Here is a 144,179-nt window from a genome sequence, read left to right as displayed (position 1 = left end):
TGTAGCCCGCATGACTCAGCGACTCTGAAATTCAGCATCTTAGAAGCGTGAATTCGGAATGACCCTTGTCATGTTAAGTTGGACGAAACTTTTCTCTGATACGCCAGTATACACAAGAAAGCAAACTGGTGTTTCTGACATTCTAGTGGAGAATAAATAAATAAAAAAAGAGGTCAAGTTGGGCAAGTCCTGTAATGCGTAGAGCAGATGACCCTATTAGGGTAACAGAATCGGCGCCAAAGAGCGAAAAACAAATTTGACGACGGCAGGTGATAAGGGGGAGCGATGGGATTGTAAAATTTGGAAGCGTAACATGGAGTTAGCTGATGCAACGCAGAGTTAGTTGTATATCTCTCGGAGAGGCCTTTTTGTACAGCGGGAACAAAATAGGCAGAGGATAATGGCGATGACTCTCGCTGCCATTGCCTTAATCAGTCAGAATTTCATAGAGAAAGAACGAAATCGACAAAAATGGAAAGTCACATATTCCATAATATAGGCGCCACTCAATCTTCTTTTTTTTTGCAATAAGAAACCGTGACAAATACAAGGCCTCACGGCACCTATGTTCGCGAGTCGGTTGTAGACAGTTTCAGTGCCCTCACTATGGTTTTAAAAGCTGTCGAACGTCTGTTCGTAAGAGTCCCGACTTTGAGACACTTGGAACATTTTTATGCACGTGGAGCGAATAAAGTTATAAAAGCTACAGAGAACGCTGACGTTATTTTACTTTTACGTCACAGCATCAACATTTTAGGGACGCATCGCATAGACTCATGGGCGCTACAGTATCAAATATCGCTAGCCAAATTTCTCTTGGAAGGTAACGTTCAACCGATGATCGACCCCGTAGGAGAGCGCTGGTGGTGATCCGTCATTCACGTGATACATTTCCGCGAGCGTGTGACACGTAGCGGCAAAGCCAAAATGATGAAGGATGACCCGTAGGCGACCACGGCTGTGCTCGCGTTCTTTCATTGACACGTCGTCACTTTGGTAAATATAGTCGAAAAGTAAAAAGAGGGATTGCAAAACCCAGGCAAAGTCTACGTAAGCATCAGTCATCACTGCGGCAAGGAAAATGAGTTCAAAACAAAAATAAAAAAAGCGTTGCTATATACTAAAAATGAATACGAAAAAAACGTCGCGATATGCATAATGCTATCCAAGAGTAAGGTCATACACCTTATTTATGGGCTGAGTAGATATGGTGCCGGGATTTGGCCAAGCGTCTCATCAAAGTATTGTGGTAGAACACTCTTTTATTAGCATTACTTGGTTAAGTTCACGCAAATGCTTTAGAACGTGCCAATTGATACGTTGATCTTTAGCTTCAATCACTTACATGTGAAGCTCTCTGTATACTTTCTTTCTTTGTTTAACATCCGCTTTTAGTGTACGCTTTCAGACTGAAGATGTGTCTACAACATTAGAAATACGGTCTTGGCAAATATATTGATGCTGCTTTTGTTAGGCAACCCAAGAACTTGTGTCAGTGTATGCAAAGAGTAATTATTTGCAAACAGTTGGACGTGCAAAACCTGATATTAATCCTGTTTGATTTTCTTCGCCATTTTTCTGGAGACATTTAAGGAGGTAATATCCTGCTACTAATGCTACTGAAACTCGCGCATTTTTTATGTTTGCGCACAGAAGGAATATCAAGAGCAGTCGTTGACAGCAGTGAAAACTTTACTCTTGAGCCACGGTCAGTCCCATCCTAGTTGTGTCATTGCTTGGGGTGGTTGCTTGTGCAAATTTCACTCGAGATTGCAGAGCACAGAAATAATGAGTTCCTCAGATGCTCTTGGCGGGGCCGCAAGAAAAATGATGTTTAATTCAGCAAACGCGTTACGGACACTATAGCGTTATAACCATGTTAATTACTCTGTAGTTAACTGTGTAGGTTACTGTGTAGTTAATAATAACGGGTAAAGTGCTGGCCTTCCTGAGGCAGCTCATCCCTGTTTATATAACTTATATACCACAGTGTGCGACTACACCTATCGGCCCCCTTCTGAACTGTGTGCAGGCCCGTAGCCGGCGGAGGGGGGGGGGGGGGGGGAGGGGAGGGGCTAGGGGCCGGGGCCCAAGTTTTGATCTTTACCGAAAATAATTACTGCAAAATAGGTGCTTTCCTAAAATAGTCAAGGCCTTCAGCAAGTGCCCCCCCCCCTCCCCCCTCTCCCGGAAAAATTTCCTGGCTACGGGCCTGACTGTATGGTTAAGTATTACAATACAATTAGGCACTAAGTCTCGTAGCTTGTCAAACAAAAAAGAAACTTTATTCGAAGTTTCTTTCATAATGTATCGCTGTGTCGCGTCTTATCCTTAGAGTATCTGCATCTCCACGGCGCACTAATAGAGCGTTCGATGGCAGGAAGAGCAATTCCGGCTCAGGATCTGTGGCTCAAGATTTCGGCTGAAGATCTACGGCATATTGCCCAGAGATGTCGCGAAGCGATATGCCGACGAATCAGAGGCAATTGTAATACATCGTAGTTTGTGGTCCTTTTATTGAGACGTGGCTTCAGCGACGTACTATTGAAATAGTCGACGATGGGATACATGATCAAAAGCTTTTGAAAAGTCGAGGCAGATAACGTCTGCTTGGAAGCCGGAATCCAGATTGAGGTGAATATCTGTGGTAAACTCGAAAAGCTGTGTTTCACATGACAGACCTCGCCAGAAATCATGATGGTTAGGGAAAAAGAACGAGTGGTTATCCAGATGGGAAGCTACGTGGGAGTATATAACATGCTCTAAGAGTTTGCAAGCTATGCATGTTAGAGAAATAGGGCGATAATTCGATGGATCGGAGCAGCTGCCTGATTTCTGTATCGGAACGACATGGCTGATCTTGCAGTCTTTGTGAATAGAGCTGGTGATAATGGATTGATAAAAAAATGTGGTTGATCCCTCTTATATAGGAATCGGTATAGAACACGAAAGTGAAACGTGTCTTCACAGAAGTAGTGTAATGTTTATTGCACATTGATATATAATGTCTATTGGTGTTTTGTGGCTAAAGCGCCCTTAGGCGTTGATGCACCCACGCTGACGCCTGGTGGCACGTCTCCTCCATCACGACTACCAACGTCGATGACCATGAGCAACCGTCGTGCATATGGAAGCTGCACTACGCTGCACACGCTAGCACAACGCGAAAGACGAAGCACGTAACTGACACACTAATACAACGCGCAAGACAAAGCACGTAACTGAATCGTCACCGAGTCAAATCAGCGCGTACAGCGCGTCGTAATTGCAGCCTCCGCGATCAACTTCAGAAACATTTTCAGAGCTAATTGCGGAGGCCACGCTCCGCTGTGCTGAGTACGGTGAACGCCACCTGGCGTTGGTAGTGCTTCTTGATGCCAGCGTCCCTTCGAATGCTGGCATCGAGGCGTCGTAGTGCTGAGACCACCGAAGCGTTCACTGTCGGTGCGCGTTAGTGTCATAATGCAGTACTTCTCTTTTCTGCTCGTAGGCGGCGGCACCGCCCCGAGCAAGAGCGTAAAAAAAAACAGCGCCCAAGCACTCCGTGCAGATGGTTAACCAGCGAAGCTGAAACGTGTGGCCCCGGTGTTTAGCAGTGGGTTAATGCCGACGCTGTATTGAAGCGTTTCTCAATTATTGGTTACATGTTTGTGTTTCTAGTGAAAGGCAAACGCCAATGACGGGCGGATGCTGCTAACCACGACGCCGAGATAATTCGAGATATCGAACGCATGCGACAACGGCGAGCCCAGGAGGCGGCGTTGCGGGCAGAGCAGCGTCAACGTGGCAATGGCGGGAACGCGTTCACTGGGGCCAACGCCCGCTTTCGGCGGGAGTTACTCGAGCGGCACTTGGCGCGCGTGCTTGGGTACGACGCAGAGAACGACGTCACTAACGGCGCTGACAATGGCGCGCGCGCTTGGGTTCGACGTAGAGAACGACTTAACTGATAGCGCAGCCAATATCAAAACATGTGGCGAACGGTTTTTCGTTTCGCCGAGCCATATACAGCTTTCGCTGTAGAATACTAGCTTTGACGGGAGGAGTATTCGCTGTTTTTTACCCTGGGCTCGTTGCGTTTGTTGCAAAAGCACGACCATCGTGCACGCAAATTCCAAAGCATAAATTTCTAGTCACGAATAAACCTACCCCGAAAACAGCTTGGATAGCACTTAATTACCATGCGTTGGAATTGTGGAAGTCAGCAAGGCTTCTTCCTATCCGGAGAGCGCTGATCCGGCTTCTGCCAGATGACTATATTCGAAACAAAATTGCAAGTCACAAAGATAGCGAGTACTATTGAACGATCAGATTTCACCCATGCTTTTCGTGACAGAAGAAGCCTCTGCTGTATATTAGCGTGAGCACATCGGCGAGCCGCAAACTTCCGAAGACTGACTTGTGCGAATGCCTTTGACGGCGTGGCGCTGTATGCGAGCATGCAAGCCCGTGCCGCCTTTTGTCCTCCGATCTTTGTTAGTTTTCTAGGGTAGCCAAAGCTGTCACTTTTCCTTCTGTTTAACACCCCCTCCGCCTCCCCCCCCCCTCCCTTTCGGTCTTTCTTTTCATTCTCTCTACAAGCGCATGGAATTCTGATTAAGCAGATGCCCTTAGAATTTAGTTTCTATCAGCCTGAGGTGATTCTTTTATCAGCTCTGCTTAAAGAGATCTTGGCGCTGTAGGCACCTGCTACTTCACTTCTCTGGCACTTCTCTGGCATCCCCTGCTCAATTTTCTTTTCTTTCGAGGCTTTGCTTTATCTCTCTGCCATTCTTCCCCTCTTCCATTTCCCTTTACCCTTCCCCCAGTGCAGGGTAGCAAACCAGAAGCTCTTCTTGTTAACCTCCCTGCCTTTTTCCATACCATTTCTCTCGCTCTCTGTATGGCATGCAAATTTCGCATAAAGTAGCTGTAATTAGAACAAGCATGAAGGCAAAACAAACAAACAAACAAGTGAACAAAAAAAAACGAAAACAAATAAACAAACAAAATAAAACAAAACAAAACAAAACATCGCTCAGTGTTAAGTTTTGTTAAAAGTAGCTCGCTCATAATTTCGGCCTCACTTCTCGCTTATACACTTTGAACCACTTATCACTCGCGTAAGCAACGTTAACTGTGCAATGGGCCAGCTTGCAATCGATACATCGCTTTCTCTACACAGTCACAAAGCCTTGCCATGGGTATGAGTACTTAGTGCTATTTAACATACTTGTGAGATTTTCGCGCGTTTGTCTCACCACGCCTTCTCCCCTATTCCTCGGGGCTTCGCCTGAAGTCTGGAGAGCATTATGACACGAACATTGTGGCAGGGACACAACAAAAGAGACATAGTTTTCTTCACGCCACCACTCGAAACCCTCTTGCGAGGAGGCTCGCCAAAGCGCCTTCAATCACCCGCTGTTTTGATGGCGCCTCCGCTCAAAGCGGGGCGACCACAAAAGACACGAAGTTCCACGGTAGGCTTTAGTGCGCTGCCGGATAGGCACGCTGAATCCGCCATCTGGCTAAGACTGGTGCAGTAAGCTCGGCTTGTCGTCATTACCACCCACTTGTCACTGCTGCACTAAACGTGCGCCAAACAATGCATGCGAAATTAGCCCATTAGCACTGCCTTTAGCCTACTTGTCCGTCGCTGCTGCATGTTCGCACGCTGGAAGCGGAGAATTCGCATTTCTCAACGTCCGAGGTTGGCTGCCGCGGAGCCTCCCCTTGTGCGGCCAGCTACCACTTGTGTTCTTGTCAGAGCAACGCTTTTTCATGGTGTCTTTTGCCTTTCGTGCTTTCGCAACTGGGTGGCTCGCTCGGTGTTACTCGCCGAAAAGAAAGATGAGTTAAGAAGAAACGTTGCTCCTTTGAAGCCTTGCCAAGCTCAGCGTGTTACGTTACTGAGGAAAGTTTGACTGTAGCATCCTATAAATTAGATTGTGCTGGGACTTCTGCGCGTGAGCACATGATGTAGGACAATGTCTTCGCAAAGATGATAGATACGAGAGCAGCGCAGAACCTGTGAACACAGTACAAAGATAGACCAGTCGCGTTTCCAAAGAAAGTGGGGCGTCTTGTCGAAAGGTTGTCGTTGGTGGAAGAGATATAATAAAAAGATAGAGAGAAAGAACCCAGGCTGTGCGTGTGCACTAGTACCGCGAAGGTTTAAGGACAGGCTTTATGAAGCAATAATCTCGCTCATAGCAGGCGGCATTATGGACGCCTGCAAAACAGACATCAGGTTACTTACAATGTTGCTATTACTATTCGATGGATTCGGATGTTTGCAAAGGTATTGCTTAAAACTAAATCTTTGATGAAATAAATATAACTTAAGTCATCTCAAAGCTGCATGTAAGAATTACTGAAGTTGTATGCGCAGTATCGAGAAAAAGATTTGGGAGATAAAGAAACCAAATGGGAAGCAGATGGTTGGCGTGTTGTTACTGAAAATCAATTTGAAGACAGAATTGGTATTTTTCGAAGTAAATTTAATGCGATGCTATAGCATTATGTCTGATAATAAATGGACCTGCTTTAGTTATCACTTCATTTGCTGCAGTTACTGACACATTTAATTAAATTCAGACATGATTGCGGGACAGTAATTAGCAATATATATATTTTGACTGTCTCTTATTTGGACTCTTTCTTTCCCTTACTGCCTAACTTTTGTCCCTTACCGAGTAACTAAAGCAGTACTTTCTACAGTTTTTACGGTGGATATTTTTTGTACACCAGGGCAGCCAATATGTCGATGGCTTTCCCTCACTTCCTTTAAGTTTATATGTTCCTCAAGAAAGCAAACATGAAGAAGGGAAACAATAGTTGATGTTACCTCTCTCCCATACGTTACCTACTATTATCGTTTCTTCTTTTCAAAAGAACACGCCTGCACAAGGAGTTTGGGGAAAGTGACAACTTCGTTGAAGTGCACTTTTGTACAAGCTGCTTCGGTGCTTTATGCTTTCGCGTGAACTCTGATGTGTCTCTGCTGGCCATCTCTCGTGATCTTGCATTTTATTTCTTTTCATCGCCGAGTAAATGTAGCGCGCTGTCTCTCCTGGTCGCTTCCTGGCAATCTTTCCTATAGCCTGTCCCATATGCCCAAATGGTCTTTTTATTTCATCCTGCACAGTTTGTAACTTTGTTGATCTTGGCACAGTCTTCTATGTCGCTTTCGTGCACTCTGCTCTTCTATTACATTGTGATGGGCGATACTGAGGTAGCGGTCCCTGCTTCATCTTTTACTAAGAGTAGTTCTCATTTCTCGTTATTTTTTAATCATTGATGTCTCGGTCTGCTTTCCGACGAGTCTACATTATGCTTCCAACTTTTTCTCCACCGTCGTTGCTGTCACGCAGTGGCTGGTAGTCTGGATTAGCTTTCTGCCTGATTAACAGAGTTTCGCTAACGCTCGCTGGTAGCAGAAAGCTCCGACGAAAAAAAAAAAGCGTGCTTCAAGTGACAGTGTTTTATGCGCAGAACGGCAGGCAATCTTAATACCAGAACAGGCTCGTTATGGAGCGCACAATGCTGTAACAGAGAACCGCTCGCCAGAAATTGAAGCAGAGGATGTAATTTCTTAGTCATTGCATGCTGAAATACCAAGTAAACACGACGAGAAAATAAGCCCGCATAGAAAGTTATAGCAGGTACACGACTTTCCGTTTCAGGTTGAGAAATAAATGTAATTGATGAATATGATCATTGCATTACTGATGCTACATATATACATTTGTTGCTGCAATAAACGTTGCTTTCATATCCGACGTCCGGACTGAAGTTACGAAATCAGCTAGGCTGCCTTGCTTCCGCTGCCGTCTTTCTCAGGTGGTGGCTTTCTCTTCTGGGCAATTCTGTCAGTAGGTGTTGGAATAAAACGTTGAATAACACGATCTATGTCGATTACACGTTACCTACAAGAACGGCATAAAGAAGATTCCTCTTGTGAAGTTTATCGGTATCTTCCGAGAAGGAAACGGCCATCACCTTCCTTAAAGTCAACTTCCGCTTGATACTTTCGGAATAGTTTTTCGTCCTCCAACACATATGGTAAGAATCGAGGAAAAGTCTTCCACTTATAACGGACTACACTCCGTGCAAGTTCCGTTACACGAGTCGAAAAGTTGAGGCTTAAAGCGCGACGCAGAGAGAAAGCCTAGATAGCGTAGCGGACGTATGTTTGATGTGCGAGATGGTACCACTCATGATCTCCCAGACACATTTAATTATCAAAGTAGCAACCCCGCGCGCCAAAAAAAAAAAAAAAAAAAAAAACTCAGAATCAAGCACTTCAGATAGGACCGCGCAGCCGTCTCCACACGTTTCATTTTATCTTCTCGACAGCAGGCGAATAGGTTTACTTTTTTTTTTGCTTACGACTTTTGAAGCGACTGTCAGTTTATTGCGACGTTTAGTGTCGGATGTGCTTATTGGCTACGCTTGCCATCTTCATTCGCACATTGTTTAGAATACTAGTTCTAGCTTCGACTTTAATAAAACACCAAAGCTCAGGCTTGAACATCACAGATGGAAGCTTTGTGACGAAGTTCGCTGCTTTATCGCGCAGCACTACTACATGTCAGTCGCACCAGACTTCATTCAGCGAACATGTAGGAAACCTTACCAGCCTGACGAATACTACTGAAGCGAATCCTTATAAACGCTTCTAGTAATTAATTCCACATGCGGTATTTTCTAAAGCCAAAATTGGCCCTGCTCGTTGTCAGCAACGTTTTCTTCTTTTTTTGTGTTGGGAAGGATGTAAGAAGAGCAAACTACATGACCTTCTTTCGCGCGGGCACTATTTTTCCACCACTCAGGGGTGCGCTGTAAGAGGGTTCGTAATAATAATCACGAAAGTGACGTATGCGCACGTAATGCACAAAACGATGCAAGCTTATTCTGTCGCTCAAAATTGACAAAAAAGACACTTTCGATTATTTTCAATGCTCGCAAAAGGATGTGAGTTACTGTCGTTAAGCAGAGCTTTCGAATGTCACCGTCCTATTGTGGTCTCCTGTAAAGGATGCTTTGTTTTTTTACAGCAAGTTGTAGGTGAAGCAGACCTGTAGGCAGTTTTCTCACGAGCAGGAATGGCCCGCCAAACATTCTTCTCGCGCTTTCTGGCCTCTGAGAGCCAGTGAGCGCATACAAACTTTCATTTCGCGCCTAGACTTTGTCAGGTGCTTCTAAGCCACAATGCCTGATATTAAGAAGGAAAACCTGATAACCAAAGTGAGTTTGGGAAAGCCGAGCGCTCATCTGAACTTGTGTCGCTCCCGGAGCGGCTTCTAACTGTATGCCCGTGGCCTGTGCAATCTCGGATGCCACGGTTTGTTAAAGGTTGCACTTATCCGTGGGTCCTGTCGCTGAACGGAACAGACTGTCTTCAGGAGCCTGTCCGCGAGGGCAGTTTGGCCGCCACTCTTATATTGTCAAAAGTGGGAGCTTGTTCGAGTAGCAGATAAAGTAGACAACCGAACCTTCGTGCGAAATTATGAAACTATCATAATGGCTTTCCACCTAACGATGCATATTGTCGTACAGACCTCACAGCCTTTGAAAGAGCGGGCAAGCTCTGTCTTCGCTACTTGGAGAACCACATCCAACTATGGTCACCCGCGTTACGCCTGAAGTTACGTATGAGGATTGTCTCACTAAAAATAGGATACCTATCATTAACTGTTCTATGGAGAAATGATTCGACAGTGATACGGTGCGACAGTTCTGTTCTATGAAATTAACAGACACTGAAAATTTAATATAGCAGGAGATGTCCCGCGACACATAAAGACATTAATTACCAGGCTCCGGCTGCAAGTGGCATATACAAATAGCTTTCCGTATAGGATTCGCCGTTCCACTTCTCCTGAATGTTTCTGTGGTTATAGAATTGAGAACGATTGCCACGTTTGTCTAGAATGCGCAAAATTGCACCGTAGACAGAAGAACGTTAACCAAAAATACTTCATTAGGAAGATTAGATAAGCGCACCTTTACAATACCCAAATTAATTGAACCCTGGTAAGCAAGTCATCTGCAGCAAAAGGCGAACATATTATTCAAATACTTTTATTGCGACAGTAATTTATATTGACACACGAGGCGCGTTCACGCCGTCAGCGCCACCGTGCTGTTCCGGTATCGACAGCGCAAGCGTAGCTCGCACGTGGAGGAAAAAAGAAAAAAAAAAAAAAGAACCGACGACGCCAAGTGGACGCACCCTCCCCAGTGGCCTGATCAGAACGGAAAGTAATCTTCAAGGTACAAATGCCGACCGTTTTCCTTCGAAGCAACTTCTGCTAAGCATCCATTAGGAACATCGTCTTGGTCACTGTTACGCATACAATTAACGCTTGAATGACAAGGAGCGCCGGCGTTGCACTCGTCGCACCTCAATGGCGCACGAGATGAGACCGAAAAGAGAAAGAGGTAGTGGTCTAATGAATTAAATGACGCCTAATTTCCTTCTTTTTTTCCTTTCCTTCAATATTTAGAGGCAACGCAAGCTTCGCTTGAAAGCCGACATCACACTCTGTGATTCATAGCAGCACTTAGCAACTGACACGCAATAACTGCTAAATAACAGTCCATAACGTTCATGTCAACAACTTTCCTTGCCGTGTTTTGCATTTCTTGAGATATAGCCTTTTCCTCTTCAGGTTAACGCATATACTTTCATAACTGCGTTTTGCTTACGCTTATATCACGTGAGCTGACAAGCACGTTTAAAAAACATTCTTATTCGACATTCGTATTATATTGTAGTAATGGTTTTAGATTCCACTTTTCAACTATGAGGCCTCAAGGGTATCGGGGGAGACAAAACAGGCGATGTTTGAAGAAAATATAAACATTTGCACTCTGAAGACATGTTTCAGAATGGTGAGATTTTTTGTTACGGCAATAGTGTAAAGCTCCGACATGTAAACATTTAGTGACCTGATAACGCAGAAAAAGAAAATTATCATAAACGCTGGCTGCGAGTTCGTCGGCTTTACTTTTATCTCTTAATTTTGAAACAGTCTTTGAGGACGATTTCAAGGAGAAGCGCAGATGTTCGAGGAAATTAATTTTGTGCTATATCGATTAACAGAGTTAGGTAACAAGCGTCTGATTCATAACATAAATGCCACAATATCTTCGATTATATTCATTCACAAAGGAGCAAGCCCGCATGCATCCCCATTGCTCTGTCATACAGCATCACTGTCTATGCCCACTGGAAGAACTGAAATCGTCTATGCAAGAATTTTCACGCCGAGGACAAGGACAGAATACTGTGAACAGCGAGGACCGGCATCTCAAGAAGAGCTCAAGTAATGTGTTTACAAATTTACAAGAACTTTTAAAAACAGAAAAAAGTGTAAAAATAAATCCCAATTTTCTGTCATTTTTGGCGGGCCACCAATAATTCGGAGCTTCAACTCGTAGGTCTCAAATGCAAATTCTAGATACGCCGGCAAGGTTAGCCTGTTGTGCTTGGCCGGCACGTGTTCCACCTGTGCATCTCTTGCACTATTAGCATGAGTGCTTCGCCGAACGTTAACCAACTCTTTGTTCCTGAGGAAGGCAATCGGAAGGTGTAGAACTATTTTCCTCGTTACTTCGGACCCTTTCGGGAACGCTACGTCTTGAGAGTTCGCTGTGCGGAAGACTCTTCTTCTGTAGACCGTATAAAGGAACGCCTTTCTGTCGTCTTAGAACAGTGGGCACAGCCAGGCGAAATGTTGCCCGTCACCAATCTCACCACGTTTTTCTCATGCCGCTCACTTCGGCTGCGAAGTAGCTCAAGATTTTTTTTGGAGGCGCTCGTCTAACGCACACTTTTGTAGACGCCTATACCTGAAGCGAAGACACCTTGGTCGACCACGCCGGATTGTGAGTGCTTGTAGATTCATTGCCCGCTTCTACGAGGAAGTCTCTGCGGAACCCCGCCATTTACGTCTTCGCAGCCACTACCTGTTCCGGGGTCTTCAATGCTTGGGCGCTAAAAATCTCACTGCTCTGCTCGAACCACACCCTGTGTGAGGACGGCTCGAGAAAGCACAACGGGGATGGTCAAAACAAAACGCAACAAGAAAGCGGACTCACCCGCGTGTGCTTCGGGCTGAAAAGCGAAAGTGCATGACTGTGCAAGCGCCTTTCAAGGAGCATTTTCGCATTCTACGCCACACGTATACGGATGGCCCCCAGGTATTTTTTTTGGGGGATCATCTCTTTGTCCTTTGAGCTCTGTGCAGTCAGATTGCGTGCGTGTTTTGTTTTTGGAATGGTCGAATTTATGGAGCTCTTACGCGAATGTGAGCGCGGAAACATTCACGACGCCATCGGCGGCGCGGCTTTGTCTTCCGGCGCTCACATTTGCCCCGCCACGTCGTTCTTTCTTTCTTTCTTTCTTTCTTTCTTTCTTTCTTTCTTTCTTTCTTTCTTTCTTTCTTTCTTTCTTTCTTTCTTTCTTTCTTTCTTTCTTTCTTTCTTTCTTTCTTCCTTTCTTTCTTTCTTTCTTTTATTGTTTAAAGCTAGCTCTTATCTTCGTTTGAAGAATACTCTCAGGTAGGAAGGAGGCAAAAGATAGCGGGCAATGACAGTGTCTCATGTGAGCGTCTACATTTTTTCTCCTGAGATTTCTGGATGACTTCACGAAGTTAGGGGCAAGAAAACTTTAGTATTAATATTTAAAGACCAACGAACCTTGTGTTGTAGTTCTTTGGTTTTGATATTTTATAAAGCGAGATCTAGGAAAAGAGCAGCTTTAAGGAGCAGAACGCATGGAGTGCTTTAGGGGTTACACGCGCCTCTTAGCAGCCAGGAAGAGAGCGGCGGCGCATACGAAAGCAGCGGGGTGATGCGGAGTCACACGTATTCCAGAAGTGTAGGTGTCACTGTTGGAAACGAAGAAGTGCACCAAGTTCCTAATGGACCAAGTGGCAGCGGTGCCCATTCCTGGTCACTTCGATATATGGTCCATGCAGTGCGCTCCAGACGAGAGTAGAATAACAAGAGGCCTTCGATAACAGTCAGACCTTGTTGTTTGTTTGAAGCCAGTGCATGCTTTGCGTCCAACTACTGTTGCAAATACTTCGCGGTTTTTCAGGCACGACCCATCTTGTAATTTCCTGTAGATTTATATTATATTTGTATCTTTATATCGCGTCCTTCGGAGCCTTTCCTTAAATATTGGCAGACGCTGCGCACCTCTGCTGGCAGTTGCTAGCCTGCTTCTGCCCTTCTGATCCTCCCTGTAAATTGTATATATGTTGTCAAACCGAATAATAATAATAATAATAATAATAATAATAATAATAATAATAATAATAATAATAATAATAATAATAATAATAATAATAATAATAATAATAATAATAATAATAATAATAATAATTGTGCCATTGAGCTCCACAGGGAAGTCGCTATATCTAGAGCAACATTTGGGCCCTCCTAAGTGCATCCAAACGAGCCCTTATTGACACTGATTAGATATCTGGCTGGAAGAAAATGCCTTTTACAAACCAACCAGCCAACAAACGATAAGAGCTAACTAATCTCAACAACAAAAATCCTGGAAGTATGATGCATTCCTTTGTTTTTCTGATTACACAAATGGGAGGTGGAACAATGTAATTAGGCTCTCGAGTCGGGAAAAGTACATTTGTGATCGTTCTGATAGAGTGGCTGATTTCTCACATGAGTATTTAACGGAACACACATGTGCTTTGGTGCATACCTCTGAAAATTCAGCGTATATACTTGTTAACTGTAAGCACGTATCTGTAGTATAAACAGTGGCGACAAAAATTACAGCACATACAACGCATACGTTGGAATTTGCGTTAAGCGAAGCTTTCTTGAATTGTTTCGATTAAATGGCATGCAAAATTCACATGATACACATGATACACATGATACACATACCAATTGAATTTTACTTCCAACGTATGCCGTTGTTTACACCTTGTGCTTAAGCGCAAACACAAGTTCACACGGCGTCGTGGTATGTGACGTGAATGCAGCTACGACTTGCAGGCTAATGCGACGTTTTGCGACTGGTGAAGGACGCATTGTGAGCAGAGGTGTACGTATAGAGAATCACGAAACATGACTATGTATCTTTAATGCTTGAACACCTCTGACGATCAATCAGTCCTCCCCACGACGCCACCACGAAGACCTCCCGCTGAGTCTATCCGGCAAGAAGTCATTTGTCTTGTGTGAATGTTTTTCGTGCATTACCTCTCCACGCCAAAGATGTACGGGAGACGCCCCGCTACATCTACTGGGTGAGACACCCGCGCAAAACACGAAGCAAGAGGCAAAGAAGGTAGGTCCACATTATACACCTGATCTACTGTAATGCGATGGCATTATAAGAATTATCCGGATTGCAAAGCCTGCAGGGTCGGCTCGCATTACAAAACTACCATTAAGCCTTTGTTAGCACCCATATTCTGCACTGCTGTAAGGATCCCCCTACCATGCCACTACTTTTGATCACGTCATTCCCGCGGTCAGCCCAATTCGCTATTACATTGCCTTCAAGATTGGCGACTGGCTCAGTTTTGATTACACCATCTCCGGGATCGGCCAAGTTTACTATTTCACTCTCTCCGGGATCAGCCCTCTTTAATCGGGAAGGAGAAACCGACCGACGTACTAAATGAAAACAGGGCTAAGCAGTCAAAGAAAGCTTCAATTTAAAAATCTAATAACGCCTGAAAAGGCGCTTTCATTCGCGCTTTCCTAATGTAGGCGTCACCACCAGGCTAAGCAAATGGTATGCCCAAACGACGGTATGAAGAGACCCGTAAGCGCAATTTCGACTGGTTTTCCGTGCGTTAGAAGTTCCATTTGTGACATTCATATTAACCCGTTCTTGATACAGCTTCAACTCAGAGGAAGCTAGTGGAGCCATGTGTTTTCAGGAACATATCTTTAACTCCGAGCCGAATCGAACTAAAATTAACTTGTTCGAGGGGACATAAATGAGGTGACCTAGACAAAAAAAAAAAATTGAATGACCTCGCAAAACTGCTTCGCGAGGAGGCGATCTCACCGTGTTGCGACGCGCAGAGCAGCAAATAGCGAATGAGGTCGCTTTGTTTAAAGCGGCCTTTACTTTCGTGTGCGCGACAGCTGCGAGCATATTTCAATAAGGAAGAGACGATGGATAATGGAGGGGGACACTTACAAGAAAAAGAACGAAAAAAAAAGACCAGCAACTCCTCGGGGAAAGTTATGGCACCTAACCTGCAGCTTTACGACGGCACAACCTTTAACTACGTAAAAGAAAAGAAAAAAAAAGAAAGGATAGTCTTGCCTGCGCCATATAGAGATTGCTGCACCTGTAGTATACTGTATTTCTTCCTGAGGTCGCGTTGGTTGAGAACATGCGATTAAAGCGGAGTGCCGACTGTGGGAATAAGCCGCGTCGAAAAAGTAAGAGAGAGAGAGATAGAGAGAGAGAAAAAAAAACCATATTGCTCATTAAAATTTTAAGAGTTCTCGGCACCTTTGGTTGAGATGTTTACGAAGCGCGGAACGCCGGCACGTCCGGATTCCTAATCTGAAATTTGTCTGTGTACACACAACGGCTTCACGCACGGTCATGTTTGTCAACTAGGCTGCCTCATGTTTGCACACGCTGGCTGATTCACCGTACGAAGTGGTCGATGACAAGAAACGAAAAAAAGATCACTTTACAAACATTAGTAGCTGTGTTCGGCGAGTTGGTCATGCGCATACTGACTACAAACAAGTTTGAATTATGTTTTTTGCCGAGGGAACAGAAGTCTGCGACGTTATGTTGTAATGTCATCGCGTGTACATAAACTGCATGTTCTACCAAAACTATGTGTATAAATGTACAAAACTAGAGAGAGAAAAAGAGCGAGAGAGAGAGAGAAGCTCTGTATTAAGAGGGAGAGATTTTTGCTGGCAAGCATACGAGCGCACATGGAGGGGGAAAGGGGATTAAAAGATTCCAGGACAGAGTGGAAGAAAGGAAAGTAAAAATAAATATAAAACGATCGACTAAACCTGATAATAATATCTACAGATGAGACGAAATTGATGAACGCCAGTTTTTCATATCTTGAAGTGAACCTTCCTTAACGTTTTCCGAGAAGGCCCATTTCTGAAAGGTATCAGAACAATAAATCCAAGGCCTGTCATGGTTTTGAAGGCCAGGGCATAGGACCTAAAATGCCACGTAACGTAGCGTGACAAGTAATGTTCATTTAGCACTCGAAACAAAATCTCTCGGGGTGGTACGAAGGACATTCAAGTAATATGTTTTCCACTGTCCTTACAGTGTAACAGTTATCGCAACAGGGATCAGTGGTACGTCCTACCCTCTACATATAACTGTTCGCGAATGCTACGTCCAGTCGAAGGCGATGGTACAACGTCTCTGACTAACGAATAAGCAGTCGTGGAATTTCCTGTCCTACTACGGCGTCTCCCTATCACAGGAAGTTAGGTGAAGCGACAGACCTTAGAGACGATCATTTTCTTCGTAGGCATATTTTTTTTTGCTGCTATGTTCGAAGCGTCGGCTTTTGTGAAAAAAGAAATGTTCTTCTAAAATTTGTGTAATTGAAGTCCGTTTCGAGCAGCTTCATTCACTTTTTCGTTTCCCGAAAAACCGGAGTGGCCAGGTATTCACTGGAAGGCGATGCAGTGCCCAGCAATGTTGGCCTTGTACAAAACTGTAAACGTGTAACCATATACCGCTTGGCTCGGCGCCGCACTGGACTAAGCTACCGGTGCACCCGTATTGGCAATGCATGTGTGCTTGTGACTTGTGTGTCTAGTGCTTGCCAATACTTTTTTTTTGTACATTGCCTATTTTTTCACAGTGATTCTTTCCTGTGTAGTGTAATGAGATTTCTGGGTAGCCGGTCCTAAAAAGACCTACCTTCCCTCTTTTTTTTTCAGTATAAAATTTACTAGAATAATTGATCGCCAGGGGATCATTCCTGCCATGCGTTAGCCGTGCCCTCGTTGCGCGCTGGCTTGTAAGGGCAAGCACACGTTACGCCTACAGCACTAGACAACGCGAATAACACAAATTGCCCTGCGATGTCGTTCTCCCAGTTCAGGAAACGCGCACTTTACGCGTCCCTGAGACTCATCCTTGTTAATCTACTTTCTTTTCTGTGCACTTTACAGTATACGAAGCCAGAGCTTTCGCATGTTTATCGCGAGGGCGTTTTTAGCACTTGCGCGTCTCTAATGAAAGTGCGTTTCCCCAAGCGAATTGCGCAAACGAAATTTTGCCTTGGATCTCAGCTCCTCTGGCTGTTATCGACAAACTGGGACCATTTAAGACCGCCGCTAATGCTAAGCACTGCTTAATAGAGCCCCTTTCATCGCACCTCAGAGGGAGCATTATATCGGGCCTAACTTTAATTTTTATGCCCAAATGCATGCAAGGGAAACACGCAACTGCTCGTATCTGGCGACTACTGCGATTGCGTCTGCAAGATTTTTTTTTTTTTCATTTCAAGGAAATGCTGAAGGCGCAGGTAAATGGAGGTACCGATATATACTCTACCTTAACCTCTACATAGCAACATACATTGAAACAGAAGAGGGAAAAACAAAATACATTTCACTCTCAATCACACTTGGGCGAGATAGCGGCCTCTTAAGGTTTCGAAACATCATCTTTGCTTCTGCTCATTACGCAGTAAAAAATGCAGAGCTTGCGCAAACATGCATTTCTGGTGCATAAAAAGTTATTTTTATAAGAAGGCATTTTATTGCTGTTTAATTTAAGCCTGGCGCTTAGCCGCGTCACCGCTCATACGAACAGACGCGTAAGAACGTCTTTGTGAATACAAACGAGGATGTCTGATTGTAAACTTAGTTCAATAAAAAAAAGCCCCAGTTTCTCCGGAAAGGGGAAGCATCGATTGCGATAGTAAATTAGTAGGCAGCTATGCAAAGTAGGGATATTAGATTTCTCAGCTCGTATAAAGTTGGAAATATTACCTTACTAGCTAAATTAAAAACAAAACGCTGGCGTGAGGAAGCGCGGCGGCAGCAGAGAGCGAGTCCATTTATCGACAGCGAGCTTTCGTCGCTTCATCGCGAACTGAGCGATAAAAACACCGCACGCACAAAGGTATGAGCCGTCTGCAGATCACTTTCAAGATAAGGGGCATGCGACAACGCACTGCTGCGCAAAGTACGCAGTTGGTGCCCGAGTAGAACGCCACTCCCTCTCTCCATCCCGCGCTGCCTCCCCGCTTCCCTCCCTGCGCGAGCGAGATTGAGCCGCGATCGTTGGTTCCCCCATGCGCGCGGTCGCGAAATACGCAGTTGCTGCCGGAGAACAACGTTTGTTCAGTGCAACGCAATGTTTTCGGAATTTTGGACCCCTTCCGGTTTCAGCGGTCAGAGCTGACCGCTTGTTAAGCTTTGAAAGTTGTTCACATTAATGGCGGCGTCGCACGTGGCTCCTACAGGAGCGCATTCACGCACATCCTCATTTGGGCTATAATTTTGTATCTGCACTGGGAGGCAGAAAATAAAGTGGAACGTGAGCTCTAATGCTGTAAACAGCACAACTTTGCTAGTAAAGTAACAGCGCAGGGAAAACAATCGTGAAAAAAAATAGGTCTCAGCAGAACGCGCTGACGGCGCACACGCCGCTAGCACAAGCCTGGAGATTCGCACTACTGTAGCCCGTCGCGCGCGGAAGAACACTGTTTCAAGGTATTATACTATATAAATTCGAGATTTTATTTTTCAATCCGTTCATAGTGGAGCGCGCGAGCGAAAGGACGGAGACGATCACTGGTATAGGAAAGCAACGCCTCTAAAATTATGCCTTTTCTTTTCATACCCGGCGGATCAAGCCCAACGCGTGAAGCTCGCAGATATAGGAAAGCTGCCTGTCGCCTAAATGGTTTTCGCGTCAAGCGCTAATGTTATGACGACGCACAGTGCGCCTTTCGGGGGCTTCGGAACCCCTGGCTGCTTAGAGCGAGCACAATCCACGGGCTGCCATTTCGCTTACTTACTTGACTTTGCTTTTAAGGCGTCCATCTCAAGAAAGTCTCGCACGAGCCGACTGCTCGGCGAAAGTAGGAAAGATGGATTATATGGGCGTCTTTTTCTGCGATGGAGTTGTCTAAACGTGCTTGGAAAAAGATAAAAAAAACATGCTTTGAAACACATCAAGGGAGGCAGTGCATAAAAAAAATTTAAAATAAAAGGAGAAGTTCCACTCTTCCTTAATATTTGCTCGCTTTATTCGCAGGAGTATGCGCGTCTTGTTTTTCGCCCTATAGCACAATGCGCGAGGTCTTCACGCCCGTAAAGCGAAGAAGGGTTTCAAGAGAAGGAAATAGCGGCGCTGTGACGTATTATAAGAAAGTATGAGAGAAGATGAATTGCTTTCGGCGGCACGCGGAGATGCGCCTTTCGAGTCTTCGAGACTTCCGTATTCAAATCGACGGTGCAGCGGGGTCCCGGGCCGCGCGTTTTGATGCCTGCGTGACTCGCTTGTGCTTCAGCCGCCCCCCGTCTTCTCCGCGCTAGTAGAGCGAGTGTTTTTAAGAAGGCACTCTCGCTATGGCCCAGGAGACATCTGCTATGGCTCTGAGGAATCGTCTCTGCTCTTCCGCGCCCGCATGCTCTTGGAGACTGCACTTTGATGAAACTTTTATGCTTTCAGTATAGTCTGACGGTGCTGTGTCGAAGCATGGTTTGAGTTATTTGTCTTTTTAGTATGCGCGTGAAGCCTTTAGGGCGACCTAAAGCTATAGTCAGGGTGTGACGCGCTTCGTTTGGAAAGTTTCTTTCAGTCAATTTTCACCGTAGCATCAGCAATACAATGCAATGTAGAAGCATTAGCAAGTACCCAGTTGGTTTGGTAGGGAGCGTTGATTGTGGATTCAATGTTATATACCTTTAGGTTCACATCTCGATATTTTAAGTCTGCTCTTTGAAGTGAATTGAACTGATGACTATCAAACATAAGAATGGATAGTTGGGCGAGTTGGTACGGTAACATATTCTTGATATAAGCGCGAAGAAGACACGGACGGTGGCGGAAGAAGACAGGACGAGCGCTCGTCCTGTCTTCTTCCGCCACCGTCCGTGTCTTCTTCGTGCTTATATCAAGAATAGACTATCAAACAGTCAATACCTGAAGAATAAGTAGGTATACATGGAGGTTAATGGAAGAATTAAGTCACGGGAAGATTACGAGCTAACTTCTGTCACGATCAACTTATTTCCGTTAATTTTTACGCAGGCTTAGCACCATTTGCGAGATACTATAGCTGTAATAGTCTAGCACGAGCACACTGAACTCCAGCAGCCTTTGTATAAGAGTAATTCTTGTGCATCAAAATTTTACGGTGGGCAACGCGCGCATCATCGTGCCATGGCACACTTATTGAGAAAATGATACGAGTCGCTTTCTAAGCATTGTGTACAGGTGACGCACTTTGTCGCAGATATGAGGACTTCTCCCTCTACGAAGGCATTTGTCTCCAGCTGCATTCTGGAGACAAACACGCTTCGTTACTGATTCAATTACAACCCAATTAGCACGCACTACGTGTTCTAATAAGCTCCGTGTTCATTGCCTTCTAGTTGACAATGCGTCCCTTGCAGGTGAAAGGCGTCTTCTGGTTTGGGCACTACAACGCACAGACTAACAACTTGTAACGAGCAGTATGCATTTCGAATATCTTTGCCAGCCGACAAAGCCGCCTGGGCTCATTACTATAAGCGTTAGCGAGGACAGTAGGGCCATTGACGTCTGAGCGTATATATAACATTCGCCGTTGCATTCCCACCCATTGTAAAATGCAGAGTTAGCCTAATATGCAAGGCAGTGGTGCGAGGCACAGAAACAGTTTTCAGACGCTTTGCGCATGGCAAAGATGGCAAATTTTTGAGCTCGTGCCAGAGCGTTAGTGCACGAAAAATAAGATCGCCCACGGAGTTTGGAAATGACCTTGTGAACGCATAGCTTATTTCACTTATTATTATGCGTTAGCTTCTTTGCGATGATGTAATTGTTCAATCAGTACCTGGCCAGTTGTTCTAACAAATGCTGAGAGACGGGGTGTGCTACACTTGGAATCATTTTATATAGTAGTCTATACTAGGCCTACAAATGTACCGATGACCGGCTCTGTTCTTCACGAAACTTCGCAAAGAAGCAACAAACTGGGCCTAAATATGCTCACTGCTACAAATATACGCCTTCAAGCTCGCAGTTCTTTCATCAAACCAAAACTTATTTTGCCTTACTCATCAGGGTTTGGTGCGCCAGCTGGGTCACTTTCTCTCTGAATAAAATAGGCCAATAAGATGGTATATTATAGACTGGACCGATCCCGGAGATGGTGTAATAAAAAGTTGGTCGATCCTGGAGGCGATGTAATCCGCGGTCACGTGTGTCACGAGGTGTGGTCACGTGGTGTAGTCACTTATTATCACGCCATCATTTGTGCTGCGCTTGTCCTTGCATCATCCTTTAGGTGCTTTATATAAGATGCCCCTCAGTGGAACTTCAGCGGATTTCCAAGAAGCCAATGCTGTTTGTGGCACTCGTTATCGATGGTTTCCACCCGAATTTTTGTAGCCGCACTTTATAATCTGCGGACAAAGAATTCAGCAGCTGGATAGATATGACAACACAGAGGCAGATCTATTTTGTAAGGCCAAACTGGTAGTCGAGGTGATTGGTTTTCTTGGGCGTTATATACATCCCTCCCACTATACTACTAGGAAGGGTATACATTCGATAACTGCCACTCCAAGCGCAGTTAACTCGTCGGAAGCAATTAGCCAAACATTTCCTGTTTTCTTATAGACGCGGCGTTTCTTTAGAATTGTAGTTGATCGATGTCCCATTCATCCCGTTATTAGGGCTTTCACAAATTGCTTTATTTTGCTCATAGCGCCGATAACTTGTTTCTGCAGGACAGCGTCCAGGGGAAAGAATTGTCGCTGGTAAAAGAGTGACAATTTGATAAGAGAGTGACCTCGTTATATCGATCGCGTTTAAATCGAATCACTGCTTATATCGAACATTGTTTATTATGAGGCGAGTAAATAAACAAGAATAAAAGCCTCACCCTATCGAACAGGTGGCTAATCACCAAAGTAATCGCATGTATGTTAAACTTTATACATCGACATTGCCCCGACATTGAATGGATATATCGAACTTCGCCGCGTCGGACTGTGCGCGCTCCGAAGACAGATGGCAGGCTTTTCGTAGTACACCGGCTGATCGTGATTATGTGGATAGCACCTGCAATTCCTGCATGAGCCAAATCGCTCAAAACGTATCCGACACGTATCCGAACAGAACCGACGTTGCTTGCGCTCCCGCTACCCGCTGTTAGCAGCGGCTTGTTTTCATAGTGTGCGGGTGCCGTCCTGCGTGTGGTGCGTGAGTTTCCAGTCATTTGACTGCTGAGCTTATTCGACTGTTTCACTCGGATTTTCATATATCAAATTTTGGCTATATCGAACTATTGCGCGATCAACGGATCATTCGATATACGAGGTTCCATTTATTCAATATTTTAATATATGAAATGAAACCGACGGATGTGCCACATGGATAGAAAGTCTTGTTTAATTTTTTCCAGCGAAACAAAATTGCGCTCGTAGTCGCCTCACCGCATTCGGATGCTAGAGTTGTTTAAAATTTATACATTACACGTCCTTGGAGTGAATGAAGCACAGTAATTACTCTTTATGTGTTTTACAGGCGGTTATAAAGCAGCATTCAGGGCATGACCGAACGGTTCCGAATGTATTGGGCTAGGGTGACTCAGAAAAGACCTGTCGACCTCAATAGGTGGTTCTACGTTTTAACTGGGATACATAGCGCTAGAACGACACAAGGACTAAGAAGAACAAGCGCTCGTCCCGTGTTCTTCTTAGTCCTTCTGTCGTTCTATAGCGCTATGTATCCCAGTTAAAAAGTACAATGATCTACCAACACGCCCAAACTTCTTCCCTGCTCAATAGGTTGGCCTGTCTTATCAATGTGGCCGTACCAGCGTTTTTTCTTTCTCCTACTTCCACCATTGCCGAATAGCTGTGTTGAGTGATTTGACTGAGGCCTGGTTTCTGCCCATCGCTGTATAAAAAAGGGTGTTCTGACTTCCCAGCCTCGGCATGTTAGTTTTCGAGTTATTGTATTGAGGCTGTGAAGGCGGATGGGGTGAGCAAGTGGTGGATATAAGAGGCTACATGTCTGTGTTGATGTAGCAGCAGCAGCTGCTGCTATAGTTGTTGTCCTGAGCATTCGTAGAAACAAATGACATAATAATAATAATAATAATAATAATAATAATAATAATAATAATAATAATAATAATAATAATAATAATAATAATAATAATAATAATAATAATAATAATAATCAATCAATCAATCAATCATTTATTTATCGTGCCCAGGAACAACCGTGAGGTCTGGGTGCTGGCACACGTATACATAGAAAAAGAAATACAGCAGGGGAGTATCAGTGAAAAAAAAAACAATGAATAAAAAATAACAATCTTGAAAAGTGTACATACATGTAACCGAAGGCGCAAAATACATACATAAATAAAATGGAGAAGGGTAGTTGAACAATATGTGAAACTAAGACACAACAACGGAAAGCTCAGAGCAGAACAAAAACATAGAGTTGAGAAAAATATCAGCAGGGGACAATATCAGCAAATACAACAGGGGAATATCAGTAAAAAACAATGAATAAAAAATTAACAATCTTGAAAAGAAAAGTGTACATACATGCAACCAAAGGCGCAAAATGCATACACAATAAAAAGGAGGAGAAGGGAAGTTGAACAATATGTGAAACTAAGACACAACAACGGAAAGCTGAGAGCAGAACAAAGACAAAGAGTTGTGAAAAATATCAAGGTCATGAAAGTGGGCGTTATAGAGACTCTGTATTCTATGGACGGTTGAGTGTTGGTGGTGACAGGCAGCAACATGGAAAGGTCTGTGTTCTCTGGTGATCTTGAGCGGAATACGAAATGTGATACAACTGAGGAGTTCGGGGCACATGAGGATACCGTGAAGGAGTTTGAAAAGGAAAAGCAGGTCAGCACGATTACGTCGGCAGCGAAGTAAGGGAAATGGCAATAATCCAACACTGCTAGAGCAGGGCCCAGAGTCCGTGTTAGCAAAGCGGTGATTATATATGCTTAGAAACTTTTTCTGGACCCGATCTATAATGTCACTGTTGGATCTAGAAATGCCATTCCAGACGACCGACGCGTATTCGAGTTGAGGAAGACAGATTGTTGTGTACAACTTGCGGAACGGTGTAGGGGAATTGAATTCTCTCGACAGTCTGCAAACAGAGCCAAGAGTGCGCATACCCCGCATTGCAACACGTTTAGTGTGAGCTGAAAAGTGTAAGGTTGCATCAAAAAGTACACCAAGATCATTGATCTCGCAGACCTTACACAACGGCACAGAATCTACTGAATAAGAAAAAGAGATGCTTGCTGTTTTGCGGGTGAAAGTCATGACTTTGGTCTTAGCAGCATTCAAGGTGAGGTTATTATCTGTGCACCATTTAGAAAAAGAAAGCAGGTCAGACTGCAGGATGGGACAGTCATCAACAGTGTGAATTGCCTTAAAAATCTTTATGTCATCGGCATATAGGAGGAATGAAGAATGCCGAATGGCGGAAACAACGTCATTAATAAAAATTAAAAAAAGGAGTGGTCCTAACACTGATCCTTGAGGAACGCCGCTGGTTACCATGTACGATGAAGACGTTTGGCCGTTGACAGTTAACAAAACATGATCTACCAATAAGATAACTCCGCAATAGATTTACAATTGACGAGTCAACACCAAAGTGCGTAAGCTTGATGAGAAGCAGTGAGTGGCTTACCACATCAAAAGCTTTACTGAGGTCGCAATATATGGTGTCTACTTGCCCCCTTTGAAGTACCGGCGCGGAGATATGTGTCATGAAGCTTGCGAGATTTGTGATAGTAGAGCGTCCGGTGAGGAATCCATGCTGATTCGGAATCAACGTGTTCTTCACAGTACAAGACAATACGTTGTGAAGAGCAAGCTCAAAAACCTTAGACGTGGCACAGAGAAGAGAAATCGGGCGATAATTTGAGACATCGGTTTTACAGCCTGACTTAAATACAGGAAAAACACGAGCAGTTTTCCACATGTGAGGGAAGGTGGAAGTATTCAGAGAGCTATTAAATATAGATGTCAATACTGGGGCAAATATACCGCTGTACGCTTTTAAGATTGCGGAAGGGATGCCATCAGGACCTGCAAGATAGGGAAGGCTTCAAGCGCTTAAGGCATTCGATGATCAGCTTTGCATCAAACAACACAGGACTAGATGTAGGAGCCGTTGTGTGCTGCTGACTGACACCAGCGTTGAAACCTGAAGGCTTATATAAGGAAGAGAAATGGGCAGCAAAACAATCCGCGACTGCTTGGACTTCTACTCCACTAGAGTCGAGCAGGCGAAAACACTCTCCGCGATTACTGGTACGCTTGCGGATATACTTCCAAAATTCCGCCGGCCGGTCGGAGGCGCTCTTTTCCAAGAATGCAATATATGCGTCATGATACCGCTTATAGAGGCGTTTGCAGAGAGTTCGAAAAAAGCGGAATTCTTCTCTCCACTCATTAGGCACAGGAATTCTGGATTTACGGTGCGCGCGATCTTTACGCTTTAGGGCAGTTATAAGTTCAGATGAGAACCATTTGGGATACTTAGAGTGCCTAGGACTGTACTGAGGAATGTATTGGCGCATACCGCTCAAAACAAGCTCTGCAAACTGATCTATTTGGTCATCAACATTAGTTTTATCTGTGACCAGGGACCAATCTCTGGTGGACAAGAAGTCATACAAGCCAACATAATCACCCCGCTTGAAAGCAAATCGAGAAGATTCATTAATGCCAGTCAAGAAGCTCTGCTTCAAGGCTGACACAGAGGCAGTTGTCTTAAGTGAGGGGTGAAACTTATCGGGACGGACAAGGGAAATGTCAGAACAGGAAACATCTATAGCTTGAGCATTAGAGAGGCAAAGGTCTAAAACGTTGCCACAGGAATTGGCGATCAAATTGTGCTGCTGAAGAGAACAGAAGGATATAAAGTCTAACAACAGGCTGCATTTATTCTCTATGTAATGATTATAATGAGAATATGTAAGCGTGTTCCAATCAATTCCTGGTGTGTTAAAATCACCAAGAAGGATTACTCTGCCTAGACGTCCGTACTAGGCGCCATCTGCTTCGCAAGATGGCGCCTAGTACGGACGTCTGTATTCTGTGCTCCCAGCCTTTTTACGGAAAACAGCAGTTTCATCGCTGTATTTCGTGCAAAAAACGTGCACACGTGAAGTGTATTGCATGGCCCGACGAGGACCTCGAGCTTCTGAAGTCTGGTGAGACAGCTTTCACGTGTAACCTGTGCCAGAACGCCGACCACACCGACATTCCAGAGGCTAGGCCTAGCGATCCCAACACGCCCGCTGCTTCCCCATCAGCGACCCCTCCACAGGGCCCCGCTCTCGTCGGGACCGGTTTTGAGGCGGTTGGTGACATGGCGGCCCTCCGTGGCCTTCTCCTTCAGGCGCTCGAGGGAATATCCTTCCTCAGCGATGAGGTGGCGCGGCTGCGGAGTGACAACGAGCGTCTGCACAGGGTAAACGCGCTGGCATCCGCTCAGCAGGCCGAGACTATAGGTGCGCTACAGGTCGAGGTGCGTTCCCTGCGTGATGCGCTTGGCAAGCCGTCTCCAATTTCCCCTACTGTGATGCCGCCCATTTCTCCTACTGTGCTGCCGCTCCACCCGTCCAAGAAAACCTATGCTGCGACCGTCCAGACTGCTTCGCCGAGTGTTGTCACCGCTGACCATCTCTCCAAGGCAACTCGGAGTGAACGTCGGCCTGCTTGTTTTGGAGCTGGGGAGAGCAAGGCAATATCTGTAGCGAAACGCGCCCCGCGACCGAAAGCCATTTTTGTGTCCAGGCTTTCTCAAAATACGACGTCTGCGGATCTGACTGCTCACCTGTCAAACGTCGGAGCACCGCCAATCGCCTGCAAACGCCTGAAGACGAGGCATAATTCGTATGCCTCATTTCTCGTCTGCGCTGATGAAGCCATCGACGATGAAGCTCTTAAGCGCCTTAACGACCCGTCTATGAGGCCAATGGGGTGCCTGTTCAAGCCGTTCCGTGGGGTGCTACACGACGGTATGCTTCATGCTTCAGAGAAGACCCCAAACGATCAAAGTGGTGTGTAATCTGGACATTTTCTACCAAAACGTTCGTGGACTTCGCACCAAGGCACGTGAATTTTTCGCCAATGTCATTTCGTCTTCCTTTCCTATTTTTGTTATTTCCGAAACTTGGCTCTGCAGTGAAATTTCCTCCTCAGACTTTTTTCCGCCACATTATAACGTCTTTCGCAGTGACCGGGACTTCAGTGGAGTTAAGCAAAAAGGTGGTGGCGTACTTATTGCCGTTGACAGCTCACTGACATGTGTAAGGCGCAGCGACATAGAAAGTGTACAGGAATTGATTTGGCTTGAAGTCAGCCTAGCGCGCTGTGAAAAATTGTTAATCGGAACCTTCTACGTTCCACCGAATATTTCTCCTGCTTTGTTTGATCAGGTCATCTCTTCTATTGAAAATGTCTTATCCTCCCATCGCAAACACAGAGTTATAATAATAATAATAATAATAATAATAATAATAATAATAATAATAATAATAATAATAATAATAATAATAATAATAATAATAATAATAATAATAATAAGGTCTGTACTGCTCCTGTTTTGATTTACGCCTTTCGTTTGTTTTGTCCTTCTTCAGTAATGATGATGATAATGATGATCCCAGACATTGGCATATACCCACAACGGGCGCTTGGCCTTCTTGGCAGGCGGTAGAACCATTAGAGGGGAAAATGAGAACATTACAGCTAGAATATATTATGATACTATTATTTTACTTTCATTTTCCTAAAAATAGAGGAATAAGAAGAACGCGCTGCTTAGTAGTCAGTGAAAAACACGGAAAGCAGAAGGAGTTCAAGGCTGAAAAAAAAAAGAGGTCAGAACAAGAACAGAAAGGAGAGAAACCAGGATTACTTGAAATCGAATTAAATATATCTCGACATTTGCATGCGAATTTCAAAAGAAAATAGGTAGACCAAAAGAAAATAGGTAGACCAAAAAAGACCTCTCGGTATTTTTGTTGTCTTCAGCAAAACCCGCAAGAATTCACTCTTGGGTAGGAGTGATACTGGCGGAGGCTCGAATGGTCTGCGCCTGCATTTATAGGTCTTTTTTCCGCTGCCCGATAACAAGCGCTTGCGTGGCTCAGTGGTAGAGTATCCGGCTCGTACTCAGCGGGCCCGTGTTCGATCCCCGCGGGAACCGGGTACTTTTAGGGGCGAAGCTCCTTAAAGCGGCACCCGTTCGTCCCTCGTCGTAGTAGTAGTGTGTAACCAGTCTGAGAAAAATGAGAAAAAAAATTCCGAAGTTGTGTCCGTAGCGCGGAATCGAACCAGGGACCCCTCGCTTGCGAGCGCGCGGCGTTAGCCCACTACGCCACGAAGCACACATAGACACACGCACCACGATGGCAATAAATACCCAACATTAACGAAAGGCCGCGTTTCTAGCGCGTTTCTAACGCGTTTGTGCTAGCGCGTTACGGCCCGTGTAAGAAGCTGGTGTAAGACGCTGTGGCCTCTCCGCCTTACCTTCAACGCGTTTCGAACGCGCTGCCCAAGGCGGTGGCAAGTCAAGTTCAAGTCGAGGAGCGTTTATGAATACGGGGGGTATACTCTCTCAGCAGTCATGTGATGGCGTCGGCAAACGCGGTGCACGTTCCGGCATGTGTAAATGGCTGCGTAAGACGCTGTGGCCGCTCCCCCTTACTAGAGAGTACTGCACGTCTCTAACGCGTTTGTGCTAGCGTCCCCTTAAGCGGGAGATCCGATGATTCCCTCCGGAGCTTCGCCCACTCATCATCATTCACCGCGTGGATATGCTGTGATTTTTTTTCGCATTTCCGGTGATAGCGGTTACGGTCCCCAAAGGCGGTGGCAGCAGTGGCGGCGGACACCATCGCGAACCGAAACGGCTATTGAAATGAGCCCATAGCAGCTTACGCTGTAAAAGTTGTCTTTCCGCCTTTCGCGTTGAAAGTGCGTTCAGATAATTCGACTACGTGCAGCTTTGACCATTTAATATACGAGAGCTTGCTACGACTGTTTTATTCGTTATTATCTGTGTTCCACGATAAATAAAACAACAGCATAATTTAAACAGTCGAAAAAGTAGAGCGTTCATGTATCTTGCTCCCATGCTTCCCAACAGTCCGCTCCCGTAGATGGGGAAAGTAGTGCGACTGTTACGCTATATGTACACACACACACACACACACACACACACACACACACACACACACACACACACACACACACACACACACACACACACACACACACACACACACACACACACACACACACACACACACACACACACACACACACACACACACACACACACACACACACACACACACACACACACACACACACACACACACACACACACACACACATCACACATATATATATATATACATAGCGTTTTGTACACGGGCAAGACTAGCATCGACAAGATCAACGCGCGCGCAGGGCCGGTCTTGTTTACTTGTGTCGAGAGAATCACTTGTGCAAATAACATGCTTCAGTGATCATACATATATGCAGGCCTGTTGCAACTTGCCAAACGTGAACGTCTGCTTAAGTTGTGCAAGACCACTTTACGTAAGTAATAATAGCATGGGAGGAACCAATAAAAAAGAAAAAAAAGGGGGGGGGGGGAGGGGAGCGTGTAGCAATATGATGCATGCTTCGTTGCCTGCAGAAATTTGCTGCGTCCAGAACATAACCGACTGGGATGAGATGTTATGGGTACTTGAGCGAGTCAGCGTGATTAATTTTGTTATTGTTGTGCTACAAGTAATCTTTTTCTCAGTGGATCGATACAGGACATGGAAGTTTCCCCGCTTCAAATGCGAAAAAAAAGTTTTTTCACTAAAACACACAGCGGGCGATACGGTGCGGCGAATATTCTTCCCAGTTTGATTTTGTTTTGTGTTCAGTTCATCCTCACGGCTGCATTCTCCGACGACGAGGAGAAAGTGTGTTAATGCAGGCGTTACGATCTGCTTACGTGGAGACAACGAACGGGCGGAAAACTGTCGAAGACTTCGCTTTGCATGAGTTATTTCCAAGTTGTGCAACCCTGTTTGCGGCCCAAGAAGGCAATATTTCAAGCAGCAGGTGCAGAAGACACGCAGCAGGCAGAATGTGGAAAAACATGGTAATCGAAGGAGAATAACAGCGACAGGTTAAACAAGCGGAACAGAACCTTATGTAACTGTTTTGCAACAGCGTAAGTTATCCTCTTTCGTTTCGGAAGACAGCACTGCAGTGTCTGCCGCAGCGGCCACCGCTAAAAGCGGTACGCAAGAACTCTCTCTAAAAAAAAAAAAAAGGGGGGGGGGGGGGTATGGAATAAAGGGTATATTTGCCTTAGAACAAAAGTTCTGAAGAAGTAAAATGAAGTGAAATAAACTTCGCAGGCAACGGCCGACGATGCCACCTTTCGAGAATCAATGGACGGTGCTGCATTAGACCTTTACAGGCATAAAAATGCCACGACTTACTTGCTCTTCCGAGAGCATTGAAGCAGCCGTCGTTTGTAAAATGGGGTTGGTAGCGGCTGTAACGGTCACTTTTTTTGCAAAACGTGCTGCTGCTAGGGCACTGCGGCTGGATCAAAGAGGATCAAAGGACTGAAGCTGCGCGCACGCATCTTTTTTTTTTTTTTTTGCGAGATCGACAGAATGTTTCAATTCGTTCTGATATTGCAAAATACAGCTTAAGGCGTCGTCTAACGCCACGCAGCGGTGCACTACAGCCAGAAAAATGCGTAAACGTTGAGCTTGCATACTTATTTATTGAGCCAAGGACACCCTGCGAGATAATTCAAATGAAAATATAAAGACCTGCTTCCTGGCATTCCACGTACACACATTGCCCAAAATGCTTGCGAATGACCCCCAAAAGTTTTGGCGTGTTATTAACCCCTCAAAAGATAATGCGGTCACGCTGATCGATTCCAGTGGTTCACCGGTACCCGATGATGCATGTCCCCGTGTACTTAATTCTGTATTTTGTAACAACTTCGTCGCATGTACTGATCCTGTGCTTCCAACTTTTGAGTGTTGCAATTACCCAGCTATGGATTTTATAATCATTGAACCTCTTGGGGTCGAAAATGTAATTAAAGGTCTAAAGTTGTCATCAAGTCCTGGTGCTGATTTTATTAACGCAAAATTTCTGAAAAATACTGTTGTTTATTCATCCGTTCTACTTTCAAGAATTTTTCAGCAATCTCTAGACACCCATCAGCTCCCTGCAGATTGGAAGGTCGGGAAGGTGGTCCCACTTCACAAGTCCGGCAGCAAAAATTCGCCCCTCAACTACCGCCCCATTTCCCTCACCAGCATTCCTTGTAAGGTTCTTGAGCATATTTTGTACTCGCATTTAGCAAAGCACTTAGACAATAATTCATTTTTCACTAAAGTACAACATGGTTTCCGAAAAAACTTGTCTTGCGAAACTCAACTTCTTTCTTTTACTCACAGCCTTCATCTTATTCTTGACAAAGGTTCATTCGCTGACTGTGTTTTCTTTGACTTCGCCAAGGCCTTCGACAAAGTGTGTCATAGACTGCTTCTATTTAAACTTACCAAACTTAATCTTGATCCTAACCTGTTTGCATGACTCGAACATTTTCTTCTTAATCGGTCACAGTACGTTGCGTCAAATAACCATATATCCCCATTTAGCCCCGTAGACTCTGGTGTGCCCCAAGGATCAGTTCTAGGCCCTCTTCTTTTCCTAATTTACATAAACGATTTACCCAATGATATTTCTTCTAGCATTTACCTTTTCGCAGATGACTGTGTTATCCTCCGTGAAATCTCGGACAGTTCTGATAACAAGTTCCTACAAGACGATATTAACGCTATCTCTAACTGGTGTGACGTATGGTTAATGCAACTTAACGTAAGTAAATGTAAATGTATGCGTGTAACTCGTAGCAATATTCCTCCGCAGAACTATTATCTTAATAATACTCCCCTAGAAGCCGTAACATCCTATAAATACCTAGGCGTCCATATAACCTCGACACTTTCCTGGTCATTACACATCGATAAGGTAATCAACAATACTAACCGCATGCTAGGTTATATTCGCCGAAATTTTTCTTCTGCTCCTATGTCATTGAAGTTAATCTTACACAAAACGCTTTTATTAGGAGAAAAATGGAGTACGCCTCATCCATCTGGGACCCTCACCTTCAAACCCTTATTCAATCACTTGAACTAATCCAAAACAATGCTGCGCGTTTCATTTGTAGTAATTATAGTCGCACCTCAAGCGTTACTTCGATGAAAAATTCCTTGCTACTTCCTCTACTCTCCGCCCGACGTAAGTGCTCTCGCCTTGCTTTATTTCATAAACTATATTTCCATAATTCCTACCTGCGCGATAATCTTATATCATCTCCTACCTACATTTCCTCTCGCATTGACCATAGCCATACGGTTGGAATAATTCATTGCCGCACCAGAACCTGTCAAGAATCATTTATTCCCAGGACCTCTCAAGAATGGAACCACCTTCCCGGCGAGTTGTTGCAATCAAGGACAACTCAAAGTTTCGTTCGGCCATATCCGACATCATCGCTCCTTGATACTATTAACTAATCAGTTTTTTTGTATTAACTAAACCACTTTTGCTGCTTTGTTAGTTACTATTGTATGTTTTTTTTTCTTTTTTTTTTACCCACTCCCCTCTGTAATACCTCGGTCTTGAGGGTACAATAAATAAATAAATAAATAAATAAATAAATAAATAAATAAATAAATAAATAAATAAATAAATAAATAAATAAAATCCAAGAGCGGTAGGGCACAAAAGACCATGTGTCGATTGGCGAAGGCCACGCGGACGGCCGGAGTATTGACACAAGCTTCGTAGGTGGCGGGCACGGGTAGTCTGAAGGCCCGGACGGCTTCTGAGGAGGTGGTCTAGTATTGCCTCCGTGGTGGATGCGGGGCAGAAATGGCAGGACAACAGGAGGTGCCTGCGCACCACTTGTCCACGTTGCCCGGACAGCAGGAGTGAATGTAACGTCAACGCGTATCCTCCTGACCTGCTCTCGCCGGGTAGGTCTGATTCACGCGTATACGATTATTCCTTGTGAAGGAGTAATGTGTCTGGTGGAAGTAGTTCAAGAAATGGTAGCAGCGGATATGCTACATCCTGTGGATGACAGACAGCGTGGGCGGCCATCTGTGATGGTATGCAGAGCGGCGAATCCACTGCACACGAACAGAGCACGACCGTATACAGTTCAATGAGGGGCGCTGCGTGTCGGAAGCGACGTCGAGAGAACCGATAATTCGTGGCAGGTCTATGACTGCGCGCGGAATCCGTATAGCGGGTCAGGCTTTCCGGTAAATCTCGGTGAATGAAAGGGTTTACATGAACTGACCCACCTGCAAAAGTCAGCCGAGATTTGCAATATGCTTCAGTCGCATGATTGCTCTCTTCACATTGTAGCAGCCGGCTGTAACATAGCGATAATTAGGTAGCACGCCGCTTGTGTTAGTCACACAGATGTTGAACTTACTCGTTTAATTGTTCAGAATGAAGATTTGTTAGTAGTATTTCATTTGAGTGAGATAGCAGGGCAACATGATATAGGCGCAGCCATTGACGTCGTTCGATGACATAGACTCGCCGAGCAAAACTATCCGTCTTGTTTTAAAACAATTTCTCTCACCTGTATTCTCTTACCGCAGCTGATCCGATCAACAACGAGTAAAAAAAATGAACACGTTAATATGATAAAATATTGAATGCCTGTTCCTACTTCGGCAAACTTCCGGCGTTCACATGTTGACTCTATAAACGAACGGCACCGTGAGAGCACGCAATGCGTTGCACATCGGCCATCTTAACGGAAAAGAACGACGCACGAAGCGCTGATTCAACCACGAAATCTATATCGGTTCGGCAAACTTAGGTAGCAGCAGTTGATGCTAGCGGTCGAACTAATGAGGACAATAAGAGCTCAGCGTCGGCAATTCCAGAAAAAAAGAAGAAGAAAAGACGACGAACGTTGATAATAAAACGCCAATATTTCTTCAGATAAATGATAATGCCATCGTGCGCCTCGGCGTAATACGGCCCGGACGTGCTCATTGAAGCACCTTAAGCGTTCCGCGCGCGCACACCGCCATTTGCAGTAGCAAAATGATTCGGCAGTCAAGGCCCTGCGCGGGAGAAATTCGAAGCCGTATAAAATTTATGCGAATGCGGCACGCTCACGCAAGTTAACTTTTTTTTTTTTTTGCGCTTCTCATTGCGAATCGCTCGCTTCCTTTCGTGCCGATGGCGTTCCCCGCTTCCACAGGGGGTTGCCACGTGCGAACGGGAAGCAGTCTTCGTGCATCTTCGCCGATCGCTTTCATATTTTGAATATTTGGTTCATTTCGCTTGACTATGTTACTTCCGCACGTAACTTGTCTTCATTTCCGGTTCTTTCGCCTTCTTGGCCAGAGCTTCGGCAGCTTCTTCACTTTTAGGCCATCGTTGCCATTTGCTCTGACGCTCGCTTCTTGTAGTGGCGATTCGCTCGATATGTCGCTGTACGCTGTGTTATTCCGTGCGCGATGATCCTGCGCAATGTCCCGTAGTCTGAGCCTGCGCATCAACCAAGCCGAAATCATGGGCCGCTGCATCGCTGATCAGTTTGGAATAGCCTTCGTTTGAGGCAGCGGGGCTTTTACGTGCCTCCGAAGCGGCCGACGAACTTCTGAATGAATGAATATTATAAGAGAGTGTTTTTGACAGTCCAAGGACAGCTTTTCAACAAAATGCATTGACATCACAGCGGCCGCTGTCACGTTGAAAAGAGCTGCATGCTATCCACCCTATAATCTGAACGCCGTTGGGGAAGCTGTGAATATGACAATATGCCGTGCTCAGAGATTGAAACGCGACACTCGGACCGCGTCGCGGCCGGCGCTTCTCGCGCCATGGTGAGCGCTGGGTGATCGCTGAAGAGGCCGAATGCAGTCACAGTGCATCACGATGTATCTCGCTTTCATGTGATAGAAATAAGCATGAGCTAAGTCTTCCCAGCGCCCACCGCTGTCGCAAAAAGTAAGGAAGTCACATGCCCCGAGTATCGGGTTTCAATCGCTGAGCACTGTACAGTATGTTTTCTGTATATACTACTACGTGTAAAAGAGTATAAGAGTTATGTATAAGAGTGTAGAGCAGCGTATGCCTAAAAAGTAACTTTTAAAGAAACAAGCAGTAGCGGGCAGCACGCTCGTGCGCCGACATGTACTTTTTATTACGTAATAGAGTACGTATACATATACAGCATATGTGACGATCGTGACGCCGCTTGAATACACTCGCATGTCTGGCCCATTGCCGTTACATGGCCCTTCAGCTTTTCCTACGTGGCCCTGAACGCGAGAGGTAGAATTTTGTGTGCGCCCTGCCCGATGCAATGCTGTGTACCTTGAGGATCTTACACATCAAGAAACAAATATATGAGTGTATACGGTACAGAGAACTGGATAAAAAGCAAGATTCCAAGCGATGCAAAACGCATGCCGCGACAGTACTGTGTGGTCTGTATGTCGCCGAAAGAAGCGGTGGGTCACGGACGTTTGGAGTGGACGTCACGCACGTGTTTTTTGTTAGTGCGTGCGCGCGTGTACACGTGTTTTCAGGGTAGCGGGTGGGATAATGACGCCAAGCGGACAGTACAGATGGTCGCTCGAACTGCAGGGAATGGCGCGTGGTCACGAACAATGCCGGAAGGAAACTTTCTTCGAGTAGGAAATGCGGCAGCGATCAAGCGTCCATCAGACGAGGGCTAGTTAAGCTCTCGATCAATGCGCGGCTGCATTTCGTGCGTGCCGGCACAGAGAACGCGATCGCCTCTTCCAGGTGGCGTGTCCATGTCGGCTGTAATTACCCGGCTTGCCGCTCGCTTCGCTGATTCTTCTCGATGGGTCGCGTGCACGAAAAGGCTCTTGGCTTCCTTGTTGGGTGATTTCTCGGTCGTTTGCGAGGCACTTTGTTGTCAGTCAGTGCATACGGTATTGTGTTACTCAGTCTCGGTGCTTTACATAGCTGGGACAATTTTGTCCTTGCCAAAGCGGGCATTGTGGAAAAGCTTGCTTCAGGCTCTCTCGTTACGGGCGAAGGAATGACGACAAAGTGTTTGTAACACGCGCTGTCTTGCTCTTGATTTTGAATGATTATACAAAAAAAATGTTGCGACACCAAAACAAGTGTTTCGATTGTGTAACCCTCTATCGAAATCACAGTAAATTATGAGGAGAGGCTGTGCTCTGCTGTTTAGGCTTATATCTTCAGCGTATTGCTGAGAGACGCTTGACCAGCGTAAACGGAGTGAAGCTTATATACTCGTATGTGCATGCCAACGTAATTCGTGCGTAACCTCTTGCTCAACAGCTAAAAAAATCCATTGATATAACTGTTCCAGCCACAGGTGTGTTCATTTAATAGCCTTGCATACAGATAAACCCCTGTGTGCCTTTTCTACAGGAGTTTTCGCCAAATATTGGAACAGCATTCAGCAACCGCTTTGACAATCTTACGTTGCTTGCAAGATGCCATGAAAGAAACAGAAATTGAAAGGCGACATGACGTCTGTGTCTGTATAGGATTTTTTAAAATACTTGAGTAATGAGAACAGTACTGTGCGATAGCAGCCGGTGATGAATGGGCACAGAGGCAAACACTGCGCACTGAAGAGGCGCCTAAGAAATAAATAAAAACAGTAGCTTGAAATTTAATGTTTACAAACCTCACTGATTAGTACGTCTACCATATTTTCTCTACCTCTTTACTGTTGTTTACTGGTGCACTTATTATAGGGGAACTATTACGTTGTGTCTATGACGGCAGCGATCGATGGTGGACTACGCGTTTTTTTACGGCTACCAATCCGACTTGTCAGAACGCGGTAACGAAGCTAGGAATGCAATCAAAGGCCACACATGGGAGAAGGAACACTGTGAAGCGTCGAGCTCGAAGCTCATTTTCGTCCATCGTTCAGGCTAGTACTTCAATTACGTGGGCTATCCCACTGGTGTCTTACTGCTGCCACTCTTAACTACGCGTTTCATATACCAAATCGACTAGTAATCTTGTACTGAAAGTTTGCTCGTCTACATTCCAGTATCTTTGAAACTTGTTTGACGTCATCTATCACGGACGTCATCTATCAGTGAGCAAAGTGCTTGGATTGTGATCCCTGCCCTGATAAGCAGAGGCGCGTCGTCAGTGCTCTTCGCGAATTCTTAGTGGGCAGCAATCTCACGGACTGCCTCTGAGTGCACGTTCTTCTTCTTTCTTGGGTTTTACGTGCCAAAACCAGTTCTAGTTCCGTGTTGCTTGAGTGCCTATTGAGCGTTACGCATTTTGTTTGTGCTCGTCTCTCTTTCTCTCTCTCCCTCTTCCACTCTCTTTCTCTTTTTATCCCCCTACTCCTTCCCCCCATGCAGGGTAGCCAACCGGAACTACGTCTGGTTAACCTCCCTGCCTTTCTATGTATCATTTCTCTCTCTCTCTCTCACTTCAACGTGCGATGCTGATCTCTCCCAGTGTGATGTGATGATTGCCCCAAATAACTAGGCCGTGCTTTCAGGGCTGATGCGCGCGATGATGCTACTTAAGTGCATGCTTGTGACTTGTGGTATATAGTGCGGCCACTGTTTATTATTTCTGTTATTGTTAAGGCGAAAGCCTTATATGTCTCATCAGTCAGTCGACCTTGAGCGAGAACGTGTCGACGACACGAAAGGTACAAAAAGGCTACGAACACTCGACCTTTGGTGGGGAGGCAAACCGACGAACATACATGGAAGTCGCACCCACTAACTTTGGTGGGATTCGAACCCACCACCTTTGGTGGTAATTAGGGCCAAGTTAATTAAGGTACAGGTAATTTAGATAGAGTTATTTAAGGCACTCGAACCCATGACCTTTGGTGGGAGTAGAACCCACGACCATAGGTGGGAGACCATAGAGGCGCGATTTATGATGTGGCAGCGAATTAAGAGGGATGACTACACGAAGTAGACTACGCGAATTAAGGGCGATTGTACGTCATGTGTCCGTCTCTAATGCATCGGCATTTGGGATTTCGCCTTCACGTCGTCTTAGGGATAACATAAGAGACCATATGATTTTTTTGTTATGTGTTATTTTCATCTCGCTTTCTCAATTATTTATTTCTTTCCTGCGTAATCTTTGGGACATTGAGATTGCCCGCCCTAAGGAGGACCACCTTCCTATTTTTCATTAGATAAAAATTAAATATAATAATTCCAGTTCTTTCTTGCTTCTAGGGTGCGTGGCGCGTGAGATTCCGTTCGAGTCTCGCATCATGTGTGTTGCTCGTAAATGTATCTGAGATGCCGGCTTGCTAAGCTGCCTGAAAAAAAAAGAAAGAAAGAAAAAAAAAGGTGAAATTCCATAGCACATCCATGAAATGGAGCATACCTTTTGTTTGGAAGGCACTTGAAGCCACCGCAAAACTCCTTGCCCGAGCCCAACGCGTTGTTCTGCTTATTGGATAACCCATTTTGTTTTCGCTGTGCGGTGAGTGGGAGTCGCCTCTTTTTTTGATGATATATGGGGTTTATTAGCGCAAGGGCCAGGGATGGCCAAAGCACGCCAAGACAAATGGTATGATCGCCTCGTCTTTCTGAAATAGCTGAAAGGTGAAATAGCTGACCGGCACTCTTTGTCTCGGCGAGGAACGTACAGATGTGAAAAAAAGAAAGAATATATAAAACCGTCTCATGCAAAATCAACCATATAATAGTGGATAATACCGGAGGTGTAGGAAAAAAAAAACAAGCAAAGAAAGCAAGACACTGAAGCCTTAGAAGCTAAAATTGCTGCATGCATGCAGTAATTTTGAAGACCTTTGATGCTGGCATTTTCTTTGCACCGCCCAACAGCTTCAATGTTAGTTAGCTACCGGTCTCTTGAGATAAATCACTAATAAATTTTCACCGGATGTTACACAAGGGCTAAAGTTTTTTTTTTTTTTTTTTTTAGCGCTATTCAAGGGGTCAGCATCTATTGCTCATGCCACACGCTGTGTTCGTTTGTTGTGATTACTAGCCACTGTTTTTAACATGCTGCAAATTTTGCCTTACCCTAAGGTCACTAAAGATTACAAGAAGAATTTGTTAGCTCGAACGCCTAAGATAGAACACCTTCAACCATAACGTGCGTCCACTGATGCATTTTCTCTCAATTTCCCATCTTGATCCTTTTTCCTTTCTATAATCTGCATCTTGTAATGCGCTGATCGCAACAACGGCGACGCTCAGTCGTCTTTGTCTGGTGTATCCTTTCGTGTTTGTTGTAACCCACGCATTACAATATGTGAACGAAAGCCAATTGGCACCCTTTCTGACTATTCTCAGTAAACTTCCTCTTTATGGTCACAACAGCCCCTAAGAATCTTACCGAACCCTTCTAACTTGCTCACACGCCCATGAAAGTAGTCCAATAAAGCCTTTTTGCGACCCTAGCCAACACTTTGCTGACGATATTTTGTTACAAGCTGGCGAAGTTTGACTCTAGCGTACCAACACCTCAATTACCGGCTGAGTGCTTGTCAATAACCCCTCGCGGGGTGCCACCGCGTATTGCACCAGGTATTCACCTCAAGAAAACTACGAGAAGTTTCAACCTCGCCTATTGATTACCGCTGAATGACAACCATGGTATCCACTGGCGAAGAATGATGCAGTTCCCTCGGCACAAAATTATTCCCGTACATATTTCGCCGCGGTAGTTCAGTCGCTATGGCATTCTGCTGCGGAGCTAGAGGTCGTGGGTGCCATCCCGACTGCGGCGGCCGCATTCATACCGTGCCTTGATTGCGTGCTAAAGAACACCAGGCGGTTAAATTAATCTGGTGTCCTCTCCTATAGCGTCTCTCATAAGCCGCTGTGCACCTTCGGGACGTTAAATCCAAAATATATTTCTCTGCACATCAAAACATAACTGTACTATCAAAAGAAGTTGTACTTCACTCGTAATTGTGACGGTCATGATCAGCCTCCCATGTCACTAAATGAACAATAAGAGACGTTTAGTAATACAGTTGTCTGTATGTGCATGCCGACTATGAAATTAGCCTACAATATGGCGCTGTTTGCGTGCCGTAAGATCCCTATTATAAGACAGAACTGCTGAATTTTTTTGCCTTCAAGAGGCCTATTAGCGAGACTAATTTTTTCAAATGTTCCCAAACTCCTGCATTTTCTTTTGTGTCATTTATTTTTCTCTCCGCCATTCTATTCATCTTTCAGTTACACTTACCCTTTCCCCTGTGCAAGGTAGCAAACCATAATCTCCTTCAAAGGGGCTCACCGCGCCCTTTTCTTCCCAGGTCTGCCAAACCATGCGGTCCTCTCTTGGCTGCTCATGACTGAACTGTCACCGGCTGACAAGGCCTCCCACCGCGGCCGACCCCACTGAGCTCTTGTCCTCCGGTTTGCTTCGCCCTCACCATAGTGACATCTTCACCCTCTCCTCTACTATCTTCCTTACCCCACTCTCCTCCTCTCCGTTGGCGCTGAGCCGTGCTTCCTCAAGGGCTGCAAAAAAGATAGAGCCAACATTTTCCTTCTTCATAAAGAACCACTCCCCATCTCTCTCCGGTGAACCTCCCTGCCTTGGCCACCCAGTTTATCTCTCTCTCTGGAACAAGAGCACACAATACCGGGATTTCAGCGAACACCTTCAAAAATTTTAAAGCATTGCCTGTGGCAGATAGCACAATTCTAGTCCATGAGCTGGTCTACTCGAAGAGGCGGACATACCTTGCGCAATAAATTGAAACACATAACCTATTTAATAACAAAAAATCACTAATTAACTTTTTAACTAATTATATTATGGCACATATTTCACTTTACAAATTCGAGCCGGTGAGTTCGCAAGGCGGATTCACTTGGAACGAATTATCAGGAACTCGCCGTGGTTGCTCAGTGGCTATGGTGTTGGGCTGCTGAGCCCGAGGTCGTGGGATGGAATCCCGGCCAAGGCGGCCGCATGTCGATGGGGGGCGAAATGCGAAAACACCCGTGTACTTAAAGTTAGATGCATGTTAAAGAACCCGAGGTGGTCCAAATTTCCGGAGTCCCCCACTACGGCGTGCCTCATAATCACATCGTGGTTTTGGCACGTAAAACCCCATAATTTAATTTTTTTTTTCGAATTATCGGGATGACACCAGTTCCGAGGTGTTTATGCTCAAACTCTGCGGATATGTTCATTGGCATTCCTGTTGTTTTTGTGCTCCAATGCATAAAACGTCATTTTGTTAAGAAAGTAAGTGGAACTACTACGCATTTTCACCGAAAGTTTCACCGAAATTTCTCGTAAATGGTGTCATCCACACAATTCTTTTCAAGTCGATGTGCCTTACAGTCGCCTCGGCTAGAATTTTTAAATCGCAATATGTGCCACAAGGTAACTAGTTAAAAACTTAATTAGGGAATTTTTGTTAATCACTTGAATATGCATTTCAATTTATTGGGCAAGTAATGTGCACCTCTTCGAGGAGACCGGCTCATGGACTAGAACTGTGCTATCTGCCACAGGCAATTTTTACACATTTTTGAAAGTGTTGGTTGAAACACCCTGTATATGTGTATGACGATACTACTGATAGCGCAAGACCAGGACAAATAAAGTTCCAGAATTTGTAGGCAAACACAAGTTTCATTAAATAGTTTATACGCTCTTTTTTGTGTCGGGGCACGAGAACTTGCAATTCATATAGGGTGAATGGCTGTTTGGCTGCATGCATATGGCGAATCGAACACCGGTTCCTATCTTTTCAATATTTTCGCAGACGCAGAACGTGTAGTCAGAGGCGTAGAGCGTGACAGATGTCCCAGCCTAGATACGTCACATTGCTGCAACTATAACCACTATAACTCTCCAGTTGTCTATTCTGCACTGGGAAAAACGGAGAGGGCAAGAAGAGATACGCAGGAATGAAACAAAAGTGAGGCGCCTAAAAATTGTGTGTATTTTAAAACACCGAGACTGCTTGAAAGAGAGTGATATCTCAAGGTTATCGGCGTAGGACTACGGGTAGAAATGCCCTATACTGTTTTGCATTTTCGCCAAACCGTGGTAAGGAAAGAATAGATCTTGTAAGGAGAGATGATCGTGCCACGTTGCTTGCCTGAAAAAAAAAAGAAAAAGAAAGAAGCAAAAGTTACCCGGGATGATTCCCCATCAAATGTGCGCTTCCATGTCTCTTGAGTGAGTAGTTTGCTTAATCGTTTCCCGTTCGATCGTTAGCCTTGCGCTATAAGACGTACTGGCTTGTCGCTTGGTGCTGTGCGCTTTTCTGGTGTAGTCAATATTGCGGTACCCTCCCACCGTGTACTGTCTAGCCCCTGCCCCCCGAATGGAAATGCGTCAAGGGAGATGGATCAAAAATCGATTGACTGCCGGCACGTATGTGTCTGAAGCGGGAAAGTTTCAGCTGACATTGTTCTGGCCGCGCAAAGGCTTTTATTCGACATGAGCCCAATAACGTTTGATATCTTGAAGAGATACGGTTAATGTATTGCAATTTAATAATACGTTCACATCGTAAAAGAAGATGTAGTTATGTATGGGCCTCGAAGTGATTCACCAGCTGACGTACGTGTAGGGCACTGCATTTGGATGAGCGGAATATAACGACAGAACAAACTTTAATGCACGCACTTTCGGGGCGCTAGCTATGTATGTATGTATGTATGTATGTATGTATGTATGTATGTATGTATGTATGTATGTAGTATGTATGTATGTATGTATGTATGTATGTATAGTATGTATGTATGTATGTATGTATGTATGTATGTATGTATGTATGTATGTATGTATGATGTATGTAGTATGTATGTATGTATGTATGTATGTATGTATGTATGTATGTATGTATGTATGTATGTATGTATGTATGTATGTATGTATGTATGTATGTATGTATGTATGTGTGTGTATGTATGTATGTATGTATGTATGTATGTATGTATGTATGTATGTATGTATGTATGTATGTATGTATGTATGTATGTATGTATGTATGTATGTATGTATGTATGTATGTATGTATGTATGTATGTATGTATGTATGTATGTATGTATGTATGTATGTGTATGTATGTATGTATGTATGTATGTACGCATGTATGTATGTATGTATGTATGTATGTATGTATGTATGTATGTATGTATGTATGTATGTATGTATGTATGTATGTATGTATGTATGTATGTATGTGCATGTATGTATGTATGTATGTATGTACCCGCCGTGTATGTGTATGTATGTATGTATGTATGTATGTATGCATGTATGTATGTATGTATGTATGTATGTATGTATCTATGTATGTATGTATGTATGTATGTATGTATGTATGTATGTATGTATGTATGTATGTATGTATGTATGTATGTAAACATATGTACGTATGTTTTTTATCTAACCCTTTTCCCGGTTCGGGCTGCTCTGCTGAGAGAACAGGGTTCGAAACCAACCATCGGACCAACTTAGGTCACTGAGTATGCGGCAACCTCCTTCACGCCGACATGGGTCAGTGTAGATGTGGGACTGGGTAGGTACCGCGGTTCAATGAAACTGTTTCACGCAGACTTAGAGCACTGGTAATGTGCCACTCGGTCTGTGCTGGTCTTTAATGAACACGTTTGACACCAACTTGGGTAACGCGGTATGTGCCACTGGGAATGTGGCGCTCTATACAATGACGAAACAATTTCGGAGTTCACAAGCAGGCTTCGCGGTGGTGGCGCTAGATGGCGCTGAGTGTTCTTAGGGACGCGCTAAAGAGCAGTCTCGCTGCAGTGCACGTCTCATACGTAAGTCGTTTCGACGGTGGCAATACGCTGTACCGCTATATTTATTAAATGCTAAGGCATTACCGCGTCGACAGTAATCGTGTGATGTTGTCTGCCGATTTTATTTTTACGTACGCACTTTTGGTAGCACTAGTGTCTATTTTTATTGGCATTTTGGCAATATATCGTGGCAAGACTGCTCGAAAAGGAATAAACAATACACAATAAGCAATGAGTTCTTCTGTCACTCTTCGTGCGCCCAGTTTCTGTATCGAAGGGTTTACGAAAATCTTAACAGGGGATGTCCTTTTCAAGATCGCGTAAATTGTCTTTGCCTTCTGCGGCGTCCTCCTTCAATACTACCTTTGCAATGTTGGCATTAATACCAGTAATTAGAAAGTTAACTAATCAATCTTAGTTAATCAGCCGAACGGATAGCGTCAGCTACTCGTCCGTCATGCATGAAAGAGCGGGTATTGAAAAAATAATAATCGAATCGGATCGGTCAAATCGGAAAATAGATCATCCGGTACATTAACAACTTGGGTCACTGCGTATGTTCCCGAACGGAATACTTCAGCCCTTAGTATGTGCAACTGTGTATGTGCCCCTATAGGATTGGCCCGGTCATTCTTGGTCACTCCGTTAGAACGAATGTGCCATTGTGACGCAAAGCCTTAAATTTATTTAGATAGCTGTTGTACTTTGTTGTTGCCTCATACACATCTCCTCAAGATGCTTCCTTCGACAAGCATCATACATCGCCTCCGTCTTTGTAACGCAGGCAGATAAAGCGACAAGTGACAAGGCTGTGCTCGTGTCAACCGTTACTGCTACTACCTCGATGTATTAAACAAGCTTCGCCTCATTTAGATTCAAACATGGCGTTTGATATGCGTATTTTTCTTTTTCTCTTACTAAATCCTGCATAGTATTAATGTGAAAAAAGTGCAACAGGACACTTTGGCATGAAGCCATTTTCATTTTTTTCTTGCGCCATTTCTTTTTTCCATTCCTTTGATGCTATTCTGGACAGCGTCAAATTCAGTCATACTGTCAAACTCTCCACCCTTGTCACCTCCGGGTGGTTCATAGGGTGGGTACGCTCCGCCCTGTCTAAGGTGCCCAGTCTAAAATGTGCGCTTGTGATGAACTGAACAATGAACGCTTCGGCGTGTGTTTGTGTGTGTGCGCGCGTGTGTGTGCGGGCTGTGAACATTATTTTTATATCATTCTACTAGTATTTTAGACTCCTAATTATCCATTCCCAAGTACCGGATAGCCAACCAGGATCAGCGTGGTTAACCTTCCTGCCTTTCCTTCCCTTGTCAGTTGTCTCTCTTTCTGTCTGAATTATTTCTTGTGTGAATATAAAAAGAAAGCGATGTTAGCGCCGGGAAATGGCACCGGCTAGGTTATTTCTGTTGCAACCTAAGAGCGCAATAAAAAAAAAAATACTCAAAACAACACGGCCGTCTAACCCTTCAGGCACTCGGGTGGCGCGCGCGAAAAGAGAGCGACACTTTGAAACCAGTAGGCGGTGCATACCGCTCTCATTTTCCGATGGCCCGCCTGAGTGACCCGCGCGACGCGGCTTCGCGAACGGTTTGGCAACGCGTCGTTGAGCAAGCGATGGGGCGCACTGCCGGTGCGAGCCGGCGCTTTGACAATAATGAATTCAAACGAAGCGCTCGCCTTTCTCTCGTGAATCGCTCGGCGATATATATATATATATATATATATATATATATATATATATATATATATATATATATATATATATACTACGTAGACAATTTCGATGTCGAGGCGGCATTATTCTGGGCACGTCCCACCAAGGAGTGAACAGATCGCTCACGGCCGGAGAGTGATGTCCCGTTATTACTGGCTAATAACTTACCCGTCGCTCTCGTTCTGTGTGTGTCTTATTTTTCTGTCCCGACTGTCACGATCGAGCGAAAGGCTTTGCACAATTACTGCGCCGCGTGTTTTAAGCAGAACGAGGCGCTTACACTAAGCGACAATTAAATCGCTAGATCCCAACATTAACATGTCCCTCGTAAACCGAGCAAAGGCCGCATAGTACGAGACTAAGATCTAATTGTCGTCGTGGTGTTTCATTCGCTTCTCATTACGTCCAGATGTATCGAAGCTTTATCGAGACCAGATGCATTCAAGTTAAAGAAAGCATGACGTCGTCCTCTTGATCCAAGCAACGAGGTCGAACCTGGGGAAGATCCATTTGTCTGACGTCTTCTGTATTACGCAACGCAATTTCCTTCTTGCAATCTCGCATAGGAGCCAGATATGCCTAAGTTTTCAATGCATTCTGCTGCTTAGTCTGTCGATCGTAAGGACATGCCGCAGATGACCAGAACAAGCGAGATGAAGCACTCAACCCATGGTCAAAAACGAGCAGCGGAAGTATATGCACATAGTCATGACAGTCGTGCCAAGGTCAATCCTCCAAAAAGCGGCAAGAAAGAGCCCTACCACAAGAATAACTAAAATCTTCACTGGCAATTTCAATAGTCCGCCCTATGGGCGACCGCTTATTTTTTAGTAATAAAGTTGCGGTCGAAACCAGTGCGTAGGGAATATTTTCCGAAGCTGTTTGTAATGTCAATTCGCAGACTACTTAAATGTGTGTGACGCACATTGTAAGAATGAATGGAAATGTACGAAGGCGAAGTGCACGCGTGATAGCGCTCCTGAAAATAGTCCCACAGACGCAATCACGTTTCTTTAAACAGGGGAGAAAAACGCAAACATCTAACATACACTAGTGCAATTATTTTAAATAAAACGTAATATACACCACTAGGTGTTTTGTTTGATCGTTATTTTTTAGTGTCGCTCTTCCGGCGTTTTAGCAGATGCGAAGAGATAGAAAACTATGCTGATTCCCAATGTAACAAAAACAATGTCAAATTCGTCGGACAACTTGGCGCAATAACGCTTGTGCAGAAGCTCCATTCCCGTAGCTTTCCTACCATTGCCACGGAAGGTTCTCCGCGAATAGCATGGTGACTGCTTTATAGGCACCGCACAAACGTAATTTTTTTGCCACACTTCAATCTTTCCACTTCGAATGAAAGTATGAGGAACGTTAGCCGGCGCTGAGATATGTCTGCATGAGCCCGGCCACAATACCTTCAAGCATTGCACAATGTTCAATCCAATCGCTACAACATCTTCCTCCTCCCCTTCCTCCTCCTCCTTTTCCTCCTATTCTACTCGGCGAGAATCGGAACGTCAGAACCGGCATGTTTTCCAATGGGTCATAATATACCAATGACGTAGAACAGTCTGTTGCTGGGCCTGTTGGTACATACTTGTGGAAACGACGGAACCCAGCCTTTGACGTTCTTGACAAATTGCGCCAGAAAAGGTGCTTTGGTAAACGTTTTTGCTAATCTCACTCTAACCTCATTTGCGTGGCGTTCCTACACTGTACCATCACCATCACCTGACTTTTCCAGCACTCTCGGCCCTCTGATTCTCACGAGCTCACGTTATTCTAATGTCATCGTAGCGCACCCTGAAAACCAATGAGATCGCCTGACCCCGTGAATGGCTCGCGCACAGAGCTCTCTCCTTACCGGGCGGCCTCCGGCTTGAAACTGCAGCAACCCCGATGCTGCTAGAGCTGTTCTCTCATCCGCCACCAGGAGTGCAGCGGTCGCGGAAGCTGGGAGAAAGGGGGGGGGGGGGGAGGAAGCGAGACTCTGACCCGAGTTCCACGCACGCGGTCGACGGCGCGCCTTCGCGAGAGACGCCTCGCTAGAACCGCGGCGGGTGTGCGCGGTTCGACCAGTGGCGCGGCGCCGGCGTCGTTGTTTGAACGACCGAGAGGATAAGCGTGCGTGCATCACCGAGTGCCATGGGGTCCCATCTGCGGACCTGCGACGCCGCAGCTTACTCTGTTCGTTCACTGTGTTGGAGCACTGCCGCGCTCGTTCTCTGCTATGTCATCGGCCACGCCGGTGAGTGAAACCCTGCACACTCGTGTGCGTCGGGCAAAGTGCATGTGCAAACGGTTTCGGCATCAATGCCGAGAGGCGCTGCTACCTTAGGGGTCATCCTGTTCTTGCGAGTTCGCACACTAACTAAGTTCGCGGAGTGCCTTTTTTGCAGATAGAATCGAGTCATAGTGTGTTGTTTGCTAATGCAACGGTATCAACTTAAATGTTTAAAAAATATCATCAGAGATATCCGCAAAAGAAAAAAAAAGTCAATGTTCCAGTCACTAAGCATCACAGTGAGGTTAAGGTAAATGAAGCAGCCAATGTGCTGAGGAGACGCATAAAGCTAATAATAACAATCGCCATATTTGATTAGATTTACATGCTGAAAGCTGCCCGGTGGGCTATGAGAGAGACCATAGTGATCTCCAGTGCGCACCGTTAAGGTACGTTTATATCATTATGCTTTTATACGTTTATAATACCTTTATAGATATAGTGTGATATAATGCGTTTACTATTGCAGACCCATCAGAACGCGGCCGCCTGAACAGTAATTCAATGTTAGAAACCTCGTGCTCAGCGGCAAGATGCCCTAGCCGCTACGCAAAAAAAAAAAAAAATGAGAGAGGAAAAAAGAAAGAACGAACGAAAGAAATTGTGAAATTCTCGGCCTTTCTCAGTCGTGAAAACCAATAGCAAAAGGCTACCGGTTAGCGCAATCAGTGCGCTGATTCATGTAGGTTGTCCACCTCTAAAGAATATACCCCTAAAGCTTAAGTGGAAAACACGTACGAAAAAAAAAAAAAGACGAACGCAGTAATGGCTCATGGTACGTTACCTGGGATACCACGTAAACCTGTAATCTTGAAGTATAATCATAGGTGTATATTGTGCTTATACTTTTGTGCATGAATTATGTCGGAGGATTTTCCTTGAAAGCCTATAACCTTGCTTGGTATTTTTAAAATACTTTTTAGGATACTACATCAAAACACGAATATGCCTCTTTATAGGCTGTGTAGAGTTGAACCCACAATTTTCGCAAGCATCAAGGAATAGAATCATATATTCACAAGAAAAAATCGTAATTCGCATACCTCTATCTTTTCAAAAACCCTAGTTCGGGCGTCTTGCAGGAAGTCTGCCGACACTATTTTCTAAGGAGATATAGCGAATGGTGAATATGGAAGACTAATGACACTTTTTGCTGCAACTACATTACTGTAGCGGTCATTTACTTTGAACCTACTCCGTTTTGCCCACTCTGCGTTTACTACAGCTATAGATTGCATCATTACATTGCCAAGTCGTCAAGATTCTCGAAACACTGCTTATCGTTGCAGCTACAGAATCTCACAACTTAATGACGCCAGAGGCTGCTATCACGGGGACCCATAACGTAGCTAATTCCAACTTGAAGGGAAGGTTCAAGCGTGTGCTGTTCATACCAACGTCTAACGCACGAAAGGGAATACGGATAAAAGACTCTAAGAGAACAACGAACAGTTTATCAAAGGCTTACTGAAAAAAAAAAGAAAAAAAGAAAAGAAAAAGGAAAGGAAGACGCCCCTGACTGAAGTTGTAATAAAAAAGCCACGACGGAGTTCATGCTCTGAGACATGAAATTAAGTGTTTCGTGTAATTTGTTTTGAAAAGATGAAGCTCACGTGAGAAATGCTGTTTTCTTATTTCATCGCGGTCAAAACCCAGCGCTCACTTGCAACATTCTCTGTCGGCCTGGAACAGAAAAAAAAAAAGACTAGAATACAGGTGCGGTGCTTCACAGAAGTGTGCGAGAACTCGCATGTGACATGAACCGAACAATTGATTACCAATGTGGCTGTGGCAGAAAAAAATGCGCTTAACTGAAATTAGTACTTTTCCACCACGAAGTGTGGGAATGAGGTTGTAATAGGGTGGCGAATTGAAGATTCTCAAGGTGCCGAAGATGAAGTTTTAAGTCATTCCATTATTTTTCTCTAGAAAAAAAAAAACAGAGAGAGAGAGAAAGCTATGTGCTTAATACGCGGAATGGAAGGGCCGACAAACAAAGGCAATAGAGCATTCCCTATTGGACTACCTACACGAATCAAGCTTGTTTCCGTATCTGTAACGACATATTCATGTCGGCAAGTTTCGGAAATAATAACAATAATAGAGAGTTATAGAATAGGGGCCCCAAACGTTTTGGGGCTCCAAAGAAATAGCGTCGACACCACTGCGCATGCGCGAGACGCGAACTGTGTTTTTTGCGTTGGGCACGCTATTTCACCGATTTAGCGGGAGCCCCAAAAGCTGCCCGAAAAGCTTTGCGTCAACAAACATGGCGGCACCCATCGAAGCGACGGCTCTCCGAGTACCAAACTGGGCTTGATTCGTGGTAACGCGTGAAGTTCGCAAGCTAGGAGAAGCGACTGCGGTTATCGCTTTCTCTCAACTGACGTGTGTAATGAAGATTGATTCATTAGACGCCGCTGATTACGAATTCGATTGTCGATTTCATGGCTCGTAGACCTAACCTGGATTAGCTTGGCTGGTGAAGGCACGTAAAGTTGGTTACTCAAAATTAAGCGCAACAAATCGCTTGCTGCTAATAGAATAACCTCTCAATTGTAATTACACGCGAAACCACGAAAGTCAAAATTACTCTTATCATAAAATGGTATAGTTTGTTTTAATATTTATAACAATTTTTTCTTGACACGGTAGTGGCGCTGCAAGCACAAGACGCTATTCGCAAACGCAAAGCCCTATTCTAAAACTCTTCACTCCTGCATTCCCCAACGCTGACACCCGCAAAACTCTTGGGGGCCTATTCTAAAACTCTCTAATAAACAAAACAAAGATTGTGATTTTCTTGCCATTTCAACCGCACATGACAGTTGTCAGGACGGGTGGTCGAAACCCAAACAAATAAAAACACTCAGAGAACCAAGAAACTTCTTTCTCAGGCAACCATATAAGCAACCCATACGCACAAATCAGGAAAAAAAGAAAAGAAAAAGTTTTCCTGGATTTTTCTTCCTGTCTGCCTCATAGATGTGGCATCGTCGTGTTGCCTACATCTAATGGTGTAGATAACCAGCAAAGGTAGTGTGCATATGTAATCAATTTTCGTTTTATTTTCTTTTTTGAAAAGGCAAGAAACAAAAGGCGACCGGCGCACTGCTTGCGGTCGCCTTAGCAACAACACTTTTTCCCTTTGCTATGACCAAAATGTTGCACTGTGATTGGACTGCACGACCACTGAAGCCTCACTAAGAAAATAAACTAGATTGCATGCTGGAGAAGCACAGTTCCGTAGTGACAAACGGAACATTTATCACAAAATGAAAGGCTTTCAAGGGGCGAGCCAGCTCCATAGTGATAATGCGCGCTGAAAATATGAGTTTTTGATAAAGCGTCTCAGCGCGACTACGACTTAATGCTTGGAATTATGCTGTGTGTAAGCATTGAGAGACAGAGATAAAAGAGAGCAATGACTGGTAATTACGAAAGGCCGCTTCTCTGCGAGAAACACACGTAAGAGCTCAAGGGAACGCGATGTGGGCATAAAAGACTGGACATGGTGGTTATCGCCCTAGCGTAAGCATTGCAAAACAACTGTGGCAGCAACTGTGGCAGCTAATTCTCGGCAGCGTGCCGAGAATTTTTCACGTACATGGTGGCAATGTTAGAAGATGACTCGCATCAAGCGAAAGTTTATCGGTAAGGTAGAATGTGCGGCGACTTTTTGTGAATGGCCAAGAATAGGGATGCGCATTATAAAACTTATTTCTAGAGTGCATTTTTTATTATTTCGCGCCTTGCTGTTCAAGAAAAAAAAGAAAGTGACATAGGAACAGTATTATTATTATTATTATTATTATTATTATTATTATTATTATTATTATTATTATTTTATATTATTATTATTATTATTATTATTATTATTATTATTATTATTATATTATTATTATTATTATTATCAATAATTTTTACAATACTGTTAGCCTTTTCAGGCTTTTACAGTTTGGGTAAAACAATATAAACTTATACAAACAGCATTTCTATTCTTTTTTTAAAAATGTGTCAACAGAATTGCAGTTAACCGATCCACGAGGATCAAGACTCTAACAGTGAACTATCGTTCGCGGCAAAAATGCGTACTTAAATACATCAACTGTTGGTGTACAAGGCAAAAGCAACATTCACATGTCTTTTTTTCATGCTGAAGCTCGACCAAGAGATTGCAAGTACTGCCCGGGATCCCAGTTAAGTTTTCCGTTTTAAGCAAAAAAAAAAAAAAAGAAAAAAAAAAGAAACTTGAAGCACGTTATGTTTCTTCGGGTGACCAATGGCTGAAGACCAGATATTTGAAACAAAAACCAAACAGACAATAAAGAAAACTTCGCAAAGCTCCGCAAGTGCAAGCTCTGTGAACAATGGATCGTCAACCATAACTATACGAGTACCGACTACTGGGCCAAACAGAAGAACATCAAACAGAAGCTGTGGCAAAGCACGTCGTCCACTACAACTGAGCTGGCAGCGATACGGACGGCATTGTAACGTGTCTTTGATCAGCCTGCGCAGAAGTGGGCAATTTTCACAGATTCGCGCTTGAAAGGAGCTCACATCAGTGCAGTCAACTGTACTCTACAAAATAAACGCTATACACACACGAGCGACGAAGCGAAGGTCATGGAATGGTTTTACAGTGCATGGTTACCTGGACACTGCAGAGTTAAATAAAAATAAAACGTCAAATGCGACGCCATGGCTAAGAACGCCCACTCTTTGCAATCCACCATACAGATCCCATTTTCCCGTGAGGACATCAAAGAGCTTTTCTCGTGCATCGGACGGTGAACGAAAGTTGCTTTTTGGACCGACCCTGATCGTCAGAACGCCCCTCTTTATTGGATCGACCCTCAGTGCACCTACTGCGTCCACCTAGCTCTGCGAAGTCACGTTGAGGGCGTCATTCATCGACTGAGACTTCGTGTAGCCTGCACCAGTCTACTCTAAAATCGATAGGGGTGCGCGAATAGGGATTTTTGAGGTCGCATCGAATACGAATGGAATAGTGCCAGAACGGAATCGAATCGAATAACGACAGTTGTCGATTGGTTTTCGAATAACGAACATCCAGTATCACAGTTAATACAAGACGATGTTCGCATCTCAGTACTCCTAAAGTCAGCAGGTTTTGGCCATTACGTAGTGCGTTATAGAGCTTTGTTTATTAAAAGCACGAATGGAGCATTACAAGGAAATAATTTATTCGCATGCACAGGACTCTTCAGAGAGTGCGAATGATCGCTGTACAGCCTGTAAAGTATGGCTGCCTAAGTGACGTAGCCTCCTCCACTACACAAGTTATTATGCTTTATGTCTACGGAAAGGACCACGGGGGTGAATGTTTGCCGTACTTTTGTTCCAACATTATTTTTATTTAGGCGCAGTTGATGTTTTGCAACATTCGAAAACTATTCGATAAGGATTCGAATTTACAAATAGAGACTTTTCGATTCGAAGACGGAATCGAACTGGAGACTATTATATTCGTTATTCGAAAGTTTCGAATATTCGCACACCCCTATATTATATCGAGCAACTCAGTTCGCCGCTGTCCAACGAGGGCAAAATAGCTGATGACATTGAGTACAGGCTGTGTCATTGTCAACGCTGTACCAGCGCGCGGTTAGCAGCATATAGTTTGCTTAGTATGCTTAGTATACGTGAATAAATATAGGCTAGCGATGTTTTGGGGCCTTGGTCGGGGCAGAAGTGGAAATGTTATCCCAGCCATCAAGACCCTGCCGTTATACTTACGCCAGTCAGGACTTACGCACATTACTTGGTTTTTGTTAGTGAGATGAGCTTGATTTGTTCATTTATTCTTTTTGTTTGCGTGTTCAGCGCATTTTGAATTCCTTGCCTCTTCGTGCCATTTCAAACACCGCATCTGAAGTAACAAGCCCTTCATGTAGCCGGACATTAAACAATTTCTCTCTCTTTCTCTCTCACTAGGCTACGGAAATGCCAGCTTTTCCGAACTTCCAAAATAAAGTCGAATGACCAAAAGAAATGCGACGGAAGTACGAACGTGGATTAAAAGCATATCGCAGGAATAAATATTCACAGAAATCAAGCGTAGACTACCTTATAAATATACTGTATGCCAAATCAGAAAGCATGCTTGTAAAACCAGTCACAAATTTGGCATGATCAATAGATGTTTCACGCATTTAGTTTGTGAGGTTTACAACTGTCACACACACCATAAAGAAATAACAGTCGTGCGGCATTATAAAGCGTGAACGTTAAAAGCAATACACAAAAGCATTTTAGCTGAAAAGCATAAAGTACGCAAAGGCGTACGTTATGCTTTTATGCTTTATGCTTTATGCTGCACGTATTAAAAAAAAAGGTAAAGTAAAGCTAATGTGACGCAACGCAGTGGTTTAATGTCGGTGCTGCACGGATAACAAAAGCTGAGCACAACTTGAGCCCTGAAAGTCGAGCGTTGTAAAGCGGTGGTAATTGCGTTTATTACGCAACCTCTGTGACAGTAAGGCATGCCAGTGGCAATGAGGGGGATGTCGACATAGCGATCACACTGACATAGCGTTGCTCAGCCGCGCACGCCAAAGAAAGAAATAACCACAGCTACTTAGGCAGAGGGCAAATTAATTTTTTCCATCGATAAATATGGCTCGGCGCCAACAAAGCGGCAGTGTCAAGAAATGAGAAATCTTACATTTAAAAGCGCCTAAAACATGATGTCATTGGGACGTTATTTTCTAAAGAAAAGGAGAAAGTAGACGCGCTGTCCTCTTTAACCTTCACTTTACCTAGACAATCACGACAAAAGACAGAGAGAGAGAGAGAACAATATCTGGTAATGCAAACTGATGGCTTTTCTGTGTTGGGACCTGGACACACTGCGTCAAGTATTTGAAAGTTATTGCTTCATGCGCACCTTAACCTGAGAGACGTTTCAATAGGAAGCTGCTTGGGTCATTGAAAAAAAAAAAAAAAAGAAGAAGCGTGAACGAGCAGAATTTCCTCAAATTTGGATGATATATTTCTCGGAGGTTTTTCTCGGTCTGTATGTTAACCCAAATTTAGAGCTCGTTTCTCAGTTCGTAGAAACCTTTCATAGAAGTAATCTAGCTAGGAGCGCGTTGAGTGTCTTAAGCAGTATAGGCAATCGAGCTTTTAGTTGTACATACGCTAAAATGTTCTATTTGACTGAAAATACTGTTTCGAACTCTCTGTGCGAAATGTCACGAAATATTTTCACCTTCTTTTATTTCCAGTCTCCGTGCTACCATTTACCCGTTTCAAATTTCTACGTCTTGCAGGATCTTGCTTTCTATCCTGAGTTAAATGCGTTTTCATTGCAAGTATGAAATGAAGTTGGATAGATGTTTTTTAATAGACTGCACAATTTTCACATGTGATAAGCTTCTATTTCAGGTCATTGTGAACTTGGTCCATCGTATTTTATGTTTTTGCTACTAAATTATGGAGTCGCCTATAATGCACGGTTCTCTTACAATGTTTTTTTATTATTGCTTAGCTTTCAGGTCACTTTCTCACACCACCATTTTCTCATTTACCGTTTCGGACATTCATCTGCAGCATTATGATGTACGGCTACTCAGCAAACGACTTCTTTCTTATAAATTCATAAGCAAGAAAAAAAAACAAATCTTAGCACAGCACTTTTGCAAGTCCTGGTAGCCATTGTTTTGATAACAAACACAACGACAGCACGTGCTGTTCATATGGAATAGATTGTGCGGGATTCTCCCGACGTGCTCATGCGGCGACTATATTGCAAGTACTTGGTCATGCTCGACTGCTTATACGCCACCAGCTACAGCGCTCACACCCAGATAAATGTGTCACCAAGGAATAGTACGCTATGGAGCGTACTACTAAGCACAGGCAGAAATCGCTGTACACCGATTTCTGCCTGTGCTTTAACTCGCCGCAGAAGGTCTTCATTGCTGAAGTTATGCATCAGGTGTGTTAATGTCGAACATCGCCTTCACCGACAAGGAAGTGCGCCGAGCTCTTCATGCCTGGTTTGTGGACTCGAGCATTTGCTGTTATAAGTTTAAACTTTCCACAGTTGTCGCTGCGTGCTGCTAAGCAAGTTCCAACAACTTAATATTGCTCGAACTGCACTTAACGATATCTTGTTTCTGAAAGGTCGTGCTTCAGCTCGATATGAGGCGCACAAAGCTGTGCTGGAACTCTTGTCAACTACGGGCCTAGACTATCGTCTTTAATACTCTACGTGTGACTGTGTGATGTATTGTGCCACTTGTGGTGTGCCGTCCTCTACATTTAAAAAAAAAAAATCTCCTTCTCTTTTTTTTTGTGGTTGTGCATGGCCTCCTATTTAGGAGACAACTTCTAGCTGACTTTTCTTTCTCTCTTTGTGGTGTTTATATATGTATACGTGATTATCAACCAATCAATCAATCAATCAATCAATCAATCAATCAATCAATCAATCAAGCAAGCAAGCAACCAACCAACCAACCAAGGAATGAATGAATGAATGAATGAATGAATGAATGAATGAATGAATGAATGAATGAATTATTTTCCGTGTCCAGGAACAACCATGAGGTCTAAGTGCTGGCGCACGCATGCATTAAAAATAAAATAAATATGGCAGGGAATATTAGGAAAACAAAGCAATGAATAAAAATAAGAATCTTGAAAAAAAGATCGTACGTGCAGCAAGGCGCAAGGCGAATATACAAAAGAAAAAAAAAGGAGAAGGGCAGTTGAACAGTGCATGAAACTATGACATAACAAGGTAAATTAGCTCGGAGAAGAACGATGACAGCGAGTTATGAAAGATACCAAGATCACAAAAATTAGCGTTATAAAGACTCTGGATTTTGTGGACGGTCGAGTGTTGGTGATAACAAGCAGGAACATGGAAAGGTCTATGTTCTCTGGTGATCTTGCACGGAATACGAAACATGATACAGCTGAAGAGTTCAGGACATGTGAGGTTACCGCGAAGGAGTTTGAAGAGAAACAGAAGGTCAGCGCGATTACGTCGGTAGCGAAGTAAGGGCAATGACAACAATCCAGCAATGCTAGTACAAGGTCCAATGTCCGTGTTTGCAAAGCGGTGATTATATATGCATAGAAACTTTTTCTGGGCTCGACCTATAATGTCACCGTTGGATCTGGAAGAGCCATTCCAGACGAACGGCGCACATTCGGGTTGGGGAAGACAGAAAGTTGTGTACAACTTGTGGAACGGTGTAGGAGACTTCCATTCCCTCGTTAATCTGCAGACAGAGCCAAGAGAGCGCATACCCCCCATTGCAACGTTGCAACGCGTTTAGTGTGAACAGAGTAATGATGATAATAATAATAATAATAATAATAATAATAATAATAATAATAATAATAATAATAATAATAATAATAATAATAATAATAATAATAATGGTTCCGATCTTCATGGAAATATAATGACTGATCACACTCCCTCCATAAGCGATTGTGGCGTATAATTATCAGCACAGTGCTTTGGTACTTTTCATTTTCCCCTTGTTTTTAACGCTCCAGCAGTTAGGACCTCGAAAAAGGGCTTGCTCTCTCTGCTACGTAAGGTTGTGGCAAGCGTCGTTGTGCGATTATTTATGCAGCTTTTAATTAGTGTGCACCGGATACGGACACTACATTTTACTGCATGCGTTGTCGTGACGCCATCGTGCCACCGTCGCCATTGTCATCGTCTCGTAGTTATCATGGCGCCTCTTACGTTGCCGTTGTGTGTGAGAGAGAAGAGAGAGAGAGAGAAATAGAAGAGAGGAAAGGCAGGGAGGTTAACAAGACGCACGTCCGGTTTGCTACCCTGCACTGGGGAAAGGGGGTATAGGGATGAAAAGAGAGAGAAAGGAAATATAGAGAGCACAGTTTCGCGCACATGTGAGAGAGAAACTGATTAATGAAAGGCAGGGAGGTTAATCAGGACTGAGCCCGGTTAGCTACCCTACACTCCGCTGTAGTTTTCACATGCCTCCGTGGTCGTCGTTTCGTCGTCCTGCCGCTGCCGTCGCCATTGTCATATTCACGGGGTGGTAACTTTCACCACGCTGTCGACGTCTCTGACGTCGTTGTTACATACTGTTCGGGGAGATTGCACAACGTTGCAAGAGTTGAGCTGGAAATTGGGAAAGTTGGGGTTAGACTACAGGGAGTAAAGTAAACCGCAATAAATGAGTTCATAGCCGCAGGAATCAATATGATAGCTTTTCGGATAGTTGGCAATACCTATATACTTTCCTTCATTTTGTCGTCGTTGTCATCCTCATCATTATCACCATCATTTTTATGTATACTACAGGAATAAAGGCCTCTCCTAGCGAACTCCACTTGCCCATGTCCTGCGCCATCTGATACTCATCTCATTTACTTGCAAATTTCCTAATTTCACCAAACCACCTAGTTCTCTGCCGTCCTCGACTGCGCTTCCCTTCTTGCGGTAGCCGATCTGCAACTCAAGTAGACCCAGACGCCGTACCCTACGCATCTGCTCTACGTATTACATGGTGAGCCGAACTCCATTTCTTCCTCTTGATGACAACAAGAAAATTGGCTGCTCACAGCTGCTCTCTAATCCACACCGCTCTCTTCCTGTCTCTTAACGTTACGCCTAACGTTTTTCGTTCCATCAGTCGTTACGCGGTCCTTAGCTTTTTCTGAAGCTTCAAGTGCTCGAATTGCGGTGGACCCCACAAGACCAATTCCAAGGATTGTCCTAAACAGAAAGAGGAGCTAGAAATATTGAACCAAATGAGTAAGACAAGTATGTCGCACAAAGAGGCGGCAGCGTCGGTGCAATAGGCACCCTGGAATGCAGTTTGGCTGTACATGTCGCGCCACCTAGCAGCGGCGGTGAGCACCCGCGAGTAGGCCCTCACTGCCATTTCACCTTGGTCCGTACTGCGCTCAGGCGCGCCTAAAAGCTTCCTTTTCCAATTTTTCAATGGATTCACCGCGACCACTCGGCAGCTCCTCCGTAAGAAGTGTGAACAAAAAGAACACGCGCATATACTGCTGTTTTAGGTATTTTGACAACCGTGAAGGGGATGTCGGCATCAAATTGTGCCGCTTCCCTTCAAGACTGTGGGGAGAAACCCGGCGGCTGAAGGTGGATCGTCGCGGTTCGGCCCGTCAAGAGTCGCTCTTGCGAATTTCTGATGAACTAAGACGCAAACGCAAACTTTAAAAAAGGACAAAAAGAAAAAAAAAACACAAGGCAGCATCCGTGAAAACGCACAATAAAGCGACAACTGCATAAACACGCGTGATCTGATTCCCGCTCTTGTAAATTGGTTTGGATAATTGTTGAGCTATTCTCGCTCCGAAACAAATGCGCAGTCGTTGTTATGTGTCAAATCTAGCTTCGTAAGCACTCCGCGTTGGGCCTTTGTACGCACTGTAGTTCTTGTTGTGCATTAATAAGTTAACGTGCAGCTCCTTTCTGCGCCTGGATCAAGACGCGACTGCTGAAAACGGGCTCATTCATGCCGATGTTCTCTCGCGTTTAGAACAGAACTAAGGCTGGAGTGCACCGCAGCACACATCGAGTATTCGCAAATTAGCACTTCTCTCGCGCACGCTAGCACACATTTATACAGTCTTGGTGTTGAGTGTCAGCTGATTGCTCTCTGTTATGTTTCAGCAGTGATGACCTCTCACACTGGAGCGCGAATGACAACACCAGACTATGTTCGAGGTACTTTGTCAACGGAGAAAAAAGCTCCATAATCATTCAAGTGACCTTCCCACTCGCCAAAACCTCGACAAATGTGATGAACAAGGCACACTCGAAGTATACTGAAGCTACAAATGATAGTTGAAAAACGTTTACGGCCGTATTTGCCCACTTAAGCGGAATAAATTATTTATTTGTTAACTTACTTTGAGTTCGACGTCGTGAACGTGCTTTATTTGGTGTGACAAGAACTTTGCTGCGATGTCCGTCCGGTTTACTTTTTTGACACGATATATATGGTTGTTTTCGTAAAGTTGACGTCCTTTCTCGAGTGTCGGTGGTCGAAAATGGGCCTCAATGTTTTCAATTGCCTTAAAAACCACAGTTTTGAACGCCCGACTTGTTTCAAACGAGCGCCGCAGAAGCATGCCTTCGTAGAAGTGGCCGCCTCGGTGTTTCGCGGAACTGACACGGCGGCGCTGATGGCTGAGCCGATCGCTGCGCCGCCTGACCATTGAAGGGAGCCTATACCGGAGCAGACGATCGCGTCGTCGACGTGGACAATCTGTAGGTCAAAACGAGAGCTCCCTGGCTCTAATTTCGCAGGTCCAGCAGAAGGTGGTTGAATCAGCATCAATCGATCTCTCCGAAACATTGCTTCAAGCGAGCCGTACAAGCCCGAAATGAAATCTAATGACCACGCTCGCCGTCGCGCACACGGGCGGCAACCGCTGTCAGCGCGATCAAGGACAGTGCACTGAAAAATCATCATCGGATTCTGTCATCAAAGCCATGCTGCGACAAATAATAGACGCCCTGCAGCTGCTACTGTCTGGTTTAAGTACGCCAGTGGAGCTAACAGCGACAAAAATTATGAAAGCTAGAGAGTCTCATAGCTACACTGCAGTAAGCTCTACCTCTGTCCGCGACGATAAATGTGCTGTGAAGTGTGCACGTGTGCGTTGCACAGAAACAGTATGCTGTGCAGCCCTCATCATCATCTGCACCATACCATCACCCTCCTTCTTCACATCCTATCTCCGTAATTCCCCCAAACCCATTCCCAATCATGGCTAGAGGCACTTCGCTAAGGCCGACCTCTCCACCTTTCTGCCATTAAAAGGTCTCTCTCTCTCTCTTTGTTAACCTCGAAATTTCTGCCTCATATGTTAGCACCGGTAGAATGCAATCATTGCCCACTTCTCTGTTCAAGGATAATGGTAAGTTACCGATCATGACTTGGTGATGCCTGCTATGTACGCGCTCCGACCCATTTTCATTCTTCTGTAAATTTCCGTTTCATAAAGTAATTGCCCTAGATAAACATTCATTTATCATCCTACACAAGTTGCATATGGTATCCTTCATTTTCACTGCACCAATTAGTTGTCGGCGCTGAATGAGCCCAATCTCGCGTAGTACACGTGGCTCTGTTTTACGCCTCATAATGTCGCTTTTCCCGTTTCTGCAGCGGGCGGCTCGTGAAATAAGTACAGAGACCCTTAGTGTGGATGTCCGGCATTTTACGGCAGCGGTCTCTCGGCACACGCCGAGGGACAGCCACATGTAATACGGCTCTACAGGGAGCCCAACAACCCGTGCGGCCCAAGAGCCTTCGGCCGTTACGCCGAAAGTATAAAGCCCCGTCTTGGGTTATACTCGGATACGGCAGGCGCGGTAGGCTGCGCGGGTTATGCGCACTGCCGGATACGCACGATGCTGCGGTCCTCGGGGCCGTAAAAATAAAACCTTTATTACGCGGCTTGCGACGCAGTGATAATGGCTGGCCTGGAAGGCGTTCAAGAACTGGCATTGCTACGCGCTATGGATGAGTGAGAAGAACCGAGAGGCGATGTACAGGAAGCATGTTGCTCTGCGCCCTTCGTGGATTTCCGTGCGTTATTCTTCTTTTAACTGAGAAACATTTTTTGCTGTACGGACGCTATCTTTAGGTATAGATACAGCAAGAGAGAGAGAGAGAGAGCGAAAGACGACAGAAAGGAGAAAGGCAGGAAGGTGGGGGAGGGGGGACATCTGGTTTGTTGGCCTAGATTGAGGGATGAGAGGGGGAAGGTGCGGGGGGTAGAAGTTTAAGGAAATATGAGGGAACAGATGCGCACAATATCGGCTTTCACAGTAGACTTCACAGCAGATATCAATGGCTGTCATGTGAAGCGTTCGAATTGACGCCGTTATCCAAATTTACGGCCGGACATGTGCACTGCGGTGACCTTCAGAGGCACATGTTTCACGATATCGTACTATAGTTGGATACAACTTAAGTCTGCAGTGAAGCCCGCTCACGCCCTCATTACCGCCAGTCACTGTTCCTCCGCGAGGCTGCAAATAGTTCGTACTTAAAACTTTCCCTGTTACCTAAATAAGGTGGTAACCACAAAAATCAAATTATAAGCGCGTAATTTTATACGTTTTCACTCGTCTGTAATAGTGGAACGTACAAGTACGTAAAGTACAGCCTTATCAAATATGACGCCATATTGAAAAGGTCGCATGACGACAATTTTGTTTACTTCTGTGATTGGCTGGCGGAGTAACACAACCCCGCGCTGTCCGCGTGCCTTTGTTGCCAACTGCTGTTTTTTTTTTCAAATTGTATCATACTATAGCAAGAAAATTTGGCGTTATATCGGACGTAATAAGCAAAAAGGCGATTCTGCTATTATATGCCGCAATAGGTGCACTAAAATTTCACTTTAAGTAAGGTCAGTGGCTGTATTTTAGGGATAATTGTTTTCCTCCGATTGATTCATCCATCATCAACATTACCGCCCAACATGCCGGGTGACAAATCCTGGCAATGGCTGCAGCGTGGCTACGTGGGAACCAATGACAAGGAGAGAGAGAAAGAAAATGAAACAAAAAAAAGTAAAAAGAAATTGAAAGTAATAATTGTCACTAACAGCTTCAGGGAAGCCGAAAAGTGTTTTCCTAAGTGGAAATTTATTCAAGTGATTAAAGGCTTCATAGCGACCACTAAAAATTTTGAAATCCGGAGTCGCTCCTCAGGACCTAAAATAAAGGTCATTGCCTGCCTGCCTGCCTTTGAATATTAAAAATTTCATCTTAAACCTTCTATGACCCGGACTGATTGATAATCAGTGATAGAACAGAGATCTGTTGCTACGTCGGCGATATCAACAGTGGACTTTCTATTCTTCTGTTAACATCTCTCTCCCCTTTTTCCTTCCCCCAGTGTAGGGTAGCCAACCGGGCTCAGTCCTGGTTAACCTTCCTTCCTTTCATTAAATCATTTTTTCTCTCTCTCTCTCATCTTAAACCTTGCATGTGTTGCATGTGTATGTATGCATATCCGATTCGATGAAATTATTTATAACAAATAATCAATCACAATTTTCGACAGGAGAATGCTACTATGCCGAAATATTCGCTATGCTGTAGTTAATGTTCGCCTATGTTCTGATCGCTATATTAAGGTATGAGTGCATCCAATGTTTTGCAACGTTCCGAATGAAGGTTTAGAGCCAATCGTGCCTTCAGCTGTACGCGAGGCATACTCAATTCCCCGACGATGCTTTATTTACACTCAGCAAATCCAGCCAGACTACAGAAAAAAAAAGAAAGTTTTTCCTGCCACAGAAAAATCTTGTGAGTAGCCTTTTTCGTACAGCCAACGACCAAAGTTTGCGGACAGCAGTATCTGAGCAAACAATGAAATTCCAAGCAGTTTGCGACCGTAGCCTGTAAAATGGCACAGCACTGTGTTCGCCTATGTTAGTACAAGGTGGGAGTGCAAATACCATTCTGCGCTGCAAGGCTTCCAAGATATGCAGATTCTTCTAAGATGCCACGGTCTAAGCTTTTACGATTACCTGTACGTCAAGGGCGCTGGCAAACCTCCCGCATCCGAAGGCACGTGACCACGTGACTATGCGGCACCGACGTGATTGACGGCACCAATGAAGAGCCGTTTTAAACGAAGATTCATTCATTCAATCTCTCACTTGTACTTCGTTATAATGCATTTATTTTTATCTTTAATACGACAGCAACGTGCGGAAAATAAAGAAGAAAGAAAGTAGAAAAACGAAAAGCGAAATAAAACAGGAACTACAAGCTTAAAAATTGGATTGATCTAATCCCGCACTGTCGATGGAGCTTGTCGGCGGTATACTTCTTCTTTTTGAATTTTGAATTCTGCTGAATCTTTAATTTCAGTTTAGCTCTATCCTGTCCCGTGCTTCAAAACTCAATTCAAATCTGTGTTTTGATTTTTACAGACACGTCGACGAATAGAAAAGAGCAAAACAAATTATTTAATTTTTTTAATGCACACGTGGAATATTCAATTGCCAATTTCAGGACTAACATCGCTGTTAAACAAAGAGTGTATTCACTCAGGGAACATGTGTACAACAGTGTGTTGTTGAATATTTTAAAAGGAAAATTGGCTAAGGACAGAAATGAAAAGCAGCAGATAAATGTAGCGCAATAACTGCAACGCCAATGTTGTTTATTATTTTTTATATATCTGCCATTTTCGTCAACGTGAGAAAATAATTTTAGAAGGTGTCGCCCTGACATTTTTACGACTTCGATTTTACTGCAGGCATCAGGGCTGTCGCTTGCACCTAACGCCGACCAATAAACACTTTTACACACTGACAAGTACGTCTTGTTATTTGTCTCAGCTTAGTTTCTCGTTGTCTTTCTTTTTTTCACTGGCACTTGGGATAAAACGAAATAAAATAAAAGCAACTATAGAGTTAATCTCTCGATTGATTTTTTTACACCTCGAAGCTCCTCGTGGGCTGTGAGGGACGCCAACGGAGAGCTTCGAATTGATTGAGGTAACCTGAGTTATTTTTGTTTTGTTTTATTGTGCTCGGATATCTCAGCTCATAGATTTTTTTACATTCTTGCACGGAAAGAATGCTACCCACAGCGGACGACAGCCGAGCCTGTTCAGTCGTGCTTAACAGTCGAATACCACAGCCTGCGTAGCCATGGAAGCTGCAAGAACCGCTGTGCATACCAAGAACTTTTCAAACAAAGGTGAATAAAACAATCTCCGGGGTGGTTTGAACGTCAATATACATCTTCGCCTTCAGTGACGATCTCAAGGAGGTATGGCCAATGTGGCAGGGTCGATAAACTTGACAACGTCTGAAACAAAACATTCGAGTTTTGTTTTTGCATTTCTCGTGTCTTTAATACAGCGCTAAAAATAAATAAATAATCTGTTTGTGTTTTGTGGTTTAGTAGCACTTGTATTTGAAAACTACGCTCGAAGATTTCTTATTTCCGAAAGGTCATGCTTAAATTCGATATCAGGCACACCAAGCTGTACTAAAGTTATTCACAATCATGGGACTATAGATTTTCGTCTGCAGTGTTCGTGCTCTGCGCTAGATGCATTGTCTTGTAGTGTGCCTTCCTATTCTTTTTTTTTCTATTCGTTGTCTCCTTCCTGTTATTTTTTTCTTGTTTTTGGTTGGTGTGGTGTCTGTTTTAGAAGACAACTGTGCGTAAATACACGGGCCACCTTTTCTGGTGACATGCAGCAATTTGCCGCTGCATCCCGGCTTGTATTGCTGAGCGTTGCTTCTGGCCCGTATTCACTAAGCAGTTTGTACATTAGTGTAGCCTTCGAAACAGTTACATGTGATAGACAGATAGGTTTAGCTAGGTGATCAGGTGGAGATGCATGTTTCGCGCGCGTCTCCGTTTCACTTCAGTATATGCAAACACGCTGTGAGGGATGATGTTTAGTAAATATGCTTAGTGAGATGTAAGAAAGGGAAAGAAATCACCACCCAAGCACTCCGTACAGATGGTTAACCAGCGAAGCTGAAACGTGCGGCACCGTTGTTTATCACTGGGTTAATCCCGACGGTTCATTGAAGTCTTCCTCAATTATAGGTTACGTCCTTGTGTTTCTTAATGAGGTTACACACACGTTCGGCTGCTACGGAGAAAACGACGTCACTGACGGTATGCCCGCAGTCCGCCGTTGTCGCATTGCCGCTTGCGATTCTTCAAAATGAAATTGCTTCAAAATGAAATCTGTCCGTCACGTAAGACAATGAATGGCTCATACTCCCCTTAAGCAATGACTCATAGCCCCGTAAAAGCGGCCTCCCCATTACAACGACAGAAGAGAAGTGAAATTCTACGCTGGAATGATGAGCGGCAACGGAGCCAGCTGTGGAAGAAGACTACGACGACAAACGCGGGAGCAGTGAGTGGTGCAACCGCGCGTTTGCGCGGTTGCGCCAAAGGGCGCCAACGACCCAGCTGTGGAAGCAGACGACGATGCTCGAGCCATTGCTGATGATAATAGTTTCTGCACACATCAGACGCACGGATTTTTGTTTCGCCTAGCCATATACAGCTTCGCTATAAAAAATAAACAAATGGCGGATGACGTCTGTCGTCCTCCTTAAACGCCGCGAATCAAGATAGGGAACACAATATTAGCCAAGGCGACCTTATTACTGCAGGCAGTCAGAGCCCTTACATGCAATCCTATAGCTCATTTCACCAGTTAAATGGAAGGAGTGACTGCATTATTGAACGATACAGGGCTTCACTAACACAAGCTTTTTACAGGGGCTAGGAAGCCCACCTAGCTGTTAGAAAAATCTGCGCTGAATGTTCCATGCAATAAAGCTGCAAGCTATCATCGGAAATCTTGATACCTTATATAGTTTCCGAGATACGTGTCAGCATGAAGAGCCTATATAGACACAATTCCAAGAAAAACCAATCAGATGGAAAGAATGTATAATAAAGGGTGCCTCGAAGCAAGGGGAAGCGGAAAAGAGTTAACGCTACGTATCATATGGGATATCATATAGGCTCTTAGAATGGGAAGGCTTAGGAATGAGGATCAATGGCGAATATCTCAGCAACCTTCGGTTTGCAGATGACATTTTCCTATTCAGCAACAATGGGGACAAAATACAACGAACGATTGATGACCTTAACCGAGAAAGTGTAAGAGTGTGGTTGAAGATTATTATGCAGAAAACAAAGATAATGTTCAATAGCCTAGCAAGGGAACAAGAATTCAGGATCGCCGGTCAGCCTCTGGAGTCTGTAAAGGAGTACGTTTACCTAGGTCAATTACTTACAGGGGACCCTGATCACGAGAAGGAAATTTACAGAAGAATAAAATTGGGTTGGAGTGCATACGGCAGGCATTACCAAATTCTGACTGGGAGATTACCACTGTCGTTGAAAGAAAAGTGTACAATCATTGCATTCTACCGGTGCTAACATATGGGGCAGAAACTTGGAGGTTAACAAACAATCTCGAGAACAAGTTAAGGACCACACAAAGAGCGATGGAACGAAAAATGTTAGGCCTAACATTAAGTGACAGGAAGAGAGCGGCGTGGAACAGAGACCAAACGGGGATAGCCGATATTATAGTTGACATTAAGATGAAAAAATGGAACTGGGCAGGCCATGTAATGCGTAGGATGAATAACCGGTGGACCATTAGAGTTACAGAGTGGATACCAAGAGACGGGAAGCGCAGTCGATCGAGAACGGCAGAAAACTAGATGGGGTGATGAAGTTAGGAAATTTGCAGGCACAAGTTGGAATCAGCTAGCGCCTGAAGATGCTACGACACTGTCATTATCATCATCATCATAACTAGGCACGCGAATATGACCTTGGACATCAAAAACCACAAGGAACCACGCTTCATCGTTCGTCTAAACGCTACGCACCCAACTTTCCCGAGATTCACCTTAATTCAGTTCGGATTAGAAGCGCGAACACACCCGAGCTTCACCGAACTGAATCTCGGGAGTGTTCACGCTTCTAATCTGAACTTAATTGAATTCTGGGGTTTCACTTGCCAAAACCCCGACCTAATTATAAGGTACGCCGTACAGGGGGACTTCGCATTAATTTTGACCACCAAGCAGTAGCGCACCCAGGATCTCTGCCAGGGGGGGGGGGGGGGGGGGCAAGCACTTTGTATAATATGCAATTTCCTTGCTTTAGCCAGAGGAATCCAACAGCAAATACAATGCCTAATAATTATAATAATATTGACACAAAAGATGATGACAATTTTATTTCTTCAGCGTTTTACTCAAAGTAAAATAAGAGTGAACAAAAAAATACAAGACAATGATAGCGCGTTTTTGTTAATCCGGAAAATTCGACTGCAAGCCGCCTCCTGAATTGTAATGACAATGTGAACAGAGCACTGAAGGTACACGTTGGACTGGTGGGGCTGGCCGCGTGGGGGAGGGGTGGGGGGGGGGGGTGTAAATTGGCCTCAGGGGGGGGGGGGGAGGGGTTAGAACCCCCCACTCCCCCTCCCCGTCGGTGCACCAGTGCCACCAGGGGATCTCCAACGTGCATCAATGCGCTTATAATCGCGATCGGAAGCCAGACATGTGGTGCGTGCGCACATGGCCATTTTCAGATCTCGAACTTTCTTGCCTTGTAATCAGCGATTTAGAATGTAAAGGCGAATGCTCATCGCGTCTTCCCCATTTCTCTTTCATTGCTCGCTAGGCTGTGTGCTCTGGAGCTTATGTCAGCTGCGGAAAGCTTCAGCGCAAGGTGCATGTAGCTGCATCAGACTAAGATTTTAACGCCCCAAAGCAATACGTGCTGTATGAAAAACGCTGTAGTGGTGAGCTGTGGGTTATTTTTAACCAGCGTAGATCTCTTGACATGTGGTCAAAAAAAAAAGAAAGAAAAGACGAAAAAGAAAACGGTACATGAAGTTTTTCGCATTCTGCCCTCGCCGGAATGCGGCCGCCATGGATGAGAATCCCTGGAGTGATCTCGGAATCGATAGTAGAACACCATAGCTATTGATCCATCACAGTGCGCCATCGCATTGACGTTGAATAATGCAAAATGCACGCAGAATATCTGAGCGACACATGGCTTACCGCAACCATTTTCTTTCACTTTTCATGCAAAGCCGTCAGTGCAGTCTCACACAGCATCCTCCTTCTCTCAGTCTGTGCTCTCAACTTCTATGCCATGTTACATAAAAAGGAAGAAACAGGAAGGGGGGTGAGGGTGGAAACGGCACATGGTTCTTTGTAAGGCTGGTTCCGAATATCGAATAGATTAGAAAGTAAAGTTCAATATTTCTCGTCTCCTAGCGCTGCAACGACGCACGCAATCCTTCCAGGTTGGCACTCGGTGGCGGATGCCATTGGATTTACATTTGAATTCGGAGAGTGACTGACAAGACCGGCGAGACGATCGTCCCAATCGATGCTCTTGTACGAAGTTGGCGTCGTTGTGCTCAGAAAATGTGCGCTGCGTACTACAGTGCTAGGAAGAAAATGATGCGAGCAAAAAGGCACTCCCTGCAAGCTTGCACCCTCCTAATGCACACTAAGACGCGAGACGACTCACCATTCACAAGAGAGATTTACTACGCGCCTATATCGTGCATTCCCATAAGCTGTTCGCGCGTGATTTTGGTTCCAAGTTGACTGCCGACTGCATTGTCACTGATGATGCAAAAAAAGATTTAAAAAAAAAAGAGCGTCTCTGAGTTGGCGAATCACGGGCGCATGTTCAGAGAGACAGATAGAGATACAGAAAGAAAGGCAGGAACGTTAAGCATGGTCGCGAATGGTTGGCTACGACACAGTGAGGAAGGGAGGATTAAATATAAGGAAGGAGAGATGCAGAAGGAGAGTCGCTGTGCTCCGTCTACATTTACATGTTCACTCACGTATGTAGTCGCAAGTGCTCGTATAGCGCAGTAGCCTTGAAGATGCGCACTAGCGTTTTGGTGGCCTTGTGAATTCTAGAGTTACTCAGATAAGGTCCCAGGATCATTGGCTTCTGAGAACGATCTGTCGTCTAAGCGACTGAGCACATCATTGAGAGTGAGTCTAAGGATGACCAGAGACGCAGAATACGCTCTATAGTTTCATCACATTCGCAAGAGTGTCATGCGGCGCTGTTGGCCATTCCGATAAGGAATGAATGTGTTCGTGAATATGACGCCCAGCCACAGGCGGCACACCAAAGTTGTTTGACGAAATCATGTTCCCTGTGGCAGGCGAGATCGTAAAGTCAAGGTCCTGTGGCCACAATCAGGGTCCAGTGAGCACCAGTCAAGTGGTGAAACCCGGCGAATTCGAATGTCTGAACGACACAGTGCGATGCGATGAGGAAGTGAGTAAAGTTTGCACGCTGCACAGGTTCTCTACAGTGGTACTGGCACGCATTGATGCTGCTGGTGAGCCGAGAGCGTGGCTTCATCTTCCCTGTCATTGTTAGAAATTCTGAACTGGTTTGGTAGTGTTCAATGGTAGTGTTCAAGCATACAATGTTATGGCCGTTCTCGACAGCTTGGTGGTAATTTCATCAATTATCTGCTCATGAGAGCCGTGACGTAAGCAGACTGTTGAGCTTGTAGGGCGGCCAAGGAATCGCAAAAAATTAATCAATTAAACGGTTGTTGAAGCACATTATCGATGGCTCCTTGACAAGCCGGAAGTTCTGCTGCTGTGCATGTCATAACTTGTGAAAGCTTGATAGTGAGAGAGAAATAGAAGAAAGGAAAGGCAGGGAAGTTAAAGCTCAAGCTGTATAAAGAAGTGCTTGATGGGGATAATCCCAGTTCCGGTAGAGCTGTTGGAACTGGAAGAACAAACCGTGTAGATATCTACGCGGTCAAATAAGGACACGTTTAGAAGAAAAAGAGGTATACCGCATCAAGACTAATGGTGACATGTCTGCGTTCTTGGCAATACCAGGAACAGAGCATTACCAGGAACAGAGCATACCAGAACATTGTCGGAGACACCACAACCAGGTATTGGGAAATTTCCAGGCTTGAAGCCAGATCTTAGTGAGTCTCAGTGACTGACTGCAACACCAGACAATGCAGCCTGTGGCCTCGGCGCTGGCAAACAAGCTAAGTTGTGCAATGGTAGCCATGAAAGGTGTCGAATGTGCACTCTAAGCGTCATAGCAGTGATATATGTGGTGACAGGATACTCCCGTGAAATAGCAATACTGGCAGCTGTGGAATCACGTCACGGAAGACCAAGCCATGTTCAACGTATTTAGGCTTGTATGCATTGTAGTGCGTGGATATTCGTCTTGCAAATGTTATGAAGACTGCAGAACAGAACTCCAAGGAAAATAGCTGTACCATCTCGCACACAGATGGTCCCCATGATCTACCTGTAATGAACTTGAACAGATTATCAATGCAAACTTTGCATTGATGATGTTCAGTTTCATCGCACGTTTCAGGTAATTGATGTGTGTACTCCAGGTGAGATCTAGAGAAGTAATAACGCCTAAACACCTGTGGGTCTTCTTGTACGGAATTGACCTCCCATGTAAGTACAAAGTGTAGAAAGTCATCGGTTTGCGTGTAAACGCTACTAAAACGTGAATCACAGGACAGGACAGATTGTCGATTCAGCCAGCGAATGAGCATGATGTAGCGCAGTTCCGCCGCGTCACTACAAATTCAAGAACGCCGCAGACGAGCTGCTAGCGGTGCGATTCGTTGCAGCTCAGCCACGCCACGGTCACGTGCAGACTGATTCGGCGATCTGTGTCGCCCATGGTGTGAATCCATGGGAAACGGATCCCTTTTTCCATAGAGGCATTCAGTCTTTAACTGTAAAGGTACGCAGGTGTTAATGTTGCCGCCTTCTGAATCCTTGCGCGATCTTTGTTACAAAATGTTATAGCTTACTCTGGCCGCTACATGAGTTATGTGAGGCGTTGCGCGTACCTTTTATTGCTTTTTTCATGGAATGAAAGCTGTTACGTCCTTTAGCCATACGACAGTGCCACGACTGGCCAACGTAAGAAAAATCAGCATTAACACAAGCCTTCAAGCTCACTGCAGCGTCATATTCTCAGTGGGTTCTATTTTTCTCGGAAGTGATAGCGCGCGGTGCAGAACGAACTTTGTAAATACAGCTTTGCCAGCTTCACAATGACTGCAGCCAACATTTCTTCTCGTTCGAATTACTGTAGCTCCAGATATAGTCCCACTGCATTAGATAATCTCCCGATGAAATAGCGATGGAGGAACAAAACCTTTTTGGGTAGTGGGAGGGATAAAAAGTGGATAAATATAGGGTGCAGAATACACATAAACGCAGAATTCATGCGCTTGCTTCGTACTTCCAAATTACCTTGTGCTAATGCTTGTGCACAAATCTAAGAAACTACAGCGATTCCGATTCGCGCCAGTGACTGGTGGATACGATTGGTGGATAATAAGGCAAAAAGAAAAAGTATTGGGCGTTGCAAATGCACACTGCGTGGGATCAACCGTAAAGGCAAGGTGATAAAGATGGTCCCGAGGGCGAGCTGCGTGTAATGAACAGAAAGAAAAGTAAGAAGCACAAGACTGGCACAATTTTCTTAGTGTCACTGCGGCAAAAGCAGATAAATTTGCAAGCTGCTTGGAAAGCGACATTGTTTTCTCTGATTCGAACGTGTTCAAGTGGTATTGCCACTGCTAGATCCAAATGGGAGAGAGGGGCCTTCGGCAACCCCCTCCATCCCCCAGCCCGAAACATTCTTCTGCACGTCAGCGATGACAAAACTGGGCGTGCAGTAATGAACCCCCCCTGATTAACTGTATCTTTTACTGACTATCAATGTTTGTTGAAAAGAATACTTGTACACGAATCGCGGTAGGGGTCTTTTCGACCTAACAGGTAATCATCTTGCCTCACGTAGGGACAAAATAGCAACGTAGCTAAATTTATTGTATTGTGATTGCTCAGTAGTTCTTAATATTAAAATTAAATTCTGGGGTTTCCCGCGCCAATAATGATATAATTATGAGGCACACCGTAGTGGGGAACTTCGGAATAAATTCGACTACTCGGGGTTCTTTAACATGCACCCAATGCATGTACACGGGCGTTTTTGCATTTTGCCCTTATTGAAATTCGGTCGCCGCGGAAGGGATTGGATCCTGCGCCCTCGGGCTTATCAGCGCAACGTCACAGCAACTACGCCACCACGGCGGGTATTCATCATTTTCTCTTAAGCGCACGTACAGTTAAACACTAATCGACAAATACTTTGCATATGCCTTCGAAAGTACTGGAAGACAAACATTTCAATGTGGTGAGTGCAAGCCATGTCAAAGCGTAGCGATATAATGCAATAACTTGGCTGCCAAGCATAACATGTATGCCAGAGCCGTTTGCTCGGAGATAATGCGAAGTCACGCTCAATTTCACCCCAAAGCACTAACCCTCAGTAGAAAAGCTGGCGCCCATGCATACTCGCCATTATGGTTGGAGGCTTCGATCCGACCAGGAAGGTTAGGCTAGTTATTATAGTAGCCTATTTTACTTCGGCGGAGCCTCTGTTGGTATAGCTCTCCTATATACGGTTAACTTGTCTGGACCACGATAGTTTTCCTTGCATGCTCGACATACGCATATATTATCGGTTTAGACAGGACGGCAAGGCCTTTAAGCCTAACTGCTCCAAATTTGAGGCAGCAGTAACAGTGCAGTACAGCCCTGAGACCCGTATTAGGGACATTTTTTTTCTAGCTCCACTAAAGCCACACGAGCCTCTCGTCGAGCTAAATATCGAAGTCGTGATAAAAGCACACAAAATGTAATAAAAAGCTTACCAAGAGGAGCGCGACGCGTGTACAAGTTAAAATGTTTCTCTTTGAGGAAGAATAAAAACTATTTTGCAGAGTTTAACGGGCAGCACTGCGGTACCATTCAAGTTTGCCGATTACATCTGTTTAGTGCGTTTAGTTCTAACAATCTGTTGACTTCCTACAGAAAGCAGGTAGTTAAAAGATTAAATTCTGGGGTTTTACTTGCCAAAACCCCGATATGATCGTGAGGTGCGCCGTAGTGGGGTACTCGAGATTAATTTCAACCACCTGCTGCTCTTTAACGTGATCCCGATGCACGGTACACAAGCGCTTTCGCATTTCGCCCTAATCTAAATGCGGCCGCCGCGGCTGAGATTTAATCCCGGGCCCTTGGGCTTACCAGCACAACGTCATAGCCGCTACACCGCCACGGCGAGTGGAACGCAGTCATTTTCTTCATCAGTTTTCCCTTAACCTTTTATTATTTTTAAATATTTTTTTGTTCATTGGTGTTTCATTACCAGCCTTTTTTCAATAATATTGATTGCTATTACGCATAACGAGTGAAGCTCATATTACATTTGACCGTTAGAACTGAAGGAGTGCCATGGGCGTTGTGAATCATACGTTACGGTGCTTCTTTTGTAGACTGAAAGTGACTTGATCGACCAAAGGGGATAGTTCTTAACTGAAGGAAAATTAGCTTTCGTTATCAACGCAACCCTTTCTCATGACTAAAGCTTCGTTCTTAATGTAAGCTGGGAGTGCAGTTGAAGCTATGAAATGTTTACTACTTTATCCGAGGACAAGAACTGTCTACAGTCCTGTTGCTTGGTCGAACCTTTGTATCGACAGGCACGATCAGTAGAACGTTTGTACGAGGATGACAAAAAAATTAACAGAGACACTTAAGACAGCTTACATGTGGGAATGCGAAAGGATTTTAATTGCTTAGGTCAAAATGGTTTCGATTTATGTTTTCGACATGAATTAAAGTTCATTCTGCTGAATCGGTGTGCGTGTTTGCGTATACGTTGTACGCAGACCGGAACATTCGGACCATTTTGCTGCAGAACGATGAAATTTTGTGCTTTCCCTTGCTTCGTTTTCCGAGGCGTGCTTCCATGGGCGACCACGTTTCACAGCTGCCGCTGAGCTAGACGCTTCGGAGAGCATCCCAGTAGACACAGCACCGATGAACTCCGAAGAGCAAGTGACATGTGGGAAGCAGTAACGGAAGTAGTGACGTGACGTATGCAATGAGACACGCACTAGGCACAACTTTAGTCAACCATAACCGTGGAGCCAGCGTGGCATCGGGGAAGCATGCTCGTCTCGCACTCCGGAGGCCCGGGTTCGATTCCCCCCCTCTTATAAAGGAATGTGCCAAATTTTATTTTCAATTCCATCAATTCACTTTGTACGCAGAAACCTGCCTAACAAATCCGGCGTCAATCCGAGCATTTGGACGGGTTGTGACTCCTCGCGCCATCGGTCATTTTTGGTACCATCTTTCGATCCCGCCGCCGACGACAACGCCTGATTTTCGCGTAATGGGGCATGCAATGCTTTCGCATTAAAAACATGCTACCCGCTGGGGTGGCTTAGTCAGCTAAGGCGTTGCGCTACTGAGCCCGAGGTCGCGGGATCGAATCCCGGCCCCGGCGGCCGCATTTCGATGGAGGCGAAATGCAAAAACGCCCGTGTGCTTGCGTTGTAGTGCACGTTAAAGAACCCCAGGTGGTCGAAATTATTCCGGAGCCCTCCACTACGGCGTGCCTCATAATCAGAACTGGTTTTGGCACGTAAAACCCCAGAAAGAAGTAAAAACATGCTAACGTGATGCATACCGTACCTGTCTATATGCACCTACTAGCTCAACAAAACAAAATACCGCGTCAATGAACCTTTGCAAGTTTCCTTGCTCCAAGTCACTTGGCCCGGCTGTCTTTTCAACGGCTTTTGAATTGCAACTTTGTTCGTGGTTGCGCGCAAACATTTGTCACTGTTCCCATCCAGGGCTTTAGACTCAAAGTCAGCCTCGCTGGAAAACCGCGACGGCAGGACTTCACCACTGCAAAGGATGAAATGCTTCAAAATTTCAGTGGCAAAATGAAACACAAGTGAGAAATGTGGATGCCTTAGCCCTCCATATTTCGTAGACACAAAGTACAGCTGGCGAGTTTTTCAGAGTTTGTGTCTCAGATGGTAGCGGGCAGCACTGCCTTACGAGGCATACTCTCTCTTTTTTCTAAGCCATACTTCTTATGCCACACACTGGTCCTTACCTTGAATAAATATTTATTTGTTCTAAGCCTTATTTAAACACAAATACTCTCTTTCTACTTGATCATGTAACCAACGGTGTTCTATACGTTTTGTGACTTTACCGAGGTTGCCAGGGAATCTGGCTTGCTCACTGTAACTACCGTGGAATAGTAACAACGTCTTTTAATGCTCATGACGGTTAAACGCTGCGATGCGAAGTTTTGTTTGTCGGTAGAAGGCACTGATTCTGAATTGTTTTGCTGCTATCTCATTCTCTTAAAGATATAAGTTAAAGGCGTGGTTGTACTTACATTGGCTGAAATTGATTCCAATGCGGATTTTTAGAAATTGTCGCCATAGATTATTCAATTCCATGCCCAGATATTTTTCTCCCGTTTCAGGGTTTCATTTTGTTAGCGGGTAACTCATCCATTCTGAAAATTTATCTTATCTACGAGTCATGCTCAATCACCCAATGACGCGGCGATTGGCTCATTGCTACTCCAATCACCATCACGAGTGACGGGCGCCCATACAGTGGCCGATGACGTTGCGTCCTGATCTAAGAAAAGTTTTGTGAGCACAGGCCCTTATATCCGTTTAATTCAGGCATGACTCAGGACAGCCCGAAGTGATGTGGATATGGAAAGAGGCCAAAATACTGTTTGAAGCTTTTTCGTGCCCGTTGCTATGTCCTCGTCACGTTGTACTGCATGCTTTGTGCGTGAACCTTGTTTTTGAAATACAACCTTGTTACCCATTAACTTGATAGAACTTACTTACTGAAATCGCCTGAATGATGCCTTCTGCGCACATTTTTTGTGCGCGGTGAATTTGACAAAAAGTAAATTGTTACCGAGATCATAAACACTATAAATTGGGAAGGGCCCGTTTCCCCCGGTACACTCCTCGCTAAGTAGACGGCAAGCGACGGCATGGTACTTGTTGCAAACAGAAACATATGGAAACCCGTGGCCTACCACTTTTACTATCTAGAAATTTACACCGGTAGCTGCAGATTCTGTCAAGAAAGGGCGGACTTACAACATATAGTTTGGGATTGTCCTGGGACACCCACACAGAATAAAACACACAATACCAGAGAGCCGTGGGAGACCGCGCTGCTCAGCTCTGCACCGGAAGACCAACTTAAGGCAATCCAGCAGGCCGGAGATGCCGTCAGAGCCCAAGGGATTGAGGCCGTCATCTAGGTAGAGAGGCCTAGGGCTCGCAAATCTGCTATACAAAAATAAAGTTTATTTCTTCTCCTCCTCCTCGCATCTGCGTGTTTCTTCCTTTCGTCTGTTCCGTGCTTTTGCGCTGTTCGCAAATATGTTCAAGAACAGGTGAGTTTTTACTCTACGCCGTGAGCAGCCATCTTTATCAGTTGTTCCTTTTGTGAGCTTTCGATTCACTACAAGACTATGACGTTATTAAGCACGCGGTGGGCTAAAGCAATGAAAAAAAAAGAGATAGTAGATAGGGAACCCTTATCTGCGCATTTAACGAGCTTCACTGGAGATTTGGAAGGACGAAAAGCTCAGCAAATCTCTTAATTACTATTCTCAAGCTTCATTGATCAGCGTCCGTTAGCAACACTTTTTCTGATGCTGAACCAAAATTAATCATAAAAAAAGTGTTGTGATTTTGATTCAGCATTTTTTTTCAATTACCTGCACATATGCAGGTAATTGAAAAAACAATGCTTCAAGTTTAACAAAAAATGCCAGTGAAATTGGCGATGTGTCAGATAGGTATAAGTATGCGATGGTTAAAACTACGTTCAAGGGATGATAACAGGATGAAAAAGAATCACATGAAAGGAAAGAAAAATGTCCTCCTATGCTAAGCATAACACGAAACTACAAAAGAATCCCACATGGCTTTATCAGAAAAAAAAAACGCTTAACATTGCACTCGGCCACGCAACGCTTGCAACAGCGAAGCTGGGCGATCGTAGCCCCGCATTTTCCGGAAGTGCGCGCGAACTTTTCATCTTATTACTCATGATGATGATAATTTCTTTTCGCGCGTCTCGGACTTACGGCCGTCACTGCGGGCTGCATAGTGCAACTTGCAATACCGACACCGCGTTCCAATGCCGACGCCGCTTTCTAACGCGTTGCAATGCCGACAACGCGTTCCAGCGGACCCGCTCCGTGAATGCGTTTCTCTCACTCTCGCTCTCATAGCGCTCCAAACCTCTTCTTCACCTCGCAGAGCACGAGCGTGCGAACGCGCCAGCTGTGGACGAAGATGACCACGCTCGAACGCAATCATATGGTTCGCATAAATGCATGTTTGCAAGCGCGGCTGTATACCCTAGTGGTTATACGACGTTCGCCTTGGGACCGTGAGTACGCGGCTTCGAATCCCACCTCGGCAAGAAAGTTTACTTTCTTTTATTTCTTGATAGTTTCTTGATACGAACCACAAACGACAAATTACGGCTTGCTTAAACAGCTTCCCTGTTGAAAGCTTCGTGAAGAAAAAATTGTCGCAGTTTCACCCGAAAGGCGAAGCTTCAATTACGATAACAAATTAGTAGAGAGCTATACGGAGTAAGGATAGTAGTTTTATCAGCTGTATAAACTTGGACATGCAGCAGCACCAGCAATGCGTAGAACTGTTGTCGACCCCGTCGGCGTTTTTCCCGCATTCGCACTGAACGCGCGCGGCGTTGGTGACTGTTGCCGGTGCCTCTGGGGGTGGCTCGGAGGTTTTCGACGAGATCATAATGCATGGGACACTCGTCGAGCAGCGTCGGAAATCTTACCCACCTTCTCGCCTCGCAACGTTTTTATATAAATACGCATTTGGTGCCGCAGCTAAACGTCGCCTCCCCTCCCGTCCCCCCACGGCCGTTCGCGCGACGGAAGAAGTCGCGTTTGCTTTCTATATATGGTGATTGTAAAGGAGGAAAGAGACGCTTAATTCTACAGCCCTTCAGGGAGCACGGCGCAGAACGCGCGTTTGCTCTCCGACGTGCGTTCGCTCCCCGTGAAAGCATGCATCCCTCGCTCCTTTTCACTCGCACATACAGCGTCCCAAGCGCGGCGACAATTTTATCTCCGTTGACGTCATACGGAACCTCACGGCGACTTTGACGGCGACGCCGACGGCAGAAATCCGCTTTGAAGTGTCCATATAATTGCTATAGCAATAAAATTTGTCCTGGTACTAAGATCCAAACCGGGACCAACGCCTTTCTGGGCCTGTCGCTTCACCATCTGAGCTGACCTGAAGGCGTGTAAATCGTAGAGCATTGCGAAATTAATCGACAACTCGAAACAACGTGACATTAAATTGGGAAAATCAGTTCCGCGGACGCCCGAAAGAGGGACGAAGGCTCATGTAAGGAAAAATTGTCATCCCCCAGATTGGAGCCCGTAGCGACAAAGGAAACCTAATATAGGTTTCTCGGAAACAGTTTCTAATATGAACGGTTTCTAATGTAGGTATCTCGGAATGTATATATATATAATATATATATATATATATATATATATATATATATATATAGGCGATGCGTGCACTCTATGTAAAAAAACTGAGCTTACTTAGATTATCTTTAACCGAGCCACTGTGGCCTTTCGCCAATCAGTATATTTACAAAACTTGTTACCTTTCTTAGTGCTGATTTTATATTAACGGTAATTTTAGTCGGCTCATCTAGCTGTTGTCGTTACGCGGTGGTCATTTTCACGCAATCGATTTTGAAACTCCATCACACGTATTAACCTGCTCTAACCTCACGCTCGGTTGCACTTTGCGTAGCAACTTCGTAAACACAGCATAGAGTGGCGGCGACGAACGCTTGCACTCCGTACACATCGTCAGTCAACTCTGACGGGGAAAGTGTACGCCTCAATCCCTCCTCCTCATCGCGTAGTCATTTCTTTTTTTTTACCAACACGAGCGGAAGCGTGTGGTTGAATGCTCGCAGACCTCGGCCGTTTTGTAAAATATGGAGCGTACGCATTACAAGATGGATCAGGCGAAATTAAGTTTGCCTGCTCGAGCGCGAAACGAAAGACTCGATGCGAACGGAATATATATATATATATATATATATATATATATATATATATATATATATATATATGAACAAGAACTGCGCGGCGAGTAGTTCTTGTTAGCTCATGGCGCTGCGGAAGTTTGTCATACCGACGTGCTAGGCATTGGAACCACGATATTTTCACTTACTGGGTCAGACGTGTTTCTTTATAGTTTTCTCACACACTAATAAATCACTCTTCTCTCTCCTTGCTTTCTTTTGCTAAAGATTTTTCCTTCCTATTCATGGTGCATTTTTCAAATCGTACGTCCAGCACTCGTTGAATTCCACACACGAGCTGCAGCAGTGTTTTTTTGGCGATCACACACATGAGTTCAATTTAGTATAAGTTGACACAGGTACCACAACCTAACTTCTTTGGCGATGCTTTTAGCAATTAGGAGCTGTTTCCTGGCCCGATTAAAATGAAGAATATGAAAGAAGAAAACGTCCACTGTGTTCGCAAAACCATTATAATTTAACTTCCTAGATGGTGTTCTTTGGCATTAACATCTGCAGTCATTTTAATGATATCAGCATACTTTACTACGTGCTGTATTGGTATAAAAAGGAGTAGCAGAGAATGGATGTAACTCTTTGCTGCGCGACTTGCTCCTCAACGAATTAAGGCAACCTTGTTATTCGGTTGTAAGCAGAGCTAAATTATCTAGCCTTTCAAGCCTTGCAAAAACCTTCGCTGTTAGCCTGTCCAGCATTTGATTCACAGATCTATACGAGCAGGCGCTTTTCAAAGAATGCCCTTCATTTACAACTTGAAAGACCGGCCAAGGTAAGAAAAACGTCCTGTTGGAGTCAATTCATGACCGCGGCATGTGAGTGGCAGAACGTGTTAACGCTGTCAAGGTTTAAGAGCGCCTACTGCCGAAAATGTTTCTGTAGCTATAAAGAATGGCTTATTTTTGTCAAGATGTAGATATCGCCTTCTGCAAATCTTTCGAGAAATAGACGGTAAAAGTAAAAGGTAAAAGTAGATGTAAGATGACATAAATCCGAAATTACTTTTCAAGGCTGTTGGTGAGGCAAACGAGGACGCTTTAGGCTACTTTAACAATGAAAACAAGTAATATTAACCAGATATTTTTAGCCATTTTAACGAAAACGACGAGAGAACAAGAATCTGAGTGTTGACTTTTCCTGTGAGGAAGCAAATGGCAAACAGGAGTATTCTCACAGACACGGCTGTGCTAGCTAGCAGACGAATACGTGAAGCTAAAGCTTTCCTTCGTGGAACAGTACGTTGGGGATTACGTGAGCGCGGTCGTCCTAGCCATTGTCGCCAATTTTTTGCTTCGAATGTAACTGCTTCGGCGTGATGACAGGCCGGGCGCGCAGCAACGACAATGACTATTGGCCATTGGCCGAGCAGCAGAGGGCCTGTCAGGTTGAATTCTGAAGTCATTATAGCTTGGTGGCCATTGAACGAAAATGAAATTAGCATTTGGACAGGATGGCGATAGGTTCGGGCAAATACGAGTGAGTATACTCAGCAGAATAGCGTTCGCAGAATCCAGGCACACTGGCGAGGTACCGAAAGAGGTGACATAGTGCTCTGTGTTGCGTTGTATGTCAGTGCATTTGATTTGACACTGAGACTGCGTGACTACGTGGCTATTTGACAGACAGTGTGCCAGTTACAACATAATAGTTGTTATATATCTTTTCTTTCATTCCTCTTGCGTACGCATTTGTCCCGTCCACAGTACAGGGTAGCCAGCTGGAGATATGCTCTGGTCAACATTCCTGTCTTTCGTTTACTTTTACATCTGCCTCTGATGCCAGGCAACGGTAGAAGCTACAGCTGCCAAACTACGCCTTTGCCAAAGAGAAATTTTAGATAGGCTTTGTGGTCAATCTATCCTGCTTGATGGGGGTTAGACACATCTGGAATTCTACTTAAGAAAATAAAGCTAGCCTGTTCATTTCAATGCATCTTGTACATCTTAGCATTTTTCAGCCTCTGTCATGGGTGCAGCAGCTACGCGGCTGCGCTGCAAAAGGAAACTGTCATAAATTTAGTGTGCCTACGTAACTCCGACAGGGGTTTAAAAATAATAAATGTCTTTCATTCATTTATGGCAGGAAAGTACGTGACAAAGGTCTCACGGATACGCAACGTGTTTTCTTCGCCTACGTGAAAGCACAGCTAGAGAGCCAAGATGGGAATGGACTCTGTCACACATTTGTAACGCGTAAAGATCGAAGGAAGAGACCGTTTCACTAAAGCTATATTGCCAAGTCTATTGGCCGAGCCGACGAGAGTGGAAAAAAAGGGTCCCACCCCCGAACATTTACTGTCATGAATCATCTTCCCACCGAAAGGGGGCACGCCCAAAGCAACAGCCGCCGCTTATTGCAATCCACCCTGCCCGACAGCTGTGAACATCCGGTTCCTTGACCATCGACCGGGGGAGCAAGCATAAATAAGATCAAAAGAGTGCCATACAGAAATTGAAAACAGAGATGAATCAACAAGACTGCTCATTTTACCTCCATGGTTATGTTTTGTTGCCGGCTTCTTAGGCGAATATCATATATTAAACGCTGGTACCAAAATTACCTGGTGGAGTTTGCGAGATCCAGCGATAGGCAGTGCAGAACGATCTGAGAGACAGTACACCCATTCTATATTTACATTAAACAGCATGAAAACATCTTAGAGCTAACAGTGGGAATGGCAAGGATCGATATAGAGACAAGAGCTGGCAAAGGCCGAGACATTGCACCAAGCAGAATAAGAAAACGCTTGAAGGGGGGAGGAAGGGAGTTAGGAGGTGTTTGAACGGAGTGCAGATTTGGCTCCCATTTCAGAATTACAGAATAGAGCGGACATGTATCGAAACGGCGCCCTATGACCTTTCAGGTAAATTAAGAACAAAATGCCGGTTTTCAACCGATTTATTTTGCTGTATGTTGTGTTCGAGTAAGGATGTAGTGGAGGGCACAAAAATTGTTAGTATATAAAAAAAATTTGGCAATTATTCGGTTATCAAAAATGTCTTCTTCTTCTCCTTCTTCTTTCTGAGGTTTCACGTGCCAAAACCAGTTCTGATTATGAGGCACGCCGTAGCGGAGGGCTCCGGATTAATTTTGACCCCCTGGAGTTCTTTAACGTACACTACAACGCAAGCACACGGCCGTCTCTGCATTTCGCCTCCATCGAAATGCGGCCGCCGGGGCCGGGATTCGATCCCACGACCTCGTGCTCCTGGGGTTCTTTAACGTGTACTACAACGCAAGCACACGGGCGTTTCTGCATTTCGATGGAGGCGAAATGCAGAAACGCCCGTGTGCTTGCGTTGTAGTGCACGTTAAAGAACCCCAGGTGGTCAAAATTAATCCGGAGCCCTCCACTACGGCGTGCCTCATAATCAGAGCTGGTTTTGGCACGTAAAACCCCAGAAAGAAGAAGAAGAAGAAGAAGAAGAAGAAGAAGAAGAAGAAGAAGAAGAAGAAGACATTTTTGATAACCGAATAATGTCGTTGTGCAAACTGATGTAGGAAGTCATAAAAAATATACAGGGCATCGCTGCGCAGCGCGAAATTAAATTATCCACTGAAATGATTGCGGCTCAACTCAGCTATGTAACTGCAATATTTTGCCAGTGAAAGTGCCGACCTTCAGGTCGTCATGGAAACAGTGTTTTCTCTTTTTCGAGAAACAGGCGCCAGAAGACACAATTTACAGGAAAAAGCGCAGCGCCGTCTTAGCACACAGATTTTGCGCACACACAAATAAAGCGTGTAATGGCAAGGTCTCCATCTTCGTACTTTTGTTGTTCGATTATATAGCGTAACGTACGATCGTCACTTTCTCTTGACATAGTGGTATGCTCACGACATCAGCTTGAGAGTTCTTGCAGCTGCAACTAGCTAGCGCACAAGGAAACATGACCCAATACCTAAAAGTGATAGACGCTCCCTCAGGGACGCTGCGTCAACGGCCGAGAAATCTCAGACGCGGCCTCTGAATGACTCCGTGGTGACGTGAAATGAGTTGTCTGCATTCACTTTTATTCATTCTGCTACTTTCGCTTAGTGATTCTCTTAGGCTGCAAGAGAAGAGTTCTGATATACTGATTTTCTCATTCGCCTTCGTGTCTTATATATTGTCCATACTGTGCACACATTCTGAGATACGAGGACAGGTCAGCAGACAACAGGAATGTTGTCCCTCAAGCTGCTCATACTAAGGATGTTAGTCAACTAGGCCAAATCATCATTTTATTAAGCCATATGACGTTGATTCGGGAACTGTCGCTGTAATTCCATCCTACTACAACTAAAAGAGCGAGCGAATCTTCTCGCCAAATGTCAGTGTTGTTGATAGGTGGAGGTAGAGTTTGTTACCACACATGTCAGTCCTAACGCATGGCAAATTATTCATAGGACGAATGACACTTGAAGTGTTCAACAGTGACCGAACAAAGGAATTCTCAACCTGGAACCAACGTTTCGACAAGGGAACGTGTCCTCGTTGGGATGTGACGATGACAATTCATCTTGTCGTAACGCGTTTGCTCCGGCAGTTCTCCTGTTGGGCCTGGGTTTGAATAAAGATTTTTGAATGCTTGAATAAAGATTTTTCTTCTTCTTTCTTCTTCTGCTCATAAGTACTGGTTCACCGCTCTCGTCTTGCCAAGGTTTGGGTATCTTGAAATAAAGAGTAACCGTAATACAAGTGCACTTATACTATGCATAGTTTATAGTTTCTTAATATTTGGCTAGCACCACAAAGCGCGAATGATCGAGGAATTCAGGTAAATATTGGCACTTATAGGATCGAAGAACTCATGGCGCGGTGCGATTTGGCGCCGAAGCCACAGGACGTGACAAGAGAAGAAACTAACCTCCCCGTTCTGTGTTTTCTGCGCCAAGTAATATCATGAAATCTTACCAACTAGTCCGGCTTTTGATTATGCGTCATAGCATTAATAGGTAAGTTCTCTGACTCTTGCAAGACCTAACCGCTGTGCAGCTGCTGACTTAAAAAGCTAGAATGACTTGGACCAGACCGCGACAGCGGACGGAGGACGGAAAGAGCAAATGAACGAACACTAAATTTAGACCATTGTTGAGCTGTTTATATCATGAATGACCAACTAGGTTGCTAACGCACATTCGACCAAACATTTACCTTAATTTACATTTACCTGACCAGAAATTACCTTAATGCTGCGTATATGTCCCGTGTTTCAGGCACATCGAATAGGGGGTATCGCGTCTTTAGTTCAGCTTACTTGACACATAAAAGTATTACTGCCAATGTGCCTGTTTTCTTTCGCCGAGACTTCTGTCACGTCATACGTTACAGGCAAAAGGAGCAAGATTGTTGTGTTTCCCGGACAATATTACAGCGAAAAAGAAAAGTCCATGTAGTCAGCACTTGAAGCACTCCATGGACGACACTGAATAACAAGCTGTTGAGAAAGATTCAATAGAGATTTAACAAAAGTCACGATGCCATTCAGTTAAGAGTAAAACTTCATATGAGTATACGGTGAAAAATAAAATATATTGCGAGATCCGTTCCGAAATTTACGCGTTGCACAGTGCGGAGATAACTGCTATGCTACCGCATGCTTTACATATAGCTACGAAAAGCTGCACATTCAAATTTTAGGACTGATGAACTGGTAATTCATATTTATGTACTTTATTCTCTGCAGTGAAGAAAGCGTTTAATGTTTATACAGCAACACTTTATCAAATGAAGCAAAAAGCGCGCTGCATTGTGATCATTTATTGATTGCATCAAAAGAGCAACTAAGCAACGGAAACCGTAGGGAAGGTACCATTCTTCTTGTTATCAGAACAACCCAGCCCGACCGTCAAAACTGGGCATTCAATGGGCGAGAACTGTGGGATAGACATGTGTAAAAACGAAACGAGAGCTGCCTTTTTATTTCTAGCCAAAACCCTGCGTTGTCGCCGCCCGCGTAGTCCGATAAGTAGAAGAAAGCGGCTTCGGCCACTGATCAATAATTCATGGGCACTGCAAGTCTGCCTTTATACGACGTTTTTTTCACAGACCGCCCCCCTCCAACCTCCAGCTTCCGTCCACCGCCTTGCATCGGCTTTTGACGACGCGCCGCCATTATAATATATCCGTGCTTTTTTTTTTTTTTCGAGAAACAACTACAGGCGCTCTTTTTCTCGCTCGCGCGTGTTGGTGCTTGAATGGTTGAGGGTGGCAGGATATCGCGCAGCAGTGTCTAGGCTGTCGCGCTTTTGAACACGTGCCGAATACATATACATAATTTTCGTCAAGCTGTCGTCCCTCCTTTTTTATGCTGCTGGTCGCTATAAAGAGCGTTGGCATTTTTGTTTTTCGGCTTATTTCTGTGCGCACTTTGCTGTGCCTCTGCGCGTTCCGTGCAACTTGCGCGCGGTGCTTCGAGCACGCGATATTTATCATGCCATGAAAGCTGACAGGAAACGCAAGAAACAATGCAGGTAACGTTGAAGGCTACTACAAGAAGAGTGACACAACCGACTGTTATCACTTTAGTATAGTACGCTCACAACCGCTCGAGAGACGTAACTTCTGTAGCTAGCTGGGAACTGAAATAGAATGAGTACTCATGCCGCTCTGCTGTAGGTTCTGAAAAAGGGATAAAAGGTGGAGGTTACTGCGTTGCGGCTTAAGTACGTGAGCAACCTTACAAAGACACATGACGAATAATGCATCAGAGCACGCACTTTTCCACAAGTGTACTCAAGCACGATGACCGCAAAGCTTCCACCTTTCAAGTGAGGAATACTCCGGCGCCAATAATTTGCGTCGAGCTCTTGTAATGTAATCTGTGTGTAGTGTGCATACGATACAGATAGGATGAGTTCCCTTCGTGATTTAGCGTGAAAAATCTGGCAATGACACACGCTTGAATCACAACAACGGTTGGTGTACAGTGTTCTGTGTGCGCAAGTGGTTCAGCGGTGGAGGAAATCGGGAGTTGGGTCCAGATGCTTGTCGGTTATGATGTGGATATTCTTTTTCCTGGCGCATTCATAGTTCAATATTGTGTAATTTCGCCTTGAAATGAAGATGAACAGACAGCGTTGAAAGTTAACCGGTGTGGGATCCGAGGAAAAGCCGAACATTTCCTGAGCCCGGGCGTGCAGACTTCAGATTTCAGTTTTGTTACCTGTACTAATGTGCGCGACCAATATAGTGTAGTGCTGTTTTATTGACTGCAATTTAAACCTGAGTGCACATTCTATTTGTTCACGTACCCGCATCCTGCTAAATTTTGATGCCAACTCTACTCGTGAAAAGAGATGAGGGTCCGCATTTGTGAAAGTTACATATCCCCAATCTGTGCTTGGCTACTACCGTGGTTTTGGTTTTGTTATCGCACCAATTGCTACCACGATTGGCGGGCCCAAATTATTTTTGCGCAAGAAATTATATCTCGTGAATCTGATTGGAAAGAAGAAAGAGGCTTCTGTACTGCCTTAATATAGCTTTTCTGGCGCAAGTGCCTATTTAATGGCTGTAGCGTGATTGAGGACACTGCAAGCAGCCAAGCATCACTTATTGCTGCCTAAGTGCTTGAATCCGTTGTTTCAGCATAGTATATGCCGCACGTGCACCTGTGCGCACTTTATGCAATATAGAGAAGGGTGAAGTAACTCGCGTATTTTCTAAATTCTAGCATTTCCCGTGTATTAAGTTGCTTTGCCCATGTGTTTCCCATTTGCAGGTGGATTCTGCGACAGCTACCTTTAGCCTATATTGCGGTTTGAAAGCGAAGCAGGCCAGTGATATCTTGGCTCAGGAAAACATGGCACGTAGATGTCGTTTGCGCGATGCTTTATCTCTGCTATGATGACAGGATCGCGTTTATCCTGTTTAGATATCAATCCGTTTTATGTAATCCATCGCCAGCGTTGGGAATGCTAGCTGCCAGGAGTGCTCATTAGAACTGAGCCTATAGCCACCACTGAGGTGACGACGACAGGCAGATTGCGTAGAATTATGTGGCGGCTGTGTAGCCATGAGCCGCCACGTTTACGGCTGAATATGGCCCGGCCATGCTCATTGACATTACGACGACGGCTGAGTAACAGCAAAAGTGGAGGCTTTTGCTGCCGGCATAGGTCGGCATTCTCAATCACTAGTACACTGACTCACACTAGCTACACACTCATTTCACAGGCGTTAGTTAGTGAGTGATGAAAGGTGTGAGTGGACGTGAGTGTATGAACGCGAGTGTACGAAAGAGAGTGTTTGCCAGTGAACTTGTGTGGAATTGAGTATGAAATGGAGTGAGTGCCGGGTAACATGGTACGAACAAAGTTTAGTGACGTACATGTTGAGTGGACGTCAGTGTGAACGTTAGTCACCGTTATTGATTGCAAGTGCACGCGAGTATGTATGCGAGTGAGTGCCGGTAAATGTGAATGGAAGTGACCGTGAACGCTGTAGCGAACGTTGGTAGAGTATGAGTTGGCGAGTATGAGTTGGCTTGAGTAGGAACGTGAGTGAGTTCCCGTGAGTGTGAGTTCACGTGAGTGATTACATTGCCTGCGAAAATACTGGCTAGTCAGTATGAGTTTACGCTTATTTTACGGGCCTATCTGCCAGGCGCCGAGCACTTTCTGTCGTGCTCCGGACTAAATCCTACCTCATCGTGGCCACCAGTAGCGGTGGTAACGCAACGCCTTTAAAGCAGAGCTGTCCCGAAGCGAAAAAAGATTCGATAAAGAATAAAACAGGAAGTAGGTTCCACGAGTAAATGTATAACGCGCACAGACTTAGCCCTCCCTGCAGAGAGGGCTTGAGCAACTTTACTTTTATAGAAAAAAGGCTATTGAAAAATAGAACGATAGGAGCCGAAATAAAAGTACCAGAGCAAGTGTGGTTTCTTGCTTTACAGAATGCCATTTGCCCAATATTTCAACTCTGAACGCTCGAATACTGTTGGATATCACTTCCTGCCTTTTCCTGATGTAACTTGTCATGTGTGCCTTAAGAAGTTGTCGGTATTCAGTTGCACAGGGTTTTGATCTGCATGCATTCTTGCTCTGGTCCCGGTCATTCTCCTTTTCCGTTCTCTCTTTTGCCCCGCCGCCTTACATCAAGTATGTTCTCGCCGATGCGTGATTGATGAATGGTGATCAGGTGGGGCCTCTGCCGCCAAAAAATTCTGTCCCTCCGCGTTGGAAATAAAAGTGCCCTCCTGCTGCTGCCCATTCGGAAGTGGCAGTTGAACACATTTGCTTTATTTTCCTTCGCTAAAACGCCGTTTTTTTTCTTTTTTATTTATGTGGAATGAATGTAGCACCGACGTAGAGCCATCAGGGTCCCCTTGAAACCATCGTAGTGCTTAAAAAGGGGAAGCGACGACTATCAGGATATGCTGAAAAAAGGGAAGGAAGCGGCAACGCTGCTGGGCTTCCCGGCGCAACTGCAGCCATTCATTCTTTTATAGAAAGGGCCACTGAGCATAGTCACGGATGTTGTTCATCACATTTATTAGTATTTTTTATGTAAGAATAACGTTCAGACAGGCGCGAGTTCTTTTTTTCTTTTCTAGCGTATTTGAACAGTTACAAAGAACTGGAGATATCGCGTTAGTTATAATTTCCACTTGTGCGCTTCGTACCGGGCGTATCAGAGTTGAAAAGCTAAGTTCTCGGCTTTTACGAGCGAAAATCACGACCTGGTTATGAAACACACCGTACTGGGGGATTCTGGAATAATTTGGACAACCTGGGGTTCTTGAACGCGCACCTAAATGTGTTTTCGCACATTTAACGTACACGGATGTTTTCGCATTTCTTCCCCATCGTAATGCGGCCGCCGTGACCAGGATTCGATCCCGCGACCTCATGCTTAGCAGTCCAACACCATAGAGAGAAGTTGCTTTCAATACCAGCCTTTCCGTTCGCGCTTGTAAAAGTACGTTGCACCATTTTCTCGTGTTGTATTCCATTGAGTAAATAGAGTCGAATGACCGCCTGCCCCGCTTTCCCTCGCCCCATCCAAGCCAGCAGTTAAACAAAAAATGTAAGAACATAACAATTTTGTTGAAATTTTCATTACTGGAATGCCCATTAAAATCTTTGCATATGCCACTGAGCTTGTATACACGGCTTCAGACCCTTTTGCCACTGAAGGGGTTTTGGAATAAATGCGAGAGCTGTCTATAGGTCGGAAGTGACAGACTTTGTCATATGCGGGGATGGAGTCACCCTTAGATGCAATATTGACGCAGCACATGTTCCGGAGTTAGCAACACCTACGGTAGAAGTCTTTATAAGTATCGATGTGTGGATAATCACGCAGAACGGCGCCTCCCGTACAGCCGTCTTCAAGTGCGCGGAATTCAACGTTTCTCACGACGACACAATTATGAACGAATTGGTTAATTTTAAGGAAATGGTCTGAGATTTGACCCACACAGAAGTAATTTTCCGGCGCCGCGTCCGACGATTTCCAGGCAGACTACGGCTGCTGTGAAGGAGAATCTCTGCGTCCACCGTACTTCCTACGCTTCCAACACCAGACGCACTGGAAGTTGAGAACACATCTTAGACACGAGCTGGCTGTCTTGAATGTTCAGAAGAATAGCGTATACACTATCGTATTCACATATTTTCACAGAGTCACAGCATTATCCCTTCATGACATGCACTACACCTGCTGACGAGGTGCCAGTTGCCGATCAACAAGTCATATCCGTACTAACTTCATTAATGGACGTTATCCGTGTGCCTTTAAACAGTTAGCACACTACGTCTGCCCAAAGGGCATTGTATGTACCTGATACGCTGAGTGCACTGCTGGGATTTCTTTAGAATAGAGCATTGCTCTACATTCTGTCATCACTTCGTGCACAGAAGATGCTAAAACTGGAATGAACAACTGTCAGCACTGAAAATGGTGCGGTTTCTTCGATCCAGTGCTTGCGCGAATAGTTTCACATTTCAGTGTGTCGTTGATTTCACGCATGTATTGCGCTCACCCTGATGGTGTACTGTCTCGTTTTCCCTTTCCCTTTTATCCTTTTTTGTCCTACTCCCCACTGCAGGGTAGCAAATCAGAAACTTTCATATGGTTACCCTCCCTATCTTTCCATTTATTCCTCTGGAAGAGGCTACCAACGAAAAGTTGACACCCACTTAAGCATACTGCTAAAAGGATGAAGGCCAAAGCGTGCGCGCTCACGAGACATTCATTAAATTACCTTGACATTCTAATTCGAATGCTTTGTTACTTCCTATTACTTGTTTTCCCTTTACTTGTTTTTCTCTTTACTTGTTCTCTTTTTTGGTCGCCTAGACATCGCCACTGGTTCTACGTCGTTAATGGCACGTTAGAACGGTCGTGACTTTCTATTTCTTTTTCGTTCGTCTACTTTCTTGTAGCGCTGGCAAAATGAGAGGGACACGGGAAGACACATTAGACAAACGCACAGCGCTAACTTTCAACAAGAGATGAAATTCCAGTTGTCGCAGGCGTACTTATACTCTTCAAAACGTCATAAGACACGTGTACGTTGCTCGGCCAATATGAACAAAACCGGGAAAACCACACGCAGACACTTTGGTGGCCACACTGATTATTTAGACGGGTGTCCGTTCAACGCGAACCGAGGTAATCGAGCTCTTTTAATGATAAAGAAATTGATGGCTTACTGGCGTATGCGTCACCAAATGTGGCTATGTTCGTAGCTTCCATAGTCATTTCGAACTTGCTTCTAGTCATGCTAACAGTTTCTTTAATGTGTCTGAGACGTCACCTGAGACTTCATTTGAAGTTTTGGTGCCATAACGCCGGACGGTCGTCGGATTTTTCGACCCATCAGCCATCTAAGGCTTTCCCCTTAAAAACACAATCGATATCCTTTGAATATCCGCGTGTGCCTGTTCAAAGCTATGTTAAACAAAAAAAAAATAAAAGAAAGAAACTGCAGCGCATTGTTAATTCTATTCTGGTTGATTGCACGGACCAGATCTTGAAGAATAAATATTGTCTAATTCTCTGACTAGGCTTGCGGCTCACAAGCACGCACAATAACTTAAAAGGGTCCCGAACTACCCCGGCCTTGGTGAAAAAAAAACAGTCTGTGTGAACACGTGTCTGCACGCGCTGTTGTGAACATCTCAGCCAGACTTTGTAGTCGTGCGCAGGTGCGTGGAGCTCGCAAGCGGAGCGCGAAGTCGCGTTTTTTTTGAAACACTCTTTTTTTTTCAACAGAAGCCATCTCCTCACTCTTTTCAGGGTGCCATATTTCGTCATATAGTAGATTCCCATACGCGGGTGCTATTGGCCAATAGCTAATACCAATCAAGATAGGTGTTTGGATCAGTGCGCTTCTACATACTGTTGCTGCATGTTTATATTTAATGATGCAGTTTAATAAACAGGCTGTAGTAAGCGAAAATCTGCGTTTCGAATTTGGATAGGAATTACGTACTTCTGGAAGTACGACGGTATGACTATCATATTATCACCGACTGTCATCTGCTAACGCACGGCCGCGCCCGCCCCCGTAGGAATGAACACACGACTTAACAGTGTCCCAGCCATCGGGTCTCGCTAACTTCAACTAGTTTTTATCAGACACCTAGCCTCGAACTACGCGAAACTTAAGGTTGAACCAAACATACGCTTGTCAACACGCGCTCACTCCTGGCAGCTAATGGCTAGACGCCTTGGCAGACAACGCTTCGTATTGAGCTATTGCGCAAAATGCGCAGTTTGGAGTAGCTACTATGCGTTCGTCAAGCTGGTGCCGGACAAAGTTGGTCCGCCCCACATGGCACGGCCATACTGGAGCACATGAGCGCGAGCGCGCACTCCAGCCCTGTTGTGCACATAGTTGGCCACTACAGTTGCATGTAGCTGCGCCTGCAGCCTAGCGTAGACACCACGGCCGCCGCGGGTGACGCGACGAACGCAGCTCGCCTGAGGACAACAGCGTGCTCTGATTGGTATTTGTGGGTGACGCGCTCAAGGCCCGACCACCAACATCTGACGAACAGGTCATCTGCTTCCCGAGTTGCACATCTTCGAGGTGTGACGTCATCATGGTCGAAGCTCGTTAGGTTAGGAATCCTTTCGACGCGACTCTGGAGTGCGGCATCCATCGCTTAGCCTATGTGCGGGCTGCCGACGTACTCTCACGAGCGAACATGAAGATGAAGTTTGTTCGACCCTCGGAAACTGTGTGATTGCCGTAGAGATAAGCGCGAAAGGAAACGTGCTACTTATGTCACTCGGTGTAAGAGCTGCGGGTAGCTATCCAGTACACTGTAGCAAAGCAAAGGGATGAAACACTATGAATTATACCGTAAGCTGAGAGACATCCTTTGAGGTTGTCGCTTCGTAGGTGCCAAAATCGGGAGTATAGTGGAGTCTATGCGAACATCCAAAATCAAATTTCAACAGCGCGCCGTGTGGGCGTTCAGTAGGCGGGGCGTCGTGGGCACCACCCCGCTCCGCCGTAGCCTTCGCGGTGCAGGCAATGAAGGAGGACTAGGAGCACCGCGACGGGGATCACAGGCGATCTTTGAATGCCAATAACTCCGCTTCTGCTGAACGCATTCAGTACTTCCTGTGGCAAAGTATTTCTGAACTAGTCTGTTTCAACGTCAAATGCATTTCTCGACTTCGATAAAAAGTGATTCAGGACCCCTTTAAGCAGGCGTGGGATATTTTACCTAAGCCAGATAGCTGAAACAAGCAACTCACACTGCTCTGACTGTTTCATAGGCTGCTTAAGAACCCGGATAAACAACACAAACGAGGACGCTGCAAACACCACAAGAAGAGAAAAAGCGCCGCATAAAGTTTACGAGGCGTGGCATAAGAAAGCTCTTGACTATCATCTTCGCAAACGAAATCCCAGACAGCGATAGTAGTTGCCGGGCACGTCTTTGCAAGAAACAGCGAAGACATGCCATGACAAGAAAGAGGCATTCTCCGTGCATCCGACGAGACAGCGAGCCAGACTTCGAAAAAGCCGTATTTCTTTCCCGCCATGCATTTGTTCTTTTCGTTTCATCCTCGAGAAGTACGGACAATATCGTGGACTGGCTGTGGACGCTGCGCTGTCATGCGGCTTGAAGTACCCTTCACCCGAGCTGTCATCGTGCCTCCCGCTTTTCGGAGCGGTCGTTTCGTTGGCTTTGGCGCAGTTTACGCACTGCGCGTGTCTGCCCTTTCACTGCCTGCTGGCACGCATAAGTGGTTTATCCTTTAATTAGCACTTCTGGGAAGTTCTGCGCTGCGATGCATATTGCGAAGCGGCACCACTCTAACTCATTACCCAAGAAAATAAAGTGAACGTAGTAATGATCGCACAAGTGATTAAATGACTGAATGTCCAATCATTTAAACGACTGAATGAGTGAGTGAGTGAGTGAGTGAGTGAGTGAGTGAGTGAGTGAGTGAGTGAGTGAGTGAGTGAGTGAGTGAGTGAGTGAGTGAGTGAGTGAGTGAAGTGGAAAAGAGAAGTACAGAACAATGATCTAGCTTTACGAACATTGTAAATCACCGTCCCGCACAGGCGCATGTCAGCCAAAAATTTTAACAAAATGCTGAGAAAAAAAAAAGTAGACAGACCTGTCTAAATAGGTGGCATAACGGTTATATATAGGGATAAGGTGTCTCACAAAGGCTGGTCAACGTTTCAATAGGAGGGCCTGTCTTCGTCACAAAACACACGCACATACACAAAAAACAACGCAACTAATTTCAGATTAGACAGAAAAGCGATCTTTTTATTAATCAAAGAAATATTTAAACAATTTCCCGCCTATCATATAATTTATTGTAGCCATGCCGGGGACTTTGACAGGGCAGGAACTGAGACTTGTCGTCAACTACGAGTGTGCGAGTGTGCGTACGAATGGGCTAAAAAAGAGTGGTGCTTTCGTATTTTCTACGACGTTCGCATAGTCAAAGCGTTCTTGTTGTTGGAATTTCTGTATACCATGGGTGTGAACATGGGACCGGACCAGCAGCTCTAGTAGGACTGCTATGTAATGCACGCAGGCATCCACTCTTTCCCTTTTTCTCGTCACCATTCGTCCCCATACTTTCACTCCTTTTCCCTCTTCGCCAGTGACGAGTAGTAGACTAGAGCGCACCAACACTGGCCGAACTCTCTGCCTTTCCTGCAAATAAAATCTCTCTCTTTCTCTAATGAAAGCCTTCATTTTTGCTTACAACTCAACTTGGCTGAATGAAATGCTCGAGTTCGCGATACGTGCAAAAACAGAAAAAAAAATGCTTAACCTTGCCCTCGGCAGCGCAACGATTGAAACAGCGAAGCTGGGCGATCATATGGTGTTGGACTGCTGAGCACGAGGTCGCGGGATCGAATCCCGGCCACGGCGGCCGCATTTAGATGGGGGCGAAATGCGAAAACACCCGTGTACTTAGATTTAGGTGCACGTTAAAGAACCCCAGGCGGTCGAAATTTGCGGAGTCCCCCACTACGGCGTGCCTCATAATCAGATCGTGGTTTTGGCACGTAAAACCCCATAATTAAATTAATTAAATTAATTGGGCGATCATAGCCCAGCATTTTCTGTAAGTGCGCGCGAACCTTTTAATCTTATTACTTATTATGATGATAACTTCTTTCCGTGCATCTCGGACTTACGGCCGTCACTGCACGTTGCATAGTGCAGCTTGCAACACCGACACCGCGTTGCAATGCCGACAACGCGTTCCAGCAGACCCGCTCCGTGAATGCGTCTCTCTCTCTCTCTCGCTCTCATTTTCTTTATCTCTCTCCCGAGCATAACGTACAAAATCTCTTCACCTCAAAGAGCACGAGTGTGCGAACGCGTCAGCTGTGGACGAAGACGACGACGCTCGAACGCAATCATATGGTTCGCATAAATGCATGTTCTGCAAGCGTGAAAAGTGGATGTATAACTTAGTGGTTACGACACTCGCCTAGGGACCTGTGGTTACGTGGGTTCGAACCCCGCATCGTCAATAAATTTTTTAAATTCTTCAATAGTTTCTTGATACGAACCACAAACTACAAATTACGGCTGGCTTAAACAGCTTCGCTGTTAAAACATTTGCACGAATAAAAGAAAAAAACCTAGTCATCTCGAGTCACCGAGAAAATACTGCAAATAAAATAAAGTGGCGCTGGCATACTTCAAAAAGACTGGGCAAAATATGAACTTTAGATGTTCATGGCTAGGCTGTTTCCAACGGCTCCGGTCGTTGGGATCACCGTGAGAAAAGCCTACTGCGAGATGCGGTTTCTATAAGCTTGTTTAATTCGCTGCATACAAAGGCACAGATAGTCCTGCTCTTTACTTCACCCGGCACCACGGCATCGGCAGTTTGCAATGTTTCAGCGACAAATAAGCCATTATTAAATCACCCGCCGTAAAAAAAAAGTTCCCTCACGCCCTCAGGTTTGAGGGCATGATTAAAGTACCGAACGCAACGTGTCAACTCTGCTGTCAACTCCGATTACGCTATTCAAGTGCCTATCTTGAATACGTGCGAATGTTGTCCTTACACACAAGCTTTGCATTGGGACGATATTCCAAAGAGATGGAATTAACTTACAAAAGTGAAATTGCGGCAAATAACTCGATTCATAAATCTGTTCGCGCGCTTTCTAATTATTAAGATGTTGCCAAAATTGCAAGACTGCTAGTCCTGGAAACATCGTGTTTACAAACGTCTATCTCTCATAACAATTTATACATATATAAAATTATTAAATGAAAGATCGTCAGAAAGTTTACAAGTGAATAGACAAATTTTGTGTTCGGTTCTGTTATATAGGGGCTGCTGTTGACTTTTCTGTATCTGGAGGCAAAACGATACCGCCCATTCGCACGACTTTCGATCAACTGACTTCAACAATCAAGCACATCACGTCACTTGCAATCTACATAGTGCTGATACCTTAATTTTGTCACGGCGACAGAGGCTGCCAACACGCGTTATGAATATCCCGAAATTTAGGGTTATTCACTAAATCTCTATAGAAACGGTTTTGTATTTTATCAACCCAAACATATAAATGTTTCGTCCAATACTTCACTGAAACTTTGTATTATTTTTTAAATAACCATTGTTACGGGGGGCACTACTCGATAGGAATCTGCCAAATCACGTGTGATCAACTTTGGGGCAGATGGGAAAAGCATGTGCTAACAGCGAGTGTAATTCAAAAATCGTTGTTGAAAAGTCCTTTCCCCAAATAACAATAAAAGAAATGTCCGTCAAATGGTGAGCTGTGGAAATCATTCTGTAGCAAATTACTACAGAATAGCTTACCTCTCTTATAATTAGAGTGACGTCTCCCGTTTGTGGTGATAGAAGTCCCATGAGTTCTGTTCATTGCCCGTTTTCTCCATTAGCCGTCTAGTCGCTTCACCATAAATATCAAAGCGTTGGTTATATTTCACGTTGTAGGGCTGCGAAGAGCCAACCTAAACCACTGCGGGCAAAAGAATAACTAGGACAAGCTATCGCAATACCCCGTAACTGACGACGGTCTCGTACAATTCATCATACCGGAAGCAGCGTATAGGCGTGGTTGCGTGAAAAGCGAACAGAGAAGTATAAAACATGACGCTCGATTTGTTTCCGATAAACGATCTTTCTCAATTTTATGTTATAGCACATGGCTATACAGAACCCTGACACATCTGTTCTTCTTTTGGAACGTTCCTTTAGATGCGCGCGAAAACCATTCTCTAACGGTTATATACCCGATGGCCTGGTTTTGTGTCCCAAAACTTTCTCGGCGCGTTACCAACACTATGCACGTTTGCCATCAATCAACGCTGGCACGGCGGGTGTCCTTGAGGCGAACACGCAAGCTGCTGGTAACTCCCAGCAGTAAGTAGAAAAAGCGTAGAAACGAACCCACCAAATGTCCATGTCAGGCTTGCCTCGTGGCTTTGAAATGTACATTTGCATTCATGTTGCTTGTTGCACGCTGTTGCAAAGGACGATACTTTCGTGCCTGTGCTGCTCATCGTAAAGAAATAAGTTCCCGCTCCATATATGTCCGTACCGACTGTAACTAGAGTTAAGGCGAGTTCAGATGCCTATTACACTCTCGTCATTTTGCTTCCGACATTGTGCTGCACTTGGAGCCCCTTCGAACTTGCATGACCTATTACTGCGATAATTGCAGGTACGTCAACGTCAACTATAGAGAAGCGAATACGAGTTGCTGCACTTACACGAAAGAGCGCAACAAGAGAACAGGAAGTTCAGAGAGAGGAAGAGAATGAGAAATAGCAGTAAGAGGAGCAATAGGCCACAGTCTATTAAATTTCTTTCATGAAAAAAAAGTAATATGAGAAAGCAAATGTAGCGAAATGATGCCGAGTGGCAACATGTTGTTTATCACATATCTACTGAGAAATGGTTCAAGAATAAGGGAAGCAATGGTAGAATAAGAAATGTCGCAGTTTCACCCGAAAGGCGAAGCATCAATTGCGATAGCAAATTAGTAGAGAGCTATACGGAGTAAGGATAGTAGTTTTATCAGCTGTATAAACTTGGACATGTAGGAGCACCAGCAACGCGCAGAACTGTTGTCGACGCCATCGCCGTTTTGCCCGCGTTCGCACCGAACGCGCGTGGCGTTGGTGACTGTTTCCAGGGCCTCTGGGGGCGGCTCGGAGGTTTTCGACGAGATCAGAACGGGACACTCGTTGAGCAGTGTCGAAAGTCTTTACTACCTTGTCATCTCGCAAGGTTATTATATAAATACGCATTTGGTGCCGCAGCTAAACGTCGCCTCCCCTCCCTCCCTCCCTCCCTCCCTCCCACGGCCTTTCGCGCGACGGAATAAGTCGCGTTTGCTCTCCGCCATGTATTCGCTCCCCATGAAAGCGCGCGAGGCATTCACTCGCACCTACGGTGCGCGGCGACGATTTCATCGCCGTTGGATGCATACGGAACTTCACGGCGACGGCGACGCCGAAGCCAGAAATCCGCTGTGAGTGTCCATATAATTGCTATCGCAATAAAAATGGACCAATGTAAGTTGCCATCACCCAAAAAAGATCACGTGCTCGTGACGCCTGCGGCAGAAAGGATGTTCCACATCCGCCCTATGGTTTGTGAGTGGTGGCGCTGGCTAACACTCCCAGGGTTAGTTCTAGTTGTAAAACATAAATACCCCAGAAAGTGGATGGGAAAACGGTTCCGCGGTAGCTCAATGGTGAGAGCCTCGCACGCGTAATGCGAAGACGTGGGTTCGTTTCCCACCTGAGGACAGTTGTTTTTTCATCCATTTTCATTTTCATTAATTTATAATTTCTTTACTTCAATTATTAAGCACAAGTAATTTTCCCCTATGTTGTCTTTGGTGTTATTGTTTGTTGGCTTATTATGACATGCTTAATAAAAATCGGGCCCCTCGGTTCCCTTTCTTCTCGTTCACTACATAACAAGGGCTCGAATCCGGCAACAATGATGCTTTCAGGTAGCATATGCGGGTTTATTGACCAGTTGCCATCACCCAAAAAAGATCACGTGCTCGTGACGCCTGCGGCAGAAAGGATGTTCCACATCCGCCCTATGGTTTGTGAGTGGTGGAGCTGGCTAACACTCCCAGGGCTAGTTCTAGGTGTAAAACATAAGTACTCCAGAAGGTGGATGGGAAAACGGTTCCGCGGTAGCTCAATGGTGAGACCATCCCACGCGTATAATGCGAAGACGTGGGTTCATTCCCCACCTGCGGACAGTTGTTTTTCATCCATTTTCATTTTCATTAATTTATCATTTCATTAATGCAATTATTAAGTACAAGTAATTTTCCCCTATGTTGTCCTTGGCGTTATTGTTTGTTTGCTTATTATGATACAAACACACACACACGCACATACATAGACACGCACACATTCACGCACACACACACACACACACACACACACACACACACACACACACACACACACACACACACACACACACACACATGCGAAACACGCAAAACTGCCGACGATAATTTCCAGACTTAAGCATTTTTTAAATATGAGATCCAGTACAGAAGCCTGCTTGACGATAATTTTGACCTACAAACAACAGCCTCATAAACCCACTAAACCGTTTAGTTGAGCAGTCATAAATTCATAAAGCGAAAACAATAAATCAAGTGTCATGAAGCAACAGGAAATTCTTTGTAGGCATCGGAGCAATACGAAGTGCCGGTGGAGAGAACAACGGTAATAGCATGTTCTGATGATTCGCTGCACGCAACTTCATAAAAAAAAAAAATAGCGTAGCTTGCCCTGGAGGCGCAATGCTAAAGAGGCAGCGGAGATAATGGGCACCTGGCTAGTCCTGGCTTTTGGGCGAGGCTAAGCACTACCAAGTCATCCCCAGAATTTTCCAGAATTTATTGATTATTGATCACTTTTTGATTACTAATTGATTGGCAATCAATTGGCTATCGATGACTGAGTCCCAACCACGCTTAGCTAGACTTAGCCAGGCTCAGCTTCACTAGTTCACAGGGGTATGTACCATTGCGCTTCGACCCTTTCTGCACTACCACTAGGATCGGTCCCCATTTTTTGTCGACGATGGACGGCACTAACGGCCGGCTTAAACAGTTCCGCTGTTAAAAATACTGCTGAGCGTTACCCCTCGCTAATTCAATCTGTGTCACGCGAGAACTTCAGCAGTAGCTGGGAAACATTTTTCATAAATATCCACTATCATGTTAGCAAGACAACGTCAGCTGCTCTAGTGTGACGAGTGTGCTTGCTTTATAACCTCCAACCAGAGCTGTCACTAGCTCACTACCCTATTCAATAACATTGAGTTAAAGAAGAACATATCAGAGACATACAAAGCACTGCCTATGTCTCTCCTACGCTTGTCCCTCATTTTACGCGCATTTATTAGGTGATCACGAACAACCCGTATTTGCGCTCTACATCATTACTCCATATCGATACTTCCGTTCGTTTCACGTGCCGGTGCAGGTACACAACCCTGCACATTCCTTGTTGACCCCGATGACCCCCCTTTTATGTCTCGTCTTTCTCTTGAATGTTGTGTAGTACGTGGGATAAAGGACAGATATTCGCGCATTCCGTTTGCATACGAAGATACCGCAGCAAAAAGAATACCGCAAGCGGTGTTCTCCCATTTCCTGCTCGAACATTTGCTTGTTTTCTGTGGCGTTGCTCTGTTCCGCACCCTTCAGATAGCCCACAGGACGCTGTCTTCTCCTTTTCCTTTCGTAGCTTTCTCCTTTTCCCCACTGTATATTTGGCGGGTCCTTCTCTTGTCGACCATATATCTTGCTCCCCAGAAGAGTCCCGATGCCGAATCTTGATGCATTTCTATGCGCGCCGGAAGAGATGGATTTCCTGCCGGCCAGCCGACGGGCCCGCGTGCGCTGAATACATCGCGCGGAGATGAATAATCGCTGAAACGCGACCGACGAGCGAGATATACACACAAGGCGCAGCCACTGCCTCGCCAGTACTGGGCAGCACTGGGGGTTGGGGCGCCGGCCAGCCGCTGGCCAGCCGATCCCTCGCATCGAAGAAGAAGAAGAAGGACGAAGCAAGAGGCAACGGATACGAGTATACGTGTCCACGATAGGGAATGCCATGTAATATTGACCATAGCGGCAGGCGGTCGCCCCGGAGGATACAATGGCTGATGGGAGTCGTAGAGATACGCGGCATACGCGTGGCGTGTTGGCACTGCGCTTGTACGTATTGTCGACTGTCACGCTGCCGCGAGAGCTGTGCGGCTTCCTTGTGCCTCGTGTTTCGGGAGGCCAGAGGTTCTTGCGTGTGTGCTCATTGTGTTTCACCGAGACAGGAGAGAGCAAAGCGGTGCGGTCGAAGGATGGTTCTAGAAGGTAATCTTCGACTGCCACTCGTGTGGCCGAATAGGTTGGAGGGAAACACGGAGAAATCAGACTGATACGACGAATTTACAGTGAACTTTCCGGCGTAGATCACCTTTTGTTATACCAGTTTTTCATTTTTGTTCTCATATGCTTCTTACTCTTTCACATTTCTTTTTTGCGAAGCACCTTGCGGCGTGCTCCTACAAGATTTCATTTCTCACTACGGCGGTCACTTTACGCCTGGAGCAGAAGAAAACAGCACTGACGGGCGGAAGTTTTGGTGCTTGTTGAAGAATCAGCGTTGAGCCAACTTAATGTGGATGTCTTAAGTGTGGAACGTTTTGAATACCGGAATGGGAAACCGTACGAACTGAAGAGTTAGAAAGGGCGTGTAGCGCGAAACAACAGGGCGTCAAACAGGGACGAGCGAAATGAACAGTTCATGATATCATGTTGGTCCTTCTGACCCTGAGTGCCGATTATTCTGTAATACAGCAAGTTGAGCAAGAAGCTTTCTGTTCATAATGAAACTGGAGGGCGCAGAAAGCGGACAATTAAGGACAAGATAGAAAACAGGACGAGCGCTCACTCTCGAAGTTCATTAGGGAAATCATGCGTATATTCATAGATGCCGACAATAACATGCGGCAGCTGGAAGAAGCTACGGCACCCAATTACCCGAAATCCCGATTATACAAACACAAGAAAACGTGGCGATTGTTCTATAGCAAAAATTTATTTTGCTGTGGATTTACGCATTGTTCTGTCTGCATGTGGTACTCACTTGGTAGACTGGAATTTTCTGAAATTTCGCTTTTTGTGTGCACGAAATGTTTTCTAAAAAAATTGGAATGGTATGATTTTGAACACCTTAACAGTAGCGGCGCGTAACATTTGAGGTAAATCTTTCTTTACCTCTTCCCGGGCTTTACGTGTCGTTCATAGGCGTGTCGTCCCGAGTATTACCGTGGGGAGGGGGGGGGGGGGGACTGGATAGGGTTGAATATATAGCATGGAGTGTTTACCTACACAGGAGGGCCAGTGAGTAATAGTAGTAGTAGTGTAAACATTATTTCTCTTAGTGATTTTAAGCGGCGGGTGGGTCCCTCAGTACAGGGCTCCACTGGTTTCTGCGGTTCGCTGGGCTTGATCGAGAAGAGCTCTCTGGCTCTCTAGATCTTCGCTAGCAAGCCAAACCTAGTACACGTTTGTTTTGTCTAATAAAAGAAATAAATCAGGGGAGAAAACGTGTACATGAAATGTTGACTCATAGGCCTTCTCTAAACCACATGGACCTCTTATTGAAATAGCACATGGTACTCAACGATATTCAGTAGAATGTCTTCTATTTGAACTGCCGCATTCTTGAGCCATTCGGTATGCACCAGTGGGCATGTGCCATTCTTAGTCAATCATATAGAGTGGGTATTTGTGGCTGTGACGCAAACTGTATTTGATTGGACTGGACAAACTTTATTTGGGTCTGTATATGATTCTCAACTGTATTTAGGTATGTGTCATACTTTTCTGTGCATACACCTGTCATCCCCATTATTTCCTGTCATCCCCATTCCTTTTTCCTCGTGACATCGCAACGTTGACGTGTCACATGGTGCATCCGCGTGGTTGTGTGTGTGTGTGTGAGAGAGAGAGAGAGAGAGAGAGAGAGAGAGAGAGAGAGGTTGATGTGATGAAAAGCGAAGAGAGGTTGGCTGGAGGAGCGTGTCTCTAGACTGCTACTCCGCCCTGGATTAAATGGGAAGCGGAAAGAACAGGAAAGTACGGGAGGATGAGGAGAGATGATGGGAAACTACTGTTATATGTACCTGATGTTACATTACTCTAACTTGATCAGTGTTCCTGACCATGCGAAAAGGCCAGCCTATATGTATACAGGCACCCTACCTATACATACGACTCTAAATGACTACACATCGCAACATAAAATCGCGTGGATACGAGTAAATAGCTAGGCTATCTACATGCGTCATAAATCCAAACATGCACATCTCATTATAATTGGCAGACATCACATTAATTTGGGCTTGCGTTTCGGCATCCTGTAAACGGTTTAGTGCATAAAATTAAACACTGCATTAGAATAAAGTGGTAAGCTATGTAGAAGCATAAGCATAAGGTCGCATGTTGCGTAGGACAAAAATACACGCAATCTTACGGATCGCATTGAGTTGTATTGCATTTAATTACGGCTTCACTAAAGCTTGACTTCACATAGATCCCAGCATGTGCTTTGGATCTGCACTTTTTTCTTCTTCTTTTTGCTATTGTTATGAGCCAGAAATGGCCTTGCGCTTCCCATTTACATTTGATCCAATCCCGAAAATTGACAATCGTATGCTGTCCCGAAGCTGATAGCTTGGAAGAACATGTCAGTGCACTTTCAAGTGGGAGGCCTCGTTACACTGCGCTGTATAAGTCGCACAGCAACCTGTCGCTGGCCATTATGTTGGTTTATTGATATTAAGGCTAGTTAGCATAAGGTCCATGTTTCCAAAGCTACCTTTCAAGCTTTACTGTTCCTAAACACACAGTGTCAAACACGGAGTTAAGTCGCCAAAAAAATCAACCCGCCGAGCAAGTCAGACGTTCAGATACCTATATGTTTTCAGCAACCAATATTTAATTGTTGTTGTTACTAATAATGAGATCCTGTGAAAACAGAACATCGTAGTGCAGCCTATCCCAAATCATCAACAGTAAACCACAGTGTCTAAGAAACATAGAAAATATCAAAGGAAAGAAAAGGAAAGTCAGCAAGAGTATGATAATGGAGGAATAAAACATCATATACCTTAGTCGTTCGTAGTGTCTCATATACTATTTCCATGGTCAGATCACGATATATTGACATGACAAGGCAGAGAATCTGTTCAGTCAGTATACGAAAAACAAAACAAAAAAGAACCTTTTACACAGAGCATAGCGTGGATTATGGCTACAGATGTACCGAAAATAAAACAGTGCACTGCATGACCGGCGTACACAACTTTGTTTATGGTTGCAAAGCTTGAACTTTTTTATTCTAAAGCTGTACGTTTTCTACCTGCAGGACTGTGCAATGGCTTGCGGTTGGTGCGGTTGGACATGCCCAGCGCGGTGATCCGCGGTGACCCTCTCTGGCTTAACTGCACGTTCGACCTCGAGTCAGACGATCTGTATTCCGTGAAATGGTACAAGAACAACAGGGAGTTTTTCCGGTACCTGCCCAACGAGAACCCACCGGGACAGGCATACAGGTTGTCTGGAGTCTACGTGGACGTAAGATAGCCTCTTCTTGCTTTTTTTTTTTTTCGAATGCAACGATGTGGAGAAATAACATGTTGCCCTTTTAACTTACCCACTTTCCACCCTCGCCCTCGTTTACGCGCTCGGCTCATTTCATGTCGCTCATAACGCCTTAACCTTGTAAGAACTGCCGCCGCAATCGGCGGCACGAGAAACGCGCGAAACATGGCTTGGCGCTGCTGGTATAAGTGCCAATGACTTTAAGGTCATAATCATCACTATGACCAGGACTTGCGCCCACTGGTTAGGAGTTCGGGGCCGCGAGTTACCAACAACTTATGTATAGTCGAACGACTTTATAACGAAGTGCTTGAGGCCGCTTAAATGGGTTGTTATGCAGGTGACTTCGTTGTAAAGGTATCACACCGCACAAGACTCACAGTAGAACAGGGAAATAATTATTATTTCGTTATACAGGTGATTTTGTTGAAAAGGCGTTTGTTGTAGAGGCGCCCGACTAATCAAATAAGGGGGGGGGGGGGGCTTCCAACCTCTCAACCTGTAACATCTGTTCCCCCTTTTATGCCTACCTATGGCATTTGTCCCGAAAGGTCAGCCTGGCGTGTTGTCTCTCGCATAAGTGCAACTGCCACCGGTGCTTTCTCTAGCTCCTCTACGTTGAAGATGCGCTCAGCAACACCCATTGCGGTGAGCTTTAATCTCACTGTCCACGAAAGCCGGGGGTGTTAGCTACGATCTGCTGGAGCTGTCAGACTCCACTGACAAGAACGCTGGTCTTTAGAAGTCTTGCGATAAACTGGAAATGCTTGCGAGGTTGTGGACCAGGATGGGGGAAAGAAATACGAAAACATGCTCAACGAAGTTAGATGAGAGAGACCAAGATGCCAAATGTACGGAAGTACGAAAAGGGCTAGTTGATTGGTTATTCTCCGTGTCCTCACTACAACAGAAACGAAAAATGCAATTATGAAAGTGTATTGACCCCTCACCCCCCCCCCTCTGTGATGCTGCGAGCATTGTACACGGTTTACCATGATATACGTGTATAATTGCAGAGAAACATACCAAGCAGTCTGTTCACATCGTTCATAATTTTTCAGCCACTGGAATTTGCTATTGTCATGCGCCTAATGTCACATTGTTCTGTTCCAATCATCATCATCGTCATCATCAGCCTACATTTATGTCCACTGCATGACGAAGGCCTTTCCCTGCGATCTCCAATAACCTTTAGGTTGCGCTAGCTGATTCCAACTTGCGCCTGCGAATTTCCCAACTTCATCATCCCACCTGACTTTCTGCCGTCCTCGACTGCGCTTCCCTTCTCTTGGTCTCCATTCTGTAACTCTATTGGTCCACCAGTTACCCATCCTACGCATTATATGGCCTGCCCAGTTCCACTTTTTCCGCTTAATGTCGACTAGAATATTGGCTATCTCTGTTTGTTCTCTGATCCACACCACTCTCTTCCTGTCTCTCAATATTAGGCCTAACATTTTTCGTTCCATCGCTCTTTGTGCAGTCCTTAACATGTTCTCGAGCTTTTTTGTTAACCTCCAAGTTACTGCCCCATATGTAAGCACCGGTAGAATGCAATGACTGTACACTTTTCTTTTCAACGACAGTAGTAAGCGCCAGTCAGGATTTGGTAATGCCTGCCGTATGCACTCCAACCAATATTGCCACGATTAATTGTTTATTTGTATACGGACATTCAGAATAACCTATCGGCCACTAATAGCACAGTGAACGAGTCATCAGCTTGCGTTCAACTGCAGGCGTACGCCACATACAGGGCACAGACCAACGTAAAAAGAAAAGTTCCTGTGTTTTCACTTCGCTCTGTGCAGAAGCCCTCGGAGTGTAATACATATATTGCTATTATCTCCTAGAAGCAAGTCCGCACGATACCATTGGTTACAAATGGCAGGTCTGGCACGTCGCGCGTCCGACAGGCCTCACTTCTGACTCCCCCTAGTCTGTAATTTTCTATTATCTGTGTCTAGTGATGTCTGGGAGCTCATCATGCTCGGTTACGCACACAATTCAAGCGGTCTATCGCTGCCACCACCGGCTAGAAACCACGTTTCACGGTGCGAGCAACAAATGTAAATGCGGGATATAGACGAAAGTTGAAGCGCGATCACTGAGGCGTGGTTAACTCTCAGAACGTGCGTCAGTGCGGGGCTTTGCAGTTAGTTAACAGCGTGAACCGGCAGGTAGTACGCAGAGTCACATACTCGGTGGGGCGACAGCTATTCAGTGCCATAACTTTAAAAAATAAGAACAATGGTGATCACGTTGTTATTGCCTAGAAATAGCAAGCACACGTCACTCAAATAGCCAATAGCTATCCTTGGTTTTGAACCCGTTTTGTTTCGGCGAAGTGTTTGTTGACGCAGAAGAAAAAAAAGAGAACAAAAAAAAAAAAAAGCTGGTCCGAGGTGATTTCCTGCCGTTAGTTTCCTCTCAGACTGAAAGGACACAACATGTAAGGTGCGCACAAGGCTTCCAGTTCTTTCTCTTGATCATGAACTTCATATTCATTCAATAGAAACAACAGAATGAAATAAAGTCAGGCAGACTAGCAGAATAACACGCTGGCGGCTATTTCGGACGCTGTAGGGAAACGATAAAGGTAGACGGTGCTTGTCAGGAGATTAGTAGCTAAGCTTGTGAGATTTGCATGGGAGAAAGTGTGCGTGCTGCAATTATTACGACTCGCATGTCTAACTTTCATTCTAATTCTGAAAAATTAAATATTTTTCACATCTATACCACCCATCAGGTACTGCCAAAAAGACCTATTTTTGTGCATAGGGATTACAGATATGTATAGTACTTCCGCGCAACCAAAGTTTCCTGTGTTCTTTTTTGGCTGGGACAGGTCAACTTTCTTTTATGAGTTAGCATTAGTAGTGTGAAATTGCAATATATATATATATATATATATATATATAGAGAGAGAGAGAGAGAAATAAAATGTCAGACAGAATGCTCTGTAGGTCCGCTATGCACGCAGTTTATAAAGAAGGAGCCACACATACGAAAATTGCATTGCCACTTGTCTACGTTATACCTACGTCTACGCGTTATATATATATATATATATATATATATATATATATATACAGGGTGTTTCAGCGAACACTTTCAAAAATTCTTAAAGCTTGCCTGTGGCAGATAGCCCAATTCTAGTTAATCAGCTGGTCTACTCGAAGAGGCGGACATTACTTGCACAAAGAATTTAAATGCATAATTAACTAATTAACACAAAATCACTAATGAAGTTTCTAACTAATTACCTGATTGCCCATATTGCAATTTACAAATTGTAGCCGTGGAGTTCGCAAAGCGGATACACTTGGAATTAATTCTCAGGATGACAGCAGTTTCGAGATATCAATTCCCGAACTTTGCGGAGAAATGCATTGGCGTTCCAGTTAAATTCTTAACAAAATGTCGTTTTATGCATTGAAGCAGAAAATTAACTGGAACGCCAATGCATTTCCCCGCGAAGTTCGGGAATTAATATCTCGAAATTGGTGTCATCATGAGAATTAATTCCAAGTGTATCTGCCTTGCGAACTCCACGGCTACAATTTGTAAATTGCAATATGGGCCATCAGATAATTAGTTAAAAACCTAATTAGTGAAGTTTTGTTAATTAGTCAATTATGCATTTCCATTTTTTTATGCAAGTAATGCCCGCCTCTTTGAGTAGACCAGCTCATTAACTAGAACTGGGCTATCCGCCACAGGCAACCTTAAATAAATTCTGAAAGTGTTTGCTGAAACACCCTGTATATATAACACATTCAAAAAGCCGTTAAAAAGATCCGGCAAAGCCCCTATCGTTATTGAATATCGACAATAATGCGATTAGCATACAAGGAATGTAGCGACACACCGTCATGTATGAGGCTTGTATGCAGCGATGCAGGCACTTCTCTCACGCTTCTAACCGCTCGTGGTGCGCCTGTGAATATATATCGAGGCAAGGTTGTCGGAATATCTATGACGCGGTTTCGGCTCCGCCCAACGCCGGATAGATGTTAAAGGAAAATTTTTGTCATTGAAAGGCGGCGCATACACAGTGCTCAAAGATGGAGTCAAAGAGGTTTATTGAAGAGCGAAACATACCCGGTGTGCCACGTCCTGTATAAGTCATGCCTGAAGTGACACGCTTATACTCTACACACTTTGGACGGAATTTAAACCGAGCCATGTGTTTGGACCTGCCAACCGTGCTAGTTCGTGGAGGATTCTCGCACCACCGGAGAAAGACCGAAAAGTGTGTAGATCAATCGGTAAGCCTCGTGGCGGAGGTTAGATGTCGAGTGAACTCTTCGTTACGGCATTGTTATCTTCATTATGATTAGCTTGTCACTTTTCAATATTTAGTTGTTGTTTCTGTCATTATGAATTTATGTATGCAACTATAGCTGTAAAGAATAAAAATATGGAGTAGCCGAGGTACTCGTTAACTCAGTCTCTCCCCAGCAACCGATGTATAACAGTACAAAACGGGCCGCGTACACATTCTCCTTCGAGAGCTTGTACGCGTGTAAAAGGGGAACTATGCATCAGGACTACTGTCAAACTTCCGTGTATCCGCCGGTGTCCCGAGCAAAGTCTCACAAGAGAAGACGCGTCTTCGTGACGCGTCTGCAGTCCAGGTGATGTCGTACACGCAACGTATAAATTCACGACTGCGCGAAATGCGAGGCACGGCCGGGAGCCTCGCAGAAACCAGTACAGCTTGTCAGGAGCACTCCGTTTACGTTAATATGTAGTGAAGCCGCCCCTTTTGATCATACCAAATCATCCTGAATTTGGGTCCGATGACAAAACCAGCGACAAGCCCCAAAAAACTACAGCCTACCGCAAAGGAGCAGCACGCCTTTGATTCCTACTGAATTAAAAACAAAACAAAAAAGAAAAAAAAAGAAACAGAGAGAGATAGAGAGAGGAATGGTGCGAGAACTGCCCCGAAAAGGGGGTTGGGATAGGGAGCTGGAACGAAGGCAAGGAACGGCTGGATTAATAATGCGGGAAGCCGAGACGGTGTAGACGCCACGCGCAAAACTTCTGGCGACTACGCAGTTCCAGGATTTCAATAATTAATTGACAGCCGGCACACCCACTCAGAAGCGCCGACTCTGGTGAGCCTCACGCGGCCCACATTAACGCTTGAGTGCTCGGCTTGAGAAAGTCGAACGCCGCTTTTGCGCCTTTTTTTTTTCTTCTTCTTTTATCTTAGCTGGCTAACTTTCACTAGTTCTGGCATGCATGCGATGACATTTGGAAGTGCGTGCGTAAGTGGCACAGCGCTGTGACGTTTCATAAATACTCGAATACGTGGCGGCACGTTTACAGGTCCGAGCAGGAACAGTCCCAACTGACAGAAAAGCTTTCCAAGCAGTCCACGTACCTTCAAGGAAAAATACAAATAGATGAAATGACGTGGCGTTTCCTGACCTAGCTTGGCACGGTAATGATTTAGTAAGCACCGCGAATGGGCCGCAGTTACTCATCTCGGACTTCGCAGTCCTTATGTGAGAAGCGGGTCTTTCGTTGCTCACTTGTGTTAAGTCCGCGCTCATTACCAGCCTTAAAGTTTTCTATATTCAGACTGGGGTAGTCCTTCGCACGATGGAATAAACTCTTTGACGATGCACGAGCTGCATTTGAACAGTCCGTTGAGCTAAGCAGAGCCATGCCCTCTGGAACTCTGGGGCTTTACGTGCCAAAACCACGATAAGATTATGAGGCACGCCGTAATGGGGGACTCTGGATTAATTTTGACCACCAAGGGATCTTAGCGTGCCCCCAATGCGCGCGACACGGGCGCTCTTGCATTTCGCCCCCATCGAAATGCGGCCGCCGCGGCCGGGATTTGATCACGTGACCTCGTGCTTAGCAGGCCAACACCTTAGCCGCTAAGCCACCGCGGCGGGTGCAGTCATGTTCTCTAAGAGGAAGCTTGAAATCCACCGAATCGAAAAATCAAACTGAAAGCAGTCACAGTAGTCATGCCCACGGTTTATTTGTAAGGTGAAACCAAGCGTTATAAAAAGAACACATAGAGCTTTGGAAAAAAAAAAGAACGTTGCAAAGGATACACATATTCTTATGGGATGAGAACGCGAAAGTGTTTCTTTTGGCTAGGTTGTTGTTACGGAGGGGTGCTGCAAAGTATAGTGTTGCCCAGTTCTGTTATAAAGAATGAGGCAATATGATAGGTCGAATTGTGTTTATTTATATGATTTGGTGCAATCAAAGTGGTGTCGACACCACTTTACATGTCCTCTTCTACTTCGTAATCGAGGCAGTATGCTTCATAGGTCTCGGGTATATCGAAGTAGTACGACCACCAGGGCGTTGTGGGCGGTGTCATTTAACAGTCTCCGGTGTCGTCTTCCTCTTGTCGTTCCGGTGACGGCGTACATAGACACTGTCATGGCCTTGTGATACGAGAAGTAGGTGGTGACATACATCCCATCTCACATCATGTATGGGTCGTTCGTGAATGCGAGATCGATGCACGTACATCTCGACGTCGTAATGGCCTCAGTGGGCGTCTTCAATTTGATATCAAAACTCGGCACGCATGACAACGAGGAACGATGGGCTAGCCGGTGCATTCTGATTAAGGTCCCCTACCTCGTTATCCAAGGCTTTACGCCTACGCAGAGCAGGATGAATGTTCTTTCTGATGAATCCCGCCGCTGCCTTCTGCGACTTGCCGGGCGCCACGTGCACAGACCACCACCACACCACTGTCTTCGAACTTGGCGGCACGTGTTCTACTGCCCACGACAGCGTGCAGTCGACCAATCATGTTTCAAACACCGCTGCAGTGTAAAGTTTCGTTCTTTAAAGCACCCAAAGGCAGGTGGTTGCTGCGGCGGAGTGGAGCGCGCGCCAAGTGCTGCTGCGGCAAGTGTTGACGCCGGCGTCAGTTCCGGTGGGAGAGGTCACGTGCTGTCCGGACACGGCGTTTGCGGATGTCTTTTGCGGACGCCTTTTGCGGACGGCAGCTGGGGGCGCGCTTTTGCCAACCTATAGCCAAGAAACGCTTTCGCGTTAAAAGTTTGTCACAGGTGCAGTCTTAAAAACGAAAGGAGACCTTGCAGAATCTTGCAGAATCACAGCCCAATTTCAAGCGGGACGGTTCCCTTGGAGCAGTCACATCAAGAGTTCCCGTTTCCTGTCATCAAACTTTGTACTTTAAAACGTTGTCTGCATATTTCTCACCCGTTCGGCCACCCGTTTTAAACATTGGCCACATATAACGCTTTGGAGCTCTTGCTTAGCTTGTGCACTGTATGACGTTGAATGAATTAGTGGGCCGTTGCCACTGTGTATGACTATGCTGTGCTTTCGCAGACTATGTGACAGCGCCCACAGTGCCAGTTCTGTATTGTTCCTTCTTTTCTTCTTTTTCTCTCGTCTTTCGCACCTCTTTCCTCCTTCCCCGGTACAGAGTATAGCCAACCGGAGATATTCTCTGGTTAACTTCCCTGTCATTCCTTTTCCTTTATGTCTCTTTCTCCCTCTTGCTTAAGAAACTTTTTTTTAAAGTATGTGTGGGTGGTCCTTCACCCACACATACTAAACTTCACTTGCATATCTAGCCGTAAAGTTCACTCAATTTCCCATAAAATTGACTTCTGTGGCTCTTATGGGCCTTCCATTACAGCGGGATGAATTTTGCGCCGTTTTTAAAACAGACTTATAGCGCATTTGCATACGTAATTTCGCGCAAATGCCGTAACTGACCCACACACTTTACACTTTCCCCTCCACATCACCCACAACGTTCTCCTAATATTACTAGATATCAAAAGCTGCCTTGTATGGTTCACCGAGCACATCGGGGAAATCAGTACGTGCATCGAGGAACATATAAATATTGGCAGAAAAGTAGCGTTCAGTAATTATTTTCAAAACGCATAAATAAGCCAGAAACTTTAAAGCTTCGCCGCGCATTACACTTAACGTGATCAGCATTTTCACCCGTATGAACTTGGTGCCACGTACATTTATCCCAGGGCTCTGGGAAACATTGCAGATAACGGCCGTATAATGCTTTCGAACAACCATATTTCCTTGAAAAGTCAACATTGTGACACGTCGACTTCTTCCAGGATAGTGGGCAAATGTTTTTCGCAGTCACTCGTAAAATACACCTATAAAGCGCTGAAACTCTTGCACAGGTAATTTGCCGCAACTGCCGTAATTAGCCCACACAGTACAATCTTTCTGCACTGGTCACCCATAGCATGCCCCCTATTCTTCACAAATATAAAATTGATTCTCCTTGTTTCTCTTTTGATTCTCCTAGAGTTGCAGGGAAACTTTACAAGTGTTTCATATAACGCCTTTAAACAGACAGAACACTAGAGTTTAGGAATATTCATTTGGCCGTAATTAACCCAAACATTCAAAAATTTTCCTTCACATCCGCTCTAACAGGCCCCATATTTCACCAAGATATAAACATTTGGGAGTCATCTAGTTTTTTGAGACAGTCCGAAAACCCGCATATAACGGCTACGAGTGCTTCAAGTCGCACTAACAACTTCGCTGTATAAAAAAAAAAAAATCTGTCACTCCGATGTTCTTAGAAAAGAAAGCTGACTCTGACGGCACTCACGTTTTCAGAAAAATGTCGTACACAGCGGCCGCATTACGGTGGGGTCTCTGCGCATGCAGGTGAGTTCGTGAACTCTGTTCACGCACTCACCTGCACGAACAAGAGTCCTTGCTCTCAAAGCACAAGGTCCTCTGCGAGCATGAAGCGCTTATCGCGCAATAAGGAAATGACAGCTAAGCTGGACACTACAGTCCTGCATCCCATGCGTCCGCTTTCGTTTTATTTACTACCGACAAGAGCAAGCGTCAGAATACTATGCGATATTTAATGTTGCACATAAATTCTTTCTTTTTCTTTGCTATGGCAACAATTATTATCGCGTCTTGTTAACATAATTACCTGCGAAGAAACGCATCAGCAGAGGGCAGTACCATTGCCGAATAAGTGAATACTACTTGCAGTGGGATTAAAGCGCTTCGTGTAGCTATTCTGCGTGTTCTGTGAATACACGGCTATACGTTTTTTTTTATTTTTTTGAAGAGGTTCGTTAGAAGACGAGACAAGTACTAATCTAGCAATGTGCCTAGTAGGCGGCAGAGAACGCTCCGCATTAAAATAGCGAGAACATCGTTTCTGCGTTCACTTCTTGAGCACGGTTAGGTGACAAGATCGGCTCCCAAAAAAGTTTACGTTCTACATAGATTTGTTATTCACCAGGCACTATAAGGCGAGAGTGACACGTTCGGCAAGATGTTATAGTAGGCTGTCTCCTGCGCTTAAGCGCGGGACCATTTTGTGCATGTTCTTATGCATACGATGCGCAATCCATAACCGTCCCGACGACGACTTACAGTCAACGATCTGTCTTCGACGCTCTGGCTTGGGGCCCGCTCCCGGGTGCGCGGCAGTGGGCTGAGAGATGAGCGATGGCCTCCAAACGACGCTTCATGGCATGCTCCTCCTTCGACGCATCGTCACTTTCGAGACTGGAAACGGGAAGACGGGAGAAAACGATGTTAGATACGACGAAGCAAAAACTACAGACAGAGAACGCAACCTTGGCTGCCGACCTCAAGAACTTAAAATAGAAAAGGCTATAAAAAAAAAGAAAAAGAAAAGACGGTAAAGAAAGAGTGACGATGAAAAGCAAGGGAAGCTGAAATGCCTTTTTTTATCTATTTTCTTTACTGTATAAAAAATTTGGTGGGCCTTTTTCAACATTATTTCAAAGTCATTCAGTTTGAGCCAAATGGCACCTATGCGGAGGCGTTCTTGTTTTCTTCTTCTTTTCGCTATAATATTTCAGGTAGAACCATCACCACCAAGGACTGCTTTCGATGGCGTTAATTTTGTTAATCCGCAGCATCTCCTAGAGCTTTGGCCAATTTTTTATGGTCTAACTTTGCCCAACCTGGTGTCGGTCACTTAAAAAAAGTAAAACTGCAGGAAAAAAAATACTATACCACTGGCCGGTCTCATAATCGAAGCCATGACCTGCGGACTCATAGCCAAGGTGCTCTACCGATGTGGATGTGAACTCGCACAGGTAAAAAGAATAAAACTAATATTTTTGTAACATTCACTGCTGAATTTATTTCTAACGACCTGTGAGTATGCTAGCTGAGCACGTATGAAAAAATAACCTCCAAAAATGAGCTCACAGATTTAACAGATTTGCTTAAAAATTCAAAGATGTTCAGCATTCAGCGAGGAGAGCGGTGCGATATACTGAAAATTTAGCCTAGACTTTCTTGCTGCTTTGTGCACTACGCAAAGTTTATTCAGAGAAATAGCAGTGGACGTCAGACAGTGCAGACAGTTGAAATGCCAAGTAACCGGCTCATCCGATATCATTATTGCACTCAGATGTTGTTTTATTTAGATGCACGAGTTGCGCACTTAAACGTAGTACATTAGGCACTCATTTGAGCAATAAGTGAGGAACCAGTGCGAAACGAATAATTGGTTGAAATGATGGTTATTCAACACAGCCAATAATAACTGATACCTCGTTAAGTTTTGCGGATAAATGATGAATTTCAATTCTTACTGCTGCTGAAAAAAAAAAATCCAGCGCCAGATATATCCCAAGTAAGTGCGACTTAAACTGAGTGGCCAGAAAGAAGTCTGCACGTTTTTCCTAACTGTTGGGGCACATACAGTAACTAATATACATTAAGCATTGTGTGCTACGTGATACGCTACCGTGATGCGCTACTGCGAGGCGTCCTGTGCGCATGCGCGTGTTTTTTACCATGGACTACTGCGGCATAGCGGTGGGTATACCGCTAGTTACCGTGATTGTGAGAAAAACATGGCAGCTCCAATAGCAGTCCGTTTCGATCCGAGTTCGTTCTTGCGACTTCATTTCCGTTGTGATGGCAAGAAATAAATGGTAAAAATCAGTCATTGCTTAGTCTAATTTCAGGCTGAGCACAAGTTATTAGCGATGTTCTGTGATTAATATTGAAATCCGCAGTTTGTTACGACGCTGTTAGGCTTAAGAAGAGACGTCACCGAGCTGCGAAAGAATTCTGGTTTCAGCCTATCAGATTACGCCCCAGCATTCGCATCGGGGATACGGAACGCTCAGGAAACCTAACCATTTGCTACATCATTAATATACTTCTGCGCACTAGCACGGTACGCGATGACTGTATGCTAAATCTTAGATATTTATGTATGTATACCGCGGTTGAGCGGCGAGGCGACACATGCGCAGTGGGCCTGACGTACCGTAATATGGTAACGCATAACGCATCGCGCAATGCTAAAGCACTCTACTAATACAAGAGGTCGTTCAACCAATAGCTACACATGCCCCGTGAAGCTAACAAAACTAAATAAACCGTGGCTCCTACGCCAAAAAGAAAGAAAAAGAGGGATCAATGGCCTAATATTGCTGCCGAAATGAAGAGGAAAACTGAGGAGCTCCGAACAATGTAATTGGCTATTCCTAATGAGCTAGCGAGGCCGGCGAGCAAGTGCTCTTTCGAACGACAGCAAACTCGTAAAGTGTGCCACGCTATCTGCGAAGACGCATTAGCCGCAGCGGCAGTCTCCCGAGCTCGTTTATTGCTTTCTAGGCGGCGCTAGTACTGCTCAGAATTCTTACACGAACCTTCTCTTGGCTGAGGGACAATTTCCTAACAAGAAATGCGTTCTGAAGTCTACCTGGCACGGCTTCACTCGTCTGGCTGGGTCCCCTTTCGCATGTCCATCATGTGGTAGGAGATGGGCTTACTCTCGAACCATGTTGGGAACGAAGTACACGTTGCAGGTATATATGCCCACCATACTGCAGGCGCGATAATTGCTAAACAGCTTAGGTGCTAAATATTGCCGCCATGCCTATCGCGTAGTGTCATTAGCCGCGATGCACGTGGAAGCTACAATTTCCAGTGAAAAAGTGGTTGGGACACGAGGTGCAGTACATTTCAGTGTCGGTAATTGGTATATGCGATTGTCGATGCGGTTCTGGAAGCACACTTGGATGTTCGCCGACAAAATGAGACGTCCTTAGAATTTTGTGCGTGCGTGTGTGTGTGTGTGTGTGTGCGTGCGTGCGTGCGTGCGTGCGTGCGTGTGCGTGTGCGTGTGTGTGTGTGTGTGTGTGTGTGTGTGTGTGTGTGTGTGTGTGTGTGTGTGTGTGTGTGTGTGTGTGTGTGTGTGTGTGTGTGTGTGTGTGTGTGTGTGTGTGTGTGTGTGTGTGCGTGCGCGCGTGCTCGTGGACGCTGTTACATCCCATTTACCCGCCTCTGCATCCCTGCAAGATAATGCGGATACAAAAGAATATGTTGTAAGATAGGCAATCCAAGGGTTGCCAGGCGCAACAAAAAACAATAAGGCGGTCGGGCGCGTGCAGAGGCTTACCAATGACATCAGGAGGAAGCTTTGCTATAGGGAACATGAAATGTAGAAATGCAGTTATCCCCTTTCTGCTCTGTCACGCAGTAGTGATAAGAAAAGGCGTTTTTTTTTTATAGAGTGGTACACGCATGATTGCTCACTTGAGTCCATTATTGCTGTAATAGTAGTTCCTGGGCCGCTATATTGTATGGGTTCAAAAAGCCGACGTTCGGTTTCGCCTCACGTGATTGGCCTAGATCGGCGCGGTCTGGACAATCGCGTGAGACGAAACCGAACGTCGGCTTTTCGAAAGCGTTCAAGATAGCGCCCCTGCAGGCGTATTATGGTACTGGACGCGCGTCGCAAGGTCAGAAGTATATATTATCCATAATCACTTGGGAACCACAGCAATGTTCCTACAGCGACAGAATAGACGACGAACGACATCATCGGAAAGCTATTCCTGACAAAGCTTCCTCTACGTTCATCTGTAGTTGATGAAGCTGGGACACTCCAACTGGCTACAAGCGGAGGTAACATCTCTTCATTTGGCACCGAACCCTGTAGAAGTAAACCGAATGAAACGAGACAAACCTTGACCTATACGTTCCTTGTTTTGTGTAACTGTGCGTAAGCGTAAACAGCACACCATATAATCTACACCCTACATTCTTCTGCTATCCCCTCCACATACGTATAACAGAATTAAATACGCACTTTTGTACCGTGAAAGGAAACGAATATAAGCTCGGCTCCCAGCATTTCTGTGACGCATGGTGCTGAAAATCTCCCTATAAACTAAATATGCGGGCACCGCACGACTCCGCGCCTATTGATCCGGCTTCCTTGGGGAAGATGAGAATAAAGCAAAGCGATCGCATTCTCAATTCTGTCACTTCTCATATCCCAACGCCCACCCTTGGAGTCAGTCTCGCTTTTTTTTTATGTCATGCTTCCCAATGCTCGTGTTCTGCTGTTTTATAAACTCCTTCCCGGTTCCACACCCTTTCGAGTTTGTCCTGGCAACGACACGTTTCCCCTCCAAGAGCTGTTCCCTTCCCTACGTCGCCAACGCACGGCGCTCCCATGGCACCGACGCCCATTGTTTCAAGGTGCGATTGAAATGAAAGGCACGATGAGAAAGAGTAACTTTCTGCCGCCGGGCACGAAAGCACGCGACTGCTGCGCGCAGCCGTTTTCGCTTGCAGTTTCTTGACATATCTCAGCTTTATTCCTGCTCCTATTGCATTGTTCCATTTACTATACTATCTTGCGAGAGAGCTACGGCAGAGGCCGGCAGATTCGCTCACGAAGCCTCCGGATAGAGAACGTAAACATTGCTGCCGCGATGAGAAAACAGCGCAGTAGGCCGCGTCGAGAGGCAGACACGTAGGCACGGGAAGGGCCTGGGTCATTCGCTGAAAGCAGGGGAAGCCTCGCAGCCTTCTAAAGCAAAAAAAAAAGAAAAGAAAAAAAAGAGAACGAAATAGGATAGAAAAGTGGCAGACCACGCTCTCTGCGCGTCAGGAACGTGGGGAAGCTAGCCTCTGTCATAAATCACAAGAGCGTTGTTTTTCTGCATGTTTCTCGGCCATTTACGCATGCACGCAGGCGGAGAGGAGAACGAACTCTGAACAAGCGCACGAAGAAATAGCTGACACGTTCCTTCACGTATGCACGGCTGGGCAGAGCTGAATGGGAGAAACTAAAGTGAATGGGGGCGAGAGCGTAAAGGGAACAAGGCGTACTCCGAAGATGGCAATCTCTTACCCTGCCCCTACGGAATACATATCGCCTCGCTTTCCAATCTTGCTCGTTCACTCTCCATGAAGTTGCACGGATCTCGCACCCTTGAGCCTTGTTTCGTGACGAGCGAGACCACTCTTTTTGGCATTCATGCTGCTTTATTCCATTTTTGTTTTGTTTTGCTACATGTTTAGACCTTCTAGTTAGACCCAGTTGTCAAACGTTCCTCTTGATGTACAGGCTGTCCACTTTTGTGTAGTCGCCTAATGACGAGCGATGCTGCACCAGAACAAACATGTGCATTACGTATACATATACCTGAACTGTTTGAAATCAGGAACGTAGGGGTGGTATTGCAGATATACGGCAAAGAAATACGCATGCCATGTAATCTTCTAGCAGCGAGTGTGCGCTTTTTGTGCTTCTCTTTGTCTTTCTTTATTTGCTACTCGCAATACCTATAGTTGTTGCATGCTGTAAATATGTGGGCTGCAAATGCTGGCTTAGACAGATGCTCCCTCGACATACCCCCTGTGCTTGCACGTAATGTCTATATGCGTAGTGGTTAATGTGTTAATTTTGTCTTGATGCGTACATAAATTTCTGGTTGTGTAGTGCAAGTACTAGGATGTTATACCGTGTTCTGCGTAATCTAACTATCTAACTATCTAGCTATTTCTCGTTTTCAGCTCCTCGTTCATGGTACTGCTTTGCTATAATACTTAGTAGCTGTTGCAGACAACAAGCCGCACATAAATTGTGAAGGTCGACAAGACCTGACCCTTCTTCACGGTGACTAGAACAATGGCACAATTCCTCCTGCCTCTGATCTGTTCTACTCATACTGTATAACCATTTAGGGAACATGCGACCGTACTCCTCCGAAACGGTTACCTTTAAATATTACAGAGAAGAGATAGAGTGAGATAGAGAGAGGAAAGGCACTGAGGTTAACCAGAGGCGCGTTTCCGGTTTGCTACCCTGCACTGGGGTGGGGGATACAGGTGTTGGAAAGATGGCACAGAGACAGAGAGAGAAAAAAATGAGAAAAAAATCAGGAACAGGTACAGAAAAGTCGTTCCAATCACAGGCGTTCACACAGGCCGTCGATAAAGAAGCGCACTAGCTTTGTGTTCCCCTTTCCCGTTCCCCCGGTGTAGGGTAGCCAACCGGACGTTATTCTGGTTAACCTCCCTACCTTCTGCCTTTCTCTTTCCCCTCCCCTTTTTCTGATGCGATGTTAGGTCGCGTCGGTGTTGCAGAATTCTTTCTTCCGAGAGAGGCTGGTCGTATAACTGGTTCAGCAAGATGGAAAGCGATTGCACACTGTACTGCGGGCACTGGCAAAGAACATGCTTAATTGTTTCCGCGTAGCCGCAATCGCCACATGCTGCGGTGTCGGCCATCCCTATGCGGAACGCGTTGGCATTGGTAAACGCGACGCCCAACCATAGCCTACACAAAAGGGTAGCGTCTCTTCGGGGAAGTCTTGGTGGAAGTCGAAGGCTTAAGGTTGGATGCAGGGTGTATAAACGGGCGTGCATAAAATGTGGTTCATTCCACTCTGATGTAGTGCATTGGCGTGCAAGTAGACGAAGCATCTTTGCAGGATCTGTCCTTGACAGCGCAATCGATAGGCGCTTGTCTTCTACACGAGCTGAACGAGCAGCTTGATCGGCTCGTTCATTGCCAATGATTCCACAGCGACTTGGTAGCCACTGAAAAATGATTTCTTGTTTTTACCCAGTCAGGTATGACCTCTGTGATTTCGAATACCAACTGTTCGTGCGGACCGCACCGCAAGGCTGACAATAAACACATCAGTGCCAGGTTCGAGTCGCAGAAATGTGACCATTTGTGCGTTGGTTCGTCGTTAATAAAGTGTAATGTTACTCAAAGTGCTGCTAGTTCTGCTGCCATCGACGTTGTCAAGTGAGACGTTTTCAATAATGGTGGCTCTTGCTGGAATGACGACCGCTGCGGTAGAGCTGTTGGGCAGGACGGAGCCGTATGTGTATATTTGGATGCAATTCTGATACTTCTCATATAATAGTAGTAAGGTAAGAGCCGGCGATGACATATCTGCTTTTTTTTTTCTGGATGACCGGTATTGTCAGGTTGATGTTTAGCTGAATGTGGCTCCAAGGAGGAGTCGAAGGTCTCGCGGCAGTTGTGGAGCAAGATGGTATAGCCTCACGATGCGCGGATACCGTTCGGCAGAACGGGGCACGTGGTCTGTTCCGCAGGTAGAGAGGCTATATGGTGGCAAGGAGTCGGTGCAAGGTGCATTACGTGCACTCTTAGTGCTTCAACGGCGATGTGGGTCGTGAGGAGGTGGTCTCTGGCGATTACAATAGCTGTCGCTGTCGCTGTTGACGCACTGTGAGGAAGACCTAGACAAATCCGGAGCGCCTAGGCCTGAACACTTTCTATAGTACGTAGGCTTGTTTTACTTGCGTTAGTCAATGCTGATAAGCTGTACCGCAAAAAAGCGGAGAAAAGGTACCCTATATAGTTGAAGCATAGCGCTTGTCGACATTCTCCAGGTCTTTCCAGCGAAGACCTTCAAAAGGTGACAGATGCCTGTCAACCGCTTTTTCATGTGCAATATATGGGGACTCCATATGTCTCTGTCAATTATGCATGATACCCAAGAATTTGTATGAACGCACAGATGGTATCATCTGCCCATTGACCAATACACTGTAGTGCGTCTTGGGCTTACGCGTAAATGGCACAAGTGCACATTTATCCGATGAAATCTCCAGGTCTTGATTGCGGATGTAGAGGGTAGTCTGATTGGCAGCTTTTTGGAGCCTTGCGCGCACTGGTAAGCGTGTCACAGAGAAAAATGGACAGCGCGCCAAGAGCACATGCGTTGTCGTTTTTTTTTTACTTCTCTATGTCTTTTTATTTTCAATTCTTTATGAACATTTCTTGCCGCATATTGAGGATTTAGAGGATTGGCGCTTTACTCGGGCATAACCAGCAAGTTTTGAAGCTGCAATCGAAAACAGTCGTCGACGATGACCATATATCACATCTCGCAACAACCTTGCCCGGTGCTGCTAACCGCCAGGCAGACAGTACGTTGTAACATATTGGGTATGTGGCACCAATGCTAGATCTATGCCATATACGCAAGTCAATGAACGAAAGGAAACGTTTGTCCCTAAAGGCAACCGCCTAATTTCTGTATTGGTGTCCCGTGTATCTTTAAGCTTCAGCCGGCCAACTCATGCCATTACATTGATTGACCAGATACTGACTGCTCAATACAAGCTCTTGATCTATTTATTTAGGCACTTCTCTCCCTGTCTCTTCTCAGTGGCGAGTGCCTTCTAGTTTGTTTGTCCACGGTGGCCACGGCATCGAACAAAAAGCTAGAAAACGCGATCCCAATGACCAGGCCCGTATTTGTTCTCGCTGACGATGATGGCTTGCACAATCACAAGATAGGACGGTGATAGCTCCCAGGCGGAATGAAATCGTTCTTTCGCTTCTCGGAAGGTGCGGAGTAACAATGCGAGTGAATGCGAGAGCCTTAACGGTGAACTGAGGGAACACACCCAACGAAACATTGCTACGAGGTAACGCCTGTAGCTGTAGCAATAGCTGAACGATGCCTCTTCTAAGTGAGCGTTAGGAAAGCCTAAACGAGCGAAGTCGCAATGCCTCCTCGTCGGTAAAGCACATGTATGCTGTGTGCCGTATATTATACATTGCCATGGCCTAAGCAGCGTAGCAGTGCGCGAATGAGGGAAACGAAAGCGGCGACGATACGGCAGGGCGTATTTCTTCACATCTTGTTGTGAAACATACTATAGCTGTTTGGAGTAAGGAACAGCACCAAACAATGCGCTAGTTCTCGAGCCCAACGGTGAAGAAATCGCCGCGCTATTGTCAGATGCAAGAATGTGATGCGCTTAGTATACACAGACATGTCTTTTTTCTTTTCCTTTGGCTACGAATGTGCCAAGCTATAGCTTTCACGGAGACGTGAGTGACTAGGCCTTCACACTTACATACAGAAGGGAAACCCAAGCGGACATGGGTGGAAGTTGTGCCACCATAGTTATCCCTGCTTTTATGATTTTGGTCAAGGACCAGCCTAATCGTGCTGCGTATTTCTTCATCGGACATCAAACTCTCTCTCTCTCTCTATCAGTGCACTAATAATAAAATGACTCTAGGTAATAAACAATGCCCCCACCCCCTCTTTTTTTTCAAGTTAAATATAATCCCTTCAGTCACTATGTACACATTTGTGTACGCGACATTGTTTGCCCCGTTCTGGCCAATGGCTGCAAAGAAAAACCACGGACGTTGAGCTTCGGGTATACTGAATCCTCTGCGCGCTCTGTGTGGCTCCAATTAACTTGAATGTGCTGAGAAACGCCACACACGACCCCACTTGCCGAATGTACTACTACGTTCATCTGCAGGTTTTACGTGTCGCGTTCCGTCACTAATGGCGAAAGTATATTTCGCTCTCATAATGCCTGCTCACAATATTTAACTTGTGCATGTGTTTCGAGTCGGTGATTGAATCCCTTCTTTTGAAAAAAAAATAAATAAAAACACACTCTGTTTGACTGTCTAGAATAAATGGATATTTAATTACTCTGTAATTATGAAGACTCACTAGAAAGGGCGCAAAACGTCATCCTAGCACCTTCGCTTCCTTTCAAAGAATCTGCAGTGCCTCGGAATAAAATTACGTAACTTAGACAGATTTACCGACAGTAAATAATGATAGAATCATAACTTGTTACTGAAGGAGGCAATGGCGAGATATAAAGGACACAATGGAAATGTTTTACCGCAGTCAGTACGTTCGTTTTTATTTCAACGCGACGCTCAACGGGTAGCCAATGTCATCGGCTTACTTCCGTATTAATGCACGGTGTATATGATTTTCTTTCATTTACTTAGTACTATGTGTTTCAGCTCCATATTCACACATGAACGACATCAATCGGCACTAGAATAAAGTAGGCACGCGTACAGGCAACGAGCGCCCCCCCCCGCCAGTGGCGCACCGACGGGGGGCGGGGGAGGCCGATTTAACCCCCCTTTTGTTTAACCCCTTTTCTTTCCTTACGCACTTGAGTACTACAACTAAGGTGTAAGACGCGCAATCGTCTGCACACTCGCAAAAAGCGCATTTTTTGACAATTTCCCGTGCAGAAATCGAAATTAGTGCTGTTTAGATGGTATTGGCAAACTGTCAACCCCCCCCCCCCCCCCCCCCCCCTGGCAGAGATCCTGGGTGCGCTACTGCCCCACGCACATGCAAACACACACTCATGGCAATGTATGCACATACTTATAGTGAGGGATCTTTAATAGACTGATATTGATAAGGATTCTACATCATCTTTTTTAATTCGAGGAACTACTGGTAAAATAGCGCTTAACCGATTAAAGGCCAGGAAGCATGCTGTTATCTCAACAGCAGCAACGCCAAGGCACGCTTTGTTGAATCTACGGTTAAGGTATAATGACATGAATTAGGAAGACAGTAAATCATAAGAGGTGTTAATTATACTTCCATTGCTTTTAGAGAGAGAGATAAAGGAAGAAGAGAGAGAAAGACAGGGAGGTTAACCTGTGTATAGATCTGCTGGCTACACTGTGCTGCGTAAGAGGGTTAAATGGAATTCAAGGTGAAGGAGTTAGAGTCAAACTCAAAGCAAAGAGAGAGAGAGAGAGAGAGAAACAGAAAACATATAGCAAGGTGTAGATCACGAGAACGTTCAGTTTGTGGCTCGATCCAGATGCGTTCGAAGTTAAGCACTGCGTTCATCGCATTCTGTGCTAAAGACGGTCTTGAACAGTGTTGAGGATTCTCTCTTCTGCCAAGGGCTCATTGTCCAATCTATCTATTGCGGTCGAGAGTTCCTTCATGGACACACTGTAGGGAGGGAATTCTCAATGGATCTGCGCAATCGTCTTCTCGCGTCCACGTTTCCCAGATTCAACCATTCTGATGCAGAATGAATAGCCGTTCGTGAAGGCATTGCAAAGCCTCAGCTGGTACAGAAGTGTTTATTCATCTGTGGATACCCAGGGCGGAAGGTGGAGCTGTAGTCGGGGGTTGAATTTATGGAGACAAACGTTTATAAATTCCATTGAGTTAGATTGTTCCAGTGTAATCTCGCGCGCGAGTGTTCGAAGCCTTGTAGCTGCATCCCTTCTCGACAATGGTGTTACCGTACGTTGGCTATACTATTGTGTACAAATTGGGAGGCTTCATAAGCACGGTCGTTACCATAGAAGCCCACGATGGGCGAAGTGTTCGCGCAGCTGGTCGCTGCAATTATGGTGACTTTACCACCCAGGAACGCTACTTCACGGCTTTACGATGCCGGTACAAGAAGGGCAGAAGGCGGGGCGAAAGGCGTAGCCGGTCCTTCCGAACTTCTCAAGGAACTCCTCCAAGCTAGTTGGCGATGTTTCAGCCGACACCGTAAGATTGCACTGCCTACGACCATCGCGACAGGATGAACAGGCACCGCTGATTAATGGAGCCGCACTTATCGCGTAACCGCCCCGGGAGCTATCCAGTGACGCCGACGACTAATACTGGGGAGCTTCTCTCTCATTAGTAGTGCCGTAATGGTTGAAACGTCTTTCAGCTACCCGGAAGGAGGCTTACTTGGCTGCCGGCCGGTACTCGTTACTTTCCAGGAAAGAAGACGGGACGCTGATATACAAGCGGGACACCACACACGTGTTCATTCGCGGTGTCCAGTTCTACTTTGTTCTGTCCGACTGCACTGGAAAACTTGCAGTCGAACGCCTTTATAACGAAGTGCTCTGGACCTCAGAACTCATTCGTAAAGCAGGTAACTTCGTTGTAAAGGTCGCGCACCCCACAGCTCACAATAGAACCGGGACAGAATTATTCCTTCGTTATAGAGGCCATTTCGTTGTAGAGGAGTTCGTTGCAGAGGCGCTCGACAGTACACAGAATCGGGATTCATGTCTATGTAGCTTCCAGTGAGTGAGTGAGGTGAGCGAGGTGAGTGAGTGAGTGAGTGAGTGAGTGAGTGAGTGAGTGAGTGAGTGAGTGAGTGAGTGAGTGAGTGAGTGAGTGAGTGAGTGAGTGAGTGAGTGAGTGAGTGAGTGAGTGAGTGAGTGAGTGAGTGAGTGAGTGAGTGAGTGAGTGAGTGAGTGAGTGAGTGAGTGAGTGAGTGAGTGAGTGAGTGAGTGAGTGAGTGAGTGAGTGAGTGAGTGAGTGAGTGAGTGAGCGAGCGAGTGAGCGAGCGAGCGAGCGAGCGACCAGACAAATGCTTGTGTGTGCCCTTAAGTGTGTCCATCGCTCTTCGCATGTACATGAACCAGGAGGAAGGCAGAGAAGCTATTCCCACCAGAGAGAGCTCAAGCAAAGTATTAAGTTTTTGGCGCGGTTCATTTAAGTAAAACAATTAGCAACACGATGGCGTACCAGTACGTGTTCAAATTGGTCTCTATCAGTCAAGGTGGGGAAGGTTTGTTTCCAGCGAAACCAATTTCAATCTTCCCGAAACCAATTTCAATCTTCCGTACGTGTTTTTGTAACTATCAGGGCTAGCAATATATATATATATATATATATCGTTACTGTTTTTCACTTCAATGCTCCGGCAGCTTTGTCAATCGTTGTCATCGCTTTCCTCTTTTGGTCTGCGTTTACGCAGGCGAGCCGCAGTTCTGTTGGGAGCCTCTACCTGAAAGAGACAGACCTCAAGTCGGAGGGCCTGTACGCGTGCGAAGTGTCGGCCGATGCACCTTCCTTCCAGACAATTCGCTCGGAAAAGGAACTGAAGATCTACGGTGAGTGCACGAAGCCGCGCTTACGAGCCTGTGGTGATAAAATTTCGTGACATAAAGGAATAATTTATTTATCAATGCTGCGAGGACCTTTAGGCATGCGAGTTGATGATAGTTTAACTGCAAACAAGATATAAATAATACAACACTAACGCATGAAACACACTCAGCACCATAGCTGAGGGACTTCAACACAAGTTGAAGTCCCTCAGCGATGGTGCTGAATGTGTTTGCGTCGTTGACGAGTTGAACACTCGTCAACGACGCAAACGTTTCTGGAGCGCATAGCAGCGTTAACAAGCTGAAACATATGCATGGACTCCCTAAATTTTATTACATCTGGTGGGAGCGTTTAGAGAAATTATCGCTCTGATAGCCAAGTCCATTACTGCTCTAATTATTATCCTGTTTCTCGGCGTACTTGATCAGAACATACCTTAACGTAAATGGCAATTGAGGTCATAGCGCTGCATCGACACGGACAAGAAAGACTACAGGGCGTGCGCATTTCTCGTCCGTGTCGATCCAACACTATGACCTCAATTACTGCAACGAACTAGCTATCACAAAAATTCTGTAGACCTTAACGTTATTTTTTTTATTATTCTGCGGAAGGTGCTGGAGGTTTCTTGTCGCGGTGCCTTGTTATGCTAGCTTAATGATTTCAAAGCATTTGGTGCTTGCTCGCTCACAGTTTGGTAAAGTTAGGCCACTATAGAGGCGTCCTCAATGCTCGTGTTACGTTTGACGCAGGCTGCACATCACTTGCCCCTCCGCGCTACAGAATAGACAGATACAGATAAGGTGCACGAAGGTTTTGTCACGGACACACCTTGAGCAGATGGCGCTGTCGGTCATGCTTACCAGAAAGGAAAACAAGTTCGTCAGCGCGACGCGTCCAAGTGAAAATTGTTTACAGGCAACGACTTGAATAAGCTGTACTGCAGAAAGGCCCTAGACAACACATCTGCTATCTTTCTTGAAAGATTCCCACGCTGTGAGCACGCTTACCCAGAATCTGCCACTTTTCGCCACTGGTAGACGGTTTTACCTCGATAGTCTCCCTGAAGTTCCAGACAGCGTCTCTCTAAATATCAAGGTTCTCGTTTGTCAATTTGGCATACTTATAGCAGTTTACGCCGGTGGCAGCTTCATTTCGCTAGCTGACTTTGCTGAAGAGCAGACGCCTCAGCGATACGTTCGAGTGCTACCCAATATAAACGCCAAAACTCTACATTTCCTAAGCCTTCTTTTTCTAGGGGATGATATACGATTACTTTTGTCGCCATTCCATCGTGCATTCAGAAGTAAAAAGGGCATAATACGTAATCTGCATCAGTCATGCGTTGTGAGGTGAAGCGGAAACAGGATAAAGAATCTGAAAAGCAAGGAAGCGCAATTTCGAGCTTTTACAGGGGATCGTCGGTGCGAGCTTTAACTCAATTTATCTTTTCCCGCCTCAGTTGCCTCCCTCCGCGCAGATATTTTGTTTCCGAAGCGGACATTCTAGCCTTCACGTTTCGCCGAGTTTGCTTTTCGGAGTCAGTGACTGTTTTTTATACCGGGGCAGAAAGAGGAGAGCCAGACGCGGATTGGGCGCTGTGTATGCGTATATATGGCATTTATGCTATCACGGCGAGAACATTGAAGCTGATTAGATTCACGAACCAACGTCACGTCATTGCGTTTCTTAGCGAGGGACACTAAGCATGCGAGTGACGGCCTGAGAACGAGAGGGATAGCAAGAGAAACGTTCGAGTGGTCTGGAAGGGGGACATTTTTTCCTCAAGAGTGTGTCGGGCCTGTTACTCTCCACTAAGGAAGGGGTAACGTCAGAGAAAAGCAAGAAGAGCACGAGGCCACTGTGTATGCGATTGCTGCACCCGGTATACTCTGCGACAACCTGAGAATTCAGTGCGAGCTCCCGCAACAAAACTGCGCTGCGCCTAACCTCTGTGCATCCGCGCTTCGAAACGTACTTCCCGTGAGACGCTGATATTGAAAACACTTGCCTCCGTCGTGACGTAGCGGAAATAAGAGGACGTCATTGACTGGAACATCTATACAAATTCTGTGAGATGGGCTAGGGTGCATTTGCCACTGCATTCTTATAGCTGCCACATACTATATAGGATGTCTTATGAACCAGCCCTAACTTACCTAACCTAATCTAAGCTCTCAAATCTTGCCGCTCCTCAAGCCGATTTCCCAGAGTTTTCGTTCATAAAACCTAAAATCTCTGTCACAGGCTGGCTGCTTTCGCTGAAATTGTTACTGTTACGACTGGCGCAATCGCATTAGTGAATGTTTCCGCGCTGAGGAAAAATTGAGAATCGAAAACGATTAACTGCAACTGCAATGCCTTTCGCAGCAAAATTTCAGTCCGTATTTGTCGAAATTGCTGCTGTACATATAGGCGCAATATTTTTTTTCACTTAACCCTAGGCTTTGAGAGCTGGCTGATTTCAACTATTCTACTATTTCAGTTATTCTATTCAAACACGTTAATGTGCTTATGTTTAGTGGCACGTTGAAGAAACCCAGACAGTCAAAATTAATCCGGAGCCCTCCGCTACGGCGTACCTCATAACCTACTGCGCAGTGTCAGGGCGTCAAACTCCATAATTCAAAATTTCTTAAATAATGTTTTCTTTTTGATCGACAAGATTAATACTTCATGCACGTATAAACTATTTCAGTATCGTTGGGCTGAGTCCTGCGATCTCAAAGTTCATATTTCATTCGCAATGTACCTGTCAAGCTAGCGGACACACTCAAAACACGTAAATAAAGTGTATTCACACACGCACATCTGAGAAGTCACGTAGCCGAACGATAGTGAAAACCAAGGACAGACTCGTGGCGAACAATATTCACACCGGCAAGCGTGGCCCCACCGTATACGGTGTGACCTCGTATTCAGTATTAAAGTATATACGTTAGCATATATAGTGTTAATAACATATATTCAGCGCAACACTACAGTGTTTAGCTGAATTTCAAAAATACGCGCTCGAAGGCTTGCGCCTACTTTCGCACCGAACGAGCTTGCGTCTTCGTGATTAACTGTCGCCCAAGAATACAGGCCACCAAGAACAGCCGATATCTCCTTTGCCTTTCGCTTAGCTCCGTAAACACAATTATCTTCCATCCAGTGCAATCCAAGCCAAACCACACGTGAATGATCGGTTGCTCGCACGCACAAGCCTGCCTTTCGCCGCCTCTGACGTCTTTTATTCTCGGGCTTTCTACACTAATTTTATCTTGAAATCATAAAGTCTCCTGTGGTTACTAAAGGGAATTATGGTGCTGCAAACGTTCAGCCACTATGGGAAAGATGGATAGTGCAGTCTGATCGTCGTGCTTCGGGGATTCAGACATTTTTGTGTCTTCGTTTGTTACGCTTTGTCTGGAACATCATTTGATGATGCGTGCTTGCAGAGTCTTATTACCCTCTGCATTAAAAAAAGTATAAATCGCTTTGCAATTTAGGACAATTTAGTCCTAAATTTCAAAGCGATTTATACTTTTTTAGTGCAGAGGGTAATAAGACTCTGCAAGCACGCATCATCACTGCTAATTGCCGTGTTTCCGCTTGTACATGCGTCCATGGCGTAATGGTTTCAGTATAAAGTTCCTGTGCTAGAGGTCCTGTGCTCGAATCCTGCCATCGGACGATTTTATTATTGTTTGTTTAATTATCCAATACGCAGTGCTTTCTTAAAAATGATCACCTTGCAAAGCCACAAAGCCATTTAAAGCCAGAAGGACGAAGTTAAGGCAAATCTATGCGCTACCCATCATTCCAATGCTGGCTTAACTGCCCTGATTCCAGCTCCCTCCCGTAAAAACTGGCGCCACAGTTCCCTGTGGTAATTGTATGAAACTCTGTGCTTGGAATCGACTGGATGTCTCTTCGATTTACGCGTGATTTCTCACATTCACACAAGAAGCCTGCGAAAGAGGGCTTTTTAGGTTTGCTTATCTAGTTCCAGATTGTAAGATGTATGTAGAATATCCGCTGACGTAACACGCGATCTCCTGCGCACGGTCATCCCTTACAGCGAGCTCAAGTAGCGAAGCATACTGAAATGTATAACAAGGGTCGATATCTATTCGGTGAAGTTAGGCTCTACATATACCATCATACATTTCGCCCACGAAAGGCAACGCTCTTTCATGAGTTGCAGTTTGATGCATCCCCAGATAACCCACACTTCGTTTCGGCTCGCCGACTGCGCAGGCAACCTCTTCATACGGCGCTTTATCGCGCATGTGGAGCGATTATAGGCTCTCTTAATGGCCTCGGGAGCAAAATAGGAACGGGGGACGTTGGGAACCTATGAGCTATAAACGAGGGGCAACGAGTAGCTCTTACCGCACATTGGTGGTAGGAGGCAATCTTTTCATGCGAAGCGCAGCGACGCTCATAACTTCCACTCTCTGGTCCTTCGGGGTCACGCCTAACATCCCCTCTAACCTTCTATTAAAAGAATGTGCCCCCGCAGTCTTTTTCGACTGCGGGCAAAGCGTTGAATTTTTCAGTTTTGCTTTTTTTTGTGCACTTAACCTTCGCTGAGGAAGCAATGGCTGAGGGCTAATAACCTCTTTAAGTAAAGCGAGCATTATATAAACGCCACCAATTTCGCGGAGAACTGCGAGTGTTGCCGAGCGTCGTTAATTTGCACATCTTCTGGAAGCACCCTCTCTTATCCCTAATCCCTATTTCTTGGGCCTGTGGGAACGCGCCACAAATGCATTGTGATGAGAGTGTTTTGGTGATGCTGGGTTAGTTCGCTTCTGCCCTAATGTACACGGTTGCGCCCTCCAGCTGCAGGGTGCTGCATTAACAGGATGGGCTTTGAGCGCGTCATTTGAGACCTCCACTTCCTTAAGTCACTGAAAAGTGATATGTGGCTAATTTAGGCAAGCGTTCAGCTATGGCACTGCTGAATATTGTATGACGTCGTGGATGTACCTCAGATGTGGCGGTAACAGGAAATGGCACTCGCAAATAATGAAAGCGTTTGTGTGGGCGCGTTCATTATAGAAAGAGGCCTTAATAGAATCTTAACTGCGCGTGTTACCTTTTGTGGCTGTTCTAATTACGTAGGGGAAGAATGAGCGCTGTCCATTTCTTCATCTGTATCGTAAAAAAAAACAAAAACAAAAAACAGGTGACAGCTTGCGTATACCTAGGTGCATAACATTAAAATTTATATGTACTTGTGAGCGAAATCGTGCCCTGCGCATTTCATTAACTAATCGAATACTCATGGTCACCGAAAAAAAGTTTTGTTTACGAGATCATAGGGTCAAGTTTCTTTACTGAAAGATCTTCATTAGTGTGAAAAGTAGTAGAAGCAACTAAATGATGAACACTGGTCTGTAACGTCTCATTCAGAGTACTAAACTTCACAAGTTCACTTGGCGTCTTCAAATGTACTTCTTCATACGTGTGCTGTCCTTCTAGTTTCATAATTAAAGGGACGCGAAATTGAAGAGCGAAGCAGTGTAAACTGACAAAGTATTCTTTCAAAGCACCATTTTACTTAATTTCGCAGTAATAGGTTGAATATCAGATAAAAAAAAAGGTGAAAGTTTTATTTTTTTTTTAATTTTCGCGCGGTAACCGCACCGTCAGTACGTCAGTGTGATATGACAGATTTCAAAGTATTTTATCGTATTTCGCTCGTTGTGGTGGCAGTAAAAGGAATCTAAACTTGTGGCTCTTTTACAATACAATGCATTCGATATTTACTGATAAAATTAGGCTCAAGCAGACACCGTCAAAATCTGTGACGTCATGGTTGGCTGTTGCGGGAACTTCTAGGCAGAGTCATCAACCGACTTGCGTTCTTCCGTATTTTCTGGCTTAGCAAGCGTCTTCTCAGGGTCAGAGTGTCTTTCTTCGCATTGTAGAAGTGTAACTTTCTGATATACAGCTTGAATCGCTTTTCTCTTTAATGTCTCTTAAACTCTACATTAGAGAGTTTTCGTGTAGCACAATCAAGTGCGTTAACTTGGGTCGGACAGAATCGGGAAAGCGCACGGCACTAGGGAGTAAGAGAGAGCTGCAGAAAGTGTTAATTATAAGACAAGCGGCCATGTACCGCAACAATAGATCCCAGCACTATGATTAATTAATTTGTTTGTTTGTTTATTTATTTTTTTACTTGAATTTCTTACATTTTCGAACATTGCTTACCTTTTGCCATACACCCACCGACCTCATCATCTTTCTTCGTGTACCTCTTACAGTCTTACCAAAAAAGGGCCCCGAGATTCGCGGCACCAAGCCACATTACAGGTTCGGAGACGCTGTGAACGTAACCTGCCGAGCAGACGCATCAAAACCGCCCGCAGTACTGGTGTGGTACATCAATGGTGAACAGGTCAGTATCATAGGTTATGGGCTATAAAGAACCGTGGACAAAAGTCTATGCTACCAACTTTTTTTTAATATGTTGCTTAGAAGAAGTTGGCACCTTTAATTGGCGCCGGCTACTCCTTTTCACGTATAGAGACGTGCAAATAATAAAGGCCACAGATACGAAAAACAAATCACTTAAATTCACACTAAAACTGAAAGTCAAGTCAGAAACACAACAACACAAAATCGAGTCCCACAAGTACATTAAAGCCCCACTAAAACTGAAAAAATTAACTCAGAAACACAGCAACACCAAGTGCACACACATAAGTACACTAAAGCCACAATTAAGTTCAATCCCATAACTACGCTATAATCAGGGCACAAAAAGCAAACACGTAATAGGTTCACATTAAGGCACATGAATCCAGGAATTAAATGGGCCAAAATCAGACCAAATTAAACACGTAGAGTGAGTTTATCACAGACAAATACTCTACTCAATACATTCCGAGAATATCACTCGCTTCCAGAAATCTTTGGAACGCCATTAACGCGCGTCTTTCGTCAGTGCGTTTACTTTTGCCACTTTCAGAATAACGATGACAGTGTTTGTGAATGTTGTCCATACATTTAGACAGAATGCGATATGCGCAGTGATCTTCAGTGTATACATGAAAGGGATCGCCATGGTTAGCAAGTATCGAGCATGGGAATCGCGCAGACATTTTCAAGTGAACCGCGTTATGCAAAATTCAGCCGAGGGATAGAGCCATTTTATTGGTTCCTACTGAGCGCTTCGATTGTTTTTGTTGAAGTAATAGATGTAATACTTATTTTGTGAGTGATTTTTATTTAGCGAGAAGTACTGAACCTGTTTTATAATAATAAAAAGAACCAATTCCTCCTGCAGTGCGGGAGGGTAACACGGTGAAGGTAAAATGAAAGTGCGTTGTACATGTCCTTTGACAAAGTCCACTGCGATTCAGTTATGGTGCTACCATCTTCACAAGTTCATATGACTACTTAGGTATGTGAAATGTAGGTGCTCTGGCCATTTTTGGTTATTTCTAAAATATTTTCTTCTAGTACAAAGAAGTAGATACGGTATTTTCCACTTCACCTTGTCCACAGTAACATTTAAGACAGAAATAAGGGGCAAAATGACTCGAAATGCACGTTTCTGAGCACTCGTGGCTTTAGACACGTTGTAATTATGTGTACCAGCCAGCATTTCCTCAGGGTACAAAATTTGTCAGCGTTTCTATGGCTGCAAACATCTATCTATCTATCTATCTATCTATCTATCTATCTATCTATCTATCTATCTATCTATCTATCTATCTATCTATCTATCTATCTATCTATCTATCTATCTATCTATCTATCTATCTATCTATCTATCTATCTATCTATCTATCTATCTATCTATCTATCTATCTATATATGGAATTCTTGAAACTTCGGTCAAAACATCTCAACGCGCACAATCAGCGCACCTGCATTTGAGGGCAAAGGAAATAAAATTAAATTCTGAGATTTTACGTGCTCGAACCACGATCTGATTACGGGTTACGCGGTAGTGAGGAGATGGGGATTAATTTCGACCATCGGGGGTTCTTAAACGTGCACCCGACGCACGAGACACGAGTATTATTTTTTTTTCCTTTCCGCCCCCCATCGAAATGCTGCCGCCGCTGCCGGGATTGAACCTAAGACCTCTAGCTCAGCAGCGTAACGTCATAGCCACTGGGCCACCACGGCGGGTGCAAAGCAAACAAGTATACAAATGCAAAGACGGATCTTCATTGGATTTTAATTATTCTACTTTCATTTTGTGCTGTTTGAACGACTCGTTTTTTTTTTTTTCGTCTTCTCTCCGCCGCAGCTGCCCCCATCGCTCGAGAAAGTGCACCCCATCCTCCGCGACGAAGACCAACTGTACCACTCGTCCCTAGGAATGACTTTCACGGCCGAGCCCCGCCACTTCCCCTACGGCATCATGAAACTAAAATGTACGGCCACTGTGTCCGAGGCGTACTCGTTATCCAGCGAAGAGATCGTCGCTGCGCAGGACGCCAAAAGCACGCGTAAGTGAATCGTTTCAAGCGTCTTTTGTCTTCAACAAGCGCGGAAAAGCTCTCTAAACGTGCACCTTTATTGGGCGTTGGATCTTAGCGCACCGTGGTGCTAATGTCTTCCGCTTGTCACTGACTGACTGTGCCAATTGCTTTTCAAATAGTTCGTTGTTCCTAGCTCTGCTAGAAGCGTATATGCAGGGCACTTGATCAGCACAACACTGTCAGTGTCAGCACAGCGAAGATTCAACTTGGCGCAGGCGATTGCCACGCTGCTGGCAACATCTTCTAATATTGCGCTTAAACAACTGTGCATAACAACTCACGCGCCCAAAACTTTGCGACAGACACTACCCCTGCTATCTGGTGGCGTAAAAGCTTTCGATAGTGAAATAATGATACGAAGGAAATCTTTTAAATTTTTATTGTTTGCATAGGAGAGCCATGCAGCAGTTCCTGTTGCGATGTTTTGATTACAGCGTCGCAACATGCCCTCACTAGTGCCATTATTGTCAGATAAGTTCTCTACAGTATCACAGTGCATGTCTATGCTAGTACGTTTAAGCCAAGTTAAAGCTTTCTAATTGTGGCACGCCTAGTATTTACGCATAAAGTTAAACAATCAGAAGAGTTCCTCACAACAACTTACGCACCCTTCCGATAAGTCGGTCATGCGTTGGTTAGCGTCTTAGTTTCGGCACAAAGGAGGAGCCTTGCCAGTACCAGAACCGGCGTCACTATACTTGCGCCTTAGAATGCCAAGAAAGGAAAGAAAAACTGCCTGCAGAAAGTTTAACTAGTTGGAAACCTGACGATATTTAACATTTTCCAGCGAATTCCTTACTTTTCTGCTCCCCTCCCCTAAAGGTGCTGGAAATATTAAAGAATTAAACAAATGCCAGACGTCCTCCCCTTCACTTTGTAGTGTAAGAAAGATAACTGGCTTCGTAGCTACCACATGACCTCAGCGTGGCTCGACAATACTAATCAAGAACATTCTAAAGGATGATTTCGAGTGACAGCAATATATAAAAAAAAAGCTAATTTAACACAATATTGAAACGCTGGCAAAGCGTTCATGAGCTCTTCTGCAAAACTGTGGCAATATACGAGTATATAGAGTAGGGGCGGTAAATTCTCAAGCACGAACTGACAATGACGAGTCCTTCTGCAACGTCGCTTGACATTACAGTCGAAAGAGGGATTCCTCCCACGTTTTGCTGTTACCATTTCTCCCTCGTTCTGTGCCAGGCTCCGGGGATGACAAGCCCTCGATCACGGGAGGCCAGGCGAGCTACCACGTTGGCGACCTGGTGAACGTGACCTGCAGCTACTCTCGATACGGACGACCCGTAGAACTCCAATGGCAGCTCAATGACAGAGAGGCGGGTGCACCCATTTCCTTTTGAAGTTTCCACTGCCAATTATAGCAGCGACATAGGGCCGCCATGAGATGATTAAATTAGTACCTCTGCCTTCTACCCAGTAAACAACTTTGGACATTAGTATACTGCTTCCGTCAAATGACGATCAGGTATGCAGTACTGCAGTCTGCCAGCGACCCCTGCGCCATCTGTCGCGCATCTGGGTGGGAATTCTGAAATTACTGGCGGTTTTTAGTGTATTTAAAGTAAACACGCGCATTTCGTTTTTTTTTTAACTTCCGCCTTTCGAATTCACTTTTTAAATGCTGTGAGTTCACTGGCCTGCAAAGCTCCCCTGTAGCTCTTCATCTCGCGCCAATTTAGACCTACCCCCAACCCAACAAAAGGAGAGATCTCTCGTCTGCGCGACTGTTAGGAATACGGCATATTCCTAACAGTCGCTCAGGGAAAAACGCACTGACATTATACCAATCTGTTTTTCGCTTTCGGGGTGCATGCGTGCGTTCTAGTTTGAAACGTAGCGCATTCTTACCACAAGTGCAGAGCGCCAATAAGGAAACGCACTCCTAATGTCAGTTTTGTTTCTGGTATTTTGGGCGTATTAGGTGGAAAACTTGTTTTACTAAATGTAAGTGTAGGGGATGTTGGCATCATTTGTGATGTCGACTATTTCTTCTCGCTTAGGCATACAAAGAACAACATCATAGGTCTTCTCTAAAGATAATACCAAATGAATAAACAAGCAGTAAGCGAAATTCGGAACATAATTACGCATAGCGTGTGACGTCTGCGGCAGGGAAGAGAACATCGAACATTTATTGTGTCACTGCGATGGATTTCAGTCGGAAAGACGAACATTATCTAACGCATTGCGACGACTGAACGATTGGCCATTGTCCGTGCAGGTGCTACTTGAAGACGGTCCCCATCGCTCGTCGGCACACAAAGCTGTGAAGGCACTGTTGTCTTTCTAGAGGGCGACTGGCCTATGTGAACGCCTTAGAATTGCTCAGGCCTCCGCGTGAGTGCGCGAGCTCACCGTCCTTCCTTCCCCACCTCCTCTCTCTATCCCATCTTTCTATTCCCTCTTTCCCGTTCCCCAGAGTAGGGTAGCCAACCAGACGTATTTCTGGTTAACATCCCTGCCTTCTCTCTTTCTCTCCTGCTCCTCCTCAATTTACGCATAGTTCTATGAAAGTCGAAGGGAGCACAAGGGCTAGAAGGAGGTAATAATTAACAGTTTGTTTTAAAAAATATGATACGTTCACAAACAGTTTACACATACTTAAAATAGACGCGTTGCCCTAAAGTTATGCGAAGAAGCACGCTTTCGCACTTTTGCATATTGTCTCTAGGACAATATGCAAAATGAATCCTGGCTGCGCAGGTGTCGAACCGGTACCTGGTTCACTATCCGATTCAGCGGCTCGAGTCCGGGCGCCAGGTGACCTCGTTGGGACTGCGCTTCACTGTGCGGCCCGGACACTTCGTGCACGACGAGATGCGCATCAAGTGCATGGCCTCGCTGCCGGGCGCCGCCAGGGGCTCGTCCGCCTCCACGTCCTCGTCGTCAGCCGGCGCTAGCGGCGACTCGTACTCCGAGAGGGAGTTCGTGCTCGGCAGCAGCCATCGCTCGTCGGGGCTCCACGTGCCTGGGCACTACGGCGCTGGTGAGGCCTGCTGCTGATGACACAAACGACTGCAGCGGTCTTGATTGATTTGTTCTCGGGGTTTAACGTCCCAGAGCAACTATGGGGCTGTGAGAGACGCAGTATAATGCAGGGATCAGGATGAATGTTGACCACCTGGGGTTCTTTGCCAGCGCACATAAATTTAAGTACACGAACGTTTTTCTTTCTTTTTTTATTTTGCCCCCATAGTAATGCGGTCGTCTGGAATCTTACCCGAGACCTCTATCCAGTAGTGCAACGCCATAGCCGCTGAACTACCTCGGCGGGTAACTGCAGCAATGTTAATACCACACTACACGTTGCAACTGGTAGGCCAGTGTGCAGCTTTGGGCTTCAAAGGTGCTGTACGTTTGGTGCAGTTGTGATACGGTGCGGTGTGATACCGCATCGCTATCACAAATTGTGCCTGGGTGACACAGGGTGACACTGGGTGACACTGGGTGTCACTGGGTGACACTGGGTGACACTGGGTGACACTGGGAACCGTGATATGTTACATGTCTGTATGTGTGTGTAAGATTGACATTTTATGTGAATATGTGGCATCTTGAGGAAGTGTGTGCGTGTGACAGTTTTCGCACAGATAGTCTTATATGGGTTTTTCGTTCCTTCTCTTGCTCCTTTTCATTTCCTTACTTTCTTTTCTCACCAACTTTCGTGCTCCTTTTTCCCTCCCTCAGTACAGGGTAGCCAACTGGAGATACCATCTGATTAATCTTCCTGTATAAATACTTTACTTGTATTTCTTTCTTATGGGGCGTAAGACGTAGGATGTATAAATCCGACAGCAGACGTGAGCATGACCAACAGGCCTCTACATCTCACGAGCGCTCAGAGGTGTTGGTGAAAAGCAAATTATCTAGATTTTAAGGCAACGAAAGGAATTATGGGCCGGGATAATGCAATGAGTATATTTCAATTATTTTCCTCACCCATGCTATGATCAAAATTGGGCAGTCGTGAGCGCTTGGACCATAAGAAAAGAATATATTCGAGCGAAAGGAATCGCTAAATTATACAGGCGACGCTTTCATCGAACACAATAGGAGAGGTACTGAAAACTCACGCTTGTAAGACTTGTAAGACTTGTAAGCGCGGAACAACCATTTTCACGTGAAGGAAGTTGACACCACTGCGCATTGTCATAGGAGTTGCTACTGCAGCTCGAAAGCTATGGCGAAGCACACTCAACTAGGTTCCTGTTTCCAACAGACCAAGCGATTATCACTGTAACCTTGAGTGAGGCGCTATTTCCTTCATTCGATGAGGAAACTGGACATCTCGTTTCTTGAAGCATTTTCCTTTTTTCATCAACATTTCGCTTTATAAAAAATTCGCGAGCTTTGACCGTAAGTGTCTGAATTATAACTCTATATTTTCTATCTTTTTCACAGTCGCTGATTCCAACGGCTCGCCACCTCTGACGTCACTGGCTCTCTTCATCCAAAGCTCAGCGACATTGCTCCTTTTGACGCTACTGCCAATGGTTTCGTGAAGCAGCCTTGACTCAGGATCAAGTTCAAGAGTTTGTTGTATACCCTTCCACCGACTTCAGTTCATGTGTTTCTAAAACACCGTATTTACACTTGTTCGATTTTCGATGTGCTTAACATCATTTACACAGTTGTCTTGGGCATGAAAAATAATGTACATAAATCAGTGCCTTCGATTCGCGTCATCGATGACATCGTTAACAATCAAGGGTTGAGTGAGTGCTGCAAACAAATTGTGAATAATCGTGAAACTGTACATGCAATTAACGCTCCCCAAATAACCGATGATGTGCGCTTTTTAAGCCATGACGTGACGCTGGAAGGTTGGGAGCCTATACATTTCACAACGGACGGCTAGTGTGGATAGAGCGGTTGTTTTTTTCCACGGTATAGTCTTCAATTGAAGCGACTGCCTGGCTTGATGGCGTCGCACTGAGCACGCGTAGGCCTTCTGTCGTCTGGGAGGTGTCTGTGCAATGCGCGTTGCCACTGCAGAGGCTCGTAAGGCGAAACTAGATTTTTATTGTATATGGACACTCCGAGCGCATTTCTGCTGTCGGCGTCGCCGTCGCCGTCGCGGTCACCGTGAGGTTCCGTATAAAGTCCAACGGCGATAAAATCGCCGCCGCGCGCCGTACGCTCTGTGTGCGAGTGAAAGCGTACGAGGGGAGCCGGCAATCGCGGCTTCACGTAGCGAACGCCAGGGAAGAAGGCAGGCCGGAAGCGCGCGGACGTCTTTCGCGCGCGCGAGGCACGGGGGTGGGCGACGGAGAAAGATTAGGGGGGGGGGGGGGGGGGGGGGGGGGGCGTGCTGCTCTCGTCGGCATGCTGCTCACAGCGCGGCCGCGCCGTATCTTGAAAGCGATCTGCGATGCGGGCGAAGTGTGTGACCGCGTGGGCCTTATCTTCAAAACGATCTGCGATGGGGACAAAGTGCATGCGCCGAGTGCCGGCAGCTTCGTATGCGCTCTGCTTTCGACGTTCGCGTTGAAGCGAGACGACAGACAGCGCGAAGGTAAACTTGCCCGCTGCTGCTGGCGCGCTTTCTCACTCCGGTGTCTGCACCGCGAGATTCCGCGGTCATCGAGCGAGATGTGTTCATGTTTACCTGTGCGCGCGTGACACCGGGCTTGTCTATTTAGTTAGCAAGTGAGTGTTTGCAACATTATACGGCCAATTAAACTACTATACTTGCTTCGTATAGCTCTCTACTGATTTGCTATCGCAATCGATGCTTTGCCTTTCGGGCGAAACTGCTACTTTTTTTTTTACTAAGCTTTCAATTCTTTTCCATCATCTATGATACCGCACGGAAATGCAAGCGAGGATGAGATGGTACAATGCTAACTGTACTACAATGATATTTTATTTAAATATAAAATGAGTTCATGCTACAAAAAATTATATTACCTAGCATTGCCATCCCCCAAAAGAGAAAAAATGAATGCTTGGGTTATTAGGTCTCATTAAGAAAGTGAGCAGTTTAATTACAGTCCAGAATAGTAGAAGTGAAGCAGTTGCACGACATTTTATTTTTCTGATACAAAAAGAGAAATGGTTGTTTCAATGAGAGCTGCTGCCTCGTGGTAACTTCGAGTGTTTTCCTACCAGGTTTTATTTAGTTATGTTAATGCAAGCATTCTAGTTGACATTCATGCCAGTACGAATGTTGGCAAATGTGACGCATTTTTGTGACGCAATATGTGACATGTTGGGTTATGTGATTCTCATATTCTTGCTGAAAGTGAATCGGCGAAGAAAAAAATTTGAACGGGAATGCATGTGCGAGCAGCATTACAGTTTATTTAGGCTGTCTACTACTTTGTCAGAAAAAGTGTTCTTCGACATCTTCTGCGTCTCTCGTTCTCGATACATCGGTTCGTCCTACTGCACACTTTACTGGGTTCAATTACATTATATTCAACGTGTTATACACTGCATGGCTTATATTTTACACGTGCTGATGCTCAAGATGTACTAGAATTTCCCAGGAGGCACCGGTACCAGTGCGTGCATGACCTTTCTCAAGTGCACTGGTTCGTAAGTTGAGATAAGTTTACATAATAGAGCCACATAATTCCACAGCGTAATATAAACTTTTGTTTAACAGCTTGCGTTCCTGTTAAATGGAAGCCTTTCACTCATATGTGCTTTTTGAGCTGCCTGTACATTTCCGGATACAGATTATGTGAATCCAAACAGGCTTCCAATATCGGAAAGAAGTTATAACATACACTGGTAGGGAGTTGCCTATCCTTCTCCTACATGTTTTCGCGCCAGCATACAGCAGTGAATCATGTATGTCATGGAGGTACTGACAAGCATTTCCGAAAATGAAGAGTGTGACTGTCGGTAAACGGTATTAAGAAGGAAATTACAAAAAATACTCTTCAGTGTACCTTTATTGTAAAGAACTGATATGTAATATATTAGTTTGATGTCACACAAAATACTTTTTTTTAATCCACCGATATTTGCGTGGCTTACATTTTGAAGTCCTAAACATACTCTGTCTTGTCTTTGAACTGTGTTCTATGTCATAATTTAGGGCCACGTATATTTAGATTGAGCACTCGATGAGGTAGTTTGAGTCGACCAATGGTTATAATTTTTCCTAATGCAAGAAAGCAAGCGGGTTCAACAGTTTTACATGCATTTTTTCTTGCCTGATGGTACTGAAGGGCAACATGCTAGACTTTGCAGCGTATTAATTGTCAACTATTTGTTTCACGCCCACACACACACACAAAAAAATACATCGCTCTGAAGACGTTCAATAACGTGTTTAGTTACACAAAGGTATTACCTATGATGCCCTATTTCTGCAGGTCACTTGTAAATAAAAGGGTTGACCAAACAGACCTGTGCTGAAGTACCCTACGCTAAGCATTAAGAGGATAACCTCAACATTCATGTTCATTTTAGGCTGACTAATGCTAGTTGATATGACCTCGATGGCGCTGTTGTATTCTCCGCAGACGTTTACACATGTATACTATTGCCACTGTAAATAAATACATGTAAAAATCTGTATATAAAAATTTTCCTTTCGTTACAACCAGCTGTTGTTTGGTATTATTGCTTAAGGAGCTAATACAGTCAAACCCGAATATATCAAATCTGAAGGGGATCACAAAAAAGTTCGATATATAGGTAATTCGATATATAAAATAAAAATTGTATACAAACATTTTCAAGGGGATATTACAGCTGTTCCTTAATTCATTATATGTGGGGTCGATATATCCGGGTTTGACTGTATGCTCTTTCTGGAAGTCACAACAACGTCACACAGTAACAACGGAACTTCAACGTCTACTTGGTGGGAAAGGTCTGAGCGGTAGCAAGGAGCAAATATTTCATTTGGAATGGCGAATGGCTGTTTTTCAAGTAAGCTATAAAGATCCCTCCGTAGAAAACCGTATGTTGCTAATAAATGCAACTGAACATTTCCTGCTTCCTGTGAATCTACGTGTCTGCATACTTCGCCCAGTAGCACGTGCAAACTTGTAATTTAATGAGAGAACAACGCCTTGTTATCAAATAATAAAATGGCTGCTGCGCGAGTTGAGCGCTGATCACGTACGGAGACACAAATAATTTGGCATATAACCTGAAACTGAAGAACGCACACTCCAATCTTAGAAAAAAAAAAACACCTAAGGCTTCCGGTCACACTTCTGGTCACTGACCAACTCAAGAATTACTGGTCTTCTGGTCAAAACTTCTGGTCACCGACCAAGTCCAAGTCAACTGGCTTTTCGAAAGGTTCCGAAACGCCACCTAACATTTGACTTCGTAAGTGAAAGTGACCTCAAATCTTCGCATTTTTCTATTGTGCTAATTGACAAGCTGAGTTTGCGTTGAACTCTTGTCAATGCGAACTACAGGACTTGACATTGAAAACATCGAAGCTTTTGTCACTTTGAATTACCAAGCATTTTCTTCTTCCGCAGAATCCCCGGTCTGAAAACTTTTGATCGAGGGTGTGCACTCTGCTTATCATGTTCGCTAGATTCCTGGACAAAAGCTAATAAACTAAAGCTAGAACGTATCCAAAGAAAATCTATTAGATTCGTCTATAACTGTTATAGCTGGAAAATATCCCCATCTACCCTCTTACACATAGCTGATCTAGAAGAACTTGAAACGCGGCGATATCATGACAGGTTAAGACTCTTTTATTCGCCATATCACAATACAGTAAACATTGATCAATCCGCATTTATAGCACCTGCCACACGCCGCTTTACTTGGTCTCTTCACCCAAAA

General features: G+C 45.0%; 2 protein-coding genes across 2 annotated transcripts; both read left to right on the top strand.

Moving 5' to 3' along the window:
- The first annotated feature begins 47,893 nt into the window (after positions 1-47,893).
- LOC119456925 (synaptogenesis protein syg-2-like) lies at positions 47,894-136,747 on the top strand. The gene is made up of 6 exons (XM_037718742.2): positions 47,894-48,092; positions 104,676-104,884; positions 126,755-126,890; positions 133,149-133,282; positions 135,149-135,350; positions 136,590-136,747. The coding sequence occupies exons 1-6, from the start codon at positions 47,990-47,992 to the stop codon at positions 136,745-136,747; spliced, it is 942 nt and encodes a 313-aa protein (XP_037574670.2). The 5' UTR covers positions 47,894-47,989.
- Positions 136,748-136,861: 114 nt separating this feature from the next.
- Positions 136,862-140,663, top strand: LOC125946347 (uncharacterized). Its single transcript, XM_049669142.1, has 3 exons — positions 136,862-136,879; positions 138,111-138,393; positions 139,809-140,663. Exons 1-3 carry the CDS (start codon positions 136,862-136,864, stop codon positions 139,907-139,909), a joined length of 402 nt encoding a protein of 133 aa, XP_049525099.1. The 3' UTR covers positions 139,910-140,663.
- Positions 140,664-144,179: the final 3,516 nt, after the last annotated feature.

The sequence above is a fragment of the Dermacentor silvarum genome, chromosome 6 (assembly GCF_013339745.2).
Source record: "Dermacentor silvarum isolate Dsil-2018 chromosome 6, BIME_Dsil_1.4, whole genome shotgun sequence".
Lineage (NCBI taxonomy): Eukaryota > Metazoa > Arthropoda > Arachnida > Ixodida > Ixodidae > Dermacentor > Dermacentor silvarum.
Note: the sequence above shows the minus strand (reverse complement) of the source record. Positions and strands in the feature narration are given on the sequence as shown.

Excerpts from the sequence above, each read along its gene's own strand:
- LOC119456925 (XM_037718742.2), top strand. The coding sequence starts at position 47,990 with ATGGGGTCCCATCTGCGGACCTGCGACGCCGCAGCTTACTCTGTTCGT. Across the intron at positions 48,093-104,675 it reads CTATGTCATCGGCCACGCCG|GACTGTGCAATGGCTTGCGG; the intron begins GTGAGTGAAACC and ends TTCTACCTGCAG. Across the intron at positions 126,891-133,148 it reads AAAGGAACTGAAGATCTACG|TCTTACCAAAAAAGGGCCCC; the intron begins GTGAGTGCACGA and ends TACCTCTTACAG.
- LOC125946347 (XM_049669142.1), top strand. Across the intron at positions 138,394-139,808 it reads GCCTGGGCACTACGGCGCTG|TCGCTGATTCCAACGGCTCG; the intron begins GTGAGGCCTGCT and ends TCTTTTTCACAG.